This window comes from Pristiophorus japonicus, chromosome 4 (genome assembly GCF_044704955.1).
Source record: "Pristiophorus japonicus isolate sPriJap1 chromosome 4, sPriJap1.hap1, whole genome shotgun sequence".
Taxonomy (NCBI): domain Eukaryota; kingdom Metazoa; phylum Chordata; class Chondrichthyes; family Pristiophoridae; genus Pristiophorus; species Pristiophorus japonicus.
This window is the reverse complement of record NC_091980.1, coordinates 68,011,046-68,155,224: the sequence shown is the minus strand read 5'-3', so window position 1 is coordinate 68,155,224 and position 144,179 is coordinate 68,011,046. Positions and strand designations below refer to the sequence as shown.

Below are 144,179 nucleotides of genomic sequence, written 5' to 3'. Positions count from 1 at the left end.
CATGTCATTTATGACTTGCAACAGGTATTTTGTTGATTTTGTTACCATACACCAATTGTGCCAATCTTGTCACAGTATAATAACATTAAGATCAATGCTTTCAATTCTAAACAACCAATGGATTAATCTTCAAGATTACATAAGAACATAAGAAATAGGAGCAGGAGTAGGCCAAACGGCCCCTTGAGCCTGCTCCGCCATTCAATAAGATCATGGCTGATCTGATCATGGACTCAACTCCACTTCACTGCCCGTTCCCCATAACCCCTTATTCCCTTATCATTTAAGAAACTGTCTATTTCTGTCTTAAATTTATTCAATGTCCCAGCTTCCACAGAGATCCACAGATTTACAATCCTCAGAGAAGAAATTTCTCCTCATCTCTGTTTCAAATGGGCGGCCCCTTATTCTAAGATCATGCCCTCTAGTTCTAGTCTCCCCCATCAGTGGAAACATCCTCTCTGCACCTACCTTGTCAAACCCCCTCATAATCTTATACATTTCGATAAGATCACTTCTCATTCTTCTGAATTCCAATGAGTAGAGGCCCAACCCACTCAACCTTTCCTCATAAGTCAACCCCCTCATCTACAGAATCAACCTAGTGAACCTTCTCTGAACTGCTCTAAAGCAAATATATCCTTTCGTAAATATGGAAACCAAAACTGCACGCAGTATTCCAGGTGTGGCCTCACCAATACCCTGTATAGCTGTAGCAAGACATCCCTGCTTTTATACTCCATCCCCTTTGCAATAAAGGCCTTCCTGATCACTTACTGTACCTGCATACTATCCTTTTGTGTTTCATGCACAAGTACCTCAGGTCTCATTGTACTGCAGCGTTTGCAATTTTTCTCCATTTAAATAATAACTTGTTCTTTGACTTTTTTTTCTGCCAAAGTGCATGACCTCACACTTTCCAACATTATACTCCATTTGCCAAATTTTTTGCCCACTCACTTAGCCTGTCTATGTCCTTTTGCAGATTTTCTGTGTCCTCCTCACACATTGCCTCGCCTCCCATCTTTGTATCGTCAGCAAATTTGGCTACGCTACATTCAGTCCCTTCTTCCAAGTCATTAATATAGATTGTAAATAGTTGGGGTCCCAGCACTGATCCCTGCAGCACCCCACTAGTTACTGATTGCCAACCCGAGAATGAACCATTTATCCCAACTCTCTGTTTTTGTTAGTTAGCCAATCCTCTATCCATGCTAATATATTACCCCCAAACCCATGAACTTTTATCTTGTGCAGTAATGTTTTATGTGGCACCTTGTCAAATGCCTTCTGGAAGTCCAAATACACCACATCCACTGGTTCCCCTTTATCCACCCTGCTCGTTACATCCTCAAAGAATTCCAGAGAATTTGTCAAACATGACTTCCTCTTCATAAATCCATGCTGACTCTGCCTGATTGAATTTTGTTTTTCCAAATGTCCTGCTACTGCTTCTTTAATAATGGACTCCAACATTTTCCCAACCACAGATGTTAGGCTAACTGGTCTATAGTTTCCTGCTTTTTGTCTGCCTCCTTTTTTAAATAGGGGCGTTACATTTGCTGACCTCCCCAGAATCCAGGGAATTTTGGTAAATTACAACCAATGCATCCACAGTCCCTGCTATTACTTTTCTTAAGACCTTAGGATGCAAGCTATCAGGTCCAGGGGATTTATCTGCCTTTAGTCCCATTATCTTACTGAGTACCATCTCCTTGGGACATAAAGCTTCATACCAGGCATAAACATTTCAATATAAAAATGTCTAATGTATTTCAGAAATGCCACAATGTCCAAAAGTGTTCTGCTTCCAAATAGATTATTGAGAAATTTAAATCCAGTTAGGCCCTCATCCAGTTTGTGCTCCTAATCTAGGGTAGTACTACAGTGCAGCGCTGCAGGATTGCTGCATTTTCAGAGGTGAAATCCTTGAAGCGTGAAATTAAATGAGGTCCCGCCTGCCTGTTCCAGTGATTTAATGCTTTCTGACATCATAAGGCAACATGATTATTTTATTTATTTAAGCTACAAAACAAAATCATCAATGTTATGATTCATGCTTAAACAGCATACTTGCGATTAATTCCTCATTATTGCACACAAGTAGCAAAACTACACTACCCATTTAATACAGTCTGTCAGGAATGGTTCAGCCTCCCTTACTCTTGTAATAAAAAGTGTACCATTAATGTTCTCATTAATTAAACTCAAAATTCAACCAATATGAGCAAAAAGCAAAATACTGCAGATGCTGAAATAAAAACAGAAAATGCTAGAAACATTCAGCAGGTCAGGCAGCATTTGAGGAGAAAACAGCCAAGTTAACGTTTCAGGTATGAACCCTTCAACCAGTTCCACACCTGCACATTTATCTGTTCTCTATTGAGTTTTGTCCAGCATTTTCTGTTTGTTTTCTTCAAGATTCAAGCATCTTTTCTGTAAGGCAATCCGCACTATAGTGGTTTTCACATTACTCCCAAAAGGAGATTATAAAGAAAATGTGTGACTTAATCAGGATGAATTAGAGTTCATTCATTCATTACATTCCTGTGTCTGTGTCCACTATAGGGCCCAGATGGTCTGCCGATTCCTGGATGTTGGCACAAGGTAACTTACTTAAGCTTCCCTAATTCAGCCAGGAACATTCAATCACAAAGTAACATTTTCTTTAGGTCCTTGAAATGAAAAAATTGGCTTAATAACCAAATCTTCAACATATGTTCAAAATGTGCGAGAAGAGTGAGCAAAAAGCTGACCTAATCTAATGATCTTGAACAAATACATCGAGAGACTGAGGTGCTAAGACAGTACAGTATCTGCAGGTGCAAACAGGATATTTTATAAAATAATGCCTAGGTGAAACCGGATTTACAGAATTATTATAATGTTAGTTGATCTCTCATGGGAGTGAAGACCAAGTGACATCTTGAGGGTGAAGCAGGGTTAAAAGAAGAAGAATTGGACCAGGCAGCACAGATTTAATTCAGTCCCCGTTTTAAAGCCATACATGTCTTTATTTTTATATTTTCATTCTAAATTCCTATGTCCACACTTATAATGTAAACTTGATGCAGATCAACCATGATCTAATTGAATGGCTGAACATGCTCGAGGAGCTGAATGGCCCACTCCTGTTCCTATGTTGCCACACAGTAATTACACCCTCCTGTGTCAATGGTGGCATGGCATGGCAGTACCTCTACTAGAGGGAAACGGACAGTAATTAGAGCCTGACAAGTTTAAATAGGCAGTTTCCATTGAAACAGTGGTCATGGGAATTTATAATAGAAAAAAAGTAGATAGGAAGTGTATGCAGACATAAGATTTTTAATATTTCTAAGATATATTTTTGATACTAGCAGACAAGTAGAGTTGTTTGGAGCATAGAAGTTACTCTGCAGTAAAGGTTGAGGAGTTAGGGAGATGTAAAACTAAGGCTTTGCACCTTCACTACTGGTAGGAGGGTATAATTACAGCGTGACAAGGTTTCATAGATAGTTACCAATATAATTGTGGACAGAGCAATTTATAATGGAAAAGTTGACACACAAGTGTAGAAAAATGTGACAACAGAAGTAAGGTTAAGTAAATAAGAAGTACATACAGACAAAAATAATATAAATGATAGATTTTAATGTGTACTGAGGAGACTATACTTACCAGGGTGGCCTATATTTTTTATTTTCTCCTCATCCAATTTTCTTTCCTTACCCCTTCTGTCCTGGAAGTAGAAACCCATCTTGTACCCAGTTGGAGGCTGTTAAATGCCTGAAAAATGGACCATGTGTGGCCGAATTTCCAGGTCAATGTTTTATAGTCAGAATGAAACAGTGACTTGGGTGGAAGGAGGAGAATCAGCGGCAATGGGTTCATAACTAGATAACTGTGTGTTGAAACTTGCCTTCCATAATTGACGAGTTTTGGTCGTTTTTGGAGTACATTATGGAAGCTGAGCATTCTACCGAGGGGATGGGGGAAACCCATAGGGTATAATCTGGCAGCCCTGTCTTCCTAACTGTAGAACATATGGATACATATAGGCTGGGAATGTCCTCGAAGCTGGTCCTGCTGTGACACCATAAATGGGGGTTCCTCTGCACTTCCAGCGGTGCAGAGGAAATTCCTGGCTATAGAATTTACTGGTGAAATTACACATCTATCTATAATCCATATATTCAAAATCATATCTGTGTGCACTTGCTGTCAAGATTGTGAAATGCCCTACCATATAGAATGGTTGATCCAAACAGCATAAATGCATTTAAGGGGAAGTTAGATAAGTACATGAGGTAGAAAAGAATAGAAGGCTATGTTGATAGGGTGCGATGAAGTAAGCTAGGGAGAAGGCTTTTGTAGAAGATAAACATCAGCATTGGCCTGTTGGGTGAACGGCCTGTTCCTGTGCTGTAAATTCCATGTAATTCTATGTAACCAGAAATAATAATACATAAAATCAAAGTATTATATAAAATAAGGAGAGAATGTACGATTTTAAAATGGGGATTGAATTACATCTGCATCCCTGAGCCTAATTACTCCACACTCTTGAATCCCATTTCACTTGACATCTATACTGGTTTTGACTTCCCTGTCTGCAATACCACAGGATCTTAACTAGTGTTAAATAACAACTTCAGCTTTGTTTTTTATTATTTTTAAACATTTGTGGGAGATAGTGCATGTATGATGAAATCTATCAGTGAATATAAGTCACAATATATCCATTAAAATCTTTCAAATATTATATGTCAGATTGGATTGAAATTCTAGACCTTTAACAAACATTCTATACTCAGCAGAATTTTTTCTGTTTGAATTGACACTTATTCTAAAACTGAATTAAAATTATTCCATTACATCTTTCGGGGAAATATCAGTTCTCACTCAAATTGAAATTGAATCAAAGTTTTAACCATTTATTTCTCTTTTAATCCGCTGGTAACCCATTTATTATTGAATACTCTACAAAGATATATTCATTGAATATTTATCCAACCCCTCTCCAGTTTATTCTTTTTAGTTCTTAAAAGAATAAAGTTTATTTATAATGTAGTGGCTAAACAACTTCCAACTGAATATCAATCAGGAGCAGAGTCCCTGCCCAATTTTAACCTACCTATCTCGTGAATACTGGGGCATCTGTATTTGCCCCAACTGGCCGAGATGCATATCCAGAAATCGCGCCTCCGGCCTGTCTGTTTGGTTTAGTGAAACAAATATGATACTGGTTTTGATTGCAGTAATATCACATAGTATCAATAGATTTTTCATTTCAAATTTGTAGGGTTTTTTGGATGACCATTAAACATGTCATCTTGCTGAAATTTGCATTTATAACTAAATAAATATGTTGTGCTTTTTTTCAGTGATTACTAGCCAATGAGCAAGGAGTGTGTACATAATATATTTTGTGCTTCAACACTTTGTGAAGAAACTCAGCTGATAATATATTAAGTCTTGCATATCTGACAAGGATGGGGGGATATTATTCTTGAACTCAGCCTAAAAATTCTGGACTCAAAAGTAAACAAATAAGCTTCAGTGGTGGAACTGAATTATATCGATAGCTACTTATGCTGCTGCGCATTACCTAAGATGTAACCTCGTCAGCGACTTGTTTATTGACCCAGCCATAAATTGAAGATTTCGTACATGATCTGACTAGTTTGATTTTGAGTTGCATAATATTCCAGTGAACTTTAAACTTTTATCCATTTTTATTAAAAAGGAGGGGGAGATGGGGAAGCAACAATATAACTTAGCTACAAGTTAACAAGAATTAAACCTCACAATCCCATTTATGAGCATGTTTCTTTCCTAGGTGAACGTAACATTAGTGCATTACTAATAGCTTCAACAGGATATGTGCATTAGTTACTTCTGGAGATAGCCAGGCCTCTGCATTAGGCATTGTGACAGTAAGTGTCTAGCAATGAAAACGAGTGTTTGATACTTGCAATGTCATCATCAAAAGTCATTAAGTAGAAAGTTCCAGGGTCTGTTATGAAACATTCTAAGACATATAAAAAAAACTAATTAGGGCCGGTTTTAACTGCAGACAGAGAGAGAGGGCAGGTAATGGGCAGAGAGGACACGCTGGCCGCCTGTTCTTTCTGGTGTGAGGCCTAAGCCATTTTGAGGCGTGGGCCTAATTTACATGCAACCAGTGAACTGTGTGCACCAAGTTGGCATCCTGCTGCACCTTGCCAGTTGTGGGAGGGTGGGGTATCAGCTGGCTCCCATGCTTAGCTAGTCGGCAGTTGGAGCTGGGGAGAGAGAAAACAATCCTGGAGAGTTCCTGTAGTGGGCTGGAGTTGTTTTGAGGACCACTCCTGCTCCTTCTGGCCCCACAGAAAAAAATACTTTTCCTGGGCACTTTTTTGAGCAGCCTTCAGCAATCCCCTTAAGAACAGCTAGTTGGACCACTCACGGCCTGGTACAAATGACTGGAGTGTGCGCGGCACATGATCTTCTAATTTGTATCTCAAAATTGCGGTCAGGGTCCTATACAGCACCTTTGTTTTAACTTGAAGTCTTCTAAGGTTGAAGAGCTTCCCAGCAATTCTGAATCCGATGTTGACTCCTATTTCACAAGAAGCATAGCAGCAAACAAAATACTGAAAGGTGATGTTGCAATGATGCACCCTTGCTTGACACCATTTGTAATGGAGAAGTAGATGGAATTGTACCCATCTTGCATCACTCAAGGTCAAAGTTTACAGGGCAGCCATTCTGATGACCCTGCCTTATGCCCATAAAACCTCAACAACATATTCACATCACATTCAGAAAATGAATCACTTTCACCTAGGCTGCTTGAGACAACTAGTGAAGATCAGATGACAAGATAAGATTCTTGACAACGAAGTCCTTAAAAAGGCTGATATGCCAACTTGCATAGAGGCTGTAATCATGAAGGTACTGCTAAACTGGTCAGGTCAGGTAATGCGAATGTCTGATGAATGAATCCCGAAGATCTTTCATGGTGCATTGAAAACTGGGAAGTGATTTGTGGTGGTCAGCAAAAGAGGTATAAAGACCACTCCAAACTGACTCAGAAACAGTTCAAAATAGACATCCATATAACTAGGAACAACTTGCTCAAGATAAGAAAGCATGGTGAAAAACCAGCCATAAAGGCACCTCCTACTATGAGGCCCGTTGAATTGCTGATGCTGAATGTAAACACCAGCTGAAGAAGTCTCGCTTGAAAAATAAAGATTCCCAATCTGGTGCATCCGTGATCCACTGCTCAATCTGCGGACACTCATTCTGAGCCAAAATAAGTCTCATTTATCACCAAAGAACTCACTGCAAAAATATGATATTCTGGCTGTCTTCTTCGATATCTAAGGACAAACAGCAAGTGGTAATTATTAGTGGGTATTATATAATCACAAAATAGGAGTCATCTTTGCACATCCTGGTGGCAGGAAACCGTTCAGCCACTGCCAACAATTTTCCGATATGCGCTTGTGTGAGAGAAATTCTCTGTCATCAGCAAATACTCAGAAAATTACCCCCAAGGTGCCAGCTATCTAGAACACTGCTTCGGGCCTTGTTATCTGTACAATTAAAAGACATTCTTACAAACGATATGACTGTTGCTTTAACAATTTTCAGGATATTACAGTGTACAATCGCAACAGATTTACATTAGCCACACATATATACAAACATGTCAGTATCAACATACTGTGCAGTCTGAGTTTCTGTTACAATTAGTACCTTCTTAACTTTCTACATTGAAAATAAAAAATATTCTTCATTGTTTATCTTAGCATTTTATACATTTCAACTTTAAAAAAATGCATAGTATTAGTTTAGAATTTGATTACTGTTAGTCTTAAATTATAACCTCTATAAAATAGCTCAAATAAAACTGAGCTTTTTTTCCTATGCTGTCCCTACGAATTGCATCTACAAATAATTAACTCGTGCCCATGGAAATTGATTTTTGTGAAAAAGCTGCAATTTGTTTTTGTTTTCCTTACCTTGAAACGGTGTTTGGTGATTAGTAATTACTAGGCAGTGATTTTTCATTGTTAATTATTGGATGATCCATTCATACAACCACATTATTTTTAAACTTTTGTGGTAAATGCATCTTTCATTTTAGTATTCATGATGCAGCTTTTCATTATGAGCTCTTGAAACACAGAGACATTACCGTAGTATATGATCTCACTGCAAAGAAGTCTTGTTAAATGCAGCACTTTCTGCAGTACACGGCACTGTTCATTAATACTAAGCTAAGGGGGTAAAGTAGTTCAATCAGGGATATTACCTCTGACACTCTACTGGAGTCCGCTGAGCTATTAAAACTTTTTGTAAAATTTCTGTATTGCATTTCATTTACTCTGTCTTACAGTTTTGAGGAGCATTACAAAGCAGATGATAAGCCACTCTGAGTATTACTGTTCATTGCAGTTTGTTTGAATTAATTTTTTTTGTAAACGAATTAACAATAGATTTTGTGCACGTTTCATCAGTATGTTAATATATTTAATCCTGTGCGAAGTAACTGAGACAATCTGTTAATTTGTTTCAGTTCTGCAAAAACAATAGCGAAGCACTTGGTGTTAATTTTGATTGTTAAACACAGAGGAGCCAAGAGTCTGGTACATGCTCCTTGTAACTCCAGTGGGAGTGCAGCAAAGTGGCAGCAAATTAGGTGAGCTCTGGGTCACGTCAGGTCCCAGCCTTGCCATGGTCTGACGTGCCGGGATGGAGGCTTCCAACAGCAGGAGTTTCCATGTCCCGGATTAACAGAGGCCAGGTATACCATGACATCGAACAGCACATGTGGGGACTACTTGAGTATCCGCAATACCAAGGAATTTTTAAATCAAATTTCAGTCCCCTTACAAACTTTAACTTCCCACCCCCCACCCATCCATCCTGAACCAGCAAATCTACACTGGGATTTCCAGGTTTCTTCAGAAAATCCCCAGAAAATCTGTTCAGGTCAGCAGCTAAGGTGCCTGGCAATGGCAACGCAGCAATTTTTCCAGGATACAGACCCTGCAGATTTTTGACACCATAATTGAGAAACTGAAAATTTGAACAAATTTCATTTGCTTTCAACACAAGGGGCTCAATCACCATAATTGAGAAACTGAAAATTTGAACAAATTTCATTTGCTTTCAACACAAGGGGCTCAATTTTCCCCAGTGGTTCCCCGTTTTTTTGGAAAAGGTTGCTTTTTCTGGCCTAACTTAAAAATCCTCAGTTTCCCCAATCAATTTGCACCAGCGTAACTCATTTAGTTATGTTTTTTTAAGGTACTTTTTTTCATCCAAAGGGGGTGTAACCAGCAACTATGCCAATTCTGGCCATTTAGTGAACTTCGGCCAGCTGTTAGTTACTCCATTTCTGCTTAGGCCAGCATATGTGGCCTCTCGAGAAAACCCTTGTGGAGAGTTAAAGAAATCGGCGCAGGTAGGTACATCAGAGGCCATTAGGCCTGGGCTAGGGTGGGAAGCAGAGCAGACCTGGGCCGGCACACACTCAGGGCCACAGCGGACTGGGACCGGCACTCACTTGGGGCCACAGTGGACCGGGAAGGCACGTACTCGGGGGCCACAACAGACCGGAAGGGTACTCACTTGGGAGCCACAGCGGACCGGGAAGGCACGCACTCGGGCGCCACAGCGGGCCGGAAAGGCACGCACTCGAGGGCCACAGCGGACCGGGACCAGCACGCACTCTGTTGTGTCTGTAAGCACTCGAGTAATGACTCCACGAGGCAAGGTATTGTACTTGAACTGTGGTGACCTTTGTTCATTTATTACAGCTCCTGAGTGAGGGTACAGCATGGTGAGCTCCCTTTTATACCTGGTTACCTGTCGTGTACAGGTGACCCCTAGGTCTCCACCAGTTGCACCCTCTGATGGTACAAGCATAGTGTATACAGTGTGAAGGTACATCCAGTAGTCTTATGTAACTGTACATTGAGTGTACAGGGAGTATACTTATATTATACCTACACAACATCACTGTGCCACTGGCCTTTGCATTGTGTGCTCTGGCCCTAGACTTGAGTGCCCAAAGCCCTTGCACCTTGTCTATGCTTTAGCTTGGCTCTCTCTCTGTTGACCCCCAAGTCCTTATTGCCACAACATTGGGAAATGGTCAGCATTGGATGGTTTGAGGTTGCAGTGGGGGTTGAGTGGATTCTGGGTGTGATCCATGTGTGTCCTTGGCTACATACATCCATTCCCGCCCCCTCCCCCCTCCAACCATATATAGACCATGTGTGTGGCTCAACACCTGCACGTGCACATGTACAGAAAGAAAGAACAAAAAAAAACATAGGCTTAATTACATCACTGTTTGGTTTCTGCAGTAGTGGAACAAGTACATTTTACAGGTAAGGTACATACGTGGTATCACAGTCTTGCCCCTGGGTTGTGTAGGTGCAGGTGAGTGAGGACCCTAGTTCCAGAGAGGCCGGACTATGTCCGGGTTGTCTGAAGGTGGCGCTGCGCCCCTTGCCAGCTGGGTGGGCTCGGATAGCTCACCTAGCTGAGTCTCAAGGCCTTTGCCGTTGCCTAGTGGCGGGCAGAGTCACAGGAGTGTGTGGCCTCCCTGTCCTCCTTTGAGGGCTGCGGTGTCTCCTTGCTGCCCTTCATAGAAACTTAGAAACATTGAAAATAGGTGCAGGAGTAGGCCATTCGGCCCTTCGAGCCTGCACCACCATTCAATGAGATCATGGCTGATCATTCCCTCAGTACCCCTTTCCTGCTTTCTCTCCATACCCCTTGATCCCTTTAGCCGTAAGGGCCATATCTAACTCCATCTTAAATATATCCAATGAACTGGCATCAACAACTCTCTGTGGCAGGGAATTCCACAGGTTAACAATTTTCTGAGTGAAGAGGTTTCTCCTCATCTCAGTCCTAAATAGCCTGCCCTTTATCCTAAGACTGTGTCCACTGGTTCTGGACTTCCCCTACATAGGGAACATTCTTCCCGCATCTAACCTCTCCAGTCCCGTCAGAATCTTATATGTTTCTATGAGATCCCCTCTCATCCTTCTAAACTCCAGTGTATAAAGGCCCAGTTGATCCAGTCTCTCCTCAAATGTCAGTCCAGCCATCCCTGGAATCAGTCTGGTCAACCTTCGCTGCACTCCCTCAATAGCAAGAACGTCCTTCCTCAGATTAGGAGACCAAAACTGAACACAATATTCCAGGTGAGGCCTCACCAAGGCCCTGTACAACTGCAATAAGACTTCCCTGCTCCTATACTCAAAACCCCTAGCTATGAAGGCCAACATACCACTTGCCTTCTTCACTGCCTGCTGTACCTGCATGCCAACTTTCAATGACCGATGAACCATGACACCCAGGTCTCGTTGCACCTCCCCTTTTCCTAATCTGCTGCCATTCAGATAATATTCTACCATCGTGTTTTTGCCCCAAAGTGGATAACCTCACATTTATCCACATTATACTGCATCTGCCATGTATTTGCCCACTCACCTAACCTGTCCAAGTCACGCTGCAGCCTCTTAGCATCCTCCTCACAGCTCACACCACCACCCAGTTTAGTGTCATCTGCAAACTTGGAGATATTACACACAATTCCATCATCTAAATCATTAATGTATATTGTAAAGAGCTGGGGTCCCAGCACTGAGCCCTGTGGCACTCCACTAGTCACTGCCTGCCATTCTGAAAAGGACCCGTTTATCCCGACTCTCTGCTTCATGTCTGCCAACCAGTTCTCTATCCACGTCAGTACATTATCCCCAATACCATGTGCTTTGATTTTTCACAACAATCTCTTGTGTGGGACCTTGTCAAAAGCCTTTTGAAAGTCCAAATACACCACATCCACTGGTTCTCCCTTGTCCACTCTACTAGTTACATCCTCAAAAAATTCCAGAAGATTTGTCAAGCATGATTTCCCTTTCATAAATCCATGCTGACTTGGACCGATCCTGTCACTGCGTTCCAAATGCGCTGCTATTTCATCCTTAATGATTGATTCCAATATTTTTCCCACAACTGATGTCAGGCTAACTGGTCTATAATTACCCATTTTCTCTCCCTCCTTTTTTAAAAAGTGGTGTTACATTAGCTACCCTCCAGTCCATAGGAACTGATCCAGAGTCGATAAACTGCTGGAAAATGATCACCAATGCATCCATTATTTCTAGGGCCACTTCCTTAAGTACTCTAGGATGCAGACTATTAGGCCCTGGGGATTTATCGACCTTCAATCACATCAATTTCCCTAACACAATTTCCCGCCTACTAAGGATATCCTTCAGTTCCTCCTTCTCACTAGATCCTCGGTCCCCTAGTACATCCAGAAGGTTATTTGTGTCTTCCTTCGTGAAGACAGAACCAAAGAATTTCTTCAATTGGTCTGCCATTTCTTTGTTCCCCATTATAAATTCACTTGAATCCGACTGCAAAGGACCTACGTTTGTCTTCACTAATCTTTTTCTCTTCACATATCTATAGAAGCTATTGCAGTCAGTTTTTATGTTCCCGGCAAGTTTCCTCTCCTACTCTATTTTCCCCTCATAATTAAACCCTTTGTCCTCCTCTGCTGAATTCTAAATTTCTCCCAGTCCTCAGGTTTGCTGCTTTTTCTGGCTAATTTATATGCCTCTTCCTTGGATTTAACACTATCCTTAATTTCCCTTGTTAGCCACAGTTGAGCCACCTTCCCCGTTTTATTTTTACTTCAGACAGGGATGTACAATTGTTGAAGTTCATACATATGATCTTTAAAGGTTTGCCATTGCCTATCCACCGTCAACCCTTTAAGTATCATTTGCCAGTCTACTCTAGCCAATTCACGTCTCATACCATCAAAGTTACCTTTCCTTAAGTTCAGGACCCTAGTCTCTGAATTAACTGTGTCACTCTCCATCTTAATAAAGAATTCTACCATGTTATAGTCACTCTTCCCCAAGGGACCTCGCACAACAAGATTGCTAATTAGTCCCTTCTCATTACACATCACCCAGTCTAGGATGGCCAGCTGTCTGGTTGGTTTCTCGACATATTGGTCTAGAAAACCATCCCTAATACACTCCAGGAAATCCTCCACCGCATTGCTACCAGTTAGGTTAGCCCAATCAATATGTAGATTAAAGTCGCCCATGATTACTGCCGTACTTTTATTGCACACATCCCTTATTTCTTGTTTGCTGCTGTCCCCAACCTCACTACTACAATTTGGTGGTCTGTACATAACTCCCACTAGCGTTTTGTGCCCTTTGGTGTTCTGTAGCTCCACCAATACCGATTCCACATCATCCAAGCTAATGTCCTTCCTTACAATTGCATTAATTTCCTCTTTAACCAGCAACACCACCCCGCCTCCTTTTCCTTTCTGTCTATCCTTCCTAAATGCTGAATACCCCTGGATGTTGAGTTCCCAGCCTTGGTCACCCTGGAGCCATGTCTCCGTGATACCAATCACATCATATCCGTTAATTGCTATCTGCACAGTTAATTCGTCCACCTTATTCCGAATATTTCTCGCATTGAAGCAAAGAGCCTTCAGGCTTGTCTTTTTAACACACTTTGCCCCTTTAGAATTTTGCTGTAATGTGGCCCTTTTTGTTTTTTGCCTTGGGTTTCTCTGCCCTCCACTTTTACCAATCTCCTTTCTATCTTTTGCTTCTGCCTCCATTTTATTTCCCTCTGTCTCCCTGCATAGGTTCCCAGCCCCGCGCCATATTAGTTTAACTCCTCCCCAACAGCACTAGCAAACACTCCCCCTAGGCCATTGGTTCCAGTTCTGCCCAGGTGCAGACCGTCCGGTTTGTACTGGTCCCACCTCCCCCAGAACCAGTTCCAATGTCCCAGGAATTTGAATCCCTCCCTTCTGCACCACTGCTCAAGCCACGTATTCATCTGAGCTATCCTACGATTCCTACTCTGACTAGCACGTGGCACTGGTAGCAATTCTGAGATTACTACTTTGGAGGTCCTACTTTTTAATTTAGCTCCTAGCTCCCTAAATTCCTCTCGTAGGACCTCATCCCATTTTTTACCTATATCGTTGGTACCTATATGCACCACGACAACTGGCTGTTCACCCTCCCTTTTTAGAATGTCCTGCACCCGCTCCGAGACATCCTTGACCCTTGCACCAGGGAGGCAACATACCATCCTGGAGTCTCAGTTGCGGCCGCAGAAATGCCTATCTATTCCCCTTACAATTGAATTCCATATCACTATCGCTCTCCCACTCTTTTTCCTGCCCTCCTGTGCAGCAGAGCCAGGCACAGTGCCATGAACTTGGCTGCTGCTGCTCTCCCCTGATGAGTCATCCCCCTCAACAGTATTCAAAGCGGTGTATCTGTTTTGCAGGGGGATGACTACAGGGGACCCCTGCACTACCTTCCTTGCACTGCTCTTCCTGTTGGTTTTCCATTCCCTAACTGGCTGTGGACCCTTTACCTGCGGTAAGACCAACTCACTAAACGTGCTATTCACGTCATTCTCAGCATCATGGATGCTCCAGAGTGAATCCACCCGCAGCTCCAGTGCCGCAATGCGGTCTGTCAGGATCTGCAGGCGGATACACTTCCCGCACACGTAGTCGTCAGTGATAGTGGGAGCCTGGTCATCCCAGGTCCCGTTGGGAAAGCTGGAGGGTGCTAGCCTCTTGCTCCTGGTACTAGCCCTGGTGGCCAGAGGGGTGGAGCCGATAAGGGGCAGGGTACCGGTAGTGGTGCCTTTGCCATCCGCTGATCATGGCCCTGCAGCTGGTATGCTCCCTCTGTGTGTGGCCACGCTCCCTGGGGCATCACATTGGTCCTGGAGGTGCAGGCTACATGATCGGGAAGCCCGCTGAACCTGGGTGCTTCCAATGGGAGGTTACTCATGGTTTTGTCGGCATACATGTAGAACCCGGCATCGCACATCATTCCTTCATTTACTCTTACAATACATTGGTTCCGATCGCAATCGCCCGACTTAACATGGTTAGTTACATTTACATTCTTGAATTTGTCAATTACATCGCTTACATATGTATCACCGGCATCGCTGTATAAAGAGTGAAACTGTCCCTTTAATTGTGATGGGTTGCCAGTCTCCTTTAAGAGGGCTTTGCAATCTTTACCCCAATCCGGTTCGCTGCTCGCCATCACATGTTGCTCCATCAATGCTGCCTCTTGTAGTCTGGCCGCTGCCATCTTTACTTCAGGCGCTTCACCTCGTGCGCATGCCATCTTCTTTCTCTACACGAAATAGGCTGCGGTGATCCTTTTCTCCCCAGGTTCTGCCATGGAAGCAGGGAAGTTGCCTCTGCGCCGATTTTCTTTCTCCGGAGTCCTGCCACTGGAACCTGGAAGGGGAGGTCGAGTCGTTTTAGTTGGGTTGGGTTGAGCGGTCTGTGTCAGTCGAATTGAGTGGCTGGTTTTTCAGGTGTTGTGCTGGATTTGGGGCCACGGAGGACATCACTCGCCGGAGGCTGGAGGTTTTCCCAGCTCCAACGGATCTTTTTCATCCATCTTCTTCCTAGCAGCGTTGGACCATCACCAGCAACGATCTGTAAAGGTAACTTGTGCATCGCGCCGTCATGGGACATCTGGACACCCACGCGGCCAACGACTGGGATGGTGTCATTTGTCTAGGTGAGCAGCTTCACTTGGATCGGGATCATTTTAGGTCGTTCGATTAGATTGTCCCAGAGTTTCTCAAAGACCGCCTGATTCATCAGTGACTGGCTCGCCCCTGTGTCCACCTCCATCGTGACTGGAACATCGTTGATTTTCGACTACCATTTTCAACGGAGAACTCTCGGTGGTGCAGGTAAACACTCCGTAAACCTCATCGTGGGGCTGAGCCTCCTCATGGACTCTCTTCATCGTCGATGGAATCCGGATGATCGGCCAATTCTTCATCGACTCGGTGAGTACAATTTCTCTTGCACATTCGCTGGAGGTGGCCCTTTGTGTTACAGCCTTTGCACGTATAGTCTTTGTAGCGGCACTGGTGGGCCGTGTGATTTCCTCCTCAGCGCCAGCATGGGGTTGGCCGGTCGGCCCCATGTGGCGGACTCAGGGTTGCGGGACTCGGGGTTTGTTCTCCCTCCCCTGAGAAAGACATTTTCAGCAGCCTTGTCTCTAAAAGGTGCCAGTCGGTTCACAGTACTTGCCGGGGTAGAGTCCTGGGGGTGAGTCATCCACTTGGAATCGCAGGCCGAGACCATGAATGCCTGGCTCATGTTAATTGTCTTCTGCAAGGTGACCATGGTGTCCGCAGAGAGCAGCCTGTCGAGAAGGCATTCGTAGCCAATTCCAATAATGAAGATGTCCCGCAGTGCTTCGGTGAGGTGGTTGCCAAAATCACACGGTGCAGCCAATCGTCTGAGGTCTGCAGCGTATTTTGCGATTTCTTGGCCTTCGGCCGCCGGTGGGTGTAGAACCGGTGTCTGGTTGTGAGGATGTGCTCTTTAGGTTTGAGCTGTTCCTGTATCATCGTTATGAGCTCCGCATATGTTTTGGTTGTTGTCTTCGCTGGGGCTAGCAAGTCCCTGATGAGGCCATAGACGGTGGGCCCAAACTGCTGAGCAGGATAGTTCTGTGCTTATCAGCCAGCGAGGTCGGGTTGTTTCCCGCTGAAAAATGAAAAAGTGTTCGCAATGAAAAAGTGTTCGAGCCTTTCCACAAAGGCCTCCCAATCTTCCCCATTGCCGAATTGTTGAAACATGCCAAGGTTAGCCATTTTCACATGGAAATTCGTAATCTCGTCTTCGGTTGTTGTGTCAGTAAGCACTCTAGTAATGACTCCACGAGGCAAGGTATTGTACTTGAACTGTGGTGACCTTAGTCCATTTATTACAGCTCCTGAGTGAGGGTACAGAATGGTGAGCTCCCTTTTATATCTGGTTACCTGTCGTGTACAGGTGACCCCTAGGTCTCCACCAGTTGCACCCTCTTGTGGTACAAGCATAGTGTATACAGTGTGAAGGTACAAGCAGTAGTCTTATGTAACTGTACATTGAGTGTACAGGGAGTATACTTATATTATGCACAAAGCACCTCACTCGGGGACCGGAGAGGGTTAGAGACAGCTGATCTGAAGACTTGGTGCTCGGGGAGGGAGAGAGAGGTCACAAGACTTAAGGGGGAGGGGCGGGGGGGGGGGAAGAGAGAGAAGAGGACTCTGCTGCGCATGCGCTGCCATTTCAGCAACGTCAAGAAAGTGAGTTGTTTTTCCCCTGCATGCGCAGAAGGCCCAGCTGCTTTTTTCGGCACAGACCGCAGGCTCCACCCCCTCCCAAGGCGACTGGCCATGCTGCGCGGGTCCGGATTACAGCAGAAATGTCAGGGAAAATTTGGACATGTTTTTCTGGCACATTTCTGGACCTAAATAAGCGGCACAACTCTGGCAATATGCCAGAAAACGGGCTTGGGGAAAATTGAGCCCAAGGTTATTAGTAGTATGAAAACCACAATTATTTCATATTCAAAATTTTCTTTCAGAAACAAAAAATATATAAAAAGGCTTTTAAAATTATATTTGTGTGTATCTTTCAGAAACCATCCTCCTGGTATACTTGCATTAAAAATGGGTTAAAATTGTGTAGCTAGATTTAGCTTTAATTCTGTAATGAATAGTCATTCCTTTAAAACATGATAAACTGCATATGAATGTTGATGTATTTCCAAAATGTATTCCTTTAGAGATGTAACTGTGCAATTTCCAACAGTGTGCCATGATTTTATTTTAGCTAAAAATTGTACACTAAAAGTGTGGTGTCTAAAGCCAATTATTAAATTCTAATATCTTATCAGTTTTGCTTATTACTGCAGTAATGTTTCAATTTCTCAATACCTATTCATACCTCAAGGATGCACCAATGTTTAGTACATTATACCTTCCTTCATAAATCTGTTTTTAAGCATTGTCTTTATTCAATCTCTGCACGTTTATGCTGTGCTGAGCAATTTCCTACTCTGAGAAATCATTGCATCTGAGTGGAATCTACTTTCAGCTTGGGTCTCACTACATTGCAAATTCCAAATCCAGAGGTTATTAAATTCTGGATGATAACATGAAATTACTTGAATCTGAATCAAGTTATGCAATTGTACCAACAAAGAAGCAATTGGATAAATACGATGGAATGAATATGTTACCGCAGATACCATTGTGAATGTTTTCTGAATGGTGGATATGTTGAAGGTTAAATTTATTCTTGTGCAGTATTCAATCTGGCAAATGTCACTCTCAACATGTTGCATTTACATTCAGGAATATAGCTGACTACACAATATTTAAATAAAAAATATGTCAATAAAAAATATGATTATCACTGTAAAATGGTATGAAGTCCTTGAAGGAAATCGTAGAATCTGCAGTACAGAAGAATGGTTACTGTCCCACTGTGTCTAAGCCAGTTCGAGCTATATACTCTCATCCCATTTCCCTTACCTTTCCCTGTACACCGTAATATTTTCCTTCAAGTATTTGTATCTTATGATTGGTTGGATTTCCATAGTCACTTGCGGGAATGACTATATATTTCAATAGCACTTTGTGTTTAAAAAGTTATTTTAACCTACCCCTATTGTAGATCAAAAATTGATATTGCATAACAACCCCGTGGATTTACTCTGGAGCATCCATGCTGCTGAGAATGACATGAATAGCACGTTTAATGAGTTGGTCTTACCGCAGGTAAAGGGTACACAGCCAGATAGGGAATGGGTGACCAACAGGAAGAGCAGTGCAAGGAAGGTAGTGCAGGGGTCCCCTGCAAAACCGCTTTGGGTACTGTTGAGGGGGATGACTCATCAGGGGAGAGAAGCAGCAGCCAAGTTCATGGCACTGTGGGTGGCTCTGCTGCACAGGAGGGCAGGAAAAAGAGTGGGAGAGCTATAGTGGTAGGGGATTCTATTGTAAGGGGAATAGATAGACGTTTCTGCAGCCACAACCGAGACTCCAGGATGGTATGTTGCCTCCCTGGTGCAAGGGTCAAGGATGTCTCGGAGCGGATGCAGCACATTCTGAAAAGGGAGGGTGAACAGCCAGTTGTCGTGGTGCATATAGGTACCAACGATATAGGTAAAAAATGGGATGAGGTTCTACAAGAGGAATTTAGGGAGCTAGGAGCTAAATTAAAAAGTAGGATCTCAAAAGTAGTAATCTCAGGATTGCTACCAGTGCCACGCTAGTCAGAGTAGGAATCGCAGGATAGCTCAGATGAATACGTGGCTTGAGGAGTGGTGCAGAAGGGAGTGATTCAAATTCCTGGGACATTGGAACCGGTTCTGGGGGAGGTGGGACCAGTACAAACCGGACGGTCTGCACCTGGGCAGGATCGGAACCGATGTTCTCGGGGGAGTGTTTGCTAGTGCTGCTGGGGAGGAGTTAAACTAATATGGCAGGGGGATGGGAACCTATGCAGAGAGACAGAGTGAAGTAGAATGGGGGCAGAAGCAAAAGATAGAAAGAAGAAAAGTAAAAGTGGAGGGCAGAGAAACCTAAGGCAAAAAGCAAAAAGGGCCACATTACAGCAAAATTCTAAAGGGGCAAAGTGTGTTAGAAAGACAAGCCTGAAGGCTCTGTGCCTCAATGCGAGGAGTATTCGGAATAAGGTGGACGAATTAACTGTGCAGATAGCAGGTATGATGTAATTGGCATCACGGAGACATGGCTCCAGGGTGACCAAGGCTGGAAACTCAACATCCAGGTGTATTCAACATTTAGGAAGGATAGACAGAAAGGAAAGGAGGCGGGGTAGCATTGCTGGTTAAAGAGGAAATTAATGCAATTGTAAGGAAGGACATTAGCTTGGATGATGTGGAATCGGTATGGGTGGAGCTACGGAATACCAAAGGGCAGAAAACGCTAGTGGGAATTGTGTACAGACCACCAAACAGTAGTAGTGAGGTTAGGGATAGCATCAAACAAGAAATAAGGGATGCATGCAATAAAGGTACAGCAGTTATCATGGGTGACTTTAATCTACGTATTGATTGGGCTAACCAAACTGGTAGCAATGCGGTGGAGGAGGAATTCCTGGAGTGTATTAGGGATAGTTTTCCAGACCAATATATCGAGGAACCAACTAGAGAGCTGGCCATTCTAGATGGGTGATGTGTAATGAGAAAGGACTAATTAGCAATCTTGTTGTGCGAGGTCTCTTGGGGAAGAGTGACCATAATATGGTAGAATTCTTTCTTAAGATGGAGTGACACAGTTAATTCAGAAACTAGGGTCCTGAACTTAAAGAAAGGTAACTTTGATGGTATGAGGCGTGAAATGGCTAGAATTGACTGGCAAATGATACTTAAAGGGTTGACGGTGGATAGGCAATGGCAAACATTGAAAGATCACATGGATGAACTTCAACAATTGTACATCCCTGTCTGGAGTCAAAATAAAACGGGGAAGATGACTCAACCGTGGCTGACAAGGGAAATTAAGGATAGTGTTAAATCCAAGGAAGAGGCATATAAATTGGCCAGAAAAAGCAGCAAACCTGAGGACTAGGAGAAATTTAGAATTCAGCAGAGGAGGAAAGGGTTTAATTAACAGGGGGAAAATAGAGTACGAGAGAAAGCTTATTGGAACATAAAAACTGACTGCAAAAGATTCTATAGATATGGGAAGAGAAAAAGATTAGTGAAGACAAACATAGGTCTCTTGCAGTCGGATTCAGGTGAATTTATAATGGGGAACAAAGAAATGGCAGACCAGTTGAACAAATACTTTGGTTCTGTCTTCAGGCGGGAAATTGTGTTCGGGAAATTGATGGGATTGAAGGCCGATAAATCCCCGGGGCCTGATAGTCTGCATCCCAGAGTACTTAAGGAAGTGGCCCTAGAGATAGTGGATGCATTGGTGATCATTTTCCAACAGTCTATCGACTCTGGATCAGTTCCTATGGACTGAAGAGTAGCTAATGTGACAACACTTTTTAAAAAGGGAGGGAGAGAAAACGGGTAATTATAGACCAGTTAGCCTGACATCAGTAGTGGGGAAAATGTTGGAATCAATTATTAAGGATGAAATAGCAGCGCATTTGGAAAGCAGTGACAGGACTGGTCCAAGTCAGCATGGAATTATGAAAGGGAAATCATGCTTGACAAATCTTCTGGAATTTTTTGAGGATGTAGGTAGTAGAGTGGACAAGGAAGAACCAGTGGATGTGGTGCATTTGGACTTTCAAAAGGCTTTTGACAAGGTCCCACACAAGAGATTGGTATGCAAAATCAAAGCACATGGTATTAGGGATAATATACTGATGTGCATAGAGAACTGGTTGGCAGACATGAAGCAGAGAGTCGGGATAAACAGGTCCTTTTCAGAATGGCAGGCAATGACTAGTGGAGTGCCGCAGGGCTCAGTGCTGGGACCCCAGCTCTTTACAATATACATTAATGATTTAAATGAAGGAATTGAGTATAATATCTCCAAGTTTGCAGATGACACTAAACTGGGTGGTGGTGTGAGCTGTGAGGAGAACGTTAAGAGGCTGCATGGTGACTTGGACAGGTTAGGTGAGTGGGCAAATGCATGGCAGATGCAGTATAATGTGGATAAATGTGAGGTTATCCACTTTGAGGGCAAAAACACGAAGGCAGAATATTATCTGAATGCCGGCAGATTAGGAAAAGGGGAGGTGCAACGAGACCTGGGTGTCATGGTTCATCAGTCATTGAAATTTGGCATGCAGGTACAGCAGGCAGTGAGGAAGGCAAATGGTATGTTGGCCTTCATAGCTAGGGGATTTGAGTATAGGAGCAGGGAGGTCTTATTGCAGTTATACAGGGCCTTGGTGAGGCCTCACCTGTAATATTGTGTTCAGTTTTGGTCTCCTAATCTGAGGGAGGACATTCTTGCTATTGAGGGAATGCAGCAAAGTTTCACCAGACTGATTCCCGGGATGGCTGGACTGACATTTGAGGAGAGACTGGATCAACTGGGCCTTTATACACTGGAGTTTAGAAGGATGAGAGGGGATCTCATAGAAACATATAAGATTCTGACGGGACTGGACAAGTTAGATGCGGGAAGAGTGTTCCCGATGTTGGGGAAGTCCAGAACCAGGGGACACATTCTTAGGATAAGGGGTAGGCCATTTAGGACTGAGATGAGGAGAGACTTCTTCACTCAGAGTTGTTAACCTGTGGAATTCCCTGCCGCAGAGAGTTGTTGATGCCAGTTTATTGGATATATTCAAGAGGGAGTTAGATATGGCCCTTACGGCTAAGGGGATCAATGGGTATGAAGAGAAAGCAGGAAAATTGTACTGAGGGAATGATCAGCCATGATATTGAATGGTGGTGCAGGCTCGAATGGCCTACTCCTGCACCTATTTTCTATGTTTCTATGTTTTTCATGCAGACAACAACTTGCATTTATATAATGCCTTTAATGTAGAAAAACATACAAGATGCCTCACAAAAGCATAATCAGACAAAAATCAACATCAAGCCAAAGTAGGAGATATTAGATGGGGTGACTAAAAGTTTGGTCAAATAGGTAAGTTTTAAGGAGAGTTCTTAAAGAGGATAGAGGCAGAATGGTTATGGGAGAATTCCAGAGCTAAAGGCAGGGCCACCAATGGTGGGGCAAAAGGAGTTGAGGATGCACCAGAGGCTGGAGGAATGTAGTGTTGTCAGAGGGTTGTAGGGCTGGAAAATATTGCAGAGATAGGAAGGGCCGAGGCCATAGAACATGAGGATGAGAAATTTAAATTTGAGGAGTTGATGGACTGGGAGCTAATGTAGGTCAGCGAGCACAGGGGTGATGGGTGAATAGGACTTAGTGCGGTTACGATATGGCTTGGTGTCGGTTTCGATGAGCTGAAGTTTATGGAGGGTGGATGACAGCCACAAGCGCATTGGAATAGTCAATTTTGGAGGTGACAAAGGCATGAGCGTTTCAGCAGCAGATGGGCTGACAGGGCAGGGGTGGGATAGGCAGAGATGGAGAGACTATGGGGTCAAAAACTCAGCTCGGGGTCAAATAGGTTGTGAGCAGTCAGCTTCAACCTGAGGCAGTGGCCGGGCAGGAGGATGGAATCGGTGGCAAGGATGCAGAGTGGGGGCTGAAGACGATGGCTTCAGTTTTCTCCATGTTTAACTGGGGGAGATTGATGGTAATCCAGGATTGGGTGTCGGACAAGCAGGCCGTCAACACAGAGGCAGTGGGGGGAGTCGGTAGAGCTGGGTCTCATCAGCGTACATGTGGAAACTGACAAAATGTGTTTTGATGATGTCACTGCAGGGCAGCACCAAGATGAGAAACAGAAAGGACCAAGGAGAGAGGTAATGGTGCGGGGGTGGGAAGAGAAACCATTGCTGGAGATATCCTGGTTGTGGTTGGATAGGTAAGAATGGATCCAAACAAGGGCAGTCCCAGTCAGCTGAATATCGGAGGAGAGGTATTGGAGGAGAATATTGTGGAAGACCAGGTCAGATGCTGAAGAGGTCAAGAAGGACGAGGTGGAATAGTGCACCATGGTCATCGTCACAGGGGATGACATTTGTAACTTTGATTAGGCCCATTTCAATTCTGTTGCAAGGCAAAAACCTAATTGGAGAAATTCAAACATGGAGTTGCGAGAAAGATGGGCACGGATTTGATAGGTAAGAACATGTTCAAGGAAAGGTAGTGGTAGTTTGCAAGGACAAAGGGGTCAAAGGTGGTTTTATATGGAGGGGAGTGGTAATGCTGCAATTGAAAGCGAGGGAATACTATCTGAGGAGAGGGAACCATTTACAATATCAGCTCACATGGGGCTGGGAAGCAAAGTTGGGTGGTTATTAATTTAATGGAAATAGGATTGAGAGAAGTGGGTCTCGTGGACAAGATGAACTCGGAGAGGGCATGAGGGGAGATAGGTGAAAAAGTTGATGGCTAGGGCAGGAAGTTTGGCGTGGTGGGTTGGGAGAGATGTAACAGAACAGATGGTCTCAATTTTAGTGACGAAGAAGCTCCTCGCACTTGTTGGAGGTTAGGGTAGTGGGGGCTGGGGAGAGGGGTTTAAGGAGACGGCTGGTAATGGAGAAAATAAGCCGGAGTTATCTTTGCATTCCTGATGATCCTGGAGTAGTGAGCAGTTTTGGTTGAGGAGAGGAGGGCCCGATAGTGCTTAATGTGGTCCAGCCAGATCTGGCGATGAATTGCTAAACCAATAGTCCACCATAAATGTTCAAGTGTGGACACGATGGGCCGAAATGGCTTCCTTCTGCGCTGTAAATTTCTACGTTTCTATGTTTCTAAGATGAGGCTGATGATGTGACTGGGCAGATCGGTAGCTGCAGAGATATTGTAGTGAATGGAGGGCCAAAGGCTGGATAGTTGGGAATTCGACGGTACCGTTGTAAGTGACTTGAGCTGTTTCTAGGGGTGGACAGAGAAGGAATATCTACACAATCTCTCAGCAACTACTGGATTACAATCAAGATTTTCCCTTCCCTAGCCCCAATAGTGAGACTTTCTGATGCGTATGGTTCAATTTACATAGTAGTTCTATGAATTGTTGCCATTGGAGATAATTGAGCAACAGCTTTTTAAAAAACACTGCAATTTTTCTGATATGTATGGAGTATAAACAAACACAGAACCATTTAGACATTCATTTATACTAATAACCTGAGAAGGGGGCAGGAGGGGGTGGTGGGGGACATTACAGCACCCACTCAGTTTGAGATTGGCCAATGCCAATTGGAGGACCATCTCCCCTTTGCTCCCAGGAACATGTGTTGCTTATCCACGGTTGCCCTGCAGATCTGTGCAGTTCCTGCTTTGTCCTTCAGATTGGCTTAAGTTGGCATTCATCAGTTCCCCACTTGGTTCTCTTCCTGCAACCTTCCATTCTGGACCCTCGCTCCCCAGTGCTCCCAATGTTATCTCTGGCCCTGAGCACTACTCTTTTAAATGGAGGTTGAGCCTGTAGGCTATCCCCAATCCTTCAACCGTAGCGTGGGCAGTGTGGTGATCACGTCAAGGTAAATACACCTTTGCAAACTTCACTCGGTTATTCCTTCTTCCCCATTCTCACACCGGCAAATTCTGCAGCTCATTACTCTGCATTGGATAAGGAAAGACATTTTGAGCATCATCCTTTTTTTATATACTGCCCACCCAACACCATTCTTGAAAAGAAGCCTGCAGGTAGTATGTCCCAGATCGTGTACAAACACCCTGGTGTACTGGGAAGAGTAGTTACACACACGCTAATGTACCTGGACAGTTAGTACACACACCCTGGAGTATACAGAGAGCCCAGGCACAAACCTGGAGTATACAGAGTTAGTACACACACAGTTAGTACACACACCCTGGTGTACACAGAGAGTTAGTATACACACCCTGGAGTAAACAGTTAGTACACACACCCTGGAGTAAGTGCAGTCAGTACACACACCCTGTGTATACAGAGAGCCCAGGTACACAGCCTGGTGTACAGAGTTAGTACACACACCCTGGTGTACACAGAGAGCACGGGTACAAGCAGCGCTCCTCCCCCTGATTCCCAGGCACTGCCCAGGAGGTGGGGACTGGCTGGCGGACGGTGAAGGGTCGGGGTAAGCAGTGAGTTTTGCTGAGCAAACACTGAGCGGCTGTGGGAGTGTCGCAGCCTCGGCACAAACTGCGCGCCACGACATGGCTTTTCAACTCTACAACAAAAGTGAAACCTTGGGCCTTCGAGAGAAGTTCATTGCGTAAGTATTGAGGGTGTGATTCAAATCGAATCGGAGATTATTGCAAAGTTTGCCACAAGGTCATGTTTATTTCGGTTCCTCAGCAGTGTGCCAACGCGACACCTTGTGGAAACACTGTGCTTCATGCTGACATGATCCGGTAGAGTTTAGAGTGAAATCAGTGTGTGGAAATGTTTTTTTTTGTTCATTCTTGTCCGATCAACTCCAGCGCCAAAGATCACTTTGCGCTACTACATTTGATCAGTGTGTGGAAATAGTCCAAGTGCTGCCAGCTCTGGCTGCAGGCATTCCTGGGGCTGCTCGCCTGCCGTTTTGCTCACGTCAGCAAACATTGCGCTATTGCCGTATACTGGTCGGTGTCCTGTGTCGAGCAATCTGTGCTCATAGTTTCGCGACAGCAGCCGTTGTACGAGAAGTTTCGAGAACCAGGAAGCGAAGGGACATCAGAAGGTGGGGGAGTGATCCGAAGGGAGCAAACCAGAGCTGGGAGGAACTTTGATTCCATCAGTCACTAATGATAACGCATTGCGACTACAGCGATAACCAACAGTCCATACACAGATTCCCCTCATAACCAAGATGAATACAATAACTCACTGATATGTAGCTGATATTGAATATTGGGAAGACCAAAGCCATTGTTTTCGGTCCCCACCACAAACTCTGTTCCTTAGCCATGGACTCCATCCCACTCCCCAACTTCTGTCTGAGGCTGAACCACACTGTTCGTAACCTTGCCGTCATATTTGACCCGGAAATGAGCTTTCGACCACATATCCGCAGCATAACTAAGACCGCCTATTTCCACCTCCATAACATTGCCCATCTCCACCCTTGCTTCAGTTCATCCCCTGCTAAAACCCTCATCCATGCCTTTGTTACCTCTAGACTTGACTATTCCAATGCACTCCTGGCTGGCCTCCCACATTCTACCCTACGTAAACTAGAGGTGATGCAAAACTTGCACCAAGTCCCGCTCACCCGTCAGCCCTGTGCTTGCTGACCTACATTGTTTTCCCGTTAAGCAACACATCAATTTCAAAATTCTCACCCTTATTTTCATATCTCTAATCTCCTCTAGCCCTATAACCCCTCGCGATGTCTGCGCTCCCCTAATTCTGCCTTCTTGAGTATCCCTGATTATAATCACTCAACCATTGGTGGCCGTGCCTTCTGTTGCCTAAACCCCAAGATCTGGAACTCACTGCCTAAACCTCTCCGCCTCTCTACCTTTCTTTCTTCCTCAAGACACTCCTTAAAACATACCTCTTTGACCAAGCTTTTGATCACCTGCGCTAATTTCTACTTATGCGGCTCGGTGTCAATTCTTTTAATTTCATAATACTCTTGTGAAGTGCCTTGAAATGTTTCACTATGTTAAAGGCGCTATATAAATACAAGTTGTTGTTGTTGCTGTTATATGTAATAATAGATGTAACGTCCTGCCTACTTGTAACTAGTAGTAATCCAATAACTAGCTGATATTTGCACTGAAACTGCAGCTGGAATCCCCTTGCACGAGACAAGTTGAGGTCAGGATCCCCGATCTCTCTCCCTATCTCTTTGGACTCTGGTTGGACTCCAGCTCCGTGTGAAGGTGGGAACATCAGTCAGAGCTGATCTCTACTTGGGCTTCACACATCAAAGCTGGCTGGCACAGAACGACCTGAACCGAACTGACAAATTGCTCAAAGGGCTTGGGGAACTTCTCGCTTCATCCTAAACGCAGCTCAGCACCAACATTTATTGGTTCTACGGACTACGAACTTATCTGGTGGTCCGGGAGGTTCGGAGACTTACGGTCCTGGGCCTCCACATGTAGACCTGCGTAGAAGCCCAGGGACGTAGGCATTTGGCAAACGTCCCTGGAATCATGTGGGTTGGACCAACCAATTAAAGGAGGGGTATTCCCATAAAAACTCATGGTGAGTTCCATATATATGGCATCACCATAAGTATGAATGGGAATACTCCCAAAAATACACAAATACTTAAAATAATTTTTTTTAAACATGACATTTTTAAAATTAATCAAAATGGAATTTAATTAATTATTTAAAAAACAAATTTAATGTTTTGAAAAATAAATTTACTAATTTAAAAGGGCCTAAAAATAAACTTACCTTATTTCACAGGTTTTTAAATGTTTAAATTATTGAAAAAATTTATTTTTCTGTCCTTTAAAAGTCTTGCGCTGATAAAAGCAGGTCTTATGGGCAAATAGCTCAACTCTGCGCCAGCGAATGCCCATTTCTGTTAGATTCGTACGATCTGCCCCTCGTACGCACCCTTAGGGGCCGCTAATTCAGCCCCAATATATCCATTCCCTGGGTTTGGACTCAATAAAGGAGAATGCTAGAAATGACCGCACAGGAGGCCATTCAGCCCCCGCACCCACCTTCAATGCTCACTTCCTCTTTCAAAACTTTCTACAATCCCACTGCAAAATGCACCTCTGTGTACTTTAGATAGAACAAGTTTAAAGGTCAGTGTATGTTTGAGCTGGCGAGTCAATAGAATTCCTTTTAAAAAATGGCTTTTTGTTTAAATGAGAGACCTTAAGCAGTGTTTTTTTGCCCTCCACAAAATTGCGTACAACCTATATTTATGTAGTATAGTAAAACATCCCAAGGAGCTTCACGGGAGTGTTATAAAACAAAATTTGACACCAAGCCACATGAGATATTAGGGCAGATTACCAAAAGCTTGGTCAAAGAGGTAGGTTTTAAGGAGCGCCTTTAAAGGAGGGAAAAAGGTAGAGAAGTGGAGAGGTTTAGGGAGGGAATTCCAGAGCTTAGTGCCCAGGCAGCTGTAGGCACGGCCACCGATGGTGGAGCAATTGAAATTGGGGATGCTCCAGAGGCAAGAATTAGTGGAGCACAAATTTCTCAGAGGGTTGTGGTGCTGGAGGAGATTACAGAAATAGGGAGAGGCGAGGCCATGGAGTGATTTGAAAACAAAGATGAGAATTTTAAAATTGTGGCGTCGCTTAACCGGGAGCCAGTGTAGATCAGCGAGCATGGGGTGATGGATGAATAGGACTTGGTGCGAGTTAGGACACGGGCAGCTGAGTTTTGGATGACTTCAAGTTTACGGAGGATAGAACATGCGAGCCTGGCCAGGAGGGCGATGGAATAGTCAAGTCCAGAGGTAGCAAAGGCGTGGATGAAAGTTTCAGCAGCAGATGAGTTGAGGCAGGGATGGAGTCAGACAATATTCCGGAGATTACACCGTTTTTTTATGTAACTTGATTTTTCTGGTGTATCTTTTTAGTTGCAAATATGGCCATTTAATTTGTGCCAGAGTTAGTTAGGTTTTTTGTTAGGTCCGTTTTTTTTTCAAAAGGGCATTCCCAGCCACTTACATCATTTATGCCAATTTGGCCAGAAAATAGTTGTACTAAACTAACTTAGGACAGCACATGTGTCCACTTTTGTCTGCACAGAAAGACCTTACTTACAGTTAAGGAATCAGTGCAAGTAACAACATTTAAAGCACCACCAAGCACCAAACAAAGCACAAAAAGTAATAAGCAATTAATTAACAAATAAAATAGAAGCAACCCTGCACCTAAAGCACCAAGACCAAAGTAACAACAATCAACAAATAAAAAATAGAAGGAACCCTGCACCTAAACAACATTTCAAGCACCACCAAGCACCAAAGAAAGCGCAAGCAGTAATAACCATTCCATAAAAAATAAAGAAGTGAAGTAAATAATTAAAGTAACAAATAAAAGTACTGCATCAAATCCTACCTTAAACTGAAGGCTGGCCGTGCTGGAGTGCGTTCAGCCAGGGCAATGTGCGGGACACCGGCAAGCCCTTTGGCCAGGAAAGAATCAGGAGAACGCGGCAGGCTGTTATGGATTGGGGGGGGGGCGGAGGAGTGAGAAAGAACGCGGCAGGCTGTGGGGGGGGGGTGCGGGTGACTGGTGGTGGGAGGGAGGGAGGGAGCAGGCAGAACTCTGCAGGCTTGGGGGCGGGGAGGCAGAGAGAAGGCAGAACTCTGCAGGCTTGGTGGGGAGTGGTGGTGGGTGGGAGGGAGGGAGAAAGCAGAACTCTGCAGGCTTGGGGGGCAGGGGCAGAGAGAAGGCAGAACTCTGTAGGCTTGGCGGGAGGGAAGGAGGGCAGAACTCTGCAGGCTGGGGGGGCGTGGCAGGTGCTGACGAGGAGGGATAGAGAAGTCACATGACTGAAGGGAGGGGGAGAGAACAAAAGACCTTTGGGTTTCTTACCTTGTTTGGGGAGTGAGAAGAGCTGGGCTGTGTGTTGTGTTAATGGAACATGATTCAGTTTCAATGTAAAAAATATTTTATTGAAAATTTTAGAATGTACACTTTAGTGTAATAAAATAAATGTTTTATCAAACTGTACTTTAATATGACTCTTTAAGATCACTTAAAACATTTTAAGATCACTTATAAACTTATAAAGTTACAAAAGTTACAAAACAATTTCAATGTTGAAAATTCTTACACTCTCAAATCACTTAAATTTCCAGATCACTTTTTAGTTGCAAAATTAAATAACTTACAAAATGTGAACATTTACACTCTAAGATCACTTAAAAACCCTAAGATCACTGATAAGTTGTAAAGTTACAAAACTTACAAAACAATTACCATTAGAAAAAACTTATACTCTAAGATCACTTAAAAACTTTAAGGTCACTTTAGTCTTGTAAAGTTACATCACTTACAAAACAATTTACATTAGAAAAAACTTACAAGAGTAAAATCAACAACAAAAACAACAGCAGCAAAGAAAGGCTGCACCCATCTCAGATCCACATCTCGGTGAATGTGCACTGCTTCATGGGTGGTGGTGGTGGTCGAGGGGGTTAGGGTTACAGCTTGGGTCTCTATGGCTTGGGAGTGGCAGTGGATTGGCCTAGCTGTGTTCCCTTATTGCAGCAGCTGCCTCCCTGATGGCCTGTGCCATCGTTTCGGCTGCTTGTGACATTCCCTCCCTGATGGCCTGTTCCGTAGTTCCCGCTGCCTCCGAAATGTCCTCCCTCATGTCCCGTGACAGTATTGCTATTTCTGCCGTCAGTGTCGTTACCTCATCACCCACCCCACTGACGGTGTTCACGAGTGATCGGGTAAGCTCATTGGTCTCCATACCCAATGCCATCACCTGAGCCACATCTGTTGCACCCTCCAGCTCAGGACAGCGTGGCACATTTCTCCTTGGCCTCGCCCTGGGTCTGCCTAACAGAATCCCTCCAGTGTGAGGCGCAGGCTGGGAAGGTGTGGCCATGGGTGTTACAGGCTGCATTCCACCAGCGCTGGGAGTCGCAGGCTGGGACAGTGGGTCCCTGGGTGTTCCATGCTGCATTCCAGCAGGAGTGGAACCCAAAACCTCGGATGGTGGGCCCCTGGGTGTTTCATACTGCATTCCAGCAGGAGTGGGACCCTGAATCTCAGACAGTGGGCCCCTGGCTGTTCCATACTGCATTCCAGCAACACTGGGAGGCGCAGGCTGGGATACTGGGTTACTGAATGATCCATACTGCATTCCACCAGCACTGGAACCCGCAACCCCTGGACTTTCGAAAGCATCCAATGTCGAACCAGACCCTAAATCACTATGCAGGGACTAGGACGAGCTGAAACCACAGAATGTCGAACCAGACCCTAAACCACTATGCAGGGACTGGGATGAACTGAAACCATGGAATGTAGAACCAGAAATCATAGAACTGCTTGGCAACGCAAGTTCAAGATTGTCCCCTTCATACCTCTCCATGGCCACCCCCTCCCCCCTACAAAGTTGGTCTGGCTCGCCCGCATCTGAATCTTCTTCTGTATCTTCAGGATTGGCATCAAGTTCTGAAAAATATAACAGAACAGTCAAATGGTTAGCAGCAGAGGAGGGGGCAGGATGGGAGGCATGAGTAGGCTCACACATAGCAGGCCAGGCAGCAGGTTGATTTGAAGGGTCACGATGAATTTTCAGTACTTGCCCTCTCCCTCGCGTGTGGGCCCAGCTTGTGCAGTACTGATGGTTTTTCTCCAGCTAGGATCCATCAAAGAAGCGACCCTCTCTTCCAAGGGTGTCAGTGGGTGCCGATTTGGCAAGCCTCCTCCTGTTCGAGTTCTTTCCCTTTTGTTGTGTGCCACCTTCCTCTGCAAAGATTAAAATATAACTTGTTGGAGAGGGTGTCTTTCTGCTGGGTGGGACATATACAGATGGTCACATTTACAGATGCAATTCCATTGACAAATGAAAATATTACTTACACTAACTGCTTGACCAAGGTTCTGCCATTTCTTTTTACACTGCCTTCCACTTCTCGTGGTATTCACCACTGCGCAGTAATCTGCAAGTTTGTTCCAGCGTTTATTAATTTCTTTGGTGGCACTTTTGCACGACCTCTGTTGCTCGTATCCAGCTCCTGCCATCTTTCTTCGATTACATTCACTAGTACCTCCACTTCTTGATGCGTGAAATTCTTCGGGGTTCTTGTGGCATGGTGTTGCATTGCTCTATTGAATTGATACTGTGATTTTTAAAAACACAAAGCAGCAATGAATTATTTTCACCTATGCAGCACTCCTTGTGGAGGTTTAGCAGCTGATTTCTTGCAGAGTACTCCAAACAGCACTCCTATAGCTTTCAAAACATCAAGCAGGCATCCAAAACTCAGTGAGAGGTTCTCCCTTCAAAAAAGGCAGATTGCCAATATTAATGCCCCACTGAGCATGTGCGAGCACTGCAACGTGCATGCGTGTACTGCCAGCACTCACACAGTCACTCAGATTAGGCCCCGCCCCCCCTGCCGGCTCTGTGCGACCAGCGCGGACCTCGCTCTGCCCCCCTCTCTTCATTGTACGTCACATCAGCTCCACAGATGGCCCGACAGGCGGCCATGATCGCAGCGTTTTTTAGGCGCAGCTTTTAAGGTAAAAAGTCGGCTAGGGGCTCAGAGGTGCGCAGAAAAAAACAGAGGGCTAAATTTGGGCCCAGAAATAGGCGATTTTAGTGATGGCACGGATATGTGGTCAGTTGTTCATTTCAGGGTTAAATATGACACCAAGCTTGTGAACAGTCTGGTCCAGCCTCAGACAGTTGCCAGGGAGAGGGATGGAGTCGGTGGCTAGGGAATGAAGTTTGTGGCGGGGTCTGAAGACAATGGCTGAGAAAGATGCGAGTTCAGGGCTAGGACAGGAGGAAACCATAGAGGAAGGTGGGCTAGGGGAAGGGAGGGAAGTGGCAGAGGCAGCTGATCAGATAGTCTGAATCTTAGTGACAAAGAAGTCCATGAGCTCCTCACATTTGTTGTTGGAGGTAAGGGTGGAGGAGACAGGGGAGAGGGGTTTAAGAAGACGGTTTGCAGTAGAGAAAAGAAGGCAGGGGTTATCCTTGAATTTCAGGACGATCCTGAAATAGTGAGCAGTTTTGGCAGACGAGAACAGGATCCAATGGTGCTTTATGTGGTCCAGCTGGATCTGGCGGTGAATGGGTAAACTAGTTGTCTGTCATATCCGTTCAAGTCTGCATCTCATGGACTTAAGGGAGCGGAAATGAGGGCCGTACCAGGGGGAACGGCCAGGGTGAGAGAGAGTAATGTTTTAATGGGGACTAGGGCATCAAAAGTGGAGATGAGGGTGTGGTTGAGCACACAGAATACAGAAAATGTTATAACCCCACGTGGCAATGTTGCATCCTACTTTGAGGTTAGTGACGTGTATCTGAGCTCCAAATAAATGCCCCATTCTCCTCAAATGTGGACCTATGGAGGGTCCTGGTGTATTATACAGTTGATGTAAACAGCCAATACATGGAATCAGCCAACATGAATTAAAAATCATGTACTGTGGACAGTTAAATAGAACTTGGGTTTATTCTTTAAAAAACAGAAAATGCTGGAAATACTCAGCAAGTCAGGCAGCATCTGTGGAGAGAGAAACAGAGTTAATGTTTCAGGTTGATGACATTTCATCAGATCTGGAAAAGTTAGAGATGTAATGGGTTCTAAGCAAGTACAGAGGCAGGGAGAGGGGAGGAAAAGACAAAAGGGAAGGTTTGTGATGGGGTGGAAAGCAGGAGAGATTAAATGACAAAAGGGATGATTGGGCAAGGCAAAAGGAGATGGTAATAGGACAACTAAAGAAACAGATGAGTCTTGAGGAGGTGCAAACAGCAGAATCATTACCAACAGTTGCTGTCCGAAAAAAATGGGAGCGGTGGTTATGATCTGAAATTGTTGAACTCAATGTTGAGTCCAGAAGGCTGTAGCATGCCTAATTGAAAGATGAGATGCTGTTCCTCGAGCTTACGTTGAGTTTCATTGGAACAGTGTAGGAGGCCAAGGACAGAAAGGTCAGACTGGGAGTAGGGCGGAGAATTAAAATGACAGGTGATCAGAAGCCCAGGGTCACTCTTACGGACTGAATGGAAGCGCTCCGCAAAGCAGTCACCCAGTCTGCGTTTAGTCTCCCCCATGTAGAGGAGACCGCATCGTGAGCAGCGAATACAGTATCCTAAATTGAAAGAAGTACAAGTAAATCATTGCTTCACCTGGAAGGAGTGTTTGGCTCCCTGGACAGTGGGAAGGGAGGAGGTAAAAGGGCAGATGTTGTATTTCATGCGCTTGCATGGGAATGTGCCGTGGGAAGGGGAGGGGGTGCTGGGGGTGATTGAAGAGTGGACCAGGGCGTCGTGGAGGGAACGGTCCTTTCAGAATGCTGGAAGGAGAGGGGAATATGTGTTTGGTGCTGGGATCACGCTGGATGTGGTGGAAATGGCGGAGGATGATCTGTTGAATGTGGAGGCCGGTGAAGTGAAAGGTGAGGACAAGGGGAATACTATTGTGGTTCTGGGAATGAGGGGAGGGGTGAGAACAGAAGTGCAGGAAATGGGACGAACATGGTCGAGGGCCCTGTCAACCATAGTGGAGCGGAATCTGCACTTGAGGAAAAAGGAAGACGTATCAGAAGTACTGGTATGGAAGGTGGCGTCGTCAAAACCGATGCAACGGAGAGAGAGAAACTGGGAGAATGGAATAGAGTCCTTACAGGAAGCGGGGTGGGTGGAAGTGTAATCACGGTAGTTGTGGGAATCATTTGGCTTATAGTCATCATTATAGACAGTCCCTCGAACGAGGATGACTTGCTTCCACATGACTTCACAGATGTTTCAGTGAAGGACCCGATGTTCCAATCCTGAACTCCAATTGAGGGGGTGGAAGATGCCTGTGCGTGGATTTTTTTAACGTGTGGTGACCGTTGCAAATCAGCCACTACACAGGTTTGACAGAGCTAGGCCTTTATCCAGCTTATATTAGATATTAGTCGACACCCTATCCCCAGAGATGGAGATGATGATAGAGAAGTCGAGGAAGCGAAGAGTCAGAGATGGACCATGTGAAGGCGAGGAAAGGGTGGAATTGGAAGCAAAGTTGATGAAATTTTCAAATTTGGGGCGAGAGCAGGAAACGATACAGTCGTCAGTGTACCGGAAAAAGAGATGAGGGAGGGAACCTGAGTAGGACTGGGTTTATTCTTTATGTGATTTCACTCTTTTGATTCAACAGGAAGCAATGTATTGTATTTTCATTTTTATTTTAATGTATATATTATGCAGTGCAAAGAAATATAACATTAGGAAATGACATTTTAAAAGAATACAATATCAAGAATGTATAACTATTTTTGTCTCGTTGTGTGTGTTCTCTGCACTTTTATTGCAGATCATCTTGCAAGCTCTTTTTTCCAAATGATCCTATCAAGATAGTCAGAGCTCAGGGCCAATATATGTTTGATGAGAAGGAAAGAAAATATTTGGACTGTATTAACAATGTTGCTCATGGTAAGAAAATCATTTAAACGGACAGCACTAAACTGAATGTTCTAGTAAGTAAATAAAAAGCACCACATCATCATCTGATTATCTTCAAATAACCAATCTGTAGAAGGTGCAGGAAATATAGTACATGAAGTACATGAAACAGGCAACAGGCTGATTTAGTTATTCAAATTGGGATCCTATACCAGTTGTAGGACAACAATATGAAACTTGACATCAGCTAGGTGGAGCGTACATCATGAAAACTCCAACTAATTCTTCTGGGTCTAGAGTGGCTTAATGGACTGCGGGACGCTGCTGAAAATGTTTGTATTTTGTGGAGTGCTCCTTCAGGCTCCATAAAACAACTGTGGGTCGGAAGAACATAAGAAATAGGAGTAAGAGTAGACCATACGGCCCCTCGAGCCTGCTCAACCATTCAATAAGATCATGGCTGATCTTCTACATCAATGCCACTGTCCCACTCTATCCCCATATCGCTTCATTCCCTTAGTGCCCAACAATCTATTGACCTCTGTCTTGAATATACTCAATGACTAAGCAGCCACAGCTTTTTGGGGTAGGGAATTCCAAAGATTCACAACCCTCTCAGTGAAGACATTTCTCTTCCTCTCAGTTCTGACCCCTTATCCTGAGACTATGCCCCCTCGTTCCAGACTCTTCAGCCAGGGGAACCAATCTCTCAGTATCTACCTTGTCGAGCCCTCTAAGAATCTTGTATGTTTCAGTGAGATCAACTCTCATTCTTCTAAACTCCAGAGAACATAGGCCCATTCTACTCAATCTCTCCTCATAGGATAGCCTCTCATTCCAGGGATCAATCTAGTGAACCTTTGTTGCATCCTCTCTAAGGTAAGTATATCCTTCCTTGGGTAAGGAGACAAAAACTGTGCACAGTACTCCAGGTGTGGTCTCGCCAAAGCCCTATATAATTGCAGCAAGACTTCCTTACTCTTATACTCCAATCGCTCTGCAATAAAGGCTAACATACTATTTGTCTTCCTAATTGCTTGCTAACTTTCTGTGATTCATGTACATGAACTTACTAAAATAAATATGGATTACTGTCTGAGTTTAATTAGATTTAATGAATGTTTTGCCTTATCTTCAGATAATATGAAGCCGTATGCGAAAAAGTTTGCCTACCTTTAAGTTTTTTTCCCCTTTTATAGTTGGACATTGTCACCCAGATGTGGTGAAAGCTGGAATAACACAAATGGCAAAATTGAACACAAATACACGTTATCTACATGACAATATTGTCCACTATGCAAAGAGATTATCGGAGACACTGCCGCAGAAACTATCGGTTTTCTATTTTGTGAACTCTGGGTAAAATGTTTCTTTTTTAATTTGCTAAATGTGTACATTTTACATGAAATTATTACTACAAATCAATTATTTCAAATAATAGTTGTAAAGTCCTTACTCTACAGTATGAAACCACACGAAGCACATCCTGGGGACAAGGTCACTTTGTGACCTTAACTCTTTATTCACAGGACTCCAAAGACGATGACCCTGCGTGGGACCTCCCTTTTTATACCTGTGTGATCAGGTAAGGAGTTTCTCCCACAAGTTCACCCCTAGTGGTCAAGGTGTGCATCTAGGTTGAGTGTATACAGTAATACAGTGGTGTTACATTGTGGTTACATACATGACATCACCTCCCCCCACAAAGTCTTATTTGGAATCATAGGTTCAGTCTGTCAGGTGATCTACGCTCCCTCGTGGAGCGCCGCAGTTGGGGCTCTGGTTGTTGGACACTGACGTGAGTGTCTGTCACCTGTGGTGATTCCGGACTGTCTGGGCTGACCTCAGGGTCTGTGCGTTCTTCTGATTGCTCTTGTTGCTCGTTCACTGGCGGTGTTGTGAGCTCCATCTCATGGTCTTCTTCAGGTTCCTCCGTGTCGATGCTGAACCTTTTTTTTTAACTTGGTCCAGATGCTTACGGCATATCTGACCATTGTTGAGTTTTACCACAATGACCCTATTCCCCTCTTTGTCAGTTATAGTGCCCTCAAGCCACTTGGGCCCCATGGCGTGATTGAGGACGAATACAGGATCATTTATTTCTATATATCTCCCCCTCGAATTACAGTCATGGTACTCGTTTTGTGACTTGCGCTTGCCCTCAACTGTGTCAGTCAGGACTGGGTGAATGAGGGACAACCGAGTTTTGAGTGTCCGTTTAGTAGCTCTGCGGGCGGGACCCCCCTGAGCGAGTGCGGTCGGGATCTATAGGCCAGCAGGAGATGCGATAGGCAGCATTGTAGATTGTAGGGAGGGTCCTTGAATCTTGAGCATACTTTGCTTAATGATTTGGACCGCACATTCCGCCTGGCCATTGGAAGCCGGCTTGAACGGCGCAGTCCTGACGTGGTTGATGCCATTGCCCGACATAAACTCTCGGAATTCGTAGCTTATGAAACATGGGCCATTATCACTAACCAGGATGTCCGGCAAGCCATGGGTTGCAAAGATCGCACGTAGGCTTTCCACGATGGTGGATGACGTGCATGAATTCAGAATGATACACTCGATCCATTTCGAGTACGCATCTACCACAATAATGAACATCTTACCCATGAACGGGCCCGCGTAGTCAACATGAATGCGTGACCATGGCCTGGTGGGCCAGGGCCACAGGCTGAGCGGGGCCTCCCTGGGGGCATTACCCAGCTGGGCACAGGTCGTGCACCTGCGAACACAGTGTTCCAGGTCTGAATCAATTCCAGGCCACCAAACGTGTGACCGAGCAATGGCCTTCATCAGCACGATGCCTGGGTGCTCGCTGTGGAGTTCCCTGATGAATGCCTCCCTGCCCTTCTGGGGCATAACTACCCGGCTTCCCCATAGTAGGCAGTCTGCTTGAATGGAGAGCTCATCCATCCGTCTGTGGAACGGTCTGACCTTCTCAGGGCATGCTCCGTGTGCGGGCGCCCAATCCTCAATCAGGACACATTTCCTAATTAGGGATAGGAGAGGATCTCTGTTCGTCCAGATTTTGATCTGGCGGGCTGCAATGGGGGAGCCTGCGCTGTCAAAGGCATCGACAACCATGACCATCTCGGCACTTTGCTCCGCTGCCCCCTCAGTGGTGGCCAGTGGAAACCTGCTGAGCGCGTCAGTGCAATTTTCATTGCCGGGCCGGTGCCGGATGGAGTAGTCATACGCAGCCAGCGTGAGAGCCCATCGCTGTATGCGAGCTGATGCATTGGCATTGATAGCCTTGCTGTCTGACAACAGAGATGTTAATGGCTTGTGGTCCGTCTCTAATTCAAACTTCCTACCAAATAGGTACTGATGCATTTTTTTTTATACCATATGTAAGTGCTTCCTTCTTGACCATCCCATATCCCTGTTCTGCTTGAGCGCGCGACCTGGAGGCATAAGCCACAGGTTGTAGTTGACCCTCTGCATTGCCCTGCTGCAATACGCACCCAACCCCATAGGACGATGCATCACATGTCAGAACCAATTTTTTACAGGAGTCATACAGGGTCAACAACTTGTTTGAACAAAGTAGGTTTCGCGCCCGATCAAAAGCCCGTTCCTGACAGTCCCCCCAAAACCAATCGCAACCCTTATGCAGGAGCACGTGTAGTGGCTCCAACAACGTACTCAAGTTCGGCATAAAGTTCCCGAAATAGTTCAACAGTCCCAGGAATGAACGCAACTCCGATGTGTTGCAGGGCCTGGGTGCTCGTCGAATCGTCTCTGTTTTGGATTTGGTGGGCCGAATCCCATCTGCAGCAACCCTCCTGCCCAGAAACTCAACCTCTGGAGCTAAGAACACACATTTCGACTTCTTGAGTCGCAGGCCCACCTGGTCCAGTCGGCGTAGCACCTCCTCCAGGTTGTGGAGCTGTTCCTCGGTGTCTCGACCCGTGATGAAGATGTCATCCTGGAATACGATCGTTCCAGGAATGGATTTAAGCAGGCTTTCCATGTTTTGTTGAAAAATCGCGGCCGCTGATCGAATGCCAAACGGGCACCTGTTATAAACTAACAGTCCCTTGTGCGTGGTGATGGTGGTCAGTAGTGTAGATTCGTCAGCCAGTTCCTGGGTCATATAGGCTGAAGTGAGGTCCAACTTGGTGAACAGCTTGCTGCCAGCTAGCGTGGCGAAGAGGTCCTCCGCTCTCGGGAGCGGGTATTGATCTTGTAGGGACACCCGATTGATGGTGGCCTTGTAGTCGCCACAGATCCTGACGGAGCCATCCGCTTTTAGGACGGGAATGATGGCGCTCGCCCAGTCGCTGAATTCAATAGGCGAGATGATGCCCTCTCTCAACAGCCGGTCCAATTCGCTCTTGATCTTTTCCCGCATCACATACGGCACCGCTCTGGCTTTGTGGTGCACTGGCCTGGCGTCCGGGGTGATGTGTATCACTACTTTAGTGCCTTTGAAAGTTCCGATGTCAAGTTGGAATAGTGAATCGAATTGTTGTCGGATTTGTGAGCGCGAACTTCGCTCCACAGGTGACATTGCGTGAACATCCCCCATTTCCAGTTCATCTCGGCTAACCAGCTCCTCCCCAACAGTGCAGGACCATTGCCCGGGACAATCCAGAGTGGCAGCCGATTCACTAACCCATTGTGTGTGACAGCCAACATTGCACTGCCTAGCACCGGAATGATTTCTTTAGTGTAAGTCCGTAATTGTGTCTCAACATGTGCTAATTTGGGTCTACTGGCTTTAAGTGGCCATAGCTTCTCAAATTGCTGAACGCCCATGAGTGACTGGCTGGCCCCAGTGTCCAGCTCCATGCGTACTGGGATACCGTTTAATAAAACCCTCATCATCATTGGTGGCGTTTTGGTGTATGAACTGTGAATATTCGCCACATGGACCCGCTGTACCTCGGCGTCCATCGATTTGCCCCAACGGTCATCCTGCCTCAAAGAACCCTCTTCTGGTCCACCCGCTTCATATATTAGTCTGGTTGCAGACTTTCTGCACATTGAGATTGCAGTTCCTGCAGATAAACTGTTGAAATCTGCAAGATCTCGCTGAGTGTTTTCCCCCACACCTCCAGCATGAGTTAAAGTTTCCATTGTTGGGAACAAAGGGACTATGGCCAGGCATTCCGTGCTGACTGTCCCTTTGACTGCTCTTAAGTACCCTATTAGTAGGTGCCAATGGTCCCATCCCGAGCCGCATTGTCCACTGTGATGGCATGAATGTCCGTTAAGCCTGCCGTTGTCTCTGTTGAAGTCCTGCTTTGGGGTCTATTGCTTCGGACTGCCCCTGCCTGCCTGCGGGGCTCTGAGTCGCATTGATGATGTTGATTCCCTTATCCATCGCTGCATTAGAGGCAGAATTGCGCGCGTATATTATTTTCATCTCTTCCTCCCCCGCCATGAAAGTTTGAGCCATCAATGCTGCCGCTTCCAAGGTCAAATCCTTGGTCTCAATTAATTTGCGGAAAATTCCCACATGACCGATGCCCTCGATAAAGAAGTCCCTTAGCATCTCCCCCCTGCAGGCATCTGTGAACTTACAGAGGCTGGCCAAACGCCGGCGGTCCGCTACGAAGTCCGGTATGCTCTGTCCTTCATGACGTCGGTGGGTGTAGAATCTTTGTCGGGCCATATGTATGCTACTCGCCGGTTTTGAGGTGCTCCCCGATCAATTTGCTAAGTTCTTCAAAGGTTTTGTCCGCCGGCTTTTCAGGTGCTAGTAAGTCCTTCATGAGCGCGTAAGTCTTTGGTCCGCAGCTGGTCAAAAGATGAGCCCTTCGATTGTCGGCCGCTGCATCCCCCAGCCATTCTTTCGTAACGAAGCTTTGCTGAAGCCTTGCGACAAAATCGTCCCAGTCTTCCCCAACACAGTACCGTTCCTCTGTGCTACCGGTGGCCATTCTCGTGGATCGTGAATTCCCATTTCTCGTCGCCAATGTAAAGTCCTTACTCTACAGTATGAAACCACACGAGGCACATTCTGGGGACAAGGTCACTCTGTGACCTTAAATCTTTATTCACAGGACTCCAAAGACGATGACCCTGCGTGGGACCTCCCTTTTTATACCTGTGTGATCAGGTAAGGAGTTTCTCCCACAAGTTAACCCCTTATGGTCAAGGTGTGCATCTAGTTTGAGTGTATACAGTAATATTGTGGTTACATACATGACAATAGTTGTATTAAATTCTTAGGAATTCTGAGTGGCTTGAAATTCATTTTTTAGCAAATTTACCCTTAGAAGAAAATAATTGATATGAAAATTGTTTTGTCACTAATCTGATACTGTGGTACTACTTTTCTCTCCAAATATTTTATGCTAATGAAAAAGTTCTGAAATTAAGTTTAAGCAAGGGCAGTCTAAAAATATGTTACTGTGTCATTGCAGTGGAATTAATTTATCATTTTTTTGGCTAGTTTGCTTTATCAATTTTCCTTCTTCCCTGAAGGCACTAACTCCTTGCTGTAGAGGGAAATCATTTCATAGGCGCTATTTGGTACCTTGGCCAAGTGGTCATTAATCATTTGTGTGCCTTGGCTGTGAGTTTTAGGAGTCTATTCGATTGTAATTTATTGGAAAATATATTGTAGCTGAGCCCAAGCCTGTCCCTGCCCTATGCCCACATGTCTGCACTTCTGGTAGTATTTACTGCATAGTGACCAAAAGTGTGAACTTGGCCTTTTTTCTTTCTCACTTACTAATGCAGGATGTTCAGATTAATTGTAGTGCCATAGCATCAACCAATTTGAGATGAATTAACTAGCCATTGACTGCGAATCAAACCTCAGGCATCTTGGTTTATATGAATTAGCTACTCACTGGAGGAGCCATAGAATTCATTGTTTTTAATTATTCCTGTGGTATTTTCCAGTTCAGTAAGATTCTCCAAAGAGGAACAAATCAGACCCATCATTGTAATTTGAGGTCAAATTATATTTTCCAAAATCAGTGACAGCATTTAGCTGTAAGTCCTTCCTGCCACACACACATTGACAAACAACCTTCCTGCACCAAAGATAATATATCTGCAACTCTTTAACATTGTGAACATCATATAAATTTAGATTGCTAATGGTGATCTGTCTCCCATTTTTGAATATAACCTGGAAAAATAGAGGGTTAGCTCAAAGGAGAAGCTACAAATTTTGATCTACTCTAAATATTCTCTTGGGTTCAGTTTCAGTGATTTTTCTTGTAAGCATATCCAGTGTCCCTTTTGAATGAGACATTTATCTTTCCTGCCTAATATCTTAAGATGGCACCTCCCAGAGACCTGTTACAATGAAACTCCTTTGAAATAAGAACTGAACACTTTAATCCTGCATGTACTGCCATATGCATTTCTCCAAACTTCCAAAGGGGAGACAGATTAACACTTCAATGAGAGACAAAAAAACAAATCAGTGAGCTGATTTTTTAACAATCAGTAAGTAAACATATTTATAGAATGTCTCTGACCTTAATTAAGTAATGCTGCTGGTTATATACAAAATAATAAGTATGCCACACTGACCACTTTAGCGGGCCAAATATAACCTTTATGACCAGTGTTTCCTCAGCAGTATTGTAAAGGGAAGATCTGCTCACTCCCAGTGTGTCCCTCACTAGATTGCACACAGATTCTGCCCTAGACTATGTGATCATTCCACAGGGGTATGGTAACCTAGTGGTTATGGTACTGCACTAGCAACCCAGAGGTTGCAAGTTACAATGAATCTGCTCGTTTTTATGCTAGGATCAGAAAAATAACCATGAAATCTTCCAGATTATTACAAAAACATAAATGTTCTAAAAGAAAGAAAGCCTACTGCCCCTAATTCTACCTCCTGATTTTAACAGCTGGGCCTCATTATAATATGATTGGCAAGCTGGTTGATCAATCGCATCCGCAACAGGGAGTTCACCCACCTAGATCGTGCAATTTCCAATGGGACTTGTTGGACAGGGAAGTGCAAATGGCGTTAGGCAACTTGGGGAACTGATTTTGAGGCGGCAAACAAGCAGAAATGGTTTCCGCTCAATTTTGCTAACCAAAACAAAAAGATTCCCTGATTTTTCTCAGGAAAAATGCCAAAAACGCCGTGGAAATTCGGGGCCATGTATAATGAACGTAATGTAACACGATTGCGAAATGCAAAAAGTTTACACTGTAAAAAGAACCCCAACATTTTCTTTAAACTCTCTTATGTATTATAACTGTTGAAATGTTGATTTGTTGTGATACGAAATGCCTCTCGTATATGTAACTGGAACACAAATATAAGTTTTGAATTGTCCATGCAGAAAGGTTCATAGGAACTAAATGTGATTTTTCTTTTTCTAACGTCATTACAGTTCAGAGGCAAATGATCTTGCTCTCAGGCTAGCTCAACAATACACCAAGCATGAAGACATTGTTGTCCTAGACAAGTAAGTTATCTTAAATCATAGGATGGTTACAGCACAGAAGGAGGCCATTCAGCCAGTCGAGCCAAGCTGGCTCTCTGCAAGAGCACTTCAGCTAGTCCCCCCTCCCCTGCCCCTTCCCCATACCCCTTCAAAATTTTCAGTTACTTATCCATTTCCCTTTTGAAAGCCATGATTTAATCTGCCTTCACCACCCTCTCAGACAATGCATTCCAGATCATAATCACTCGCTGCGTAAAAAAGTTTTCCCTCGCGTCGCCTTTGGCTCTTTTGGCAATCACCTTAAATCTTTCCTCTGGTTTTTGACTCTTCTGGCAATGGTAACAGTTTCTCTCAACTCTGTCTAGACCCTCATGATTTTGAACACCTGTATCAAATCTCCTCAACCTTCTCTGCTCGAAGGAGAACAACCCCAGCTTCTCCAGTCTATCCCTGAACCATTCTTGTAAATCTTTGCTGTACCCTCTCTCAGGCCTTCACATCCTTCTTAAAGTGTGATGCCCAGAATTGGACACAATATTCCAGTTGAGGTCAGACCAGTGTTTTATAAAGATTCATCATAACTTTCTTGCTTTTGTACTCTATGTGTGGTAACAGGGTGCTTAGAAATTTGTAATATATTAGGCAGAGTCAACATGATTTTATGGAAGGGAAATCGTGTTTGACAAATCTGTTAGCGTTTTTTGAAGATGTATCTATTGGGATGAATGAGGGGGGAACCAGTGGATGTGGTGTATTTGGATTTTCAAAAAGCATTCGATAAGGTGCCACAAAATAGGTTATTTCACAAAATTAGAACTCATGGGATTGGGGGTAATATGTTAACATGGAGCGAGGATTGGTTAATGGACAGAAAACAGAGTAGGCATAAACTGGACTTTTTCGGGTTGGCAGGTTGTAACTAGCGGGGTAGCACGAGGATCAGTGCTTCAACCTCAGCTATTTACATTCTACATTAATGACTTAGATGAAGGGACTGAGTGTAATGTATCTAAGTTTGCTGATGATATAAAGTTAGGTGAGAAAGTAAGCTATGAGGAGGACACAAATAGGCTGCAAAGAGATATAGACAGGTTGGCTGAGTGGGCAAGAATGCAATGTGGGAAAGTGTGAAGTTATCCACTTTGGTTGGAAAAACAAAAAAGCACAATATTTTTGAATGGTGAGAGACTGGGAAATGTTTGCATTCAGAGGGATCTGGGTGTCCTTGTACATGAATCATAGAAAATTAACATATAGGCACAGCAAGCAATTAGGAAAACAAATGGTATGTTGGCATTCTTACAAAGGGATTAGAACGTAAGAGTAAATAAGTCTTACTACAATTATACAGGGCATTGGTGAGGCCATACTTGGAGTACTGTGTATAGTTCTGGTTTCCTTACATAAGGAAAGTCACACTTGCCTTGGAGGGAATGCAACAAAGGTTCACTAGACTGGTTCCTAGGATGAGGAGATTGCCCTATGAGGAGAGATTGAGTAAACTAGGCCTATATTCCCTAGAGTTTAGAAGAATGAGAGGTGATCTAATTGATTAAGGGGCTTGACAGAGTTACTGCTGAGAAAATATTTCTCCTGGCTGGGGAGTCTAGATCACGGGGTCACAGTCTCAGAATAAGGGGCTGGCCATTTCGGACTGAGATGAGGAGAAATGTCTTTACTCAAAGGGTTGTGAATATTTGGAATTCTCTACCACGGAGAGCTGTGGATGCTCAGTCGTTGAGTATATTCAAGACAGAGGTCGATACATTTTGGGGAATTAAGGGATATGGGGATAGTGCGGGAAGGTGGAGTTGAGGTAGAAGATCAGCCATGATCTTGTTGAATGACGGAGCAGGCTCGAAGGGCCAAATGACTTACTCCAGCTCCTATTTCTTAAGTTCATATGTCTATTTATGAAGCCCAGGATCCCGTATGCTTTTTTAACTGCTTTCTCAACCTGCCCTACCACCTTCAACGATTTGTGCACATAAACCCCCAGGTCTCTTTGTTCATGCACCCCCTTTAGAATTGTACCCTTTAGTTTATATAGCCTCTCCTCATTCTTCCTACCAAAATGTATCACTTTGCGCCTTCCTGCATTAAATTTCATCTACCACGGGTCCACCCATTCTATCAGCTCGTCTTTGTCCTCTTGAAGTCTATCACTATCCTCCTCACTGTTCACTATACTTCCAAGTTCACCACTACTCTCTGTTTTTTTTCACTAAGCCAATTTTGTTTCCATGCTGCCATTGTCTTTTTTATTCCATGGGCTTCAACTATCTGCCCAGCTTATTTGGCACTTTATCAAACGCCTTTTGGAAGTCCATGTACACCACATCAACTGCATTGCCCTCATCAACCCTCTCTGTTACCTCATCAGAAAACTCAATGAAGTTAGTTAAAGGCTGGCTTTTCTTAATTAATCCACACTTGTCCAAGTGACTATTCATTTTGTACAGGATTATCGTTTCTAAAAGCTTCCCTAGTACCAAAGATAAACTGACTGGCCTGTAGTTCCTGGATGACACCCTTTCTTGAACAAGGGTATAACATTTGCAATTTTCCAGTCCTCTGGCACCAGCCTCGTAACTAAGATGAATTGGAAGATTATGGCCAACATCTCTGCAATTTCCACCTTTACTTCCCTCAGCATCCTAGGATGCATCACATCTGGGTCCAGTAACAGAGAGTAGTGTTGTCACCTGGTGTCTCACACATCACACATGAGCAGGAGCGGATGGTGGAGACAGAGACAGCAGTTGGAGGGCACAGGAAGCTCCAAGCTCTGCTCAGCTGGACGCAGATGCTGAAACTCGGCGGTGGTGAGGGGGGAGGCGTCGACAAAGAAGATGATTCTGGAGGAGTAACAAAAAAATGCGGGAGGCTATGACAGGATTTCCAGCCGTGGTATACTCACTTGCAGGAAGAATGGAGGAGTCCATCTCCAGCATGAATGGCATGATGTCGCAGGCCATGACCTTGATGAGTTCGTCCATGGAAAGGGTGACCACCTCTCTCTCTCTCTCTCTCAGGCAGTCCCTCAGGTTCTCAGGTGACTGATGAGTCCAATGAAGGACCTACAGTCTCTGTCACAGGTGGGGCAGATGGTGGTTGGAGGGACGGGTGGGTGGGGTGCTTGGGTTGTCATGTGCTCCTTCCGCTGTTTGCGCTTGGCTTCCGTGTGCTCCTGGCGAAGAGACTCTTGGTGTTTGGCGCCTTCCCGGCTACTTCTCCTCATTTTGAGCGGTCTTGGGCCAGGGATTCCCAGGTGTCGATGGGGATGTTGCACTTATTCAAGGAGACTTTGAGGATGTTCTTGAAGCATTTCCTCTGCCCACCTGGGGCTCACTTGCCATGTCGGAGCTCTGAGTAGAGCGCTTGTTTTGGGAGTCTTGTATCGGGCATGCGGATGATGTGGACCATCCATCGGAGCTGATCAAACGTGGTCCATGCTTCGATGCTGGGGATGTTGGCCTGAACGAGAACACTGACATTGGTGCGTCTATCCTGCCAATGGATTTGCAGGATCTTGCAGTTGCAGCGTTGGTGGTACTTCTCCAGTGCTTTGAGGTGCCGGCTGTTCAAATCCATGTCACTGAAGCGTATAGGAGGGCGGGTATCACTACTGCTCTGTAGACCATGAGCTTGGTGCCAGGTTTGAGGTCCTGGTCTTCAAATACCCGCTTCCTTAGGTGACCGAAGGCTGCACTAGCACAATGAAGGCGGTGTTGGACTTCGTCATTGATGTTTGCCCTTGTTGACCGTAGGGTCCTGAGGTATGGAAAATGGTCGACGTTGTCCAAAGCCTCGTCATGGATCTTGATAACCGGGGGGCAGTACAGTGCAGTGGGGGCAGGTTGGCAGAGAACTTTTTCTTTATGGATGTTTAGTGTAAGGCCCATACACTCATACACTTCGGTGAAGGTATTGACGATGGTTTAGAGTTCGATCTCCAAGTGTACGCAAACGCAAGCGTCGTCTGTATACTGTAATTCAGTGACAGAGGATGGGATGACCTTGGCTCTGGACTGGAGGTGAAGGAGGTTGAACAGTTTCCCGTTTGTTCTGTAGATTAGCTCCACTCCAGCGGGGAGCTTACTGAGGTTGAGATGGAGCATTGCAGCAAGGAAGATCGAGAAGAGCGTTAGTGCGATGACACAGCCTTACTTGACCCCGGTACGCACATGAATTGGGTCTGAGGTGGATCCATTGGTCAGGATCACGGCTTGCATGTCATCGTGAAGCAGGCGGATTATCGTGACAAACCTTTGAGGGCAGCCGAATTTGAGGAGGACACTCTATAATCCGTCCCGGTTGACTGTGTCGAAAGCCTTTGTGAGGTCAAAGAAGGTCATGTACAGAGGCTGGTGCTGATCCCTGCATTTTTCTTGAATTTGACGTGCGGTGAAGATCATATCCATTGTGCCTCTTAGTGAGCGGAATCCGCATTGCGACTCTAGGAGGAGCTCTTCAGCCACTGGGAGCAGGCGATTGAGGAGGATTCTTCCGATGACTTATCCTATGGCAGACAGCAGGGAAAGTCCTCTGTAATTACCACAATCGGACTTGACACCTTTCTTGAAGATAGTCATGATTACAGCGTCTCTGAGATCCTGTGGCATGCTCTCCTCCTTCCAAATAAGTGAAATGAGTTCATGGATATGCGCCACTAGTGCTTCTCTGCCATGCTTTAGTGCTTCGGTGGGGATTCCATCTGCTCCTGAGGCCTTGTTGTTCTTCAGTTGTCAGATGGCCTTTTCAACCTCATGCCGAGCTGGAGTTGTGCTGAGGTGGTGGCGGGTAGCATGCTGCGGAATGGAGTCGCGGACACTCATGTCGAAGGCAGAGGCTTGGTTAAGGAAATCTTTGAAGTGCTCCTTCCAGCAGGCATTGACAATCTCTCTGTCTTTGATGAGTACCTCTCTGTTCTTGGCCCTCAGTGGGGCAGGACCTTGGATGCTTGGTTCGTGACTGGACTAAAGAATCCATGCACGTCGTGATTGTCGGCTAGTTACTGGATCTCGTGCGCTTTTTCCACCCACCATCTGAAATGAATGCATGCTTGTTCTAACCAACAGCTTGCAGACTCTGAATACCACTTAATAAAGATGAATAGAAACCTAGATTTGGCCATTCGTTGCCCCACTGATGCGCAGCCAAGTGCTCTCCAGCTCCTTGCTAGCAGGGAAATGTGGGTGTGACATGAGAGGGACGTTGGTGAAAGGGGACATGGAAATGGGGGCTCTGCTCAAAGCACTCCCACTTCTCCCCTGTTGCCCCTGCTGCGCCCCCCCCACCCCCCATAGCCAGAGCCTCACATGCTGCATCATTTCCTGATGGCCAAATCTGCTTGTGTGAGGTGTCAGTATTTGAGGTTTTTTTAATGTCATTTATTCAGCTCCATCAATTGCCGCTGTACTCTCGCCTTACTTCCACTGGCGAGATTCAGCAAGACTGGGAATCCCATGGATACCCAGTAAAAGCTCAAACCACAAGTAAAAAAGGCTCTTAATAGCATCCTAACTAGCTCTTAATTGGTTTATCTAGATAACCCGCCTCTCATGATGGGGTTCTCTCGCAGCCTAACGAGCTCGAGTTAAAGGCAGTAGCCGGTAGGTTGAAGCCAGCTTCCCGATGCACTGTCAATTTTGACACTTTTAACTACCCACCCGCTCCCAAATTCGCTCACTCTTTGGGGCCGAACTGGATCAAGGCCTCTGCCCGCCCAAGTGCTGCCCAAAGTGTTGCCGATGGCCGGCGAGGTACATGACGGCACTTTCGGTGGGGTTTTCATTGCCCAGGTCCCTCGAAGGTCGGCGGCGGCAAATCAACGACGTATGGGTGGGCGGGATGTCTCATTCTCGGTGGCAGAGGCGCTTGCCGCCCAAGTGCTGCCGAGAATGCAGTCGGGCCCACGGAGGGTCGAAGAGGTAAAAATAAAAATCACCACCAACAAAAAGAAAAGATCTGAGGACTGCAGGGGACCCCATCCAGGTAAGTGCCTGTAAAGAAATAATTTAAAAACATTCCGCTTACCCTTTTTACAGGACCTTGACCCTCACCATTCAGGATAGAGCAGCCTCCACACAGCGGTCCACCGCCGTCCTGCCGCCAAATCCCGCCCACGCCAATTTGGCATCTCGGTGGGCGGGAGTGTACTTACTCGCATCGGCCGTCCGCTGACGTCGGCGGGTGGTCCCGGCAGCTCTCCCCTCCCGCCCGCTCCCGCTACGTCAAAAGTGACACTGGGCGGTTCGAGCAGAGGAATGTCGGCGGCAATGGGCGGTAAGTTCTTCAAAATCAGCCCCTTTAATGCTAATATTCAGCCCTATGTGTTTTCTTCAATAAGTTTTCAATTTACCATTTGTCCTTGTAGTGGTACCATATTTGTGTTGCAGGGCCTAAAGTAGTATTACATTTAAGATGATAATTCCATTGTATTGCAATATTTAAGACCATACTGCATTGAATAACAGTTCTACCCTGATATAATGTATATGTGACTGACCAAGTAATCATTACTTTTTTGTATTCAAAGTGCCTACCATGGACACCTTAATTCGTTGATAGATATCAGTCCTTATAAATTCAGGAGTCTAAGACCACAAAAGGATTGGGTTCATGTGGTATGTTGAAGTCTAGTAATTAAACTGTAATACTTGTCAAAACATTTATTTTGTGAACTTCCTTTCAGTTACAGTATATATTTCTTTACTGTCTGAACAGGTGCCTGTTCCAGATACCTACCGAGGACTGTACAGGGAGGATCATCCTGATCCAGCCTTGGCCTATGCAAATGAAGCAAAAGCTATCATTGACGATGTAGAAAAGAAAAATCATAAGGTACATTACTTACGGAAAAAACAATATTGTGTTATACAGTATAACTAAGTGAAACCATCTAGGGAGAGAATTCTAGGGGGCAGGGTTATGGGGGCTGATTTTTGTGTCGCTAGCAAGATGGAAATTGGGGGAAAGACCCGCCGAATTATCGCTGGATGTTCACCTGTTCCAATTTCCAGGTGAAATTTAGACAGCGCTCTCGTCAGAAACAAATAGGGGCCTCATTAAAGTATGTGACTAGGGATCAAATGGCACAGTTCAAATCCTAACGCCACTTTCATCTCTAGCCACTTTGCTGCTCCCAGTTCCTCAGCCCACCTACAAGCCATGGGCAGTACCATTCAGGAAGTGCCATTTCCAATGGGAAATGGATTCTTGGCTATAAAAGGTATAGAATGTAAAAGCCAAGATATAATAAGCATATATAAAACCTTAAAACCAACATTAGAGTACTGTGTATAGTATTGAGCTTCACACTATAGGAAGGATTTTGAGATTTTAACGACACAGATTCACAAAAAATCTGCCTGGTATGATGAAATACAGAGGAAGACTTGAAATATTGGATCTTTTTTTGTTAGAACAACTCTGATTACTGGGCAGTATAATAGAAGTGTTTAAAATTATGAAAGAATGGAACAGGCTAGATAAAAGCAGATGTTTCCAATAGTTGAGGCATCAAGTACAAGGTACCGTAGTTATGTGGAATTAACTCCAAACATGAACTATCCTATTCAGGAGAACTGGAATTAACGGAGGGTAAATAAACCTGATGTCACATTATCAACTTCATATCTATATAATATATAAACTTGGATAGCACGTTTATGCAGTTTTCCAGAATTCAATATTGGAAATTGACATTGTAAAAGGATAGACAAAAAACAATGACAGTTACTTTTTCATTGATTTAAATTATGGCTTGTGATCTGTGAACAGATTACATATTCCTATAAACTATAAAATATTTTAGAACTGTTCGTTAGGACCAGATTATTGAATGATAATTTGACATGGCAGGGCATCGAACAGCATCTACCATTAGTTAGACTTGCCCCTACACGTTTAGGTTTTTTAAATTTTTGGGTGGCAAGATGCTGAAAGTGAGAACTGATGGCATCACAGCGAGGGAAACAAAGCATCCGGGCCCTGAACGAACAGGGCAAGCAACTGTGCACCTCCTTAAGCAATTGGATTGAAGGTTTGTGAAATTAACAGTGCAAGGAACTGTCCATTAGAATGGGTGAATTCAATGTCAACTCTGGTACAGAAAGAGAATTAAAGCAAGGGAAAGGAAGATTGGATTAAGAGAGAGAAAAAAGAGACAGAAAGGAAACATTTTTTTAATTTTTACTTTTACTTTTTAAATCGCCAACAACAATTAAAATTTGAAGGAATGAGACTCCCCATTTGTAACACATAACTTACAGTGTCAGAGAGATTGGCGGTAATTAACATTTATCATATCGTTAACAGGGTACTTAGTCTGAAATGAATAAGACTTATCTTTCTGTGGCGAGTTTAGTTCATATAAACCAATGCAAGTACAGTAATTTCATGCCGCCCAATGTATTTCAATGGTGAGCCAGACAACAAGATGCTGTTTTTGTGAAGCTAACAGTGAAGCAGCGCATCTCGAACAGCAACTTTTGGATTTCCACATTTAACCGCTGATCTGAAGTTTTGGCATTTGTGCAGAAATAATGGCAAGTGCTATTAGCCTTGTCATTATTTTGACAACAAATTATGAGCCATTAAGTTCATCGTGGCTTGGTAAGCTGTGCATTGTGTAATATGGCAATGAGTATTACAGGCCAGGTTTGATCTTTGGTTTGTGTTGAGCTAGCCAATGGCTAAGGTTGCAGTGGGAACTTGGCCTCAACATTTCTGAACTCAGTGGAGAAATGGATAATTGGCAATGAAAGGAAGAAGAAATAATTTGCATTGATGTAGGGTATTTTAAGTCCTCAGGTCATTGCAAAATGAACTATTGCCTTGTAGGTAAATGCAGCAATTAGTTTGCATATAGCAAAGTTCCACAAATGGTAAATAAGAAAAAATTGCTGTTGACTGAGTGAAGAATGTTGGCCAGGAAACCAGAGAACTTCTTATTTTCTTAAAATAGTGCCATGGGGCCTTTTATGATTCCCTGAACAGTCAGCACCTCCAAAAATACAGCACTCCCTCAGTACTGCACAGAAGTGCCAGCCTAGATTATATGATCACATCCTGAAATAGGGCTTGAACCTATTACTTTTTGACTCAGAAGCAAACTTGCTATCACTGAGTCAAGTTGACACTATGGTCTAGAAATTCGGACACACCATTTTTGAGGGACTATACCCTGCACCTGAACAATGAGGGTCGACGCACACACGATATTGGGCCTCGGTCTCGTTTTCAACAAGCTAGCGAGTTGTGGATAGTAACATGCAGCTCGCTGGCGAAGTGGCATTGAAGATCAGACCGCTGTGATGATAACAACGGCCCTCGAATAAGGGAGTCAATGAGCTATTGGTGACAATCAGATAAGTGCGAGCGAGTGGGAGCAATCAGATGAAGGGGCGGCAGTGGAGCAACGCCTGAGCACTCAAAGATCCTGCTAAGAAAGCCCTATTCAGCCAATGCCTCACAACCAACCTGATCGCTCCCAGTGATCCAGAGACGCAGAGTGTCCACAGCGCTTGGTCTGCCCTCAATGCCTCCATAATTAGCACCTGCGAAGAGATGCTTAGTCACTCGACCAGGAAGCGCCAAGACTGGTTCGACGAGAATGACCAGGAGATCCAGGAGCTGATAAGCCGCAAGCGCAAGGCATTCTTGAACTGGAAACATCAACATAACTCGAGAGCAAGAAAGCAACTCTATAGACATCTGAAGGCCAAGATCCAACATAAAACCCACAATCTAAAGAATAGATGGTGGGTGAAGAAAGCGCAGGAGACCCAGCAACTAGCCGACAACCACGATGTGTGTGGATTCTTTAGCGTAGTCAAGACCACCTACAACCCAAGCACCCAAGACCCTACTTCACTGCAGGCCAAGAACGGAGAGGTACTCGTCAAGGACAGAGGGGCAGTCAGTGCCCGCTGGAAGGAGCACTTTGAAGATTTCCTTAACCAAGACTCTGTCTTTGACATGAGTGCCCTCGACTCCATCCTGCAGCATGCCACCTATCACCACCTCAGCACAACTCCAGCCCGGCATGAGGTTGAAAAGGCCATCCCACAACTGAAGAACAACAAGGAGCAGATGGAATCCCCACCAAAGCACTAAAGCATGGCAGAGAAGCACGATTGGTGTGAATCCATGAACTCATTTTTCTTTTTTGGAAGGAGGAGAGCATGCCACAGGATCTCAGAGATGTCGTAATCGTGACCATCTTCAAGATAGGTGACGTCCGATTGTGGTAATTACAGAGGAGTTTCCCTGCTGTCTGCCACAGGGAAAGTCATTGCAAGAATCCTCCTCAATCGCCTTCTCCCCTGTGGCTGAAGAGCTCCTCCCAGATTCGCAATGCGGATTCCGCCCACTAAGGGGTACAGTGGACGTGATCTTCACCGTGCGTCAAATTCAAGAGAAATGCAGGGAACAGCACCACCCTCTGTACATGGCCTTCTTTGACCTCTCAAAGGTCTTTGACATTCAATCATGAGGAATTATGGAGTGGCCTCCTCAAATTCGCTGTCCTCAAAGATTTGTCACCATCCTCCGCCTATTTCATGATGACATGCAAGCCATGATTCTGACCAACGGATCCACCACAGACCCAATTCACATACAGACCAGGGTCAAGCGAGGATGTGTCATCACACCAATGCTCTTCTCAATCTTCCTTGCTGCAACGCTCCATCTCAACCTCAGTAAGCTCCCCACTGGTGTGGAGCTAATCTACAGAACAAACGGGAAATTGTTCAACCTCCGATGCCTCCAGTCCAGATCCATGGTCGTCCCATCCTCTGTCATTGAATTACAGTATGCAAACGACACTTGCCCCTGCGAACACTCTGAGGTCGAACTCCAAACCATCGTCAACACCTTTACTGAAGCGTATGAGAGCATGGGCTTTACACTAAACATCCATAAGACCAAGACCCTCTACCAACCTGCCCTGCCACACAGTACTGCCCTCCAATTATCAAAATCCACGACGAGGCCTTGGATAACGTGGACCATTTTCCATACCTCAGGATCCTACTGTCAACAAGGGCAGATGTTGATGACGAAGTCCAACACTGCCTTCAGTTTGCCACTGCAGCTTTCGGTCGCCTGAGGAAGTGAGTGTTTGAAGACAAGCACCTCAAACCCAGCACTACTGCTCTGTAGACCAAGCTCATGGTCTACAGAGCAGTAGTGATACCCACCCTCCTATATGCTTCAGAGACATGGGCCATGTACAGCAGATACCTCAAAGCACTGGAGAAGTACCACCAACACTGCCTCCGCAAGATGTTGAAAATCCATTGGCAGGATAGGCGCACCAATATCAGTGTTCTCGTTCAGGCCAACATCCCCAGCATCAAAGCATTGACCAACGCTCGATTAGCTCCGATGGATGGGCCACATCCGCGTGCCCGACACGAGACTCCCAAAACAAGTGCTCTACTCGGAGCTTCAACACGGCAAGCGAGTCCCAGGTAGGCAGAGGAAACACTTCAAGGTCACCCTCAAAGCCACCTTGAAAAAGTGCAACATCCCCACCGACACCTGGGAATCCCTGGCCCAAAACCGCTCAAAGTGGAGGAGAAGCATCTGGGAAGGCGACAAATACCTCGAGTCTCTCCACCGGGAGCAAGTGGAAGCCAAGCGCAAACAGTGGAAGGAGCGCACGACAACCCAAGCACCCCACGCACCCATTCCTTCAACCACCTTCTGCCCCACCTGTGACAGAGACTGTAGGTCCCACATCAGGCTCATCAGTCATCTGAGAACTCATATTAGTATGGAAGCAAGTCATCCTCGACTTCAAGGATGATGTGGAGTATTATAAAGATACTCGACACACGTCTGTTTTGGAGAAAAGAGTCATTTATTAAGTACTCGATCGAGTGAGAGACAGCTTCTACATGAGTTCAGTAACTCGGTGACCCAAACCAGCTGTTCTCTCCGAACAATCGTCGGGTTACTGTTTTTATACAATCAAAATACATACAAAATCATGAAGTTCCTCGCGGAGGCTTTCCATTTGTTGTTTACCTGCCGCGTCACAAAATGTTCACCTACCTACTATGATTAATTAGTTAATACAATTATATTGACAGCAAGCTTTGTTACCTCTCCTGTGCGCCTTTTATCTGATAAGTTATGTGCTACATCATTCTCAGGTCTGCGAACTCTTATCCTCTTGGTCTAACTGCTTTCAACCAGTTGAGATGTTCTTCAATCATCTTTTGTTTCCCGTAATCTCTTACCACTCTATGTGACCTAACCTTGGAGTTTATTTTTCCCAACTGTCTGGTTTATACTGTAATAAGATGATCTATCTTCCTGAGAGTTCTAATGTTATCATTTTCCCAGTGTTCGTAGCACGTATTTTTTCTTTTTTCTCTCAGCCTTGGTCTTGGTTTTTAACTTTACTTAATTAGGTTCCCTCTAAAAAATGTAACTTTACTTAATTAGGTTCCCTCTAAAAAAAATTCTACAAGGGGACTGCCTAAGAAGAAGAAGGAGCTAGTGGGAGCAATCAGATGAGTGTCAGGTAGCGGCCCACATCCTTTGAATGTGGGTTGGAGAGGAACACTCTTGCTTCTCCTGGCTCCACATTCAGGTAAATATATTTTAAATCCTTGCCTTGTTGGTTGCAGCTAATAGACAGTCTGTTAAGTCGCGTGTAGACCTTGTTTACATGAAGGTGCCGGCTGCCTCAGACCAGGACAATTTTGCAGATGGGAACTCAAGCAGGCTTCAGGCCCCTTTTTTGGCAGAGAGCCTACCACCAGTTTCAGCCGGGGGCCTTTTTATTGCCCTTTACCAATATGGTAGGTGGTGCACTTCTGGCTCGTAATGAGCACACGCTTCCTGTCCGCTATAATGGAGACTTAGAAGACCGTTTAACACTTGATAAAATGTCGCTGCGTGGCCGAATTTGTAGGGCTGTGAATCAATTATTCCTGCTCTTGATTGCTATTCATCATTTCTTGCTCTACTTGCTGGTTAGGGAGACAGCCAAATTCAGCTGGAATAATGCCAACATTTGAGTAGCTAAACAGTGAGCATTTTCAAGCTGATAATGATCCTGTCCTCAAGAAGCCATGTACATACAGATTTTCCAGCAACGGTCAGTAGATAATAATCCGTCATGGAAACTCTGGCCAGTTTCTCTCCAGTCCAGGGACAATGAGCTTATTTGTAGTGCCCCATGCTACCCTGGTTAAGATCAGGTAACTCAGCAAATATTAGACCTCGAACGTGGGACCTTCGTGGTCTCATTGGCTCGGCACACAGCAGACAGTGAGCCACTGGGGAAGTCTGTGGATTTCTATCCATGTGCAGCTGACACATTAACATTTTGACATCACCACATGTTCTGAATTCAGATGTCTGGTTTACAATTTTCATACATTATAATTCCACACTAGTTTCTATTTATTTTTTCTTCTTCTATTCAGATTGCAGCATTTTTTGCTGAATCGTTGCCAAGTGTTGCAGGTCAGATAATTCCACCTGCAGGATATTTCCAGAAGGTTGCAGGGTATGTATTACGTATTACTTTGTCTAAGTATGTGCATCACAGAATTCTTCGATTAAACAAAATAATTTTATTTTGGTCACTGCTACGTTTTTTTTTCTTCTAGCCTTCTTACTCGAGATTATTTTGGCCCTCATAGCTGAGAGCATTCTGATGGGTGGTCCCAACTCCCCATACTTTGGAAAGTGTCTGCCCTTTGACATGTAGGTAAACTTTCAAGAGCATTCCCAGCAAATGGGCAGCACACCCTGTCCAGTAATTGCTATCAACTACTGGTTCCATAAGAGCTAAAAGCTTAACCATAACTAATGCTTCAACAAGAACGCACTCCAGTCTTCACGAGCAGGACCTCATTACAACAAACCTTATTGTAAGCATTTAATAGCAAACAAATTTATTTAGGAAAGATAAACACGAAGTTAAGTAACAATCACATAATTACATATTTACAGATATCCACCTAACTCTTTAGGGTTGATTTTTAACCCTGCCCGCCCAGTGAAAATGCACGTGCCATTTTAGCTTATGCCGACTAAGTGCCGCACAGTCCTGGACTCACCAGTGAATGCTGTCAGCAGGCAGATTCATGGCCAGAAGAGGCCCTGGTAAATTTATTTTAGCAGGAGGAGACTGTGCCCCCTCCTCCCCCTGCCCCGGGCTTCTCCCTCCCTCCACAAACCAAGATGGTCCCTGACCTTCCCCGCCCCCTTCCTGACTTACCTTGCCGGAGACTGACTGTAGGTTTCTGGCAATGACCTGCCGCTGTGCAACTTCCTACTCTGAACCCCAGCATACATATTATTCCTGCTGGCTTCAGGTGAGAGTCAACGTCAGGAGATGCAAATGACGACCTGGAATTAAACTTTCCTCTAGCTTCATGTTCCGAGGGACCAGATGGATCATTGCTCACTTTTGCCTATAATACGCACATGTATAAACCCTATCTAGACTCAGCTTTTGTTTCTTAACTTGTCCCATTACCATCTCCTTTTGCCGCACCATCATCCCTTTAGTCACTTAATCTTTTCAGCCTTCCATCCTGTCACAGACCTTCCCTTTTGTTCTTTTCTCCCCTCCCCCTTTCCCTGTCCCTACACTTGCTTAAAAACCTGTTACATCTCTAACTTTTTCCAGTTCTGACGAAGGGTCATTGACCTGAAGCGTTAACTTTGTTTCTCTCTCCACACATGCTGCCTGACCTGCTGAGTATTTCCAGCATTTTCTGTTTTTATTTCAGATTCCAGCAGCCGCAGTATTTTGCTTTTCTATAAACACAGATGAATGGGCCACTCTTTCACAATCTGGCTTCTAAGTTAAAAGAGGGAGTGAAGGCAATTAATGCTGATCTGAAGTCCAGCACAGGCCAGAAAACAATGTATCCTGCAGTCAGGGTCTGTGCTGAGCAGATCACATGCAGCTCTGTGCTGATCTGACACTCTCAAGCATCACAATGTCAGTGTGGGACCACATGTGCTGACTAAGTGCTTTTATCAGAGGCCTGAAGATTGAGAAGCTGCTTCTCGCTCCACCACTGTAACTTCAGTGGAAACTCCTTTTAGACCTGTAAATGTTTTTTTTTACTCAAGTTACAGTAGCTGGAGAAGCTCTAAGGAAATAGATCTTCCCAGCCTCTGGCCTTAAATCAGGTAGGTTGATGTTGAGGTTGCCATTGTATGTGCAAGACTTCCATTTCTGGAACTGGTGGCATTAGTTAAAAACTAGAAGGATAATGCTTTAAATCATCAACATTCAGCATGAAGCAGTGGTGTGACAGGATTCTGTGCTCACATTGCAGAGATGTCGGGCTCAGCTATGTCATGTTAAAGCACTTACGTGAGGCAAGATGTCAAGCTGAGAATACAAGTGAGAACCAGACTAAATATACAAAGTTCAGAGGGGAGCTGAAGAAGGAAATAAGAGGGGCAAAGAGAGAGTATGATAATAGATTGGCAGCTAACATAAAAGGGAATCCACAAATCTTCTATAGGCATATAAATAGTAAATGGGTAGTAAGAGGAGGGTTGGGGCTGATTAGTGACCAAAATGGAGAGCTACACAAGGAGGCAGAGGGCATGGCAGAGGTAATAAACGAATACTTTGCATCTGTCTTTACCAAGGAAGAAAATGCTGCCAAAGTCATAGTGAAAGAGGAGGTAGTTGAGATACTGGATGGGATAAAAATTGATCAGGAGGAGGTACCGGTTGAACCTCTCTTATCCGATACCCTCAGGACCTGGCCTGTGCCGGATAAGGGATTTTGCCGGATAAGGGATTGTGCCGGACGAGGAGAGGTCACATTAAATTGGATGGTACAAGTACTGAGTAAAAGGATATCGGGGCTGGCTGGCTTGGGGATGGGAGTGTGGCAGAGAAATCCTGGGGGGGAGGGGGGACGGGCCTGTGGCTCGCAGGGTCGGGCCAGCGATTGTGGGAGTGGGCTGCGAGGAAGGACTTCAATTTGTTCATGTCAGAGCGGCCAAGAATGGTGCCAGACGACGGGTGGTGGCAGATAAGGGAGTCCCGGATAGGGAAGGTTCAACCTGTACTAGAAAGGCTGGCTGTACTTAAAGTAGATAAGTCACCAAGACTGGAATGGATGCATCCTTAGCATGCTGTGGGAAGTAAAGGTAGAAATTGCAGAGGTACTGGCCACAATCTTCCAATCCTCCTTGGATACGGGGTTGGTGCCAAAGGACTAGAGAATTGCAAATATAACACACTTGTTCAAAAAAGGATGCATGGATAAACCCATGCAACTACATTTAACCTCGGTAGTAGGGAAGCTTTTAGAAACAGTAATCCGAGACAAAATTAACAGTCACTTGGAGAAGTATGGATTAATTAAGGAAAGCCAGCACGGATTTGTTAAAGGTAAATCATGTTTAACCAACTTGATTGAGTTTTTTGATGAGGTAACAAAGAGGGTTGATGAGGGCAATGCGGTTGATGTGGTGTACATGGACTTCCAAACGGCATTTGATAAAGTGCCACATAATAGGCTTGCCAGCAAAGTTGAAGTCCATGGAATAAAAGGGACAGTGGCAGCATGGATCTGAAATTGGCTAAGTGACAGGAAACAGAGAGTAGCGGTGAACGGTTGTTTTTTGGACTGGAGGCAGGTATACAGTGGTGTTCCCCAGGGGTCAGTACTAGGACCACTGCTTTTCTTGATATATATTAATGAATTAGACTTGGGAGTACAGGGCACAATTTCAAAGTCTGCAGATGACACGACATTTGGAAGTATAGTGAACAGTGAGGAGGATAGTGATAGATTTCAGGAAGACATAGACAGGCTGGTGCAATGGGCAGACATGTGGCAGATGAAATTTAACTCAGAAAAGTGCGGAGTGATACATATTGGTAGGAAGAATGAGGAGAGGCAATATAAACTAAAGGGTACAATCCTAAAGGGGATGCAGCAAAAGAGAGATAGAAACATAAAAAATAGGTGCAGGAGTAGGCCATTCGGCCCTTCGAGCCTGTATCACCATTCAATAAGATCATGGCTAATCATTCCTTCAGTACCCCTTTCCTGCTTTCTCTCCATACCCCTTGATCCCCTGAGCCGTAAGGGCCATATCAAACTCACTCTTGAATATATCCAATGAACTGGCATCAACAACTCTCTGCGGCAGGGAATTCCACAGGTTAACAACTCTCTGAGTGAAGAAGTTTCTCCTCATCTCAGTCCTAAATGGCCTACCCCTTATCCTAAGACTATGTCCTCTGGTTCTGGACTTCCCCAACATCGGGAACATTCTTCCTGCATCTAACCTGTCCCGTCCCGTCAGAATCTTATATGTTTCTATGAGATCCTCTCTCATCCTTCTAAACTCCAATGTATAAAGGCCCAGTCGATCCAGTCTCTCCTCATGTGTCAGTCCTGCCATCCCGGGAATCAGTCTGGTGAACCTTCGCTGCACTCCCTCAATAGCAAGAACGTCCCTCCTCAGATTAGGAGACCAAAACTGAACACACTATTCCAGGTGAGGCCTCACCAAGGCCCTGTACAACTGCAGTAAGACCTCCCTGCTCCTATACTCAAATCCCCGAGCTATGAAGACCAACATACCAGTTGCCTTCTTCACCGCCTGCTGTACCTGTATGTCAACTTTCAATAACTGATGAACCATGACACCCAGGTCTCGGTGCACCTCCCCTTTTCCTAATCTGCCGCCATTCAGATAATATTCAGTCTTCACGTTTTTACTCCCAAAGTGGATAACCTCACATTTATTCACATTATACGGCATCTGCCATGTTATTGCCCACTCACCTAACCTGTCCAAGTCACCCTGCAGCCTTCTAGCATCCCACTCACAGCTCACACCGCCACCCAGTTCAATTCCTTCATCCAAATCATTGATGTATATTGTAAAGAGCTGGGGTCCCAGCACTGAGCCCTGCGGCACTCCACTAGTCACTGCCTGCCATTTTGAAAAGGAGTCGTTTATCCCGAATCTCTGCTTCCTGTCTGCCAACCAGTTTTCTATCCATGTCAGTATATTACCCCCAATACCATGTGCTTTGATTTTGCATACCAATCTCTTGTGTGGGACCTTGTCAAAAGCCTTTTGAAAGTCCAAATACACCACATCCACTCGTTCTCCCTTGTCCACTCTACTAGTTACATCCTCAAAAAGACCTGAGGGTATATGTGCACAAATCGTTGAAGGTGGCAGGGCAGTTGAGAAAATGGTTAAAAACGCATACGGGATCCTGGACTTCATAAATAGAGGCATAGAGTACAAAAGCAAGGAAGTTATGATGAACCTTTATAAAACATTAGTTTAGCCTCAACTGGAGTATTGTGTCTAATTCTGGGCACCGCACTTTAGGAAGGATGTGAAGGCCTATGAGAGGGTGCAGAAAATATTTACAAGAATAGTTCCAGGGATGAAGGACTTCAGTCACGTGGATAGACTGGAGAAGCTGGGGTTATTCTCCTTGGTGCAGAGAAGATTGAGAGGAGATTTGATAGAGGTGTTCAAAACCATGAGGGGTCTAGGCAGAGCAGATAGAGAGAAACTGTTCCCATTGGCAGAAGGGTCGGGAACCAGCGAACACAGATTTAAGGTGATTGGCAGAAGAAACAAAGGCGACAAGATAAAACTTTTTACGCAGCAAGTGGTTAGGATCTGGAATGCACTGTCTGAAAGGTTAGTGGAGGCAGATTCAATTGTAGCTTCCAAAAGCGAATTGGATAAGTAGCTGAAGCAAAAAAAATTTCAAGGCTACAGGGAAAGGGTTGGGGAGTGGGACTAGCTGAAGCTCTTGCCGAGAGCCAGCACAGGCTCGATGGGCCGAATGGCCTCCTATGCTGTAACCATTCTATGGCTCCGATGTTGATGAGCTGTAAGCCCCGCCCATTTTTCGGCGGTCCCTGGATGGCACTTACCTATTTGGCGCCCGCTGCCGCTGGGTCCTGCCGGGATCCATTTTCGGCTCGGTGTGCGACGGCATCAATGGACGGAAGGTGCATGCCTCTCGAATCAGAGAACTTCGGAGGCGACGCACCGCGCATGCGTGATCTGGGTTTTTTTTTTGTAGTTCTATCAGCACACCGACATCATTTTTGCCACGATTGAAGCTGCTGGGACATCTGCACATGTACTTAAATGTTGAACACTCTCTTGCACCTGCCAGTTTTAGAGGGGAGAGTGTAGGAGACACAGAGCTGCAAACTTTTCATTATCCATTCCTTAAGTAATTTATCACGATTGGGGAAAAAAGCTTCAAAGAAGACTGTCAAGACCAGGCCCAGAGTGCCCTGGTTTAATGATGAGGAACTGGAAGAGCTTGTATCAAAGGCGGAGCGCAGGTATAAAGACCTCACCCGGGATGGTCGTGGCAAACCTCCACCATCCCAATACCGACGCATCTGGAGGGAGATTGGTGAAGCCATGTCCTCAATGGGCAACATTGAGCGAGATGGCAACCAGTGTAGGAAACGCTGGAACAAGAGTGAGTAAACAATTATGGGACCCCTCCCGTGCAATTGCAAAAGGTTATGGCCCATATGTGTGTGTGTGTGTGTGAGGGGGGCATGAACAAAGAGGGTAAAGGCTGCAATGTTTCTTTCTGCAGAAGAAACAAACTTCCAAGGCAGCAAGCCTCAGTGCCATGGGAGGGGGCCCAGCAGAGGTGATTGAGTTGAGCAGCCTGGAGGAGCGTGCCTTGGCACTGTAGGGTGACCGTTGCCATGCAACCACAAAGGGTGATGCAGATCCCGTGCTGGAGCATGGTAAGGGTATAATAATTTCCGGTGTGAGTAACGCTCGTGGCATGAAAGGTCATGCAATGGCAAGGCAAATGCGTTTTGTCGGCCATTATTGGTGTGCCCATGTAGAGATGGAACTCCTTGATGCCACATTGTGAAATGAGATGGCTCACATGACCGCTTGACTTACCCCCCTTCCCCCCCCCCCCCCGCCCCCGCACCCCATAGACTGAATATTGTCCTCTGCTTGCAGATGGTGAGTCGGACAGCACCGATAAATGCACGCCATCCATCTCTGGCACTCAAAGGAGGAATGTGACCCCAACATCTCCCACCCTGACGTTGTTCCCATCCCAAGACATAGGCTCCTTCCTCCACCCCCCTCGCTCCCCAAGATCACCCATTTCCACCGCACCCACCTCTGCCACTCAGAGTCACGAAGAAGAGGAGAGGGAGGAGGGAGAAGGGCCGGCCTTTGAGCCCCTTGAGGTGGAGGAGCTGGAAGACGATGTGTGCCACCTGTCCGGAGACCCTCGGCGTCGGGCTCAGAATTCCTGGGATTTGAACTGGATGCAACGTCTCCATGTGCTGCCAGGCGCAGAGGCTGTGAAGCTGACCCAACCCGGGCGCGTCAACCCACAACGACCCAACAAGCTGCTGAGGATGCAGGACGGCTCGCAGAAATTCATGAGATGGTCCAGCTATCGAGGATGAGCGCCAACCTAGGTCGCAATCTGCTGCAGACCATGGCTGGGATAGCTGCCAGCATCGCTACCCTCACTCAGCATCATTCTGACAGTATGGACTGGCTCACGAGTGCGGTGGAGCACAACACCCAGTCTGCTGAGGCGATGAGGCAGACAATGGCTTTTGGGCCGGTCGTGCAAGCCCCCGACCCCACACCTCAAGGCAGACAGATCCCGAGGAGCCGAAGATGCCAGTGCCTTCAGTCACGCCCCCTACCTTCTCTCCAAGATGTACACATCTGCAGCGATCCAGCTGCCCTCCTGCACAACCTGCTCAAGCAGAGGGGGAGGGGGTGTGGGACGCCATCTTGAAGGCGGGGCAAAGAAGAGGACGATGGGCCTCACATCAAGGGGGGGGAAGAGAGGTGATAACTGATAGAGGGTGGGTGTTGGTGGTCGAGATGTTCGTAGATTTTATAAGGTTATGTCACTTTTGTAATTATGCACTTTTAAATACAGTCACAATGTTCACCCTCTCTTGGTCAGTGTCTAATTTTCAAGAAATGTGTGATGCCTTGTGAGAAACACACAGCTGTCCGTCAGGTGTTCTACTGCATCAGGAATATATTGCGCTCCACATATGATTGCACTGTATAATGGGTCCTGTCATCAGGACATCACAGCGCGACAAGTAAGGGCGACCAATGCAGAAAGGCTGTCATGCAATCAGAGCCGCTTGAACTACTTGCAGGACACACATTAATGCTTACAGGTCAAGCCACTTTTTAAGACGCCAAACAGGGTGGAGTGCCACCCCTGAGATGACATGTTCATCAGCTACATTGCGTCCATTATGTGTGTTTTCCCCTCTTACACACATGTCATGATGTTCTCGGTATCAGTTGCAGCATTGTGCCATCGCTTGACATCTTATCACTTTCGCATAATAACTCTGGCATAAGCTCATACCATCTGCACAGTCACATCAGTCACTAAATAGGTTTCACGTGAAATGATCTCCAAACTCTTGCAAGGTATCTCCATTGAGCCTTCACCATCTTCCGCAACTCATTGCCGCTTCCTCTACCACACCTTCCCTTCAACGGAGTCATAGGGAGTAACATATCTGAACTATTTCTGGGCGGGTTAAGGTCCATCACCTCACTGTTTATGTGCCATTGATAATGCTGCAGGATGTGAACGATATTCGGGATGTGCAGCGCTGCAGTACTCTGAGCGAAGCTCCCTGCTGCCCGACTCACAGCCAGCTTTTCCCTAGCTGTCCTTCTGGTGGGCGGTTGAGTGATCTTAGTCGGTCCTCGATGAGGAAAAAGCCGGATTTCTAGCCTCCGGCATGGGCGGGCAACAGGCCGGCGCGCGGGGGAACTGCCAGGACCAATCTTGCAGCGGGTGGAACGTGGGTGGCAGATGGGCAGCACCGAAGGAATTGTCGATAAAAAAACTTCCTTTCCGGCGGAACCTCGGCGGCTGTGGGCGGGACATCCACCAATATCAGGGCCGATGATTCTAAAAGCTTCCTACAGGAAGGGAAGGAAAATTAGTACCTCCCAGAGGCCAAAACGGAACAGTACAGGGAGTAGGTCATGCATAATTACTGTGAGATCCAGACATGGAAAAACTGAGAAGGGAAGATGGAGTGAAAGTAGTTTTATATAGTTGAGTTATCAATAATTAATCTATCACATACAAAATACATTTATCCTATATTGTGATAATGTGGCTGGAAATCTTTACCTCTGCAGCAATTTCTGTAAAATGTCTCATTCACAACCTTTATTAAAAAAAAATGTTTTTATTCGTTCTGGGATGTGGGTATCACTGACAAGGCCAGCATTTATTGCCCATCCCTAGTCGCCATTGAGAAGGTGGTGGTGATCTGCCGCCTTGAACCGCTGCAGCCCTTGTGGTGAAGGTGCTCCCACAGCGCTGTTAGGGAGGGAGTTCCAAGATTTTGAACCAGCAACACAGAAGGAATGCTGATATATTTTCAAGTCAGGATGGTGTGCAACTTGGAGGGGAACTTGCAGGTGAAGAAGCCTTGGCGAGTTGTTGCAGTGCATCTTGTAGATGGTACACTCTGCAGCCACGGTGTACCAGTGGTGGAGGGCGTGAATGTTGAAAATGGTGGATGGAGTATCAATCAAATGGGCTGCTTTGTCCTGGATGGTGTTGAGCTTCTTGAATGTTGTTGGAGCTGCACTCATCAGGCAAGTGAAGAGTATTCCATCATACTCCTGACTTGTGCCTTGTAAATGGTGGAAAGCCTTTGGGGAGTCAGGAGGTGAGACACTTGCCACAGAATACCCAGCCTCTGACCTGCTCTTGTTGCAACAGTATTTATGTGGCTGGTCCAGTTAAGTTTCTGGCCAATGGTGACCCCCAGGATGTTAATCATTATGATGGAGGAGAGGTTATTGATGAAGTAGTTGAAGATGGTTGGGCCTAGGACACTGCCCTGAGGAACTCCTGCAATGATGTCCTGAGGCTGTGATGATTGACCTCCAACAACCACAACCATCTTCCTTTGTGTTAGGTATCACTCCAGCTGGTGGAGAGTTTCCCCCTGATTCCCATTGCCTTCAGTTTTACTAGGGCTCCTTGGTGCCACACTCAGTCAAATGCTGCGTTGAAGTCAAGCGCAGTCACTCTCGCCGCACCTCTGGAATTCAGCTCTTTTGTTCATGTTTGGACCAAGGCTGTAATGAGATCTGGAGCTGAGTGGTCCTGGCGGAACCCAAACTGGGCATCAGTGAGCAGGTTATTAATGACTAAGTGCTACTTAGAAGGTGTCTTTGACAGTGCTGTTATCACTTTGCTAATGATGGAGAGTAGACTGATGGGGCAATAATTGACCGGATTGGATTTGTTCTGCTTTTTGTGGACAGGACATACCTGTGCTGTTTTCCAAATTGTCGGATAGATGCCAGTGTAGCTGTACTGGAACAGCTTGGTTAGAGGCGCAGCCGTTCTGGAGCACAAGTCTTCAGCACGACAGCTGGGATGTTGTTGGGGCCCATAGCCTTTGCTGTATCCAGTGTGCTCAGCCATTTCACATGGAGTGATTTGAATTGGCTGTAGACTGGCTTCTGTGATGGTGGGGACCTCAGGAGGAGGCCGATATGGATCATCCGCTCAGCACTTCTGGCTGAAGATGGTTGCCATCTCTTCAGCCTTGTCTTTTGCACTCACATGCTGGTCTCCACCATCATTGAGGATAGGGATAATCATGGAGCCTCCTCCATGATGCACAACTGGATATGGCAGGACTACAGAGCTTTGACCTGATCCGTTGATTGTGGGATTGCTTAGCATACAGCTTTTGCTGTTTAACATGCCTGTAGTCCTGTGTTGCAGCTTCCCCAGGTTGGTACTTGGTACTGCTCCTGACATGCTCTTCTGCACTCCTCATTGAACCAGGGTTGGTCCCCTGGCTTGATGGTAATGGTAGAGTGAAGGATATGCCGGGCCATGAGGTTACAGATTGTGGTGGAATACAATTCTTCTCTGCTGATGGCCCACAGTGCCTCATGGATTCCCAATTTTGAGCTGTTAGATCTGTTCTGAATCTATCCCATTTAACACGGTGTTGGTGCCACACAACACGATGGATGGTGTCTTCAGTGTGAAGACAGTACTTCATCTGCACAAGGACTGTGATCACTGCTACCAATGCTTTCATGGACAGATGCATCTGCGACAGCTAGATTGGTGAGGACGAGGTCAAGTAGGTTTTTCCCTCGTGTTGGTTCTCTCACTACCTGCTGCAGGCCCAGTCTGGCAGCTATGTCCTTCAGGACTTGGCCAGCTTGGTCAGTTGTGGTACTACTGAGCCACTCTTGGTCCCCCACCCGGAGTACATTCTGTGCCCTTGCTACCCTCGGTGCTTCCAAGTGGTGTTCAACATGGAGGAGTACTGATTCATCAGCTGAGGGAGGGCGAAATGTGGCAATCAGAAGGAGGCTTCCTTGCCCATGCTTGACCTCAAGCCATGAGACTTCATGGGGTCCGGAGTCAATGTTGAGGACTCCCAGGGCCGCTCCCTCCTGTCTGTATTCCACTGTGCCGCCACCTCGGGTGAGTCTGTCCTGCCGAATTGACAGGACATACCCAGGGATGGTGATTGAGGTGATTCATGGACGATGTATAGAAGGCACCTCAAGTTGCTGGAGATATATTACCAACGATGTCTCCGCAAGATCCTGTAAATCCCCTGGGAGGACAGGCGCACCAACATCAGTGTCCTCGCCCAGGCTAACATCCCCAGTACTGAAGCACTGATCACACTTGATCAGCTTCACTGGGCAGGCCACATAGTTCGCATGCCAGATACGAGACTCCCTAAGCAAATGCTTTATGCGGAGCTCGTTCATGGTAAACGAGCCAAAGGTGGGCAGCAGAAGCGTTGCAAGGACACCCTCAAAGCCTCCCTGGTAAAGTGCGACATCATTACTGACACCTGGGAAGACTCTGGCTGAAGACCGCCCGAGGTGGAGAAAGTGCATCCGGGAGGGCGTTGAGTTCTTCGAGTCTCAACGCAAAGAGCGTGAAGAGATCAAGCGTAGACAGCGGAAGGAACGTGCGGCAAACCAGCCCCACCCACCCCTTCCCTCGACGAGTGTCTGTCCCACCTGTGACAGGGCCTGTGGCTCTCGTTCAGCCACCTGAGAACTCACTTTAGGAGTGGAAGCAAGTCTTCCTCGATTCCGGGGGAACTGCCTATGATGATGATTGAGGAGTCTGGGGCATTGGCTGAAAGGTATGATTCTGGGAGTATGACTATTCAGGCTGTTGTTTGACTAGTCTGTGCGACAACTCTCCCAATTTTGGCTCAAGTCCCCAGATGTTAGTGAGAAGGACTTTGCAGGGTCGACTGGGCTGGGTATGCAGTTGTCGTGTCCGAAGCCAGTGCCAAGGTCGATGCCGGGTGGTCCATCCAGTTTTATGCTGCCTTATTTATGTCCGCTGTATGGAATTGAAGTGAAAAGAGGACAAAATGAATAGGAAGGCAGTAAATCACTCTCATGTTTCCCAACAGTTTAATAACAGTTGCATTGGCCATAGCCTTCTGTCTCTTTGTGTGTGAGAAATGCAAATCTGAGATGAACATTCATGGGGGAGAAAAATATGGCAACATCTTTATACAAACAACATTCCCATGGAAGTGAAATGGGCCATTTATTCTGTTCAGTTTACTCAGCTTATTCCATCTAAATAAACGTGCTGCACATTTCAGTGAAATTCTAACAGGAAAGTTACATTACAATGTATTCTTCACTTAAATAAGCATTTATACAAGCAGACTCAAATGCTGCAAGATATTTCTCAGAAACAAGTTTGGGAGAAGAGAGATAATCAGTTGTTAGTAATGTATATTCTATTCTCTCTTGCAGACATGTTCGGAATGCAGGGGGATTGTTTGTTGTTGATGAAATTCAAGTTGGATTTGGAAGAGTTGGCAAACACTTCTGGGCATTCCAACTACAAGGAGATGATTTTTTACCAGACATTGTAACTATGGGGAAACCTATTGGAAATGGGCACCCATTAGCCTGTGTGGTTACAACCAAAGAAATTGGAGATGCATTTGCTGCAACTGGAGTGGAGCATTTTAACACAGTAAGTTGGACTATAACTACTTTACAAAATCAAAAGATCACTAAAATACAGCATCAAATCAAACTGATAACTTGAGCAAAGGCAATGCAGATTGATTTTTAGTAAGGGTTTTTGTCTTTACAAATATTTTTCAAAAGTGCAAGTATCCCTGAATTAGAAGTTCTGCTTAACTAATCAAATTTCAAATTAAGGACCCTGAACTGCTTTTCCAGTGTATTGAGAGAGTTTATCGAGTGGTTAGCTGAACCATACAGACCAGGAAAGTTTCATGTTTACTCGATAGTTGGTGTTGAGTGAATTAATCTACAATTAGCCTCAGCACTCCTGGTTAGGAAGTGAACAATTGTCCAAGGTCTCCACTCCTAATTAGTATTCAGTGACTCAGCACCCTCTCCCCATTACAGTCCATGCTTGTCTAGATGCTTTTTCTTATTCCTAATACAAAAGCCACCTCCCACTAAGAAGCCTTTGCCTTCAGCCCGTGATCAAAGTAATCTGGGATTGTTTATCCTGTGCGATTCCAGATCCATTTATTTTCTCTGTATTAACACAAAACAGTTTGTGCCAACTATGCGCCAAAGTCCATGCTGAAGATAATTAATATTGGTCAGAACAGACCTTTTTAAAGCAAGACTAAACTACCAATAGGGGTTATTCACAGATAGTCATTTACATAAGCAAGCAACAATAGCAAGTTGTTGAAAACTGCCCAAATAACACAACAGCTGTGAACCAACTTGTGATAGAGTTAACAGACAAACCCTGTCAGTTGCGTTTCTTTTGGGTTTTTTTGCAGATCGTCTGCCAAAAGATGGGTAGGTACTTCTCATCCTTACCAGTTGTAGTCTTCCTTGTAATTATGCCTCCATGTTTGTTGTAGCTCGATCAAAACTAACTAATGTATCCAAACTGTCAGATTCATATACCCATAATATCCTTTAAAATACAGTTTCAGCTTTGAGAACTCAACAGGCAAGACAGAGGTACTTTACTCAAAAACTTCAGCGTAAACTTCATTAACGCATGCCAAGTGTCCGATGCTATCTGTGCTAGGCTTATCCTGATTATACCTATCGCCAGTTAAATATACAATAATTATTTCTCAGATTTGGATGTGCTTGTTAACTTGATTCCCCAGATATATGTCTAATAGTAATCAACTGTTTTTATGTACTTCATACAGAACTTTAAATATAGAAGCCATTCTCTCAGTGTGAAATTACAGAAGGGGGTAGTATCTTTCTTAAAAGAACCTACCACAGAAATCTCTGGCAGGCCATTGCAGAACAGGGACACATGCTCAATCCCATTCCTGCGTCCCTAGTTGGAACTTTGAACTGGAGGCAGAAAGGAACAGAGGGTCTCACCCCAGATTGCTCCCCCACCCCCCCACCCAGCATGCATGATTGTACTATTAAGCCACTAGGTTCTCTAGCTGTCTATTTTCAAGCTAAGAAATACTATACAAACAGAGAACCCATCAACAAATACTCCCATTTTTGTCACAATTATATGTACATTTACACACATTAAGAAGGGGACAATTGGATAAGATACTATAAAGTGATTATACCCCAGCAATGTAGGTAGGGGAGAGCAGGGAAGGGGAACACAATTTTTAATGGGGTTAAAAAGGATCTCAAACCAAAAATGGTATTGTTGAAAGTCAATCAGCATTGCAATGTCATTCAATTTACAAAAAAAACCCAAGGACATTCCGTTTTGTATTAAGAAGTATTAATATCCTGTAATTGTATTATTGAGGTAGAAGGGATGCATGCTAGGTTATTCAATTTTCACACATAGCCCTTCACTAGATTGTCATTGATGTATTACAGTTTGGAGGAAGCCCAGTATCCTGTGCAATAGGGCTTGCAGTTTTAGAAGTGATTGAAAAGGAAGACCTACGTGGGAATGCTACACGAGTAGGTACTTACCTGCTGAATCTACTAAATCAGCAAAAAGCCAAACATCCCATCATTGGTGATGTCAGGTATTGAATCTGCCAATAAATCTATAATTTCCAAATACTTTTGATTTCAGATTAGTAAAACATATTTCACTTTTGTACCTAAAGGGGTATTGGTTTATTTATCGGAGTAGAGCTGGTAAAAGATCGATTGCAAAGGACACCTGCGACAGAGGAAACCCAGTATTTAATTACAAGGTATTATGAATGTTGTATTTGTGGGGGGAAAATCAATTAGAATAAAATTCAAAATCCGTTTTTCAAATATGTCTGAAATTTAGCTGAATACTGGTGTTCCTCTAGAGATGTGATCCTAAATCTACTCTCCAGTGGTGATCAGGCACTCCCGTCAGCTTGCTTTATGCTCTAAACCTAGAACTGTTTCTTTGGCCGGTAATAAACTGGCCAATATTAAAGACAGTAAACATTTTAACCCTTGGACCACCAGCAACTCCAGAGAATACTGTAAGCCCTAAGCTGAACCATTTTTATTTCAGTTCATACATCATGGCATTGAAATAAACCCCAACATAACAGAAATAATGCATGTCAAATATCAGTAGTGGGTTTATTACAATTGTATCAATGTGCTGCGATTAAAATAAACACGAAAGGGATACATTCTCCGAGTCAATGCCAGCGGCAACCTTGTGTGGATCGGACGATCACAAGTGAACTGCAAATCTGCTTATGGGCATAAGTTTCTTCTGGTGTTGCTTCATTCCTTTTGAGCTCCTGAGCCTGGAGGATTTGAAAAAGGTTGCTACTTTATTGATGAATTTAGATTAACAGGAGCAGCCCTTTCCTACAAATTAGAAAACCGCCTTACCATTCTTCTGTACTTGGGAAGTTCAAAATGCTGCAACCGATAGCAGAAAAAACATAACCTTCAGACAGAAAGCATAAGAGGAGATCGGAGGAGGAAAGATCACAGAGGTGGCAGTGGAGCTAGCAGTGGTGAAGATTGCAGGTGAGGAGAGGAGCACAGAGGTGGCAGAGACCGGAGACCATATCAAAAAGTCATGGCAGTACATACAGTGAAGAAAACCAGACCAGGCAGTGTAGACAGTGCTTCAGCAGACAAGATTGAGCAGTAGTGGAACAGGCCATACCAGACTAGGAAATGCAAAGCACCAATGAAGCCCAAATATAGAGAACAAGGAGCAAACATTGACCAAAAAAGTAAATGAGGTGCAAGCAGGCTGTCAATTTAAAGTTATAGGCCTCAGAATTTGGCCTCGGAAGCTAAGCAGCCTACTAAATCGCCAATATAGTGGGCCAGAAGTGCGCAACCCATCATGTTTGTACAGGAGATGTATGCAGCGTTTTAAGTGGAAGGTAATGTATCCAGCGCTTCTTGCAGGTGTAGATTTCCATGTTGGACTGTCCCATGAGAGTTGTCATAAGACATTGCATCATGCTGGATCCACTGAGGTGCCGATGGAGCTGACAACTGATGGAGCTGTCCATATTGGACAGAATGGTCGCCATGTCCCGCCCTGCGCAAAGCCTTAAGATAAGTTGGAGCTGGACTTCTCCATTGTGCATAAGCTCTTTGGCAGGCTGCCCAGTGCATATCCATGAGCCTTCTTCAGTAGCCTGGGCATTCAAAGTCCGCATTGTAATCTTCGGCAACAGAACTAATATGCAACCTCGCCCTCCAGCAAGCTGACACCTGTGGCGTCCTATGCTCCTGCCCGAGCTCTTGCGCACTTGTACCCAGTGACTCACCATGTGCAGATCCCTCCTCTAGCCGAGCATCTAAAGTCAGTGTGGTGCCATTACCGAAGCTGGTGCTTACGCGAGTCTGATCAAGTGACAGTGCATCTTCACAAACACTGCACTGCTCTTCATCTACTGGCTGTAGGGCATTGACATTATCAACAACTGACATGAAAGGGACAAAGGTGAGCCTGTGTGAGGGAGAGCAGAAAGAAGTGGGCATTGAAAGCATCTGCAGCTTGTCATGCATAAGTGTGTGAGATGAGGGAGTAGTCAGAAGAGTCAAAGAGGATTAGGTATAAAGAACCCCAGTGGCCACAGCCACCTCTCTGCCCCTTCCCATTATAGTCAGGATGCTTTCTCTTCAAGGGGATGAAGGTGTGCAGACGGGCACTTCCTTCTCTGGTGGCTGCCTGTTGTAGTGTGCGACCTTCTCCTGCAAGAAAGAGTGAAGTGTGTTAGTGAGAAGTTTGAAGAATTTAGCTGTCATGGTGGAGTAGCTGACAGTGTGTGACATGTGAATTGTGGATAAATGAGGATTGTAATAGTGGTGAGTATATGAGCATGATGTTTTGTGAAGTGTGGTGCAATGATTGCAGGGCAATAGAGGGTAGTGGGTAGGGGCAGTGTTGAAAGCTCTGTGGATGTTATAATTAATGAGGAATGCAGCTGAGATTAGAAAGGATTTCAACAGACTTCTTGTCTTAACATCGATCAGTGAATGTTTTCCTGCATTACAGCCATGTTCTTGGGGCAATACTGCTGGTATTGACATCCTCAGCTATTTCCTCCCACTGCCTCATGAGTAGATACAACAAAAACATCCCAAAGCACTTCACAGAAGCATTATCAAACAAAATTTGACACCAAGCCACATAAGAAGTTATTAGGACAGGTGACCAAAAGCTTGATCAAAGAGTTGGCTTTAAGGAGCGTCTTAAAGCAGGGAGAGAGAGCTACAGAGGCTTATAATACTCCTGTGAAGCGCCATAGGATGTTTAACTACATTAAAGGCTCTATATAAATACAAGTTGTTGCTGTCGGATGTCATGTATGACTGATATGGGCCGTTTCAATGTGATGCCAGGACGGAAACCTGATTGGAGAAGTTCAAACATGGAGTTGCGGATAAGGTGGGCACGGATTTGGGAGGGGGCAACACATTCAAGGATTTCAGAGAGGAAAGGGAGGTTGGAGATAGGGCGGTAGATTGCAAGGACGGAGGGATGAAGGGTGAGTTTTTTGAGGAGGGTGGCGATGACAGCAGATTTGAAGGGGCCCAATATCAGCTAATATGGGACCAGGAAGGGAAGCAGTTTGATGGAATAGGGTTGAGGGAGCAGGAGGTGGGGCTCATGGACAAGGTGAGCTCGGAGAGAGCATGAGGGGAGATGGGACAGAAACTAGAGAAAGACGTGAGTTCAGGGCTAGGGCAGGAGGAAACCTGGAGGGCCTCCAGTGCAGCATCAGGGAACATTAGTTCCCGTTCACTCACTCCTCAAGCCATTTCTTCCAAAACTCGGTGAAGTTTTTGCAGCCAGAATGTGCCTCTCCTTTAAGAGATGCTGGTTGCCTTTAATAGTGTCTTCGACTCCTGATATCAGCCTTTTTCCGATAGGAATGCGGCCAATGAAGAGCACAGTGGCACTGGCTACACGCACAAATCATTCTAATGAGTAAGCAGCATGAAAACTGCATACAGCCTGCATAGGTACTAACTGGCAAGGGCAGTCTGTACATCCCTCCCCCGCCACACACACACACACACATTTTAGGGCAAGATCTGATTTCTAGGCCATTAGTTTTTGATTTTTGTAATGTATGAGTAATTTGCTTTTCATTTTGAGTGTCAGTGCCAACCATATTCCCAACATTTATAATTCCTGTGATGTTTAGAAGCATTTTGTTTAAGTGCTTGTCATGCAAGAAATTGAAAATGACGTTTTCATACACCGACCATTTGCTAGTTTTGGTTCATGCATCTGAACCACCTTCCTTAAAAGGCTGGGCATTCTTACATTTAGCCACCCTTTAGAGGGAACCTTATTTTGCATCTAATAGTGCTATCTAATGGTGTAAACTGTCTATAAACCTGGACATTGACTTGTGTGTGTGCTCCAAGCTGACTCCACCATGTCCACCTGTCAACTCAATCCCACCAAAGAACCTCTCTGACTTTAACTATGGACTCTCTCAAATAATTCCTATTACAAGCAAGACATAGCTATTCTAATCTTTGCCTTCCCTATATAACCTGAATTCCCTTGTCCATTTGGCTGCTGTTCCAGAACATTATTTCCATCTCCCTTGTTATCTATTCTCTGGGTCCCATCCCTCCTGTCTCCTCCCCTTCCTGTCACCCAATCGCGCCCCTTTTATTTCTCCTCTCTGATACTTTGGCCCCCATTCCTATCCCACCCTTTCTTTATTCATCTATCTTCCTGCTCCATTGTCCCAGGCCGACGTCCCAGGCTTCAATCCCCCTTGAATAAGCCTCCTTCTTGTCCCGCTCACCTCACGGACTCTGCCAGTGGTTCAAAAATCACAGTCTCTCTCCGTATCTTCTTCCACAATGTCCATTCACTCATGAACGAGGCCCTTGCCATATATAACCTTTATTGTGAATGATTGTATTGACATCCTGGCTTGAATGGAAACTTGGCTCACAAGTGGCAATGCCTTGATGCTTATTGAAGCCTCCCACCTGGCTATAATTTCCAGCACATGCCCCTCCTAAACTGCCACGGTGATGTTGTGGCCCTTACCACCAAATTACACCATGAGCTCTTCCCCCTACTCCTCTTCTACCCTATTGCCTTCGGTCGCCTGATGAAGAGAGTGTTTGATCAGGCCAACATCCCGAGCATCCAAGCACTGACTACACTCGACCAGCTCCATTAGGCAGGCGGGCCACATCGTTCGCATGCCCGACATGAGATTCCCAAAGCAAGTGCTCTATTCAGAACTCCTACACGGCAAGCGAGCCCAGGTGGGAGAGGAAATGTTTCAAGGACATCCTCAAAGCCTCCTTGATAAAATACAACATCCCCACCGGAACCTGAGAATGCCTGGCCCAAGACTGCCCGAAGTGGAGAAAGAGCATCCGGGAGGTAGCTGAGCACCTCGAGTCACGTCGCTGAGAGCATGCAGAAAACAAGCACAGGCAGCGGAAGGAGCGTGCGGAAAACCAAAGTCCCCACCCACCCTTTCCTTCAATGACTGTCTGTCCCATCTGTAACAGAGACTGTAGTTCCTGTATTGGACTGTACAGTCACCTAATTAGAGTGGAAGCAAGATTTCGAGGGACTTCCTATGATGCTGACGACACCATGAGCTCTTCCCCTACTCCTCTTCTACCCTTTTAGCCTCCTTTAAAATCTTTGTTCTCTACCATCCAGTCAAATCCCACCAGATTATCTCACTCCTTTCCTCCCTCAGCCTCAATGCTTCATCCTCGGTGATTTCAGTCTCCAGCTTAATCATCTTGCCCTCTCTTCTATGATATCACTGCCATCCTGTCCTCCCTTAACCTTTCCCTCCATATGATCACTCCCACCCATATTGGTGGCTACCCCCTCAACCTTATCATCTCACGTGGCCTCTCTACACCCATTGTCTCGATCACAAAACCATCTCTGATCACTTTTTCCTTGTATCCCTCACCACTCATATACCCATTCCAATTCCTTTTGCGTGCCCTGGAAAATACTCTCCCCCAAATGACTTACAGCTGCACTTTCAAGCTCCTAGCTGTTCGCCCTTTGACCCTCCGTTTGCCACACTAGAACCCTGGTCTAGAACCAGGGGTCACAGTATCAGAATAAGGGATCGGCCATTTAGGGTGGTGAATCTTTAGAGTTCTCTACCCCTGAGGGCTGTGAGGCTCAGTCTTCGAGTATATTCAAGACAGAGATTGATAAATTTTTGGACATTAAGGGAATCAAGGGATATGAGGATAGTGCAGGAAAGTGGAGTTGAGGCAGAAGATCAGCCATGATCTCACTGAATGGCAGAGCAGACTTGAGGGGCCAAATGGCCTACTCCTGCTCCTAATTCTTATGTTCTTATGTAATACTTCTGCAGCTATTGATCTGCTCAATCACTCTCTCACCTCCCCCTTTGGTAACCTTGCCCCCAGTAAAATCCTTATTCTCTCCCCTTAGTCTGGCCTCCATCTTCACACCCTCAAATTCAAGGGATGCAGACTTGTCTGGTGCACAACTAGTTTAATTATCCATTACTACATCTGGCTAGACTACATAAAGCACGAGCAAGCAACTCTGAGGAAAGCACTCACTAAACCAGGATCATCCTGGAATGGAAAGATAACCTCCTCAGCGTCTTTTCTCTACTACAAACCAACTCCTTAAACTGCCTAAAACCTTCAACAAGTGTAAGCTCATGGACTTTATCTCTAAAGTTGAGACCATCCATTCAGCTGCCTGTCCTGTTTTCTCAACTTCATTCCCACTAAACTGTTGCCACCCAACTTCCCTTCCTGAAACCGATGCTAGCTGACTTTGTAAATGGTTCCCACTCCTTGGGTACTATTTCTTCCCCCCGCCCCCTTTCAAAACTCATGTGATTGCTGACCTACATTGGCTTGCGGTCCCTCAATACCTTTGATTTAGCATTCTCATCCTTGTGTTCAAATTGCTTCAAGGTCTTGCCCCTCTCTATCCCTGTAACTTCCACCAGCCCTACTTGTTCCTCCAACTCTGGTCTCCAATGCATTCCCACTCCCTTCACCCCACCATTGGCAACTGTACTTTCAGCTATCTAGTACCTAAGCGCTGCAATTCACTTCCTAAACCTCAACCTCTCTCCTCTCCTTTAAGACCCTCCTTAAATATTGCTATAGAAACATAGATAATAGGTGCAGGAGCAGGCCATTCGGCCCTTCGAGCCTGCATTACCATTCAATATGATCATGGCTGATCATGCTACTTCAGTACCCCACTCCTGCCTTCTCTCCATACCCCCTGATCCCCTTAGCCATAATGGCCACATCTAACTGCCTTTTGAATATATCCAACGAATTGGACTCAACAACTTTCTGTGGGTGAGAATTCCATAGGTTCGCAATTCTCTGGGTGAAAAAGTTTCTCCTCATCTCGGTTCTAGATGGCTTAGCCCTTATCCTTAGACTGTGACCCCTGGTTCTGGACTTCCCCAACATCGGGAACATTCTTCCTGCATCTAACCTGTCCAATCCCGTCAGAATTTTATACGCTTCTATGAGATCCCCTCTCATTCTTCTAAATTCCAGTGAATGTAAGCCTAGTCGATCCAGTCTTTCTTCATGTCAGTCCTGCCATCCCAGGAATCAGTCTGGTGAAACTTCACTGCACTCCTTCAATAGTAAGAATGTCCTTCCTCAGATTAGGAGACCAAAACTGCACACAATATCCAAGGTGTGGTCTCACCAAGGCCCTGTACAACTGCAGCAAGACCTCCTTGCTCGTATACTCAAATCCTCTCGCTATGAAAGCCAACATGCCATTTGCTTTCTTTACTGTACCTGCATGCCTACTTTCAATGACTGATGTACCATGACACCCTTCCTCCTAATATCTCCTTTGGCGTGATGTCAATTTTTATCTGAGTGCTTCTGTGAAGTGCCTGGTATGTTTTTCTCTATTAAAGGCACTGTTATTGTTGCTACACCTGTCCTGGGAATGCTTGATACTGGAGTGCCTGAAACGAGAACATATTCCATTTCCCAACACTCGTCTCCTTCAGATTGAGAGCACAAAATGTCACCAACTTACAAATTTAAAAAGAAACTTTACTTCTGTTCGGTCTTTTTCTCACTATCCAACTGTAGTTTTTTTATTTTTCACATCTTCTGAAAACTCCTATTTAATAAAATAACCCGATAGTGAGGCCACCAGTTCGGCATCACTCCGAGGGCTGATATAACTTTACTCACTGTAGAAATTTTACTTCACTGCAACTATGTAGAATATTTTATTTTCAATTTCCATAAATGAATATAGCAAATAAAAGAGAACTCTGATGAACAGACCTTTCCCTGCGTGTAATATAGTATCTAATGTGCGTTGGTTTATTGCATGAACTGAACTGTTGCCTAGGTGTGTAGTCATAATTTTTACTACAATATATACTATTTGGACTGGTAATTCTGACAAAACATCCTTGCAAACCTATTTACAAGCCTGCTTTAAATCCACCAGACTTGACTTTCTCAACAACCATTGATTGAAACTTGATCATTGTTTCCCAAACACATCAAACTATATCATCTATGTCTGCATACATTTCCTATGTCAACATTTTTTATTATAAATTCTTATCCCCATATTTATAATGGAAACTATTGATACTAAAATTACATCAAATTAAAATTAAAAGCTCATTTCAGGATCAAATATAACAGTGTGGTTCAGCCTCAAGCAAATGTTAGGGAGAGGGATGGAGTCGGTGGTTAGGGAACAGAGATTGAGGTGGGGGACAATGGTTTTGGTCTTCCCAATATTTAATTGGAGAAAATTTCTGCTCATCCAGAACTGGATGTCAGACAAGCAGTCTGACAATTTAGAGGCTGTGGAGAGGTCGAGAGAAGGGATGGTCAGGTAGAGCTGGGTGTCGTCAGTGTACATGTGGAAACTGACAGTGTTTTCGGATGATGTCGCTAAGGGGCAGCATGTGGATGAGAAATAGGAGGGGACCAAGGATAGATCCTTGGGGAACACCAGAGGTAACGATGCGGGAGCGGGAAAATAAATCATTGAAGGTGATTCTCTGGCTACAATTAGATAGATAACAATGGAAGCAGGCGAGTGCAGTCCCACCCAGCTGGATGACGGTGGAGAGGCATTGGAGAAGGATGGAGTGGTCAACCGTGTCAAAGGCTGCAGACAAGTCAAGCAGGACGGGAAGGGATAGTTTACCTTTGTCACAGTTACAAAGGATTTAAGTTGTGACTTTGATGAGAGTCGTTTCGGTATTGTGGCAGGGGATTAGAGGGATTCAGACATGGAGTTCCGGGAAAGTTGGATGGATTTCAGAGGCGACAACATGTTCAAGAACTTTGGAGATGGGAGGTTGGAGATGTGGTGGTAATTTGCAAGGATGGAGGGGTCAAGGGTAGGTTTTTTGAGGAGAGCTGTGAAGACGGCAGATTTGAGGGAGAGGGGACAGTACCTGAGGAGAGAGTACCGTTAACAATGTCAACCAACATGGGAGCCAGAAAAGGAAGTTGGGTAGTCAGCAGTTTGGTGGGAATAGGGTCAAGGGAGCAGGAGTGGGACTCATGGACAAGATGAGTGCTGAGAGGTCATGAGGGGAGATCGGAGAAAGTTGAGAAATAAGCGAGTGAACCTTAGAGGAAGGTTGGCCTGGTGAGCTAGGGGAAGGAAGGTAAGTGGCAGAGGCAGCTGAACGGATGGTCTCAATCTTAGAGACAAAGAAGCGACTGAGCTCCTGACACTTGTCAGGGGAGAGGGGTTTAAAAAACCAGTTAGCAGTGGCGAATAGAAGCCTTGGTTTATCTTTGCATTCCAGATGATTCTGGAATAGTGAGCAATTTTGGCAGATGAGAGCAAGATAATGCTTTATGTTGTCCAGCCAGATCTGGCGGTGAATGGCTAAACCAGTTGTCCGTCATATCCCTTGGACTTAAGGGAGCAAAGATGAGGGCCATACCAGGGGAAACGGCTAGGGTGAGAGAGAGTAATTGTTTCAATACGAACTAGGGCATCAAAGGTGGTGGTGAGGGTGTGGCTGAGCAGATCGGTAGCTGCAGAAATGTCATGGTGACTGGAGGGCCAAAGGCTGGACAGCTGAGATTTTGTAAGTGCCGTTGTAAGAGTTTTTTCCAGGGACGGAAACAGAGTGTGGAGGGGGGAAGAGAAGGGGTATGTGGGTGGAGAGATACGAGGAAGTGGTCAGAGATAGTTTTATCTGCGATTAACACGATGGGAGTAGCGAGATCACGAGAGATGGCAAGGTCAAGGGGGTGGCCATGAATATGGGTTGGGGAGTTTACATGGAGGTAGAGGTTAAGGGAGGATAGGAGGCTAGCAAACTCAAAGGAGAGAGAGCATGATGAATTGAGATGGAGTTTGAAATCACGGAAGATGAGAAGTCCCTCGGTGCCTATGGAGGAAAGCAGTGAAGATAGTAATAACATTTTTAGAGTACTTGGGTGGAAGGTAAAGAACGATAATTTTAAAGGAGGTGAGAGAGGTGGAATAAGGTGAGATGCTCAAAGGAGGAGAAAGTGTCGGAGGAGTAGGACAGACCAAGGTGTGATTTGGTGATGAGAGCCACACCGCCACCATGATGGTCTGAGCGGGACATAGCCAGGCGGGGAGGCTTCATTTAAGGGTAAGGTGTCATCCAAGTTTCCGTCAGTGCCATGATGCCTATGCAATCATCCACGATAAGCTCATGGATGGCAAGGGCCTTGTTTGCAAGTGAACAGACATTCTGGAAGGAGATGCAAAAGGGTTGGTGATGGCTGATCTACTGCCAGCGTCCACTGTGGAGGGGGGGGATTTGGACAGGAAGGAGATTGGCAAAATTAGCCCCCAGTAGGCAGGAAGGTCGGAAAGAGAGTAGGAAGTAGGATGGAACAGTTGGTGTTGCTGCTCATAAGGAGGCAACAACAAATGCCTCGATTGGCCCTTCGTAGGATGCCAAGCGAGGCAGAGAGAATCTGTACGCTTATCTAAGAGGGAGTCAAGCCTGGGATGGCAATAGGAGAGTAGGAACGTCGAAGAGTAATGAAGGATTGGGGTAGGGTTTTGGGGGGGCAGAGTATCCAAGGGAGGAGAGATGAAAGGAGGCATGACGACAGGAGAGAGCGGTCAGGCGGGGATAGAGAGAAAAGGAAAAGAGGGGGGAAAAGTGGGAAAGTATAGCATAGCTCGGGTCCAGAGCGGCAGCCAAAGTCCGCAGGGGAAGAGCTCAGGTTACATAGGCCTGTTTATATGATGGGATACATATTTCCTGGTAGCCGGGAATAGGTTGGAGACAAAAGTAGAAAAACCAGTGTCAAAGTCAGAGGTCCCATGGAGGGACAAAGCCAACGCAAGAAGGATGGAGCCAGCACGGAGCATCGACAAACCGCTGTCCAAGCAGATGAATGCAGTCCAGACGCTAATTGAAGGGTAAAGAATTTGAGGATGGAGGAATGAGTCGGTAGCGGTGCAAAAAGATGATGGCAAAATAAACGCAAGTTGGAGGTCACTGTAAACCACAGGCCAGCGACCAACAAGCTGAAAATCAGTAGTCACTTGACATCAAGCGAAACAGCAGCTGCTAGCTGAAAGCCAACCCAGCTGAAAAACCAGCAGAACCAGTTCATCAAAGACACAGCCGCAGTTTAAGTTGAATATATTTAAGGCAGAGATAGATAGATCTTTGAACGATAAGGGAATAAAGGATTATGGGGAGTGGGTAGAAAAGTGGAGCTGAGTCCATGATCAGATCAGCCATGATCTTATTAAATGGTGGAGCAGGCTTGAGGGGCCAAATGGCCTACTCCTGCTCCTATTATGTTTACAAATAAAACAAGTTATTTTAAAATGGTCAAATATATTTGCTGTGCATCATAATTGCTGGGAAAAAAACTTTAGCAACGTGCGCGTTGCCTTGATGACCCAAAGTACGATATATTATATATCCTGCTGAAACTGCTTTTAGAAATACATGAGTAGCTGTTGTAACACGGAAACAGACCATTCAGCCCAATCAGTCTATGTGAGGATTTATCCTCCACACAAGCAAATAGTTTTAATCCCATTTACCCATCCTGTACCCATATCTGTGGAGAGAGAAACAGAGTTAATGTTCAGGTCAGTGTCCTTTTGTCAGAACTGGCAAAAGAGATTAACAAGTTTAAGCAAGTCCAAAGGCAGCAAAAGAACAAAAGGGAAGGTCTATGATAGGGTGGAAGGCAGGAGAGATTTGGGGGGCGAAATCCCCCAGCGTCCCAATTGGGGGCAGTAACCGGCTCGGGGCAGGACTTCCTGCACCGGGCACAAACGTGCGGGGCACAGGAAGTGGAGCGCAATCTCACGTGCTCCACTTCTGTAGGAGGGGGTTCTGGGGCGCGTTCGTCAGTAGCGCTAATGCGTTTCAACGCCCCTCCCCTTCAGTTAAAGGGGAGGGCTGCTGTGCACTCTCACTGGCCTCTGATGGCCTCAACTGACATGTTTCAATGCCCCTCCCCTTCGGTTAAAGGGGAGGGCCGCTGCCAGGCTTCTGATGGCAGCCCGGTACCCAAATGGAGTGTTGGGCTGCACGATGGCGGCCCAGACCATTCCAAAGGAGCAGAAGGCCAACCGGTGAGTCGGCTGGAAAAAAAATGGCAGCGCTCCCGAACTTCCCTTTAACTTCGGCAATGACCTTTCGTGCCCTGTTAGCGCCTTGGCTAACGGGAATCGCAAAACAGGGCAATTGCGACCCCTAAATGTCGAAAGGGATGATCGTATGAGCAAAAGGGAGTGGTAATGGGACTACTAAAGAAACAAAGGATGGGTGTAGACGAGCTGTAAATGCTCAGCAAAACAGCAAAACCATTACCAGCACTTGCTGTCCCCCCCAAAAAATGGGAACAGTGGTTATGATTGCAATTGCTGAATTCAATGTTGAGTCCGCAAGGCTGAAACATGATGTACTGTTTCTCGCGCCTCATTCGAACAGAGTACGAGGTCAGAATGGGAGTGAGGTGGAAAATTAGAATATCAAGCAATTGTTACGTTCAGGGTCAAGCCTGCAGACTGAACAGAGGTGTTCAGCGAAGCAATAACCAATATTCTCCTTTTTGGGGGTGCGCGGCCCATTCAATTTTGAAAAAGCTGGTCCTAGGCTGTGCGGAACCAGCAGACACACAACTTATGGAGAACATTGGCGATCACCCAATCTGTTCAACTACTTTTCGTTCATGCACACCTACACAATCTAATTTTGTGACTTTCACTCGTTAGGATGAAGAAGGAATTTATCTTACTTAGCAATGATGGACCAGATAGAAATGTCCTCAAAATCAAGCCCCCAATGTGCTTCACCACAGAGGATGCTCAATTTCTTGTTGAGAAAGTTGACAAAATACTTACTGGTAAGTGTTTGAATAAACTGAATAAAAAATAACCAGTTACATTCTCATCGCACTGTTCATGAACATTTTTTTTTAAAGATCTTCAAACAGAAGACAAATAACTTCAAATGAAAAGTGCAGTTTACTGCTTCCAAATATGTACTATTCAAAAAAAATCAGAATCAGTTGAAACAATTGCATCACTTTTCATAATTTGCTTTGGCCACAGATCAAGTAACTTGTGTAGATTTGCAGCTGTAAACCTGTCCACTAAGAACTTTGTTGTAAAAGAGCACGATGATAAAATAATTAGAATGACAGTATGCAGACCATGGTTGCGTTTGCGCACTCGGAGGTCGAACTCCAAACCATCGTCAACACCTTCACCGAACCTTATGAGTATGGGCCTTACACTAAACATCCAGAAGACAAATGTTCTCTACCAACCTGCCCACGCCACACAGTACTACCCCCTAATTATCAAAATCCATGATGAGGCCTTGGACAATGTGGACCATTTTCCATACCTTGGGAGCTTACTGTCAACAAGGGCAGATTTCGATGACGAAGTCCAACACTGCCTTCAGTGTCCAGTACAGCCTTCGATCGCCTGAGGAAGAGGGTGTTTGAAGTCCAGGACGTCAAACCCAGCACCAAGCTCATGGTCTACAGAGCAGTAGTGATACCTGCCCTCCTATATGCTTCAGAGACATGGACTATGTACAGCAGGCACCTCAAAGCATTGGAGAAGTACCACCAACGCTGCCTCCGCAAGATCCTGCATCAACGTCTGTGTTCTCGCTCAGGCCAGCATCAAACCATTGACCACGCTCGATCAGCTCCAATGGACGGGCCACATCGTCCGGATGCCCGATACTAGACTCCCAAAACAGATGCTCTATTCAGAGCTCCGACACGGCGAGCCCCAGGAGGGCAGAGAAAATACTTCAAGGATACCCTCAAAGCCTGCTTGTAGAAATATAACATCCCCACCGACTCTTGAGAATCCTGGCCCAAGACCACTCAAAGTGGAGAAGCATCCGAGAAGGCGCTGAGAACACTTGGGAGTCTCTTGATCGGGAGCACGACGAGCCAAGCACAAACAGCAGGAGCGTGCGACAAATCAAGCACCCCACCCACCCGTCCCTCCAAACACCGTGACAGACTGTAGATCCCGGATCGGGACTCATCAGTCACCTGAGAATTCATCAATTGTAGGCAGTCCCTTGAAATCTAGGAAATCTTGCTTCCACTCTAAAAAGTTCTCAGGTGACTGTAGTCCAATACGGGAATTACAGTCTCTGTCACAGGTGGGACAGTCGTTGAAGGAAAGGGTGGGTGGAGTCTGGTTTGTCGCACGCTCCTTCCACTGCCTGTGCTTGCTTTCTGCATGCTCTAAGACTACGAGACTTGAGTTGCTCAGCACTCTCCCAGATGCTCTTCCTGCACTTAGGGCGGTCTTTGGCTAGGGATTCCCAGGTGTCAGTGGGGCTGTTGCACTTTATCAAGGAGACTTTGAGGGCGTCCTTGAAACACTTCCTCTGCCCACCTCGGGATCGCCTGCTGTGTAGTTCCGAGTGGAGCGCTTGCCTTGGGAGTTGTGTCACGCATGCAGACAATGTGGCCACTAGGAAAGTCATCGCTAGAATCCTCAACCATCTGCTCCTTGTGGCCGAGCTCCTCCTCCCAGTCACATTGAGGATTCCAGGTGCAGCGGATATTATCTTTACAGCGTGACAACTGCATGAGAAATGCAGGGAACAGCACCAACCCTTATCCATGGCCGCCTTTGACATTACAAAGGCCTTTGACAGTTAACCGCGAGGGACTACGGAGCGTCCTTCTCCGTTTCGGCTGCTCCCAGAAGTTTGTTTCCTGTTCCACGACATGCAAGCCGTGATCCTGACCAACGGATCCACCACAGACCCAATCCACCTGAGAACTCATTAGTATGGAAGCAAGTCATCCTTGACTCCAAGAGATTACCCAAGAAGTTTAAAATAATGAAACATACAATTATTTCCTGAAATATGCCCCAATTTTTCTTAGTTATTAATTTTTTCTAAAGTTGTTCATTAGTCCATAGGTACAATTCTCACTTTGGGAATATTCTGGATTAAATGATCAAATTTTGAACAAGCCCAAATGAGTTTCAGTATCAGCTTCCCTCAGTCTCCTCCAAGCCAGCTCATGTGGATTCAAATCCTACAGCAGGACTCAAGCATATAAATCAAAACACTTCAATGTATTACTGAACTTCTGCATTGTAGGGGTGCAATCTTTCAGATGAAATATTAAACCAAGTCTGCCTGTGTATGTTAAATAACCCATGACACTTGTTCAATGAGCTAGGAGATGCCCTAACCACCTTGTAAGACTATGCTGTATACATGCTGGCAAAACTGGCTGCTGCATTAACCTACAAAAATCGACTACACTCCAAAGTAATGAATTGGCTGTGAAGGGCTTTGAGACATCCTGCAGAAATGAACAGTGTTACACAAGTGCCAGTACCCCAAACCAACCACCATTTTCTATGGGGATTATCAATTTTACAAATTGGATCATAGCCATTTCAGGATTTATTTTCGCAAGCAGATAAAGACTATAACTGAATGACATTAATTCTACCAAAATATTCTTGAATAGATTGATATAAGCATTGAGAAAAGCTTCACCCTTCCAGGCCCAATGGACATAGAAAGCTACATTTAGACCCAGGTATGCAGGAAATGAAACATTGACCTTTTGACTTGCAGCACAGCACTATTTGAAGTTATGATTTCTTGAATATTTTTATCATAGAAATGGAGACAAGAATGACTGACACATGCAAGACTTTGCTGAAGTGAATTAAAGCGACTGAAGGTATGGAGTCAAGACAGAACTCATCAACTGATGAAGCATACTTAAAAGTTACGTGGAAACAGGCAGATTTGGCTGCACCAGTCTATGGCGGCATTTTCCGAGTTCTAACTATTTCCCCACCCTGTAACCCCGAAAATTAATTTCACAATTTTAACTCATGTAGTCCTCTCTCTCCAACCACACTTCCCCCCCCCCCCCCCCAATTAAATTTCATACATTTTTCTTCTCGTCTCTATAACCCCTTGTTTTTGACCCAACTACTAGTTTAGCTACCCTGTTCCAACTTTTCATGGTTTTAAAAACATTACATCATCCTGTAAACTGCATTGTTCCAACAAAAGACCCAACATTTCCAATATTTTGTATTTCCTCATCCCAGACAGCAACTTAAGTGAACTGAATGCTAAAGCTGCCCTTTCATTCTACAACCCAGTATATTTCAGCATCAGAATGTTCTGGATTGAATTAAGCAGAACAGATGTTGTTTAAAATTCAAAATAAGGGCAAATGCTGCAGTGTCATTCCTCAACATTACATTCCTGTTAACAGTACAGGAGGACATTAAAGATCCACAAGTATGATTTAATGCAGAAGACATCCTGGGCAATAGTTCAAACCCCCAGTTATGAGGATTGTACTGTTCTCAAAGTGACACATCATGTGAAAAATGGGTATTTGTCCAACTGTATTCTACTTTTTCCAACTCCCATCTCCATTGGAAGGAAAACATTTAATTAGCAAAAAGTAGGATCCAAGGGTTGCCTCATGCTTTTTAGTAGATTAACATCCAATGGTAGCCTCCTAGAGCAGTATCGACATCAGAGGTTAATGCACCAAATAGTGCAAGCCTTCCAGCTGAGAATTATTTGACGCGTGGCCTTGTGCATTTATTTCAGCTTTTAAAATTTAAAAACAGCTAGAAATTGATTACTGTAGATTTCTATTTGCCAACAGACTATGGAAGAGTGTAATCAGCAAGCAGAAAATATAGGTGGAGGAGTGTTTTTTGACCATGTGGACTAAAAGCAGCCCATTAAGAGTGCAGCTCCTGCTTTTCCAAATTTTAAGAATCTAGTTTTGCACACCCAATTCCCCATATTAGAAACCATGAGGTATCTCACCAAATTATGTTAGTACAAAGCATGCTCAGGATAAAGTAAAATGTATTCCAATTCTTTTTTTTAAAGTATTAAAACAGCAGCAGCAGTCTTAAAGCAACTCGATAGATCCACAGGCACCTCTGTAGATGAGCCATATTCAAATAACACTTAAACACGAACGTACAAAAAATAGTGTATTACATAAAAATATCAAACTTTTCCCATAGATCAATGGTGCTCATTTTTTTTTTTAAAAAGAATGACAATCTTGTACAAGCAGACATTAACTAGATAATGCTTTAGCAGTGCACCCATTAAATATTGACATGTAAAAGTACTAACTCAGAAAACTTAATGCCTTTGATCTTTTTTAATTTACATACATTGGCAGTGACAACCCATTTTGGTCTCATTACAAAACCAAAAGTAAACTGAAATCTGAATACAAACAGAATTCATTCAACACAAAATACACAAAAAAGGAACTTTTATTTCAGGAACTTGGACTGCACCAATAAACAAGTCATTGAAGCAAATCCAGTAATTTTATATGTAAAATACAAACTTACATAATACATTATCAGCGTCCATTAGGTACCAAAAAGTACAGTAAAAACCACTTCCATCACAGGAAATGTACGACACAAAGACAGACTACAAAATAAAAAGTTGGAAAGTGACAGGCTTCCCTAAAACGATCTGTTCTGTACATTTGGGGAGTCATCCAGAGTGAAAACAGTTCAAAGAAATATTAGTCCCTAAGTGCAACACAGCTGCGTTTAGAGGACCCGTGTAAGTTTTTGCCAAGCTGATGACCTGAAAGTAAGTACCAAAAATATCCATTAGTGTCCTCAAATAACAAAAGCTTTCTTTTAATAGAAAGATATGCAATTAATTCTGAGCTATATGTATAGCAGAATGTCTCAAGTTTGTAGCCATATTTGCCTGCCTTCAATGCAATTAAACAGTAAACTAGATAGTTAATTTTCCCTTAGTCAAATATATTTGCTATCTCCCTAAACTGAAATACTAATCATCATTACGCTAAAGACTAATAAGCTAGGAAGGTATTGAATATTTTAATGCTGATAATAATGGAGCACTGTTCCAAGTTTCTATTTTGCAAGGTATAAAAATAATCCAACAATTAAAAGCAGAATGGCAAATACTGCAACTTGGTTTAAATTAGCCATTACGGCGCCTGCTAAAAATATTTAGCGCATTTGGACCCCGAAAGCAGGTTGGAAGACACCATACCACAATGCAGCATACTAGAGCACAGCCACCTTGTGTGGATTCAAATATAGCTTGCATGAGGTTCCTCTTACTAAAATGTTATAGCATTTTATATTTGATATAGGCCACTGTATTTAGTTTAACTATACATTAGGTAAAACAAATATCCATACTTCAGCATATGTTATGCATACATTTTCCAGATTATCACAACTGTTTCACTCTCAGGAGTCTTGCAAACTTCAACCTCTAAACTTTCAGGCTGTTGCACTTGCTATGGACCTCTCTCTTCAGAATATACATTTATAAAGCTTGATTTATTAACAATCCTGAATACGCTGACATGTTTATTACCCAATCTCAAAACATCTGCAATAGTTTATCAAATCACAGTACACTCCCACTAATAGCTTGGGTTTTGAGTTTACCCAAGGGGAGGAAAAAACAAATTGTAGGGGGTGGGTCTGTAAGACAATATTGGCAAACAAACTTGGTCCAAATACTTGAAATGACCAGTGTTATTCGCATTTCTGTACTTGCAATCTGATCTGATTCAAAATGCTGCTCCTTTACCTTCCTGTGGATACAGAATTGATATGGTCCACAGAAAAGATCTGTTTTTTAAAAGTCCATTTCTATGGAATTTTGTATTGCCAAACAGCCAGAGACAGATTTTTCACTCATTGCTCAGGGATCACAAGTCCAACTAATTTTACATTAGTGATTGGAATACAAAACTGTAGCTAGCCCAAGTTACTATCTAAAGTTATCACAGCAGTAACATGATTTCTGCAGAAAATTGCATTCAAACCCATTTCTCATCCTGCTCATTTCATTGCAGGAACACAGCAATTAATGTGCTGTTTACTCACTATAAAACTAGGCAATCATGTTTTATTGGCCATCAAAACACTGTCAACAGGTGATGTTGGGCAGTGTTAAGCAAGCCAGCACATGCAACTGAATACTGGCTGAACCATGTAACTACAGGGCATGAATGCTGAGAGCATTTAGTGCATACCATCCTGAATCAGAATGTAAAGTAAAAAAAATGTGAACTGATCAACATTAAACAAATTTATAGTATATTATTTTGACAAAATATACTATGATGTGTTTTGCATGCTTGTGCTACCATTGCACAATACTAGTCATTACCTTGTCTTACAGCAGCCATGATTTGAGGCAACAGGATTAGATTTTCAGGAAAATTTACAAAGAATTGCACATCTAACCTGATTAAGACTATTTATTGTCTTCCTTGCTCTCACTACTCGTATTTTCTGTAGAGGCACCCAGTGCATTTTTGGAGGTGTTCGTAAAAACTTGTGAAATAGTTTCACTCCTTGTCCAGCTTGAAATGAGTTTCTAGAAACTATGATTTATTTATTTTTATAAATGCACTGAAGAAAATGACTCCTCTAGGTCTGATCCCACTACACTCTCTGATTTTAGTCATCTGAAGGATACACATTTTCAATACCTGGTCTCATTACATTTCTTCACTGGTATCGACATACCTGCATTCACATTCCATTTTAATACGGTTTGTAACCACCTTGGTGAGCTGCCCCACGTCTTGGTGCTTTCCCATAGTTACCATTACTCTGATCTGGATGAAAACAAGCTTATAGTTAAATTGCTGCTCTCTAAAGTTTGATACACAAAATGCTGTCTTTCTACTGAAACGAGACCAGTAACAAAACTGAGGCCACTTCCAGAATGTCACTTGTGTGAGGAAATCTGTTAGTGTTAGAGTGAATAATTAACTTGGTATTTAATGAGGCCATTTCCAGCCATCAAGCATCTAAAACATTAAAACTGCACCAGTTTTTGAAATGTTTAAGCCTCAATCCCCACAAGCCTTGCTTCAGTACAGCAATGAATATACTTACTGTAGTCATATCCTTGTCCATATCCACCATAGTAACCACTATTGTAGTTATAGCCAGTATAATCATAGCCTCCATATGCACCATAGCCACTCTGCCCGCTGTAACCATAACTGCTGCCATAGCTTGGATTCCAGTAATTATTGCTGTATCCTTGACTCCAGTTCTGACTTTGACCTTAAATTTAGCAAGACATACAGGTAAGCACTAAAAAACCATTCCAGATGGTTTTTTTTCCTCATTTTAAGAGCTATAAATACACAACTCACCACCTCCACGGCCACCACCTCTGCCCCTTCCTGTAAAGCTACCTCTGCCTCCCCACTGTTGTTGCTGTTGATAAACCTCTTTAGGCTGAGCCACTTTGATTTCACACTGTTTAAAAAAAAAAACAATTATTAGTGTACAAAATTTCACACAACTTTCTCAAAGTAACCAAGTTGCTCCGTCCACTACCTTGCTACTTCCAACATCATGGTACTTCTTCTCCAAGATCTTTTTCACTGGCTCTTCCTCTTTAAATGATATGAAACAAAATCCTCTCCTCTTGTTGGTCTTGCTATCCATTGGAAGTTCGATTGATTCCACCTAGATAAAAATTCAAATGAAGCATATAATGAGGACAAATCTGGTGTTTCACTAAATCCAGCTGAACATACTCCCACAAATATGAGGGGGGGGGGAGAAAAAAAAATCACATTATTTTAGACATTAAATTATCTGCAATTAAATTACACCATAGTCTCTTAATTCACAGACCCTAGACTTTAGATGAAGGGCCAGTAGATCATTGCAGTGATCTACAAATCTTCAGTCACTGCTCCTCTCCAATAGGAAAATTTGACTGCTCTTAAATATAGTCAACTATTACCTGCTATATATAAATTCTTATATTCCAATTGAGGCCTGCCAACCAAGCTCAGACAATTCACAGCCAGTATAAATAAATAACTATATAAATATATACATCTCCATTCAAACCCAGATCTCCGGATGCAATTTACCTCATTGTAACCTTTACCATGACATCCAATTAATTATTCATTAGAATACATCACAACTACTTATTTAAAAAAAGTACAGAATTCATTGCAGTACTCTCCCGATGTGTTTCCAGCCACAATCCTAAAAGTCCCAGGTTATATGTACTCTGCCAGGTTAACCAGCATCAGTGCCATATAGTTATCAATCAGTCCTGACTTACAGGGGCAGGGGAAATTCATAAACCCAAATCATTCCAAGGCCAGGATTAGACTTAGCTGCAAAGCCCCAACTAATAGCCTACAACCAGGTGCCCATTAAACATTATCCTGCCATACCTCTGGGTAAAATTATTTTGCCCTTAGGACAATCTCAAATAATGTCTGTTAATATACTTCACAGTAGCTCTCAAAATACCAACCTCACCAAAGGCTCCAAAGTACTCTCTGATCTTATCCTCTGGGGTATCTGGATGAAGGCCTCCGACAAAGATTTTCTTTACAGGTTCTTTCTTCATGGCCATTGCTCTTTTAGGATCAACCACTCTACCATCTAATTTATGTTCTTTTTGATCCAACACCTATACAAAAAAATACCACTTTAACAAAAGATTCATTCAAAAGGACCTTCAATGCAGAATTGTGCATATTTAGTTTAATTAGTGACTGTTTTAATTGACAAAAAATTGGGCAGGATAATATCTACAAGTCTGATTATTTTGTTACATCTCACAAATCACTGGCTGCAGGTATTTCATAAGATGTTCTCAGGATAGTACAATGAGTGTGAATTTTGCAAGTGGCCAGTCATCAAATTTAAATCAAATCAAAACACCAATGCCAGCTAAAAGTAGAATTAAAAAACCTTCTGTGGATTGTTGTAATGTACAATTTCAAAGGAGTTCAGAATGTAAAGGCAGCCCATCTTATCAAGAGTCTAACCAAGGACTGGCTAAGAGATGTTTAGCAGGGAAGGCAAGTCAAATTGATGTTACAGTAAGTAAACTTTGCTTTAAAGTCTACATTTAGTGAAACTAGCATCTTGTGAATCAAGGAGGCTAGGAGAGGAGGATGTAATTCACTTTATACTGTTACTTCACCTCTTGTGCTAATAAAACTGTATTTTGGTTCAAAGCACGAGTCAAAGTTTGGTAATTAGTGCATCTTCCGAAGAGTCATGTGGCACCAAACAATATATTCCAGTAGCTCATATATAGTTAAGCACCACGATCAATTAACAATCTTAAAATCAGATTTAGACCATTAAGCACCTTCCTAGGTATTGGGCAAAAAGAGAACACGCAGGATCATATGGGACTCAAGGTCCACATCGAAGTGGCACAGGAAACTGAACTCCAGATATTAGATGTTAAAATTCCAGGAAAGAAAACTTGAAGAATTACACAAACAGTTAAAATGTGCTGAATCAGTCCTACACCAAATTCCTCAAACAAAAAGGTTGTGCAACTTTGTAAAATTTCTTATAGAAGCTATTGAATACAATACTTGGAGAATCCTTTTCATTCCATGGATTCAAATTTGAAGCAGTATTCATACACTAAACTATCCTCCCTTTCATGTCCTATTTGTTTTCCCTTCATAATAGGTAAAGTTTAGTGCAGCAATCCAGCACCACGATCAGTGAATTATTAACATTTCTTAAAATCAGATTTAGGCCATTTAACAGCAAAATTTAAAACACAACGGCTCTGGCGATGTAACACGGCATCCTACTTGTTTATTGCCACCTCACACTGACACTCAACTGTGCCGGTCTACTTCAGTTTGGTAACTTCTAAACCAAGTATGCCTCATATTTCACTTCCAATATTCGCCACTGATACAAAACCTGACTACCATCAAAACTTCCACCACCCCAATCTAGTTTTCTTTTGCGTCTAATTTCATTTTCAAATTCAAAATTACATACACCCCTCCCACACCTCGCAATGTTTGGGCAAGTCGAGTAAACGCAGACAACCGCGAAAAACCCTTCTCCATCTTACCCTATCGGCGCATGATGAATCTCTGAAGAGGATAAAGCCAAACCCCCTCGACCTTCCGGTTGCGGGATCCATTTTAATTGTACAATCCACAACTTCGCCAAATTTGGAAAAATAATCCTTCAGGTCCTTTTTACTCGTATCCCAGCTCAACCCTCCGACGAACATTTTGCTGTTGGAAAGGGAGAGAAAAGACGACCTTTTGTTACCCAGTCCTGCTCCCCTCCCCCAGCCAAGAAAGCACATGGCGCCAACAAAGATGCGGCAGCGTGTGAACAAAGAACCCGCGGTCGGCAATCGGCGGTGCGAGGCCTGCTCCCTAATCCTGCCGCCAGCCTGGCGACCTACACAAAGGCGGAAACCCGGGCCTTTTCTGCTAGTTTTTCCGACCAGAAAGTAAACTCTCGCGCCACTAACGCAAGAGACGCGATCGCGCCAAAACCCGCACCGCACGAAGGCGGCAGCGGCAAGTGGCGGCCGGGGAGCGGAGGTCCGGAGCGAGCTGCGCTGCAGGGCCGCGTGCGGATCGGCCCAGTGAACTGGCGCCTTTAACTTGGCCGGGATGTTGTGTTAGGGCCTACCGGCAGGAGGACGCACCGGGAGGGAGGGGACGCCGCTTGGCCTCTGCATCCTTACCCGGCGTCTTCTTCGTTTTTACTGGCGTTGATTTTGGAGCCCTCGCTCTCGGCGCCTGGCTGAGGCTCTGCTCCGTCCGCCACCATTTCCTCGCCGGCAGCCTGGCCCTCTGCTCCTTCGAAGTGCCCATTCTCGGATCCCTCCACGTATTGCTGCTCGGCGTCGGCCATTTTGAGTTTCGTTTGCGTCGAAATTAAATGAAGTGAAAATTTTTAAAAATGGTGCCCCCTATTTATTTTTAATGGATTTAAGCCCAATGGCGCGGCTTCTGACTATGGATTCCTCTCGGCGCCAGCGTGCGGCCTTTTATATAGCGGCCAGCAAGCGGCACCACGCAGTAACGGCGTATTTCATTGGTTCTACCGTGATCCCGCAAATATACCGCCCTCTCATTCGCTAAAGAATTGTGACCCTCGCCCCCGCCCGACGCTCCAGGTTACGCAGTAAAGTTCATATGTGTTTGAATCCTGTTTTCTTACTGAATAAGTATGAATAGGAATACCCCCAGAAACACTGAAAATAACTTTTAAAATATCACATTTCAAGTTAATAAAAATGGAATTACTTAAAACTAAAATTTTAGTTTTTGAAAATAAATTTGCATATTTTAAAGGGTCTAAAATTTAAACTTACCTTATTCAACAGGATTTTAAGTGTTTAAATTATTTTTTAAAGTACTTTTTCTGTACTTTAAAAGTCTTATGCTGATAAAAGCAGGCCTTGCGCTTACTTTTTCCAGTCGCAAGAATTTGAAGGACATTTGCTGGGCAAATAGCTCAACTCTCCGCCCGCGGAGGCCCTTTAGTTTCGAATGCGGCAATCGGTCAACAGAATTTTTGACAGAAAGCAAGTGCTGGGTTTAGGCGCATGCGAATCCGGAACTTGTGGGGACCCCAGGGGCACATGCGCACCTCGTACATGCCCGTGGGGAGCGCCATTTCAGTCCCCATCCTTTTCTCCCTTTCACTTCCTCTCCATGCAGTAGGAATTCAGAGAAGTTTCTCAGATTGGCAGAAAGTGGGAAATGGTATTCCGCAAAGATCCATGCTAGGACCAATAATTTTCACCATATGCATAAATGATTTGTTGTTGTTGATTTGGACATTAATTAGAAGTATGATCTCGATACCCAATTGGAGGGGGGGGGGTAAAATTGTTGTGTATCTGTAAAGCATGCACTCCCATGTTCCGCCACCAGGGAGCGCATCCCCTGAAGTCCCAAGGCATCCCAGCATCCCTTGGGAGCATTGTATATAAGCCGGCCTCTAAGGCCTGTTACTCATGCTGGAGTGTCTTAATGAACACTGATGTCACTGTTGCTTTAACCTCCGTGTGTGCAGTCTCATCTGTGTTAGGAACACAATAACTGGCGACGAGTACACGAATCCAACACAAAGATGCTGCAAACTGGGCATCCTGGAGAAGTTCTCGGAGGGTGAGGACTGGGAAGCCTATGTTGAACGGCTAGACCAGTACTTTGTAGCCAACGAGGTGGACGGAGAAGGAAGCGCTGCAAAAAAGAGAGCGGTCCTCCTCCCGGTCTGCGGGGCACCGACCTACAGCCTCATGAAGAATCTTCTGGCTCCGGTGAAACCCACAGATAAGTCGTATGAGGAGCTGTGTACACTGGTTCAGGAGCATCTTAACCCAAGGGAGAGCGTGCTGATGGTGAGGTATCGATTCTACACGTACCAGCGATCTGAAGGTCAGGAAGTGGCAAGCTACGTTGCTGAGCTAATGCGACTTGCAGGACAATGTGAGTTTGATGGCTACCTGGAGCAAATGCTCAGAGACTTTTTTGTACTGGGCATTGGCCATGGGACCATCCTACAAAAACTTTTGACTGTAGAGACACCGACCCTCAGTAAGGCCATTGCGATAGCACAGGTGTTTATGTCCACCACTGATAACACCAAACAAATCTCTCAGCACACAAGTGCTAGCAATGTTTATATATGGAACTGTGTTTGCAAGCAGAAATGTACAGGGCAGAAACCACGAGTCTGCAACTGCCAGCAGGCCTCAGGTGACCCAGATGACTCAGAGTCTGCAACAAAGGATGAATGCAAGGCAATTCACACATTGTTGGTGTTATGGAGGCTTCCATTCAACCAATTCATGCCGCTTCAAAGGGCATGTTTGCAAGAGCTGTGGAACAATGGGGCACCTCCAACGAGCTTGCAGACAAGCTGCAAGCTCTGCAAAACCTGCTAACCACCACGGGGCAGAGGAAGATCGATCTATGGTGGATCAAAGCAATTTCAAGCCTCAGAGTGGAGGCAGATGCTGAAGTACACGAAATGTCCACCTATAATGCTAAATGTAAAATTGAATGGCTTACCCGTAGCCATGGAACTGAACACTGGCGCTAGCCAATCCATCATGAGTAAAAAGATGTTTGCGAGACTGGTGCAACAAGGCACTCAGACCAGCCCTAAGCCCCATCCACACGAAACTGAGAAAGTACACCAAAGAGCTTATCACTGTCCTGGGCAGCGCGGTGCACAAACTGCCACTCTGGATTGTCCCGGGCAATGGCCCCACACTGCTTGGAAGGAGCTGGCTGGGCAAAATCCGCTGGAACTGGGATGACATCCGAGCGCTATCACATGTCGATGAGGCCTCATGTACCCAGGTTCTTAACATATTTCCTTCCTTTTTTGAGCCAGGAATTGGAAACTTTTCCACTTGGTCCCAGAGGCACGACCCATTCACCACAAGGCGCAATCGGTACCTCACATGATGAGGGAGAGAGTGGAAATCGAGCTGGACAGGCTGCAACGCGAGGGCATCATCTCTCCAGTGGAATTCAGCGAGTGGGCCAGCCCAATTGTTCCAGTATTCAAAAGTGATGGCACGGTCAGGATTTGCGGCGATTATAAAGTAACTATTAATCGTTTCTCGCTACAGGACCAATACCCGCTACCTAAGGCAGACGACCTATTTGCGACGCTGGCAGGAGGCAAGACGTTCACCAAGCTCGACCTGACTTCAGCTTACATGACGCAGGAGCTGTAGGAGTCTTCGAAGGGCCTCACCTGCATCAACACGCACAAGGGACTGTTCATCTACAACAGATGCCCATTTGGAATTCGGTCGGCTGCAGCAATCTTCCAGAGAAACATGGAGAGCCTACTCAAGTTGTTACCACACACGGTGGTCTTTCAGGACGACATATTGGTCACGGGTTGGGACACCGCCGAGCACCTACAAAACCTGAAGGAGGTCCTCCAGCGACTGGATCACATAGGGCTGCGGCTGAAGAGGTCGGAATGCTTCTTCATGGCAACAGAAGTGGAGTTTTCGGGGAGAAAGATCGCGGCGGACAGCATTCGGCCCACAGACGCCAAGACAGAGGCTATCAGGAACGCGCCCAGGCCACAGAACATCACGGAGCTGTGGTCGTTCCTGGGACTCCTCAACTATTTTGGTAACTTCCTACCGGGGTTAAGAACCCTCTTAGAGCCCCTACATGTGTTATTGCGTAAAGGTGAGAACTGGGTATGGGGAGAAAAAACAAGTAATTGCTTTTGAGAAAGCCAGAAACCTTTTATGCTCCAACAAGCTGCTTGTATTGTATAACCCATATAAAAGACTTGTGCTAGCATGTGATGCATCATCGTACGGAGTCGGATGTGTATTACAACAAGCTAACATTGCGGGGAAGTTGCAACCTGTCGCCTATGCTTCCAGGAGCTTGTCTAAGGCCGAGAGGGCCTACAGCATGATTGAGAAATGTGTGTTCGGGGTAAAGAAAATGCACCAGTACCTGTTTGGCCTCAAATTTGAGCTGGAAACCGATCACAAGCCCCTCACATCCCTGTTCGCTGAAAACGAGGGGATAAATGCCTCAGCCCGCATACAAAGGTGGGCACACGCGCTATTAGCGTATAACTATACCATCCGCCACAGGCCAGGCACCAAGAACTGTGCGGATGCTTTCAGTCGGCTACCATTGCCCACCACGGGGGTGGAAATGGCGTAGCCTGCAAACTTTTTGGTGGTGGTGCAGACCGCAGATTTGTTGATAGTCATGGAAGCGTTTGAAAATGATAAATCACCTGTCACAGCCCGCCAGATTAGGTCTTGGACCAGCCAAGAGCCTCTGCTGTCCCGAGTAAAAAAAAAAAAACTGTGTACTGCTTGGGTGCTGGGCGAACATCCCCATTGAAATGCAAAAGCTAATCAAGCCGTTCCAGGCAAAAGGACGAGCTGTCCATTCAGGCAGACTGCCTGTTGTGGGGTAACCGCGTAGTGCTACCCAAAAAGGGCAGGGAGAAGTTCATCTCGGATCTCCACAGCACACACCAGGTATAGTAATGATGAAAGCGATAGCCGGATCCCACGTGTGGTGGCCCGGTATTGACTCTGACTTAGAATCCTGTGTACGGCAATGCAGCATATGTGCTCAGTTGAGCAACGCGCCCAGAGAGGCACCACTAAGTTTGTGGTCCTGGCCCTCCAGACCATGGTCGAGGATCCATGTCGACTATGCGGGCACGTTTCTCGGTAAAATGTTCCTGGTAGTGGTGGATGCTTTTTCAAAATGGATTGAATGTGAAATAATGTCGGGAAGCACCGCCACCGCCACCATTGAAAGCCTGAGGGCCATGTTTGCCACCCACGGCCTGCCTGACATACTGGTCAGTGACAACAGGCCATGTTTCACCAGTGCCGAATTTAAAGAATTCATGACCCGCAATGGGATCAAACATGTCACCTCGGCCCCGTTTAAACCAGCCTCCAATGGGCAGGCAGAGCAGGCAGTACAAACAATCAAACAGAGCCTTAAACGTGTCACAGAAGGCTCACTCCAAACCCGCCTGTCCCGAGTACTGCTCAGCTACCGCACGAGACCCCACTCGCTCACAGGGGTGCCCCCGGCTGAACTACTCATGAAAAGGACACTGAAAACCAGATTCTCGCTGGTTCAGCCCAACCTGCATGATCAGGTAGAGAGCAGGCGGCAGCAACAAAATGTAAACGATGGTTGCGCCACTGTGTCACGGGAAATTGATCTGAATGACCCTGTGTATGTGCTAAACTATGGACATGGTCCCAAGTGGATCGCGGGCACGGTGATAGCTAAAGAAGGGAGTAGGGTGTTTGTAGTCAAACTAGACAATGGACAAATTTGCAGAAAGCACCTGGACCAAACGAGGCTACAGTTCAGACTGCCCTGAATACCCCACAGCAGACACCACCTTTTTCGAGCCCACAACACACACCCAGAGGATCAACGATACCAAGCCAGACCAGGAAATCAAACCCATCCCGCCCAACAAGGCCAGGCTCACCCAGCAGGGCCAACATGCCAGCCCAGCGAGGGCACAGCCAACACACCAGAATAGACATTTGTACTGAGGCGGTCCACCAGGGAAAGAGGCTCCCGACCGCCTCACCTTGTAAATAGTTTTCACTTTGACTTTGGCAGGCGGGGGGGGAGGGAGTGATGTTGTGTATCTGTAAAGCATGCACTCCCATGTTCTGCCACCAGGGAGCGCATCCCCTGAAGTCCCAAAGGATCCCAGCATGCCTTGGGAGCACTGTATATAAGCCGGCCCCTAAGGCCTGTTCCTCACTCTGGAGTATCTTAATAAAGACTGAGGTCACTGTTACTTTAACCTCCCTGTGTGCAGTCTCATGTGTTAGGAACACAACAAAAATCATCATGGATTAGATGGTTTTTAGAATACTTGATTTATTATCTTATAACAATCATTAGCTTATACTTATTAGTAATAGATTTATAATCATGTGTAAGAATTAATATAAAAGTCTCTAATCATCAACTGTATGCAATGGTAACCTGAGTTATAGATGACGTAATCCTTTTGAATATAATTAAAAGCCTGTGCGTAAGCTGTAACCAGACAGCCTGGGGTGAGAAAGAGGTCTGCTATAGACGAATAGTGAGGCTGTAGGTGAAAATTGGATATTAGCCAACTGTAAGGTTGAGACAGGGTATAGCTAGCCTGGGAACCAAGGTTAGCTGCAGTCGCCACTGTTTTGAAATGTTATAACATCTGCAGTGAATTATAAAAACAGGCCAATAGCAAAGGCCGTATGTCAACCTATGAAGACAGATTCCATTTGTATTGCCATAACCACTCCAGTTAGGAGTCTTGATAGTCAAAAACATATGATGCAAGAGTGTCATAAGACTAAAAACCTGCATTTTCCAGGGTGCTACAAACGTGGCATCTTTATGATTGGGTTTGGATGTCAGCCAGTGATTGCGGCCTTCCTGAACCATAGGTTTTGAATGAAGACTCAAGACTCCATGAGAGTAAGGCTGTAAGAAGGGGGTCTTAACAACCATAAATTGTAGAAAATTTCAGGGAGTAGGAGACTTCAGGAAGAATCAAGGAGACACCGGGAGACAAGGAGAGAGATAAGAGACACAGGATGCAGCTTACTCACAGTTGCAGCTTCTACCCATAGTATAAGTGGTAATATGTGTCTCAATTTTACTCTATAAACTGCTGCTTGAATACTGTAATGTATTGCTGAATAAAAAAGATAAATCATTGTTCCCAATACTGGTCGAACCTTGAATCATTTTGAAGCAGGGTCCCTCTGGGTAAGCGGAGGGGAGCGGGCAGGTCGGAAGGCCTCCTCATAGGACTGCTCCTGGGCATGGCTAAGGTGGCCATTAACCGGTCCAGCCAGCGGGCGGTCGAGGGGGTTGTTCAGTCCGACTGCCTGCCTCTCTTCCACGGTTACATTCGAGCCAGGGTGCCCTGTAGATGGAGCACGCGGTGTCCATCGGTACGCTCGCGGCCTTCTGCAAGAGGTGGGCGCCTGAGGGACTGGAGTGCATCATTTCAACCGGGAACAGAATTAACTTGATTTGATTTGACAAAGGTTCCCTTTTTGTTCAGTTGTTAATTTGTGTTTTTGGTGCCCTCAAAAAAAAAGGGGAGCATTTGAATGAAAGCTTCTACCAAAATAGTTATAGGGGTAAGCTAATAATGTGGATGACGGCAACAAAATACAGGAAGGTATAAAAAGGCTCAAAGATTGGGAGGAATAATATTAAATTATATACAATATGGCAAAATGTAAGCGGTTCATTTTGGTAGGAAGCACAAGGAGGTGACTTATTCCTTGGAAGGCAAGAAACTAAATGGGGTATAGGAGCAAAGACATTTGGGAATATAGATGCATAAATCATTAAAAGTAGACCACCACCAATGACAACTTGTATTAATATAGTGCTTTTAACCTGGTAAAATGTCCCAATGCTCATCACAGTAGTGGTGTGTGTCAAATTTATTTGTTTTATAAGCAGAAATTAGGACAGATGATCAAAAGCTTGGTCAGAAGTAGGTTTAAGGAGCATCTTAAGAGGAGGAAAGAGAGATTTAGGAGGGAATTCCAGAGCTTAGGGCCTAGGCAGCTGAAGACACGGCCACCAATGGGTTGAATTAGAGGAGCGCAGATATCTCGGGGGATTGTGGGGCTGGAGCAGATTAGAGATAGGGAGGGGTGAAGCCATGGAGGGGTTAGAAAACGAGGATGAGTATTTTAAAATTGTGGTGTTGCTTAACCGGGAGCCAATGTAGGTCAGGGAGCACAGAGGTGGTGGGTGAACGGGACTTGATGCGAATTAGGAACGGGCAGTTGAGTTTTGAATGACCTCAAGTTAACATAAGGTTGTCTTCTTTCCTTCTTAGGCAGTCCCCCAGAGTTGAGGATGACTTACTTCCACACTAATGAGTTCTAAGGTGACTGGTGGGGCAGGTGGTGGTTGCAGGGACGAGTGGGTGGGGTGCTTGATTTGTCGTACGCTCCTTCCGCTGCTTGTACTTGGTTTCCGCATGCTCCCAACAAAAAGACTCAAAGTGTTCGGCGCCTTCTCGAATGCTTCTCCTCCATTTTGAGCGGCCTTGGGCCTGGGATTCCCAAGTGTCGGTAGGGATGTTGCACTTTTTCAAGGAGGATTTGTGGGTGTTCCTGAAAAGTTTTCTCTACCCTCCTGGGGCTCGCTTGCCGTGTCGGAGCTCGGAGCAGAGCGCTTGTTTCAGGAGTCTAGTGTCGGGCATGCGGACAATATGGCCCATCCATTCAGAGCTGGTCGAGTGTGGTCAATGCTTCGATGCTGGGGATGTTGGCCTGAGCGAGAATACAGACGTTGGTGCACCTATCCTGCCAATGGATATGCGGGATTTTGCGGAGGCAGCATTGCTGGTACTTCTCCAGTGCTTTGAGGTGCCTACTGTACATAGTCGATGTCTCTGAGGCATTTGGGAGGGCAGGTATCACTACTGCTCTGTAGATCATGAGCTTGCTGCCAGGTTTGAGATCCTGGTTTTCGAACACTCTCTTCCTCAGGCGACCAAAGGCTGCACTGGCACACTGAAGGCGATGTTGGACTTTGTCATCGATGTCTGTTCTTCTCGACAGTAGGCTCCCGACGTATGGAAAGTGGTCCACATTATCCAAGGTCTCGTCATGGATCTTGATAATCGGGGGAGAGTAGTGTGTGGCGGGGGCAGGTTGGTAGAGAACTGGATGTTTAGTGTAAGGCCCATACACTCGTATGCTTCGTTGAAGGTGTCAACGATGGTTTAGAGTTCAATCTCCAAGTGTACACAAATGCAAGCGTCTTTTGCATACTGTAATTCAATGACAGAGGTTGGGACGACCTTGGATCTGGACTGGAGGCGACGGAGGTTGAACAATTTCCCGTTTGTCCTGTAGTTTAGCTCCATTCCAGCAGGGAGCTTGTTGAGGGTGAGATGGAGCATTGCAGCGAGGAAGATTGAGAAGAGCATTGGTGCGATGACACAGCCTTGTTTGACACCGGTCTGCACATGTATTGGGTCTGTGATGGATCCATTGGTAAGGATCACGGCTTGCATGTCAAAATGAATCAGGCAGAGGATGGTGACAAATTTTTGAGGGCAGCCGAACTTCAGAAGGACACTCCATAATCCCTGATGGTTGACAGAGTCGAAGGCCTTTGTGAGGTCAAAGAAGGCCATGTACAGAGGTTGATGCTGTTCTCTACATTTTTCTTGGATTTGGCATGCATGAAGATCATGTCCATTGTGCCCTTTAGTGGGCGGAATCTGCATTGCGACTCTGGGAGGAGCTTTTCAGCCACTATGAGAAGACAGTTGAGGAGGATTCTTGCAATGACTTTCCCCGTGGCAGACAGCGGGGAAACTCCTCTGTAATTACTGCAATCGGACTTGTCATCTTTCTTGAAGATGGTCACGATTACAGCATCTCTGAAATCCCTGGCCTATTCTCCTCCTTCCAGATAAGAGAGATGAGGTCATGGATTCGCGCCAAGAGTGACGCGGAGATGTGGTCGGAAGCTGACATAGGGCAGAACGTGGGAAGCCAGCCAGGAATGTGTTGGAATAGTCAAGTCTAGATGTAACAAAGGTATGAATGAGGATTTCAGTAGCAGATGAACTGAGGCAGTGGCGGAGATGGGCGACATCAAGGAGGTGGCAATAGATGGTCTTAGTTGTGGTGCCGAGATGTAGTCCGAAGCTCATTTCCGCGTCAAATATGACAGTCATGTTGCGAACAATCTGGTTCCGTCTCAGACAGATGCTAGGGAAAGGGATGGAGTCGGTGGATAGGGATCGGAGTTTGTGGCGGGGACTGAAGACAATGGCTTTGGTTTTTCCAATTCTTAATTGGAGAACATTTCTGCTCATCCTGTACTGGATGACGGACAAGCAGTCTGTCAATTTAGAGACCCTGAAGGGGTCGAGAGAAGTGTTGGTGAGGTAGAGTTGGGTGTCGTCAGCGTACATGTGGAAATTTACGCTGCGTTTTCGGATAATGTCGCAGAGGGGCAGCATGTAGATGAGGAATAGGAGGGCAGCAAGGATGGATCCTTGGTGGACACCAGAGGTAATGATGTGGGAGTGGAAAAATAAACCATTGCAGATGATTCTCTGGATGATTTAGATAGATAAGAATGGAACCAGGCGAGTGCAGTCCCACCCAGCTGGATGACGGTGGAGACGTTGGAAGAGGATGGAGTGGGTCAGCCGTGTCAAAGGCTGCAGACAGGTCGAGGAGGAATAGTTTACCTTTGTCACAGTTACAAAGGATGTCATTTGTGAATTTTATGGGTGCTGTTTCGGTACTGTAGCAGGGGTGGAAATCTGATTAGAGGTATTCAAACATAGAGTTCCTGGAAAGATGGGTATAGATTTAGGAGGCAACAACAGGTTCAAGGACTTTGGAAAGGAAAGGGAGGTTGGAGATGGGATAGAGGGGTCAAGCATTAGTTTTTTTGAGGAGAGGTGATGACGATGACGGCATATTTCAAGGAGAGCGGGACAGTACCTGAAGAGAGAGAACCGTTAACAATGTCAGCTAACATGGGAGCGAGAAAAGGAAGTTAGGTGGTCAACAATTTAGTGGGAATAGAAACACAAGTTGATGAGGTCATAAAGAGTGCAACGAAAGTACTGGGGTTAATTTCTAGGGGAATAAAATTAAAAGGCAGGTTGGGGTAATGTTAAATTTATATAACTTTTCATAGACCCATTCGGATTACTGTGCAGTTCTGGTCTCCATACTACCAAAAGGATATTGAATAACTGGAGTTAGTACAGAAAAGATTTACAAGGATGTTACCAGAATTGAGACGATGCAACCATCAGTAATCTGCTCACCGATGCTTAATTTGGCTCCTGTCAGATCCACTCGGCTGCAGAGCTCATTACAGTCTTGCTCCAAATATGGAAACGAGCTGAATCTAAGAGGTGAGGCAAGTGTTGCTGCCATTGACAAGGTATAATTTTACCAAGCGTGGCACCAAGGAGCCCTAGTAAAACTGAAGTCAATTGAGATCGGGGGGAAACTCTCAGGTGGTTGGAGTGATATCTGGCACAGAGGAAGATGGTTGTTGGAGGTCAATCATCTCTGCAGAGTTCCTCAGGGTAGTATCCTATGCCCAACCATCTTCAGCTGCTTCATCAATGACCATCACTCCATCATAAGGTCAGAAGTGGGGCTGTGCACTGATGATTGCACAGTATTCAGTTCCATTCACAGTTCCTCAGATATTAAAGCAGTCAATGCCTGTATGCAGAAAGACCTTAATAACATCCAGGCTTGGGTTGATAAGTAGCAAGTAATATTCTCGCCACACAAGTGTCAGGCAATGACCATCTCCAATAAAAGAACATAACCATTTCTCGATTTTTAATGGCATTACCATCGCCGAGAAACCTTGTCATCAACATCCTGGTGGTCACCATTGACCAGGAACTGAACTAGCCAAATAAATGCCATGATTACTAGAGCAGGTTAGAGACTGGCTACTCTGCAGCAAGTGGCTCACTTCCTGACTCCCCAGTGGCTCTCTACCACCTACAAGGCACAAGTGAGGAGTGTGATAGAATATTCTCCACTGGCCTGGATGGGTGCAGCTCCAACAACACAAGAAGCTTGACAGTATTTAGGACTTGATTGGCACCACATCCACTGGGTTAAACATCCATTCCTTCCACCATTGATGCACCGTGGCTGCAGTGCGTACTATCTACAGAATGCACTGCAACAACTCGACAAGGCTTCTTCAGCAGCACGTCCCGAACCCGTGACCTGTACCACCAAGGAGGACGGGATAACAGGTGCTTGGGGACACTCTAAGTTCCCACCAAGTCTCACAGCATCCTGACTTGGCTATGTATTGCAATTCCTTCTTTGTCATAGGGACAAAATCTTAGAACTCGCTACCTAACAGCTTTACAGGAGCACCTTCACCACACAGACTGCAGTAGTTCAAGGGAGGTAAATGCTGGCATTGCCAGCAATGCCCACAACCCAAGAATGAATAAAAAAAGAAAACAAGTAGGAAGGTATGAGGGCAGAGTTGGGTAAAGTGAACTGGGAAAATAGATTAAAGTGTAGGACGGTTGATGAACAGTGGTGTATATTTAAGGAGATATTTCACAACTCTCAAGAAAAATATATTCCAGTGAGGAGGAAAGGGTGTAAGAGAAAAGGTAGTCATCCGTGGTTAACTAAAGAAATAAAGGACGGTATCCAATTAAAAGCAAGGGCATACAAAGTGGCCAAAACTAGTGGGAGGACAGAAGACTGGGAAGCTTTTAAAACCCAGGAAAAAGCAACTAAAAATATTAAGAAAGGGAAGTTAGACTATGAAAGTAAATTAGCACAAAATATAAAAACAGATAGCAAGAGTTTGTATAGGTATAGAAAAAGGAAAAGGGTGGCTAAAGTAAATGTTGGTCCCTTAGAGGACATGACCGAGGAATTAGTAATGGGGAACATGGAGATGGCAAAAACTCTGAAGATATTTTGTATCAGTCTTTACGGTAGAGGACACTAACAATATTCCAACAGTGGATAGTCTAGGGGCTATGGGGGGAGGGGGGGGGGCGGTGGGGGGGAGGAACTTAACACAATCACAATCACAAAGGAGGTGGTACTCAGTAAGATAATGGGACTAAAGGCAGATAAATCCCTTGGACCTGAAGGCTTGCATCCTAGGGTCTTAAGAGAAATAGTGGCAAGGATTGTGGATGCATTGGTTGTAATTTACCAAAATTCCCTGGATTCTGGAGAGGTCCCAGCAGATTGGAAAACGGCAAATGTAACGCCCTGATTTAAAAAAGGAGGCAGACAAAAAGAAGGAAATTATAGACCAGTTAGCCTAACATCGGTGGTTGGGAAAATGTTGGAGTCCATTATTAAAGAAGCAGTAACAGAATATTTGGAAAAGCAAAATTTGGTCAGGCAGAGTCAGCATGGATTTATGAAGAGATGTCATGTTTGACAAATTTGCTAGAGTTCTTTGAGGATGTAACAAACAGGGTGGATAAAGGGGAACCAGTGGATGTAGTGTATTTGGACTTCCAGAAGGCATTTGATAAGGTGTCACATAAAACATTACTGCACAAGATAAAAATTCACGGGGTTGGAGGCAATATATTAGCATGGATAGAGGATTGGCTAACTAACAGAAAACAGAGAGTCGGGATAAATGGTTCATTCTCTGGTTGGCAACCAGTAACTAGTGGGGTGCTGCAGTGATAAGAGCTGGGACCCCAACTATTTACAATCTATATAAACGACTTGGAAGAAGGGACTGAGTGTAAAGTAGCCAATTTTGCTGACGATACAAAGATGAGAGGAAAAGCAATGTGTGAGGAGGACACACAAAATCTGCAAAAGGACATAAACAAGCTAAGTGAGTGGGCAAAAATTTGGCAGAAGTAGTATAATGTTGGAAAGTGTGAGGTCATGCACTTCGGTAGAAAAAAATCAAAGAGCAAGTTATTATTTAAATGGAGAAAGATTGCAAAGTGCCGCAGTACAGCGGAACCTGGGGGTACTTGTGCATGAAACACAAAAGGATAGTATGCAGGTACAGTAAGTGATCAGGAAGGTCAATGGTATCTTGGCCTTTATTGCAAAAGGGATGGAGTATAAAAGCAGGGAAGTTTTGCTACAGCTATATAAAAGGTATTGGTGAGGCCACACCTGGAATACTGCATGCAGTTTTGGTTTCCATATTTACGAAAGGGTATACTTTGGAGGCAGTTCAGAGAAGGTTCACTAGGAATATTCCGGGGATGAGGGGGTTGACTTATGAGGAAAGGTTGAGTAGGTTGGGCCTCTACTCATTGGAATTCAGAAGAATGAGAGGTGATCTTATCGAAATGTATAAGATTATGAGGGGGCTTGACAAGGTGGATGCAGAGGATATTTCCACTGATAGGGGAGACTAGAACTAGAGGGCATGATCTTAGAATAAGGGGCCGCCGATTTAAAACTGAGATGAGGAGAAATTTCTTCCCTCAGAGGGTTGTTAATCTGTGGAATTCACTGCCTCAGAGAGCTGTGGAAGCTGGGACATTGAATAAATTTTAGACAGAAATAGACAGTTTCTTAAATGATGAGGGGATAAGGGATTATGGGGAGCGGGCAGGGAAGTGGAGCTGAGATGGTGATCAGATCAGCCATGATCTTATTAAATGGCAGAGCAGACTCGAGGGGCAGGATGGCCTACTCCTGCTCCTATTTTTTATGTTCTTATGTTCTTATGAATTTAGCAGCTGATTTGTGTGGATTTATGGAACTCCAATGCTAAACTGGTCAATAAAAGGTGTATTCACAATTTTATAGGGCTAGACTTTCCACTTTGCTGGCTATCGCCCAAAAAATGAGCAATGTTCCAGCCTTCATGATTGCTGGAACATCGCCCATTTTTTTGAATCGCGATTTTCAGCTCAGCGATAGCCCAGCGATGCCCAGCCGATGGGGAAGGCAAAAGCTTCCCTAGCAATGGCCTTCTGTGCATGTACATGCGTGTTTTTTTTTTGATGGACAGCTTTTCCCGTGTTTTGGGAGGTCAAGGGTCATCCACACATGCGCAGAAGGCAAGGGGGGGAGGGGGGGAAAGAGAGAGAGAGAGAGAGAGAGAGGAGGAAGCCAGAAACAGGGGCAGAGAGCAGAGATCAACAAAGCAAGAGATATAATCAATAGAGAATATAAGCAAGAGAATTTAAAATGTCAGATGATTCAGACAGTGTGCAGGATTTGGGGGGGTGGGGAAGGAGGAGGAGGTGCAAACCGTTCTCGGACGAGGCGAACGAGGCCCTGGCCGCGGAGGTGCACTCCTGGTGGGCCCAATTAACCCGGGGTAGGGCTAAGACACTGGGGGGGAACAGGATCTGGAGGGAAACATGGCCGCAGGTGCTGGTAATGTTATTATTGTTGTTGTTTTATTTTTGGGGTGTGGGTTGAAATAATTAATACATTTTGTTAATTTAATTTAAAAAAATTATTTCAATTTACAATTGTTGTGCAGTGTATTCTAACAACACAAGTTAAGCAAAAACTGTTGTAAAACAATGGCCAGGCCAGACCAGGCAAGGATGAAACGTAATTCAACACAAACGCAACCGTTGTTTTGCGGTAACTGTAACGGTCACCAATGTAAGTTCATGCAAAGCATTCATTTATAAGCTGACGCAACAGTTTTGCAGCCGCGTAACTCCCACGGGGTTTTTCCCGTCTTGGGGGGGGGGGGGTGGCGTGGGGGCATGGATTCATCGCCAGACTGATTGCCCTCCCCGAAGTCCTCACCAGCCTCCTCCTCCTCGTCTGTCTCTTGCCCCTCCACTCCTTCCCGAGGTGGACCGACAACACCATCTGGCAATTGTTGTCCTCTTCTTATAGCTAGGTTATGCAACATGCAGCACACCACAATAAACTCAGCGACCTGGTCAGGGTGGTATTGTAGGCTGCTTCCAGAGTGGTCCAGGCATCTGAAGCGCTGCTTGAGCACTCCAATTGTCTTTTCAACGATATTGCATGTAGCTATGTGGCTTTCGTTGTAACGCTTCTCTGTTTCCGTCTGGGGATTACGCAGGGGAGTCATGAGCCAGCTGGCAAAGCCATATCCTTTATCCCCCAGCATCCAACCATGACCTTCTGGCTGACTGTCAAACATGTCAGAGACAATGCTCTCACGCAAGATGTGTGCATCATGGATGCTGCCTGAAAATTTAGCATTAACGGCCATGATAATTTGATTGTGGTCGACAATCGACAACGAGCTGCACATTCAGGGAGTGGAATCTCTTTCGGTTACGAAACACCTCTGCGTTCTGTAAAGGTGCTTTCAGGGCGATGTGCGTGCAGTCTATTACTCCCTGCACCTTGGGGAAGTTTGCTATTCTCAAGAAACCCAAAGCCCTCCCGGTCTGTGCCTCCCTGGTCATAGGGAAGCTCCATCCTGCGAGCGTAAAGGGCTTCAGTCACCTGTCGAATGGAACAGTGTGTGGTGTGCTGAGAAACACCACAGAAGTCACCAGCTGAAGCCTGAAAAGGAGCCCGATGCATAGAAACATAGAAAATAGGTGTAGGAGTAGGCCATTCGGCCCTTCGAGCCTGCACCGCCATTCAATGAGTTCATGGCTGAACATGCAACTTCAGTACCCCCTTCCTGCTTTCTCGCCATACCCCTTGATCCCCCGAGTAGTAAGGACTTCATCTAACTCCCTTTTGAATATATTTAGTGAATTGGCCTCAACTACCTTCTGTGGTTGAGAATTCCACAGGTTCACCACTCTCTGGGTGAAGAAGTTTCTCCTCATCTCGGTCCTAAATGGCTTACCCCTTATCCTTAGACTGTGACCCCTGGTTCTGGACTTCCCCAACATTGGGAACATTCTTCCTGCATCTAACCTGTCTAAACCCGTCAGAATTTTAAATGTTTCTATGAGGTCCCCTCTCATTCTTCTGAACTCCAGTGAATACAAGCCCAGTTGATCCAGTCTTTCTTGATAGGTCAGTCCCACCATCCCGCGAATCAGTCTGTTGAATCTTCGCTGCACTCCCTCAATAGCAAGAATGTCCTTCCTCAAGTTTGGAGACCAAAACTGTACACAATACTCCAGATGCGTAGAAGGATAGTGCCACAGTAACCTTGACCTCTACGGACAGGGCGGTCCTGATGGTGCTGATAGGCTGCAGATCCCCCTTGATGAACTGGCATATCTCATCGATGATCTCCTTTCAGAAGCGCAGTCCCCTAAGGCACGTGCTATCAGACAAGTTGAGGTAAGATTGCTTTTCCCTGTAAGTTCGTCGGCTGTACGGTCTCCTCCTCCGCCCATGCATTAGTCTGCGACCTCTTCGATTGGCCCCTTCACTAAACTCAACCTCAGATGCCAGAAATTCAGCAATTACAAGTCATGGTAGAGAAGCCTCAGGCCCCATCACTATCATATTACTATCACTGTTGATATAAATGCCCTTTTTACTACTAAAATGCCCTTTCCACTAAAATAATATAAATATTAAATATATATAAGTATAAATGTGAGTGGATCCAACAGTAAAAGACCCTTAAACAACTCACAAATTATAAGCCGCTTGTTTAACCAGCCTCCTCTCTTACTCTGACATTCAAGATGGCGTCTGTAGGGCCGAGTTCTGCGAGGAAGGCCAGGGAAAAGCAACTATTCCCCAGTGATGTTCTCAGCCCGGCGATGTGTCAGCGATGAGTCGCAAGTTGCGCTGGGCGATGACCTCAGCGATGTGAGCCGAAAGTTGGCCGGCAATGTTCCGGCCCGACTTTGCACTTTTGCAGCTAAATGGGCAATAACATGCCATTTTGAGCGTTATATGGGCACTAGCCCAGAGATGTGAGGTGGAAAGTCTAGCCCATAGTGTTGGTGGGAGGCCATTTTGTCTTTACACTAGACTAATCTTTTGGATTGTAAATTGGGGATCAAGGACCGAACGGACTCCAAAGAGAAGCAGAGTGAGATTGCCTCCTGAAGGGAGTCTCTCTCTCTTCCTTGAGGCATCCTTCTATTTCCATGTGAAAGTGCTTTGAATCAAAGCTAGTTACAGTGTGAATGCACCCTTAAAGTGTTGTTTTTGTGTAAAACCCTATTTGTGCTATAAATCATTGTACTTACATCAGTCTCATTCTGTTTTCCTAAAAGTCCAAGCAGCTTGAAATATTTGCATTCAACAGACTAAGTAAAAATGCATTATTTGCAACTTCATAGAAACATAGAAAATTACATCTACAGCGCAGAAGGAGGCCATTTCGGCCCAGTGTGTCCGCGCCGACCGACAAAGAGCCACACGGCCCTCGGTCAACAGCCCTGAAGGTTACAAATAAACTGATGAACAATGAACAATGAACAATGGTGGAAAGGTAAAGAGCATCCCGCCCAACCAGTCTGCCCCATACAACTGTGACACCCCCTGCACTACAACATTTTACACTCCACCCCAACCGAAGCCATGTGATCTCCTAGGAGAGGCAAAAAACCATGTAAAAAACCCAGGCCAATTGGGGGAAAAAAATCTGTGAAAATTCCTCTCCGACCCATCCGGGCAATCGAAACTAGTCCATGAGATCACCCTGGCTGTATTCGATTCCCTGCAGTACTTACCATTGTATCTGTGCCAGTAACAAGAGGTTATCCGGTCTAATCCCATTTACCAGCTCTAGGTCCGTATCTCTGCAGGTTACGGCACTTCAAGTGCCCATCCAAACACCTTTTAAATGTGGTGAGGGTTTCTGCATCCACCACCCTTCCAGGCAGTAAGTTCCAGATCCCCACAACCCTCTGGGTGAAGACGCCTTCCCTCAAATCCCCTCTAAACCTTCCACCAACCACCTTAAAACTATGCCCCCTCGTAATTGACCCCTCCACCAAGGGAAATAGGCCTTTGCTATCCACTATATCCAGGCCACTCAAAATTTTATACACCTCAATGAGGTCTCCTCTCAACCTCTGTTCCAATGAGAACAAATCCAGTCTATCCAATCTGTCCTCATAGCTAAGATTCTCCATTCCAGGCAGCATCCTAGTAAATCTCCTCTGCACCCTCTCTCGTGCAATCATGTCCTTATAATACAGCGACCAGAACTGCATGCAGTACTTCAGCTGTGGCCTAACCAAAGTATTAAACAATTTAAGCATAACCTCCCTGCTCTTGTATTCTATGCCTCGGCCAATAAAGGCAAGCATTCAGTTTGCCTTCTTAACCACTTTATCCATCTGGCCTGCTACTTTCAGGGATCTGTAGACAAGCACTCCAAGGTCCCTTCGTCATTTTACACTTTTAAGTGGCCTACCGTTTAATGTGTATACCCTTTCCTTATTAGCCCTCCCAAAGTGCATTACCTCACACTTCTCTGAATTAAAATCTGTTGTGCATGGAGAAACAGTCAGACTGAACACTGTGAGCTCAAAGTAAAGTGTGACCTTAGTTTTTTATTGCAGGTCTCCAGAGTGCCTTTCCAACCTGTGAAGCCTCCTTAAATACCTGTGCTCCCAAGGGATTATGGGATTCCTTGGGACTCCAGGGAATTAGGCCTCTGGTACAGAATAAATACAAGTATACATATATAACAAGACCCCCCCCCCCCCAAAGTCAATAGTGTAACTTGCCCTGGTTGATCGTCTTGGTGTGAAAGCTGGTGTAGTTGAATCATTTGTTAGGCCCTCGCTGGGCTGCTGTGCAGCTAGCCTTGCTGGGCTGCTGTGGATGATGGGTTCTGCTTCGTGGTCAACCGTGGTGCCGGTTGTCAATGGTGTGTATGTTGGGGAATCAAAAAAGGTAGGGTCCAAGATGGGTTTCTCAGGATAGTCCGTGAATCTGAGTTTGATTTGGTCCAAGTGTCACCGGTGAATGAGTCCATTTGAAAGTTTGACCCGAAACACCCTGCTCCCCTCTTTGGCCACGACAGTGCCAGGAAGCCACTTGAGACCTTGTCCATAATTTAATACAAATACAGGATCATAGATTTCAATCTCGCGTGATATATTTGCGCTATCATGCACTTTGTTGAAGCGGCCTGCTCTCTACCTGTTCATGTAGATCAGGGTGAACTAACGAGAGCCTCGTCTTAAGTGCTCTTTTCATGAGCAGTTCAGCAGGTGGGTTCCCAGCGAGTGAGTGGGGTCTCGTGCAATAGCTAAGCAGGACTCGGGATAGGCGAGTCTACAGCAAGCCTTCAGTTACCCTCTTCAAGCCTTGCTTAATGGTTTGCACTGCCTGACCATTGGATGCTGGTTTAAACGGGGCAGATGTGACATGTTTGATCCCGTTACGGGTGATGAATTCTTTGAACTCAGCACTGGTAAAAAAATGGCCTGTTGTCGCTCACCAGGACATCGGGTAGGCCGTGTGTGGCAAACATGGCCCGCAGGCTTTCAGTAGTGGCAGCGGATGTGCTAGCCGACATTCTCTCACATTCAATCCACTTGGAGTATGCGTCTACAACCACAAGGACCATTTTACCCAAGAACGGGCCTGGATAGTCGATGTGTACCTAGACCACGGTTTGGAGGGCCAAGACCATAAACTGAGCGGCGCCTCCCTGGGTACATCGCTTAACTGCGAGCATGTATTACATCTGTGAATGCAGGACTCTAAGTCCACATTGATACCGGGCCACCACACATGGAATCTGGCTATCGCTATCATCATTACGATGCCTGGATGGATACTGTGGAGGTCATAGATGAAGGTGTCTCTGCCCTTCTTGGAGACCACTACTCAATTGCCCCACAGAAGGCAGTCGGCCTGTATAGACATTTCATCTTTGCACCACTGGAACGGTTTTATCTCTTCCTGCATTTCCACTGGGACACTGGACCAGCTCCCATGAAGCACAGCTTTTGACTAGAGATAATAAGGGGTCCTAGCTTTTCCAGGTTTTGATCTGCTGGGCAGTGACGGGTGATTGCTCACTCTCAAATGCTTCCATAACCATGGCTAGATCTGTGGGCTAAGCCATTTCCATCCCCGTGGTGGGCAATGGCAGCCTACTGAGAGCATTGGCGCAGTTTTCTGTGCCTGGCCTGTGCCGTATGGCGTAATTGTATGCAGACGTGAGCGCCCATCTCTGGATGCGGGCCAATGCGTTGGTATTTATCCCTTTACTCTCGGAGAACAGGGATATAAGTGGCTTATGGTCAGTTTCCAATTTGAATTTTAGCTTAAACAGGTATTGATGCATTTTCTTTACCCCATAGACATACGCTAATGCTTCTTTCTCAATCATGCTGTCGGCTCTCATGCCTTAGACTCCTTGATGCACAAGCAACCTGTTGCAGTTTCCCAAAATCATTAGCTTGTTGCAATACACACCCGACACCATATGATGACGCATCACATGCTGGTACCAAACACTTACATGGATCATACAACACAAGCAATTTGTTTGAGCATAACAATTTTCTCGCTTTTACAAAGACATTTTCTTGACTTTTGCCCCAAACCCATTCGTCCCCTTTTCATAGTAAGACATGCAGTGGTTCTAACAGTGTGCTGAGACCCGGTAAGAAGTTACCAAAGTAGTTCAGGAGTCCCAGAAACGACCGCAGCTCCGTCACGTTGTGTGGCTTTGGTGCATTCTCGATTGCCTCCGTCTTCGCATTTGTGGGTCTGATGCCATCCGCCGCAATCCCCCTTCCCTGGAACTCCACTTCAGGTGCCAGGAAAATGCACATCGAGTGTTTTAACCTGAGCCCCACGCGATTGAGTTGACTAAGACCCTCCTCCAAGTTCTGCAGATGTTCGACTGTGTTCCGACCTGTGACCAACATGTCGTCCTTGAAGAACACGGTGTGCAGGACTGACTTCAGTAAGCTTTCCATGTTTTTCTGGAATATCGCCGCCGCCGATCGAATTCCAAATGGGCAGATGTTATGAACAAAAAGACCTTTGTGCGTGTTGATGCAGGTGTGGGCCTTAGATGATTCCTCCAGTTCCTGCGTCATGTAAGCTGAAGTCAGATCCAGCTTTGTGAACGTCTTTCCTCCCGCCAGCATTGCAAAGAGGTCGTCGGTCTTTTGTAGTGGGTATTGGTCCTGCAGAGAGAAACGATTGATAATTACTTTGTAATCGCCACAGATTCTGATGGTGCCGTCTCCCTTGAGGACAGGAATGATCGGGTTGGCCCACTCATTGAACTCGAATCGGTGAAATGATGCCCTCTCATTGCAGCTGGTCTAGCTCGATCTCGACCCTTTCTCTCATCATGTACAGTACTGCTCTCACCTTGTGATGGATGGGTCGCGCCCCCTGAATTAGGTGGGTCTTCACTTTTGCTTCTTGGAATTTCCCAATGCCTGGTTCGAACAGCGAAGGGAACTTGTTTAAGACCTGGGAACATGAAGTGTTATCAGCGGGCAATAGTGCTCAGACGTCGTCCCAGTTCTGGTGTATTTTTCCCAACCAGCTCCTGGCGAGCAGCGTGGGACCATCGCCCAGTACCACCCGGAGTGGTAGCTTGTGCACCGCTCCATCGTAGGAGATCTTTATGGTAGCACTGCTGATTACAGGAATCAGTTCTTTCATGCAAGTTCTTAGTTTTGTGCGAACTAGAGTTAAGACTGGCCTTGAGGCCTTGTTGCAACACAACCTTTCGAAAGTCTTTTTGCCCATGATGGGCCGGCACGCGCCAGTGTCCAGCTCCATTGGCACCAGGAGTCATTTAGTTCAACATTCAGCATTATCGGGGGACAATTTGTGGTGAATGTGTGCACCCCCATGTACCTCTGCCTCCTCAATCTGAGGCTCTGGTTCATCGTGATCCTCCGTGGATCTGTCCTCCTCTGCAACATGGTGGTTTGCATGTTTAACAGGCTTTGCAGCTCGCCTGCACACTCGTTGGAGGTGTCCTATTGTCCCACAGCCCTTGCGAACATACTCTTTGAATCGGCATGAATGGAAACGCTGATCACCCCCGTAGCGCCAACAAGGTGTTAATGGCCTTGCATTCATCATCCTTGATGGTGGACTCAGACATCTGCGGATGTGTAGCTGCAGGTATGTGTAACCTGCCCTGTACATTATGATTCGAAAATGACATCACTTTGTTCACAGTACTTGTAGCAGCACTTGTGTGCTGAGAGATTTGCTTCGTATTGTCACTGGTGGCAATGAACGCCTGGGCTATCGCTATGGCCTTACTCAAGGTTGGGGTCTCTACAGTCAAAAGTTTGCAAAGTATGGTTTCGTGGCCAATGCCAAGTATGAAAAAGTCTCTGAGCATGTGCTCCAAATGTCCTTCAAATTCGCAATGTCCTGCAAGGCGTCTTAGCTCGGCAACATAACTCGCCACTTCCTGGCCTTCAGACCTTTTGTAGGTGTAGAACCAGTACCTCGCCATCAGAACGCTTTCCTTCGGGTTCAAATGCTCTCGGACCAGTGTGCATAATTCGTTGTACGATTTCTCCGTGGGTTTCGCTGGAGTGAGCAGATTCTTCATGAGACCATATGTTGGTGCCCCACAGATGGTGAGGAGGATCGCCCTTCATTTGGCAGCACTCTCTGCCCCATCTAGCTTGTTGGCCACGAAGTATTGGTCGAGTCGCTCCACAAAAATTTCCAAATCATCTCCCTCTGAGCATTTCTCCAGGATGCCCACTGTTTTCTGTATCTTTGGGATGCGATATGTATCTCGTTGCCAGTTTTTGTGTATGGAGAAAGAGTCAGACTGAACACTGAGCTCAAAGTAAAGTGTGACCGTAGTCTTTTATTGCCTCTCCAATCTGTGAAGCCTCCTTAAATACCTGTGCTCCCAAGGGATTATGGGCTCCCTTGGGACTCCAGGGGATGAGCCCTTTGGTGGCTGTACAGAGTAAATACAAGTATACATATATAACAAAATCCATTTGCCACTGTTCTGCCCACCTGACCAATAGATTGATAGCCTCCTGCCGTCCATGACTTTCTTTTTCATTATCAACCACACAGCCAATTTTAGTGTCATCTGCAAACTTCTTAGTCACAAAAACGTCCATCAACCATTACCCTTTGCTTCCTACCTCCAAGCCAATTTTGGAACAACTTGCCATTTTGCCCTGGATCCCACGGGCTTTAACCTTCATGACCAGTCTACCATGTGCTTTGCTAAAGTCCATTTACACTACATCATACGCACTACCCTAATCGACCCTCCTTGTTACCTCCTCAAAAAATTCAATCAGTTTAGTCAAACACGATTTTCCTTTAATAAATCCGTGTGACTGTCACTAATTAATCATTGCCTTACTAACTGTAGATTTATCCTGTCTTTCAGGATTTTTTCCAATAATTTTCCCACCACTGAGTTTAGGCTGACAGGCCTGTAATTACTCGGCCTATCCCTTTCTCCCTTCTTAGCAGTCCTCCAGCACCATGCCCAAATCCAAAGAGGACTGGAAAATGATGTTCAAGGCCTCTGCTATTTCCTCTTTAACTTCGCTCAACAGCCTAGGATGCATTTCATCCAGGCCTGGGGACTTACAAGAACATAAGAACATAAGAAATAGGAACAGGAGTAGGCCATACAGCCCCTCGAGCCTGCTTCGTCATTCAATAAGATCATGGCTGATCTGATCATGGACTCAGCTCCACTTCCCCGCCCACTCCCCATAACCCCTTATCATTTAAGAAATTGTCTATTTCTATCTTAAATTTATTCAATTTCCCAGCTTCCACAGCTCTGAGGCAGCAAATTACACAGATTTACAACCCTCAGGAGAAGAAATTTCTCCTCATCTTTGTTTTAAATGGGCGACTCCTTATTCTAAGATCGTACTCTCTAGTTCTAGTCTCCCCCATCAGTGGAAACATCCTCTCTGCATTCACCTTGTCAAGTCCCCGCATAATCTTATACGTTTCAATAAGATCACCTCTCATGCTTCTGAATTCCAATGAGTAGACACCCAACCTACTCGACCTTTCCTCATGTCAACCCCCTCATCCCCGGAATCATCCTAGTGAACCTTCTCTGAACTGCCTCCAAAGCAAGTATATCCTTTCATAAATATGGAAACCAAAACTACACGCAGTGTTCCAGGTGTGGCCTCACCAATAGCTTATATAGCTGTAGTAAGACTCCCCTGCTTTTATACTCCATCCCTTTTGCAATAAAGGCCAAGATACCATTGGCCTTCCTGATCACTTGCTGTACTTGCATTCTATCCTTTTGTGTTTCATGCACAAGTACCCCCAGGTCCCGCTGTACTGCGGCACTTTGCAATCTTTCTCCATTTAAATAATAACTTGCTCTTTGATTTTCTTTCTGCCAAAGTGCATGAACTCACACTTTCCAACATTATACTCCATCTTGGTGACCACTCACTTAACCTGTCTATGTCTTTTTGCAGATTTTGTGTGTCCTCCTCACACATTGCTGACAATACAAAGAGAGGAAAAGCAAACTTGGCTACTTTACACTCAGTCCCTTCTCCAAGTCATTAATATAGATTCGAAATAGATGGGGTCCCAGCACTAATCCCTGCAGCACCCCCCACTAGTTATTGGTTGCCAACCAGAGAATGAACCATTTATCCCGACTCTGTTAGCCAATCCTCTATCCATGCTAATATATTAACCCCAACCCCATGAACTTTTATCTTGTGCAGTAACCTTTTATGTGGCACCTTGTCAAATGCCTTCTGGAAGTCCAAATACACCACATCCACTGGTTCCCCTTTATCCAACCTGTTCATTTCATCCTCAAAGAATTCCAGCAAATTTGTCAAACATGACTTCCCCTTCATAAATCCATGTTGACTCTGCCTGCCTGAATTTTGATTTTCCAAATGTACTGCTACTGCTTCTTTAATAATGGACTCCAACAGTTTCCCAACCACAGATATTAGGCTAACTGGTCTATAGTTTCCTGCTTTTTGTCTGACTCCTTTTTTAAATAGGGGCGTTACATTTGCAGTTTTCAAATCTGCTGGGACCTCCCCAGAATCCAGGGAATTTTGGTAAATTACAAGCAATGCATCCACAATCCCTGCTGCTACTTCTCTTAAGACCCTAGGATGCAAGCCATCAGGTCCAGGGGATTTATCTGCCTTTAGTTCCATTATCTTACTGAGTACCACCTCCTTGGTGATTGTGATTGTTAAGTTCCTCCCCCCCCCATAGCCCCTAGACTATACACTGTTGGAATATTATTAGTGTCTGTTATATATGTTATCTTGTATTTACTCTGTGCAGCCACCAGAGGGCTCATTCCCTGGAGTCCAAAGGGATCCCATAATCCCTTGGGACCATAGGTATTTAAGGAGGTCTCACAAGTTGGATAGGCACCCTGGAGACCTGCAATAAAAGACTACGGTCACACTTTACTTTGAGCTCAGTCTGACTCTTTCGCCATATATAACAATTGGCGACTAGATATAGATAAGCAAACCCAAAGATGCAGAGAACAGTGGGCATCCTGGAGAAATTCTCAGAGGGAGATGATTGGGAAACTTTTGTGGAGCGACTCGACCAATACTTCGTGGCCAACGAATTAGATGGGGAAAAGAACGCTGCCAATCAAAGGGCGATCCTCCTCACCGTCTGTGGGGCACCAACGTAAGTCCTCATGAAGAATCTGCTCACTCCAGCGAAACCCACAGAGAAATCGTACGATGATTTATGCACACTGGTCAGAGACCATTGGAACCTGAAGGAAAGCGTTCTGATGGTGAGGTACCGGTTCTACACCTACAAAATGTCTGAAGGCCAGGAAATGGCGAGTTATGTCGCCGAGCTTAGACGCCTTGCAGGACATTGCGAATTTGAAGGACATTTGGAGCACACGCTCAGAGACTTTTTCGTACTTGGCATTGGCCACGAAACCATACTTTGCAAACTTTTGACTGTAGAGACCCCAACCTTGAGTAAGGCCATAGCGATAGCCCAGGCATTCATTGCCACCAGTGACAATACTAAGCAAATCTCTCAGCACAAAAGTGCTGCTACAAGTACTGTGAACAAAGTGATGTATTTTTTGAATCGCAACGTACAGGGCAGGTCACACATGCCTGCAGCTGCACGTCCGCAGATGTCTCAGAGTTCACCATCAAGGTTGATGAATGCAAGGCCATTAACCCCTTGTTGGTGCTGCGGGGGTGATCATCGTTTCCATTCATGCCGCTTCAAAAGGTATGTTTGCAAGGGCTGTGAAACAATGGGTCACCTCCAACGTATGTGCAGGCGAACTGCTAATCCTGTTAAACCTGCAAACCACCATGTTGCAGAGGAGGACAGATCCACGGAGGGACACGACGAACCAGAGCCTCAGACCAAGGAGTCAGAGTACATGGGGTGCACACATTCACCACGAATTGTCCCCCAATAATGCTGAATGTTGAACTAAATGGACTCCTGGTGTCAATGGAACTGGGCACGGGCGCAAGCCAGTCCATCATGGGCAAAAAGACTTTCGAAAGACTGGTGCAACAAGGCCAGTGTTAACTCCAATTCGTACGAAACTAAAAACTTACACGAAAAGAACGGATTCCCGTAATTGGCAGTGCTACCGTACAGGTCTCCTACGATGGAGCGGTGCACAAGCTACCACTCTAGGTGGTACTGGGCGATGGTCCCACACTGCTCAGCAGGAGCTGGCTGGAAAAGATTCACTGGAACCGGGGCGATGTCCGAGCACTATCGCCCGCTGACGACACTTCGTGTGCCCAGGTCTTAAACAAGTTCCCTTCGCTGTTCGAACCAGGCATTGGGAAATTCCAAGAAGCAAAAGTGAAGATCCACCTAATTATGGGGGTGTGACCCAACCATCACAAGACGAGAGCAGTACCGTACATGATGAGAGAAAGGGTAGCGATCGAGCTAGACCAGCTGCAACGAGAGGGCATCATTTCACCGATCGAGTTCAACGAGTGGGCCAGTCCGATCATTCCTGTCCTCAAGGGCAATGGCACCATCAGAATCTGTGGTGATTACAAAGTAACTTTCAATCGTTTCTCTCTGCAGGACCAATACCCACTACCAAAGGCCGATGACCTCTTTGCAATGCTGGCGGGAGGAAAGACGTTCACGAAGCTGGATCTGACTTCAGCCTATATAACGCAGGAACTGGAGGAATCATCGAAGGGCCTCACCTGCAACAACACGCACAAAGGTCTTTATTTATAACAGGTGCCTGTTTGGAATTCGATCAGCGGCGGCGATATTCCAGAGAACATGGAAAGCTTACTGAAGTCGGTCCCGTACACCTTGGTCTTCCAGGACGACATTTTGGTCACAGGTCGGAACACAGCTCGAAGTGCGTTTTCCTGGCACCTGAAGTGGAGTTCTGTAGAAGGAGGATTGCAGCGGACATCATCAGGCCCACCAACGCAAAGACGGAGGCAATCAAGAACGCACCGAAGCCACAGAACGTGATGGAGCTGCAGTCGTTTCTGGGACCCCTGAACTACTTTGGTAACTTCTTATCGGGTCTCAGCACACTGTTAGAACCACTGCATGTCTTACTATGAAAAGGGGACGAATGGGTTTAGGGCAAAAGCCAAGAAAATGCCTTTGTAAAAGCGAGAAAAATTGTTAGGCTCAAACAAATTGCTTGTGTTGTATGATCCATGTAAGCGTTTGGTACTAGCATGTGATGCTTCATCATATGGCATCAGGTGTGTATTGCAACAAGCTAATCATTTCGGGAAACTGCAACCGGTTGCTAATGCATCCAGGAGTCTGTCTAAGGCTGAGAGAGCCTACAGCATGATTGAGAAAGAAGCGTTAGCATGTGTCTATGGGGCAAAGAAAATCCATCAATACCTGTTTGGGCTAAAATTCGAATTGGAAAATGACTGTAAGCCACTCATATCCCTGTTTTCCGAGAGTAAAGGGATAAATGCATCGGCCCGCATCCAGAGATGGGCGCTCACGTTGGCCGCATACATCTATGCCATCTGCCACAGGCCAGGCACAGAAAACTGCGCCGATGCTCTCAGTAGATTGCCATTGCCCACCACGGGGGTGGAAATGGCGCAGACCGCAGATTTAGCTATGGTTATGGAAGCATTTGAGAGTGAGCAATCACCTGTCACTGCCCGGCAGATCAAAACCTGGATGAGCCAGGACCCCTTATTATCTCTAGTCAAAAGCCATGTGCTTCACGGGAGCTGGTACAGTGTCCCAGTGGAAATGCAGGAAGAGATAAAGCCGTTCCAGCGGCGCAAAGATGAAATGTCTATGCAGGCAGACTACCTTCTGTGGGGCAATCGTGTAGTGGTTCCCAAGAAGGGCAGAGACACCTTCATCAATGACCTCCACAGTACCCACCCAGGCATCGTAATGATGAAAGCGATAGCCAGATCCCATGTGTGGTGGCCCGGTATCGATGCGGACTTAGAGTCTTGCGTTCACGGATGTAATACGTGCTCACAGTTAAGCAATGTACCCATGGAGGCGCCATTAAGTTTATGGTCTTGGCCCTCCAAACTGTGGTCCAGGGTACACATCAACTATGCAGGCCCGTTCTTGGGTAAAATTTTCCTTGTGGTTGTAGATGTGTACTCCAAGTGGATTGAATGTGAGATAATATTGGCTAGCACCTCCGCTGCCACTACTGAAAGCCTGCGGGCATGTTTGCCACACATGGCCTACCCGATGTCCTGGTGAGCGACAACAGGCCATGTTTTACCAGTGCTGAGTTCAAAGAATTCATGACCCGTAACGAGATCAAACATGTCACATCTGCCCCGTTTAAACCAGCATCCAATGGTCAAGCAGAGAGAGAAGTGCAAACCATCAAGCAAGGCTTGAAGGTAACTGAAGGCTCGCTGCAGACTCGCCTATCCTGCTTAGCTATCGCATGAGACCCCACTCGCTCACTGGGATCCCACCTGCTGAACTGCTCATTAAAAGAGCACCTAAGACAAGGCTCTCGTTAGTTACATAAGAATTAGGAACAGGAGTAGGCCATCTAGCCCCTCGAGCCTGCTCCGCCATTCAACAAGATCATGGCTGATCTGGCCGTGGACTCAGTTCCAATTACCCGCCCGCTCCCCATAACCCTTAATTCCCTTATTGGTTAAAAATCTATCTATCTGTGACTTGAATACATTCAATAAGCTAGCCTCAACTGCTTCCTTGGGCAGAGAATTCCAGATTCACAACCCTCTGGGAGAAGAAATTCCTTCTCAACTTGGTTTTAAATTGGCTCCCCCGTATTTTGAGGCTGTGCCCCCTAGTTCTAGTCTCCCCGACCAGTGGAATCAACCTCTCTGCCTCTATCTTGTCTATCCCTTTCATTATTTTAAATGTTTCTGTAAGATCACCCCTCATCCTTTTGAACTCCAACGAGTAAAGACCCAGTCTACTCAATCTATCCTGATCTACATGAACAGGTAGAGAGCAGGCGGCTTCAACAAAGTACATACCATGTTAGCGCAAATGTGTCACGTGAGATTGAAATCAATGATCCTGTATTTGTATTAAATTATGGACAAGGTCCCAAGTGGCTTCCCGGCATTGTCGTGGCCAAAGAGGGGAGCAGGGTGTTTCAGGTCAAACTTTCAAATGGGCTCATTCACCAGAAACACTTGGACCAAATCAAACTCAGATTCATGGACTATCCTGAGCAACCCACCTTGGACCTACCTTTTTTGATCCCTCAACATACACACCAGTGGCAACCAGCACTACGGTTGACCACGAAGCAGAACCCATCATCCACAGCAGCCCAGCAGGACCTAACACATCAGGCAGCCCAGCAAGGCCAGCTGCACATCAGCCCAGCGAGGGCCCAACAAATGATTCAACAACACCAGCTTTCACACCAAGATGATCAACCAGGGCAAGAAGGGCCCCAGATCAACTCACATTGTAAATAGTGACACTATTGACTTTGGGGGGGGGGGGGGTGAGTGTTGTTTTATATGTAAACTTGTATTTATGCTGTACAGCCACCAGAGGGCTCATCCCCTAGAGTTCCAAGGGATCCCATAATCCCTTGGGAGCACAGGTATTTAAGGAGGCTTCACAGGTTGGAGAGGCACTTTGGAGACCTGCAATAAAAGACTACGGTCACACTTTACTTTGAGCTCAGAGTGTTCAGTCTGACTCTTTCTCCATACATAACAGTGTCCTCTACCATAAAGACTGATACAAAATATTTGTTCAGAGTTTCTGCTATCTCCATGTTCCCCATTACTAACTTCCTGGTCTCATCCTCTGAGGGACCAACATTTACTTTAGCCACCCTTTTCCTTTTTCTATACCTATACAAACTCTTGCTATCAGTTTTTATATTTTGCGCTAGTTTACTTTCATAGTCTAGCTTCCCTTTCTTAATCATTTTTTGAGTCGTTCTTTGCTGGCTTTTAAAAGCTTCCCAATTTTTTGTCCTCCCACTAGTTTTGGCCACTTTGTATGCCCTTGTTTTTTTTAAATCGGATACCGTCCTTTATTTCTTTAGTTAGCCACGGATGGCTATCTTTTCTCTTGCACCCTTTCCTCCTCACTGGAATATATTTTTCTTGAGAGTTGTTCATCAACCGTCCTACACTTTAATCTATTTTCCCAGTCCACTTTACCCAATTCTGCCCTTATAACTTCATAGTCTCCTTTATTTAAGCTTAGTTACGCTGGTTAGAGATCCAACTTTGTCACTCTCCATCTGAATTTGAAATTCAATCATGCTATGATCACTCATTCCAAGGGGATCCTTTACTAGGAGATTGTTTATTAATCCAGTCTCATTACATAGGACCAGATCTAAGATAGCCTGCCCCCTGGTTGGTTCCGTTACATACCGCTCAAGGAACCCGTCCCTTACATATTCTGAACTCCTCCTCAAGGCTACCCTGACCAATTTGATTTGTCCAATCAATATGGAGGTTAAAATCACCCATGATTATTGCTGTTCCCTTTTTACAAGCCCCTATTTCCTGGTTTATGCTCCGACCAACAAAGTTGCTACTGTTAGGGGGCCTATAGACTACGCCCACCAGTGACTTTTTTCCCTTATTCTTCCTTATCTCCACCTAAACTGTTTCAACGCCCTTATCATTTAAGCCAGTATCGTTTCTTACTATTGCAGTGATTCCATCCTTTATCAATAGAGCTACCCCACCTCCATTTCCTTTCTGTTGGTCCTTCCAGATTGTCAAGTACCCCTGAATATTCAATTCCCAGTCCTGGTCACCTTGCAACCACGTCTCTGTAATGGCTATAAGATCATACCCATTTGTCTCAATTTGTGCCGTTAACTCATCTATCTACTTTCAAAGCTGCTAACCCCTTAATACCTCCTTTCTTACTATGTTTATTTCATCCAGAATTTCACACTCCTCATTAGATATATTCAAAAAGGAGTTAGATGTGGCCCTTACGACTAAAGGGATCAAGGGGTATGGAGAGAAAGCAGGAATGGGGTACTGAAGTTGCATGATCAGCCATGATCATATTGAATGGTGGTGCAGGCTCGAAAGGCTGAATGGCCGACTCCTGCGCCTATTTTCTATGTTTCTATAGCAGTATCTGCATTGCCCCTTTCCTTTGTGAACCATTCCAACATCTTCCACCTCCACACAAAGATTACTCTCATAGTCTCTAATAGGCCCTACCCTTTCTTTAGTTATCCTCTTGCTCTTAATATATTTATAGAACATCTTTGGGTTTTCCTTAATTTTACTTGCCAAGAATTTTTCATGCTCTCTTAGCATTCCTAATATCCTTTTAAATTTTACCTCTGAACTTTCTATATTCCTCCAAAGATTCTACAATATTTAGCCATCGGTATATGACATGCTTCCCTTTTTTTCTTTATCCTCCCCTGCAAGTCCCTGGACATCCAGGGGGCTCTAGAATTGTTATTCCCACCCTTTTTCTTTAAGGGCACATTTGGCCTGAGCCCTCCGGATCTCCTCCTTGAATGCCTCCCACTGTTCTGACACTGATTTACCTACAAGTAGCTGTTTCCAGTCCACTGTGGCCAAATCATTCCTCAACTTAGCAAAGTTAGCTTTTCCCCAATTTGGGACTTTTATTCCTGGTCTATCCTTGTCCTTCTCCATTACTAACTTGAATCTGACTGAATTATGATCACTGGCATCCCACTAATACTCCTTCCACCTGCCCAGCTTCATTCCCCAAAACTAAATCCAAAACCGCCCCCTCGTGTTGGGCTTGTTACATACTGACTAAAAAAGTTCTCTTGAATGCATTTTAAGAATTCCGCACCCTCTATACCCTTCACACTATATTTGTCCCAATCAATATTAGGATAGTTAAAGTTCCCTACTATTACTGCCCTATGGTTTTTGGACTTCACAGAAATGTGCCTACATATTTGCTCCTCTATCTCCCACCCACTGTTTGGGGGTCTATAATACACGCCCAGCAGTGTGATTGCCCCTTTTATTTTTCAATTCGACCCATATGGCCTCTTTTGATGATCCCTTTAACATATCATCCCTCCTCACCGCTTTAAACAATACCGCGACCCCACCTTGTTTTTAACGCCCCTCTGTGTCTTGTCTAAAAATCCTGTAACTAGGAATAGTGAGTTACCAAACCTGCCCCTCTTTCAGCCATGTTTCTGTAATGGCTATAATGTTATACTCCCAAGTATCTACCTGTGCTCTTAGCTCATCCGCCTTATTCGCTATACTCCTTGCATTAAAGTATATACCATTTAGCACAGAAAGACCTTCTTGATTACTACTTACTAACTCTTGTTTCCTCGGTCTTACAGATTCACTTTCTAAATTCTTGCTATCCAATTTCAGCTTTACTTCCTTCCCTATTGAATTTGGTTCTCAGTTTCCCATCCTCCTGCCAAGCTAGTTTAAACTCTCCCCAACAACACTACAAAACTCCCCACGTGGATATTGGTCCCAGCGCTGTTGAGGTGCAACCCATCCGGTTTGTATAGGGCCCATCTGCCCCAGAAGTGATCCCAATGCCTCAGGAATTTAAAGCCCTCCCTCCTACACCAACTCTCCAGTCATGTGTTCATCTTCTCTATCCTTCTATTCTTATACTCATTAACACATGGCACCGGTAGTAACCAGAAGATTACTACCTTTGCGGTCCTACCCTTTAATTTTTCTCCTATTCCCTAAATTCTGCCTGCAGGACCTCATCCCTCTTTCTACCCATGTCGTTGGTCCTGATATGGACCATGACCTCTAGCCGTTTACCCTCTCCACCCAGAATGCCCTGCTCTGTGACATCCTTGACCCTGGCACCAGGGGATCACCATACCATCCTGGAGTCGCGTTTACGGCCGCAGAAACACCTCTCTGTTCCCCTAACTATTGAATCCCCTACCACTACAGCTCTCTTATTCTTTGTCCCTCTCCCCTGTGTAGCTGAGCCACCCATGGTGCCTTGGACTTGGCTCTGGTTGCACTCCCCAAAGGCACCATCGCCCTCACCGGTGCTCAGAAGAAAACAGCGGTTGGAAAGCGAGATGGACTCATGGGGGGACTCCTGCACTACCTGCCTAGCATTCTTACTCCGTCTGATGGTCACCCACTTCCCTTCTACCTACATGCTTTTAAGCTGCGGGGTGACCACCTCCTGAAACGTGCTATCCACACAGCTTTCAGCCTCGCAGATGCACCGTATTGATTCCAGCCACCGCTCAAGCTCAGAAATGTGGAGCTCGAAGCTGGAGAGACCTCCTGCACACATGGTTGTCTAGGTCAATAATACTGCTCCTGTAAAAGTGCTGGTAAAGATTATGATATTAAAAATCTTACTCATTACATTTTTGTCACACTTGTGTGAACTTTTTCCATTATAAATCCCCATGTCCACATTTATAATGGAAACTGCCGATGTAAAATTGTCACGCTACAATTTGCAAACTTTTACAATTTGAGGGTGCACGAACAGAAAGACCTGGGAGTATGTGTGCACAAATCGTTTAAGGTGGTAGGGCAGGTTGAGAAAGCAGTTAAAAAGGTTTACGGGATCCTGGGCTTCATAAATAGAGGTATAGAGTACAAAAGTATGGAATTTATGATGACCCTGTATAAAATACTGGTTCAGTCCCAACTGGAGTAGCGTGTCCAATTCTGGGCATCACATTTTAGGGAGGATGTGAAGGCCTTAGAGAGGGTGCAGAAAAGATTTACGAGAATGATTCCAGGAATAAGGGACTTCTGTTACGTCGTTAGACTAGAGAAGCTGGGGTGGTTCTTGTAATGTATATAATGACTTGAAAGACTTGTTACTGTAAGCTCACTCAGGTGCAAATCTGGTTCAACTTTATTTGTTCCCAAAGTGCGCACATGACATGGTACTCGCTCTTATATACCAGAGCCCGCGCACATGCGAATACAGCCCAATGACCTTCGACAGTGGCACCCCCCCCCCCCCCGGTGTCTAGTGACCCCAAGCATCAATACATAACAACATCCCCCTTCAAGATCTTAGTATCAGTCTCTTTACAAATTAAGACGGTCTGGTACTTTTCGCTCACAGTTCAACTCCAGTTCTGGGTGAGCGTTCTGAGTCAGTTATGACTAGAGGCTGAGTAACCGGTCTGATGAGAGTGGTAATGACCCTATCAGAGACTGAAAGTCCAGATTCAGTAATGGCAGCAGACTCTTCTGATGAATGAACATTGGTTGATTGGTCATTGACTGCATCTTCCTCAACCAGTTCCGGTTCATCCGTGTGCCGCAGTTTTATCTGATCAACATGTTTCCTGCATGTTTGCCCATTCTTGAACACGACAATAAACACTCTGTTACCTTCCTTGGCCGTAACAATACCGGCGATCCACTTTGGACCTTGACCATAATTCAGCACAGACTAGATCGTTGACAGAGATATCACGTGACACAGCAGCACGATCATGATACCATTGCTGATTATGACATCTGTTTTCAACATGATCATTCAAATCAGGATGGACAAGAGAAAGCTTGGTCTTGAGACTTCTCTTCATCAGTACTTCAGCAGGGGAGACCCCGGTAAACGTGTGAGGTCTTGTTCTGTAACTAAGCAATATACATGACAAACGAGACTGCAGTGAACCCTGAGTCACACGTTTCATGCTTTGCTTAATCGTTTGAACTGCACGCACTGCTTGACCATTAGAAGCAGGTTTGAATGGAGCTGACCTCACATGTCTGATACCATTGAGTTTCATGAACTCCTGAAACTCAAGACTTGTGAAGCAAGATCCGTTATGGTTTGCCTGACATTGTTGTGAGCGATGAGTAGTAAACATGACACGAAGGCTCTCAATAGTAGCTGCGGACGTACTGGATGACATAATAATACACTCTATTTGTTGTGTATCTGTAAAGCATGCACTCCCATGTTCTGCAACGCAAGGGCATTATCTCCCCAGTGGAATTCAGCGAGTGGGACAGCCCGATTGTTCCAGTACTCAAAAGTGATGGCACGGTCAGGATTTGCGACAATTATAAAGTAACTATTAATCGTTTCTCACTACAGGACCAATTCCCGCTACCTAAGGCAGACGACCTATTTGCGACGCTGGCAGGAGGCAAGACGTTCACCAAGCTCGACCTGATTTCGGCTTACATGATGCAGGAGCATGAGGAGTCTTCAAAGGGCCTCACCTGCATCAACACGCACAAGGGACTGTTCATCTACAACAGATGCCCATTTGGAATTCGGTCGGCTGCAGTGATCTTCCAGAGAAACATGGAGAGCCTACTCAAGTCGTTACCACACACGGTGGTCTTTCAGGACGACATATTGGTCACGGGTCAGGACACCGCCGAGCACCTACAAAACCTGGAGGAGGTCCTCCAGCGACTGGATCGCGTAGGGCTGCGGCTGAAGGTGTCAAAATGCGTCTTCATGGCAACAGAAGTGGAGTTTTTGGGGAGAAAGATCGCGACGAACGGCATTCAGCCCACAGACGCCAAGACAGAGGCTATCAGGAACGTGTCCAGGCCATAGAACATCACGGAGCTGTGGTCATTCCTGGGACTCAACTATTTTGGTAACTTCCTACCGGGGTTAAGCACCCTGTTAGAGCCCCTACATGTGTTGCGCAAAGGTGAGAACTGGGTATGGGGAAAAAAAACAAGTAATTGCTTTTGAGAAAGCCAGAAACATTTTATGCTCCAACAAGCTGCTTTTATTGTATAAACCGTGTAAAAGACTTGTGCTAGCATGTGACGCGTCGTCGTACGGAGTCGGGTGTGTATTACAACAATACGGGGAAGTTGCAACCTGTCGCCTATGCTTCCAGGAGCTTGTCTAAGGCTGAGAGAGCCTACAGCATGATTGAGAAAGAGGCATTAGCGTTTGTGTTCGGCGTAAAGAAAATGCATCAGGACCTGTTTGGCCTCAAATTTAAGCTGGAAACCGATCACAAGTCCCTCACACCCCTGTTCACTGAAAACAAGGGGATAAATACCAATGCCTCAGGCCGCATACAAAAGGTGGGCACTCGCGCTATCAGCGTATAACTATACCATCCGCCACAGGCCAGGCACCGAGAACTGTGCAGATGCTCTCAGTCGGCTACCACTGCCCACCAGGGGGATGGAAATGGCACAGCCTGCAAATTTGTTGATGGTGGCACAGCCCGCAGACTTGATGGTCATGGAAGCGTTTGAAAATGATATATCACCTGTCATGGCCTGCCAGATTAGGACTTTGACCAGCCAAGATCCTCTGCTGTCCCTAGTAAAAAAACTGTGTACTGCATGAGAGCTGGGCCAGCATCCACGTTGAAATGCAAGAGCCAATCAAGCCATTCCAGCGGCGAAAGGACGAGCTGTCCATTCAGGCAGACTGCCTGTTGTGGGGTAACCGCGTAGTGCTACCAAAAAAGGGCAAGGAGACGTTCATCTCGGATCTCCACAGCACACACCCTGGTATAGTAATGATGAAAGCGATAGCCAGATCCCACGTGTGGTGGCCCGGTATCGACTCTGATTTAGAGTCCTGTGTATGGCAAAGCAGCATATGTGCTCAGTTGAGCAACGCGCCCAGAGAGGCACCACTAAGTTTGTGGTCCTGGCCCTCCAGACCATGGTCGAGGATCCATGTCGACTATGCGGGCCCGTTTCTCGGTAAAATGTTCTTGGTGGCGGTGGATGCTTTTTCAAAATGGATTGAATGTGAAATAATGTCGGGAAGCACCGCCATCATTGAAAGCCTGAGGGCCATGTTTGCCACCCACAGCCTGCCTGACATACTGGTCAGTGACAACGGGCCATGTTTCACCAGTGCCGAATTTAAAGAATTCATGGCCTGCAATGGGATCAAACATGTCACCTCGGCCCCGTTTAAACCAGCCTCCAATGGGCAGGCAGAGCGGGCAGTACAAACCATCAAACAGAGCCTCAAACGAATCACAGAAAGCTCACTCCAAACCCGCCTGTCCCGAGTACTGCTCAGCTACCGCACGAGACCCCACTTGCTCACAGGGGTGCCCCCGGCTGAGCTACTCATGAAAAGGACACTTAAAGCCAGATGCTCGCTGGTTCACCCCAACCTGCATGATCAGGTAGAGAACAGGCAGCAGCAACAAAATGTAAACGATGGTCGCGCCACTGTGTCACGGGAAATTGATCTGAATGACCCTGTGTATGTGCTAAACTATGGACATGGTCCCAAGTGGATCGCGGGCACGGTGATAGCTAAAGAAAGGAATAGGGTGTTTGTAGTCAAACTAGACAATGGACAAATTTGCAGAAAGCACCTGGACCAAACGAGGCTGCGGTTCACAGACTGCCCTGAACAACCCACAGCAGACACCACCTTTTACGAGCCCACAACACACACCCAAAAGGATCAACACCACCACGCCGGACCAGGAAATCGAACCCATCACGCCCAACAGCCCAGCAAGGCCAGGCTCACCTAGCAGCCCTGCAGGGCCAACAACACACCAGCCCAGCGAGGGCACAGCCACCACACCAGAACAGACATTTGTACCGAGGTGGTCCACCAGGGAAAATAAGGCTCCCGACCGCCTCACCTTGTAAATAGTTTCCACTTTGACTTTGGGGGTGGGGGGGTGGAAAAAAGTGATGTTGTGTATCTGTAAAGCATGCACTCCCATATTCCGCTACCAGGGAGCTCATCCCCTGAAGTCCCAAGGGATCCCAGCATCCCTTGGGAACACTGTATATAAGCCGGCCCCTAAGGCCTGTTCCTCAGTGTCTTAATAAAGACTGTTACTTTAACCTCCCTGTGTGCAGCCTCATCTGTGTAGGAACACAATACTATTCACTTTGAATATGCATCCAACATTTTTCCCAGGAAAGGGCTCGCAAAATCGATGTGGATCCTCGACCATGGTTTAGATGGCTATGACCAAAGACTCAGCGGAGATTCTGCTGGTACTTTACTTAGCTGCATGCAAGTATTGCACTGATGCACACAGGATTCCAGGTCAGAGTCAATTCCAGGCCACCAAACATGAGCCCTGGCAATGGCTTTCATCATGATGATACCAGGATGAGTGCTATGTAGTTCGTGTACAAATTTTTCTCTGCCTTTCTTAGGCATAACAACACGATTGCCCTACAGTAGATAATCTGACTGAATGGATAGTTCATCTTTGCGACAGTTGCAAGGTTTGGTCTTATCACACATTTCCATAGGTATTGCAGACCAATCACCACTGAGGACACAACGTTTCACAACCGATAAAATAGGATCATGGCTGGTCCAGATCTTCACTTGTTGAGCAGTGACAGGAGTTCCTTCACTCTCAAAAGTATCCATTACTAACAGTAGATCTGCAGGTTGAGGCATCTCCACTTCAGGTGCGGGCAACGGCAGATGACTCAGTGCATCTACACAATTCAGTGCCAGGTCTATGACAAATAACAATCATAGGCAGACAATGTCAACGCCCACCTGTGGATATGGGATGATGCATTGGTATTAATACCTTTGTTTTCTGAAAACACTGTGGTCCGTTTCGAGTTCAAAACAAAGACCAAACAGGTACTATGCATCTTTTTGACCCCATACACACAGACCAAAGCTCCTTTTTCTAGCATGCTGTCAGCTCTTTCCGCCTTTGACAAACTTTGAGGCATCCGCAACAGGTTGTAGCTTACCCGACTCATTTGCTTGTTGGCGTACACAGCCAACCCCATATGATGAAGCATCACAGGCCAATACAAGACGCTTACACGGATCATAGTGAACGAGCAGCTTGTTTGAACAGAGCAGATTCTTGGCTTTCTCAAAAGCTCTATCTTGAGATACACCCCAGACCCAGTTGTCGCCTTTTCTGAGCAGCATGTGTAGTGGCTCTAATAAAGTGCTCAATCTGGGTAAGAAATTACCGAAGTAGTTGAGTAGCCCAAGGAATGAATGCAGCTCTGTCACATTCCGAGGTCTGGGTGCATTTTTGATGGCCTTGGTTTTCGAATCAGTAGGCCTGATGCCATCAACAGCAATCTTCCTCCCCAGGAATTCAACTTCAGGTGCCATGAAGACACACTTCGAACGTTTCAGTCCGAGTCCCACTTTGTCCAGACGATGTCGGACTTCAAGATTGTTCAGATGTTCAGCAGTGTCGCGACCATTGACCAGAATGTCATCTTGAAACACGATGGTTCTAGGAACAGACTTCAGTAGACTCATGTTCCTCTGAAATATGGCTGCAGCCAAACGGATTCCAAAAGGACACCTGTTGTAGACAAACAGTCCTTTATGGGTGTTTATGCAGGTGAGTTTCTTCGAAGTGTCGACAAGCTCCTGTGTCATATAGGCTGACATCAGATCCAGTTTAGTGAATGACCTTCCATCGGCTAACATGGCGAACAGGTCGTCATCAGCCTTCGGTAGTGGATACTGATCCTGTTTCGAAAATCAGTTAATCGTAACCTTGTAGTCTCCACAGATCCTGACAGTGCCATCACTAACAGGAACGATAGGACTGGCCCATTCATTAAATTTGACTGGTGATATGACCTCTTCACGTTGGAGTCTGTCAAGCTCAATTTCGATCGTCTCCCTCATTATGTACGGAACAGACCGAGCTTTATGATAGACAGGTCTTGCATCAGAATCCAGGTGAATCTGCACCTTGGCTCCAGTAAAATTGCCAATGCCCTTCAGCACTTGAGCACACGAAATGTCATCCACCAAGTACAACGCTTTGATATCATTCCAGTTCCACTTGATTTTCTCGAGCCAATTTCTGCCGAACAGCATTGGACCATTGCCTGGGATGATCCACAATGGTAAATCGTGAACCACACCATCATGCAACACCTTGACTACTGCACTGCCAATCACCGGTATGAGTTCCTTCGTGTAAGTACGCAACTTGGCATTGACTGGACTCAGCTTAGGCTTCACAGCCTCAGTGTCCCACAGCTTGTCAAATGTCCTTTGGCTCATTATCGACTGACTCGCACCCGTGTCCAGCTCCATTGATACAGGGACACCATTCAGCTTCACATTAACCATTATCAGCTGGATCTTTGTCAGGAACGAATACAGGCCATACACTTCCTCCTCGGGTATCTTGGGTTGCATATCCTGGCCAGCACTGGACTGGTCATCATCATCATCAAGATCAATGTGATAAGCAGCAGCACGCTTGCTCAGTTGTGGGGACATTCGCTGAAGATGCCCGACTTTCGAACAGCCTTTACAGATGTATTGTTTAAACCAACACTGATGAGGCAGATGATTGCCCCCACAACTCCAACAGGGTGAAATCGAATTTGTACCAGTTGGCAGACTTTGAGCAGCTACAGGTTTCACATAAGCAGTCGAGTAGGCCCTGCCATAAGCAGTTCTGCCAGAAGACGACACAATCTTGTTTACAGTACTTGCCGTGGAGCTCCGACTCTTCGATGATAACTACCTTAAATTATCAGTCACCATGCATGCCTGGGCAGTCGCAATGGCCATGCTCAAATCCAGCGTTTCTGCAGCAAATAATTTCCAAAGGATCACATCATGGTTGATGCCTATCACAAAGAAATCTCACAGCATGTCTTCCAACGCGTTTCAGAACTTACACGGCTCAGCCAGACATCTTAGATCGGCGACGAATCCCGACACATCCTGGCCCTCAGCACGAACAGATGTATAGAAGCGATAGTATGAGATGATGATCCCCTCTTTTGGCTTGAGATGTTCACGCACCAGAGCGCACAAATCCCCATACTCTTTGTCCGTTGGACACGCAGGCAGGAGAAGATTCATTATGAGGCCATAAATTTTTGGACCACAAACAGTGAGGAAAACTGCCCTGCGCCTAACTGCGTCACCAGCTTCCTCCATTTTGTTGGCCATGAAATACTGATCCAGGCAGTCGATAAAATCCGCCCAAACCTCGTCATCCATGAATCTCTTCAGAATTCCAATGGTGCCCATTGTGCATGAGAAGGTTCTTAAGTTACCTCGTTGCCAAATGTAATGTATATAATGACTCGAAAGACTTGTTACTGAAGGTCACTTGGGTGCAAACCTGGTTCAACTTTATTCGCACCCAAAGTGTGCACATGACATGGTACTCGCTCTTATATACCAGGGCCCACGCACACGTGTGTACAGCCCGATGACCTCTGACAGTAGCGCCCCCTGGTGTCAAGTGACTCCAATACATGATCTTCTCTGCTCCAAGGAGAACTGTTAAGAGGAGATTTGATTGAGGTGTTCAAAATCATGAGGGGCCTAGACAGAGTAGATAGAGGGAAACTGTTCCCTTTGGCAGAAGGGTTGAGAATCAGAGGACACAGATTAAAAGGTGATTGGCAAAAGAACCAAAGGCGACGCAAGAAAAAAGTTTCTTACGCAGCGTGTGGTTCAGATCTGGAATGCACTGCCTGAAAGGGTGGGAGGCAGACTTAATCTTAACTTTCAAAAGGGAAGTGGATAAGTATCTGAAGGAAAACAAATTTCAGAGCTACAGGGAGTGGGACGAGCTGAGAGCTGGCACAGGCTCGACGGGCCAAATGACCTTCTTCTGTGCTGTAACCATTTTATGATTCTATGAATGATGTCAGTGGTGGTGCAATAGTGCCCAATAGACTGCGGTACTGACAAATACAGCAGTTGTGATTGGTCATTTAAATAACTCGCAATTATGTCAGCACTCTGGGTTTTGATGAGACTTCTTTTGAGACTTTTTTTGAGACTTGGCCCACGGTCTATAAGTTTTGCATATCCCAGCTCCTTAGCCAGTACTGTGGAGGAACACCAATGGCTCCAACCAACTCAACTACCCAAATTATTATAAGGTATTATTATCCAAAAGGAACTTCCTCCATGATTACAGATATAGAGATTAAAATGAAATAGAAAAAGGAGGCTTATGACAACTGCAAGATTCATAATACAGTAGAGAACCAAGCTGAATACAGAAAATATAGGGGAAATCTAAAAAAAGGGAATAAGAGGGGCAAAGAGAGAGTACAACAATCGATTAGCAGCTAACATAAAAGGTAACCCAAAAGTCTTTTATAAACATGATAGTAAATGGGTAGCAAAGGAAAGGTGGAGCTGATTAGGAACCAAAAAGGAGATCTTTTGTGAAGCCAGAGAGCAAGGCTTAAGTCTGGAGGGAAGTATACAATGGTGTTCCCTAGGGAATGGTATTAGGACCACTGATCTTTTTGGATATATATTAATGACCTGGATATAATTTCAAAGTTTGCAGATGACAAAAAAACTCAAATTTAGTAAATAATGAGGAGGATAGTAACAGCCTTCAGGAGGACATACACAGACTGGTGAAATGGGCAGACACATGACAGATGAAATTTAATGCCGAGAAATGTGAAGTGATGCATATTGGTAGAATAAGGAGCGGCAACATAAACTAAATGGTGCAATCTTAAAAGGAGGTGCAGGAACAGAGAGGCCTGGGGGTGTACCTATTCACATTTTGACAGCATGGAGAAGTCGTATAGGACCCTTGGCTTTAATAATAGAGGCACAGGGCACAAAACAAGTAAGTTATGCAAAACTTCTTTAAATCACTGGTTAGGCTTCAGCTGGAGTATTGTGCTCAATTCTGGGCACCACACTTTAGGAAAGAGGTCAAGGCCTTAAGAGAGGGTGCAGAGAAAATGTCATCATCATCATAGCAGTCCCTCGAAATCGAGGAAGACTTGCTTCCACTCCAAAAGTGCGTTCTCAGGTGATTGAACAGTCCAATACGGGAATTACAGTCTCTGTCACAGGTGAGACAGACAGTCATTGGAGGAAAGGGTGGGTGGGGAGTCTGGTTTGCCGCAAACTCCTTCTGCTGCCTACGCTTGTTTTCTGCATGCTCTTGGCAACGAGACTCGAGGTGCTCAGCGCCCTCCCGGATGCTCTTCCTCCACTTAGGGCGGTCTTTGGCCAGGGACTCCCAGGTGTCGGTGAGGATGTTGCACTTTATCAAGGAGGTTTTGAGGGTGTTCTTGAAGCATTTCCTCTGTTCACCTGGGGCTCGCTTGCCGTGTAGGAGTTCCGAGTAGAGCGATTGCTTTGGGAGTCTTATGTCGGGCATGCGAACAATGTGGCCCGCCCAACGGAGCTGGTCGAGTGTGGTCAGTGCTTTGATGATGGGGATGTTGGCCTGATCGAGAACACTAACGTTGGTGCATCTGTCCTCCCAGGGGATTTGCAGGATCTTGCAGAGACATCATTAGTGGTATTTCTCCAGCGATTTGAGGTGTCTACTGTATATGGTCATACAGGAAATTTATAGACTCATAGAATGAAACAGCACAGAAGGAAGCCATTCAGTCCATCGTGCCTGTGCCAGGGATGAAAGACTTCAGTTAGAGACAGGAGAAGCTGGGGTTGTTCTCCTTAGAGCAGATAATGTTAAAGGAGATTTGATAGAGGTGTTCAAAATCATTGATAGAGATATTCAAAATCATGACTGGTTTTGATAGAGTAAATAAGGAGAAACTGTTTCCAGTGGCAGAAGGGTTGGTCGCCAGAGGACACATATTTAAGGTGATTGGCAAAACAACCAGGAGGCGACATGAGGATATATATATTTTTTTTAAACACAGGAATGTTGTGATCTAAAATGCACTGCCTAAAAGGGTGCAAGCAGATTCAATAATAACTTTCAAAAGGGAATTGGATAAATACTTGGAAAGAAAAAATTTACAAGGCTCTGGGGAAAGAACAGGGGAGTGGGACTAATTGGATAGCTCTACCAAAGAGCTGGCACAGGCTGAATGGTCTCCTTTCATACAGTATAGTTCTATGATTCTATGATATATAAACAATTAACTTTTTTCAGTACTCGCCCTTTGGACAGGTAGGCAACAGATTTAGTATACCTTAATATGGGGGAGAAATTGGGGTCATTTATGCCTCCTGTTAACGCCCCCGGGGTGCAAACAGCTTTGCGACCGGGCCAGGCGCCGCTAACAACTAAATTCAGCAAGAGTTTAGCGGCGGCGCTACAGCGTTGCGCCCCGATCTCCTGCGCCCGGGAATCATGACGTCATCGCTGTGCGCAGTCCCTCGGACCCTATATTGGGTATCACCCCTCGGAGTTCATGACTCGCAATGGGATCAAACAGGTCACGTCTGCCCAGTTTAAACCAGTGTCCAACGGTCAGGCAGAACGAGCAGTTCAAACAATCAAGCTGAGCTTGAAAAGGGTAACTGAAGGCTCACTGCAGACTCGCTTATCCCGAGTCCTGCTTAGTTACCGCACAAGACCCCACTCGCTCACTGGGGTTCCTCCCGCTGAACTGCTCATAAAAAAGGCACTTAAGCCAATGCTCTCGTTAGTCCACCCTGATCTACATGAACAGGTAGAGAGCAGGCGGCTTCAACAGAATACATATCATGATCGTGCAAATGTGACACGCGAAATTGAGATAAATAATCCTGTATTTGTGTTGAACTATGGACAAGGTCCCAAGTGGCTTGCTGGCACTGTTTTTGCCAAAGAGGGGAGTAGGGTGTTTATGGTCAAATTCTCAAATGGACTCACCTGCAGGAAACACTTGGACCAAACCAAACTCAGATTCACGGACTATCCAGAACAACCCACAATAGACTCCACCTTTTTCGACCCTCCAACACACACACGTGGCAACCGACCCAGTGGTTGACCATGAAGCAGAACCCATCACCCACAGCAGCCCAGCAAGACTCACCACCCCCAGCAAGGCCAGCTGCGCAGCAACCCAGCAAAGGCCCAAACGACTCACCAACACCAGCATTTGCACCGAGACGATCAACCAGGAAAAGGAAGGTCCCAGATCAACTCACATTGTAAATAGTTACATTATTGACTTTGGGGTGGGGGGGTGGGGGGGAAGGGGGTGGAAGTGTTGTTATGTATGTAAACCTGCAAATACCATATCTAACCACCAGAGGACTTATCCCCTGAAGTTCCAAGGGATCCCACAATCCCTTGGGAGCACCTGTATATAAGGAGGCCTCACAGGCTGGAGAGGCACTCTGAGATCTGTAATAAAGGACTACGGTCACACCTTACTTTGAACTTGCAGTATCTAGTCTGACTCTTTATACAAGATATAACAATAACTAAAGTAACAATTCTATTTATATGTTATTTAAAACTTAAGAAAATCTATATTTTCTACCTATTGTAACATTTAGTTTCCCCAGGAATTTTTCAATCTATTTTTTAAAAAAGCAAGGGATGCCTAAAGGATTTTTTGGCTAACACTCAGGTATGGAGAGCTTCCTTATACCAAACATTGGCCCTGAAATCTCGGTTTTTTCTTCCCACAGGCGTTCGACTAAAAATAGGACAAAAGATGCGCACTTACCTTTTGGTTGAACGCTCACCAGAGATTCCGACTCGAGGCCTCCTCTTCTTGCGCAATGCATTTAGCGCATCCACGTTGGGACATCCGTAGGAGTCATGTGGCCCTGGACATCCAATCACAGTAAAGTATTTTCTCATTCATAGTAATAGGAGTTTCGTAAGTCCGAAACTTCTATTACTATGAATGAGAAACATCCTCAAACACTACATAAAACATTTTTTAAAACACCTCACAGAAATACATTATAGAAATTAAAATTGATAGAAATGTTTTTGAAAAGAAAAATATTTGCCGATTTTTTTTTTTAAGTTTTAATTATGGTTTAAAATAAAATTACCTGAGTGGGCAGGGTTTTTAACATAAATATGTATTTCTAAATTTTATTTTTATATATGTTGTTGATATGTTTTAAAACTCTTACACTGGTAAAAGTAAACTATGCACCTGCTTTTATCAGGCGCAAGAGTTTTAAAGGACATTCGCAGGGCAAGAGATGGGCAAATAGTGCAATCTCTGCTGTGGGAATGTCCTTCTCCCTAAGATGCGTGCGATCGGTCAGAAACTTGACAGGTCGGAAGCGGCAGTTTTCGGCACATGCGCATTGCACGCAGAAAACCGGCTTTTGCGATGCCTTCCCGGGTTTGTACACACCCCGTATGGACCCAGGGAGGCCTGGCTTTCAGGGCCATAAATTTTAGGGTTAGATTCTTTTAAGGTTGATGCTATAATCCTTCTGGCCACCAGGAGTCCCACTAAGACCAATTATTCTTTGGGGATCAGGATAGTTACTCAGTATGCACAGGGCAGTATGGGAAATATGCCTTGTGGGGGCTGACCCAGGATGCAAATGATCTCACTCCAAAAGGGCTTACTCTGAGAAGTTTACATAATAATGTCAAGGTGCCATCTTCGTTCCATACAATAATCACTACATTATTTTAAAGGTCAAGTGTATTCATCTAAATTGTCACATAGGATGATACCTCTGCACTTACTGGCATTTTTCATTCACCAGTTACAGTGCATATTGAAAAATGGAATGTCTCCGGGATATGTACAAAATGCACATAGCAGAAGAAATAAGTGAGTTCGATTTAATTCAACTTAAAGGGTATTATGTAGTAGCCATTTCAGAGACCTGGCTACAAGCTGGGCATGATTGGGAGCAAAATATTCCAGGCTACAGGATCTTTCGAAAAAGGACAGGGAAATTGGCAAAGGAGGAGTAGTAGTATTGATTAATATTGGGAGGTTGAAGGTTGTTGGGAGCAGACTGCTCTTCCTGCCCCACAAGGAGTGCTGACAAGGCACTTATCTTGTGGAGCCAGCAACTCCTGCCTCTCTTTCACTGCTGGGTTTCCCGACCCCTGGAAAAACTGCGCAGCAGCAATGAATTTTAAAGCGGGCTCCCAATTGCACTGTGGGAGCCCAATTTAAAGTAATTAATGAAGTGTCCCACTGCTGAGGCACTGAAGTATGGTGGAGAGACACTACTGGCGCGAATTAATGACCTCATCTCTCGCATCTGGAGGGAGGAGAGCATGCCGGGTGATCTCAGAGATTCAGTGATCATGACCACCTTTAAAAAAGGGGACAAGTCCGACTGTGGCAACTACAGAGGAATCTCCTTGTTATCAGCCACTGGGAAAGTCATCTCGAGTCCTCTTCAACAGTCTTCTCCCTGTGGCTGAGGAGCTCCTCCCGGAGTCACAGTGCGGATTTTGTCCCCTCCGGGGCACAACGGACATGATTTTTGCAGCGCGACAGCTGAAAAAAAAATGCAGGGACAGCACCAGCCCTTATACATGGCCTTCTTCGATCTTACAAAGGCCTTTGACACAGTCAACCGCAAGGGTCTATGGAGCGCCCTCCTCCGTTTCGGATGCCCCCAAAAGTTCGTCACCATCCTCTGCCTGCTCCATGACAACATGCAGGCCTTGATCCTTACCAACGGATCCATTACAGACCCAATCCACGTCCAGACCAGGGTCAAACAGGGCTGCGCCATCGCCCCAACCCTCTTCTCAATCTTCCTCGCTGCCATGCTCCACCTCACAGTGAATAAGCTTCCCGCTGGAGTGGAACTAAACCACAGAACCAGTGGGAACCTGTTCAGTCTTCGCCGTCTCCAGGCCAGGTCCAAGACCACACCAACTTCTGTCATCGAGCTACAGTACGTGGATGATGCCTGCAGCTGTGCACAGAGGCTGAATTCCAGGACGAGTCGACGCATTTACTGAGGCGTATGAAAGAATAGGCCTTACACTAAACATCCATAAGACAAAGGTCCTCCCACCAGGCTGTCCTCGCCACACAGCACTGCCCCCCAGTCATCAAGATCCACGGCACGGCCCTGACAATGTGGACCATTTCCCATACCTCGGGAGCCTATTATCAACAAGAGCAGACATTGACGACGAGATTCAACACCGCCTCCAGTGCGCCAGCGCAGCCTTCGGCCGCCTGAGGAAAAGAGCGTTCGAAGACCACGACCACAAAACTGCCACCAAGCTCATGGTCTACAGGGCTGTAGTAATACCCGCCCTCCTGTATGGCTCAGAGACATACACCATGTACAGTAGACACCTCAAGACGTTGGAGAAATACCACCAACATTGCCTCCGCAAGCTCCTACAAATCCCCTGGGAGGACAGACACACCAACATTAGCGTCCTCGACCAGGCCAACATCCCCAGCATTGAAGCACTGACCACACTTGATCAGCTCTGCTGGGCAGGCCACATCGTTCGCATGCCAGACACGAGACTCCTAAAGCAAGCGCTCTACTCGGAGCTCCTTCACAGCAAAGGAG

General features: G+C 45.4%; 2 protein-coding genes across 3 annotated transcripts; one reads left to right on the top strand and one right to left on the bottom strand.

Annotated features, from left to right (window-relative positions):
• The first annotated feature begins 25,520 nt into the window (after positions 1 to 25,520).
• Positions 25,521 to 93,855, top strand: LOC139262943 (5-phosphohydroxy-L-lysine phospho-lyase-like). Of its 2 annotated transcripts, XM_070878286.1 has the most exons (12): positions 25,521 to 25,670; positions 35,367 to 35,485; positions 36,655 to 36,814; positions 43,783 to 43,857; positions 50,378 to 50,465; positions 50,566 to 50,682; positions 57,291 to 57,373; positions 69,691 to 69,916; positions 71,755 to 71,909; positions 71,994 to 72,083; positions 84,566 to 84,696; positions 87,481 to 93,855. In XM_070878286.1, exons 1-12 carry the CDS (start codon positions 25,612 to 25,614, stop codon positions 87,525 to 87,527), a joined length of 1,350 nt encoding a protein of 449 aa, XP_070734387.1. In that variant the 5' UTR covers positions 25,521 to 25,611; the 3' UTR covers positions 87,528 to 93,855. The 2 variants fall into 2 exon arrangements, with proteins under 2 accessions (XP_070734387.1, XP_070734388.1); XM_070878287.1 differs by lacking the exon at positions 71,994 to 72,083.
• On the bottom strand, positions 89,114 to 95,696 carry LOC139262944 (heterogeneous nuclear ribonucleoprotein D-like). Its single transcript, XM_070878288.1, has 8 exons — positions 95,391 to 95,696; positions 94,758 to 94,926; positions 93,174 to 93,332; positions 92,228 to 92,359; positions 92,041 to 92,146; positions 91,775 to 91,948; positions 91,400 to 91,491; positions 89,114 to 89,459 (listed from the first exon to the last, which is right to left on the bottom strand). Exons 1-7 carry the CDS (start codon positions 95,558 to 95,560, stop codon positions 91,418 to 91,420), a joined length of 984 nt encoding a protein of 327 aa, XP_070734389.1. The 5' UTR covers positions 95,561 to 95,696; the 3' UTR covers positions 89,114 to 89,459; positions 91,400 to 91,417.
• Positions 95,697 to 144,179: the final 48,483 nt, after the last annotated feature.

Bases quoted from the DNA above. Each gene is read 5' to 3' on its own strand.
- LOC139262943 (XM_070878286.1), top strand. From the start codon at position 25,612: ATGGCTTTTCAACTCTACAACAAAAGTGAAACCTTGGGCCTTCGAGAG. The intron at 69,917-71,754 runs GTAAGTTGGACT...GATGTATTACAG, and splicing joins GAGTGGAGCATTTTAACACA to TTTGGAGGAAGCCCAGTATC. The intron at 84,697-87,480 runs GTAAGTGTTTGA...TTTTTATCATAG, and splicing joins AGTTGACAAAATACTTACTG to AAATGGAGACAAGAATGACT.
- LOC139262944 (XM_070878288.1), bottom strand. From the start codon at position 95,560: ATGGCCGACGCCGAGCAGCAATACGTGGAGGGATCCGAGAATGGGCAC. The intron at 92,147-92,227 runs GTAGTGGACGGA...TTTTTTAAACAG, and splicing joins ATGATGTTGGAAGTAGCAAG to TGTGAAATCAAAGTGGCTCA. The intron at 91,949-92,040 runs GTGAGTTGTGTA...GCTAAATTTAAG, and splicing joins AGGTGGTGGCCGTGGAGGTG to GTCAAAGTCAGAACTGGAGT.